The 144,179-nt window shown below is 35.6% G+C and overlaps 2 protein-coding genes across 2 annotated transcripts; one reads left to right on the top strand and one right to left on the bottom strand.

The window, feature by feature from the left end:
• The first annotated feature begins 41,951 nt into the window (after window positions 1-41,951).
• On the top strand, window positions 41,952-82,394 carry TfIIS (RNA polymerase II elongation factor). Its single transcript, XM_081757342.1, has 6 exons — window positions 41,952-42,110; window positions 49,466-49,643; window positions 52,293-52,499; window positions 54,400-54,608; window positions 59,057-59,203; window positions 81,415-82,394. Exons 1-6 carry the CDS (start codon window positions 42,042-42,044, stop codon window positions 81,493-81,495), a joined length of 891 nt encoding a protein of 296 aa, XP_081613468.1. The 5' UTR covers window positions 41,952-42,041; the 3' UTR covers window positions 81,496-82,394.
• A 12,704-nt stretch (window positions 82,395-95,098) lies between these two features.
• On the bottom strand, window positions 95,099-127,271 carry LOC145684993 (putative defense protein Hdd11-like). The gene is made up of 6 exons (XM_081757338.1): window positions 127,251-127,271; window positions 112,024-112,220; window positions 107,254-107,381; window positions 102,308-102,399; window positions 100,958-101,024; window positions 95,099-95,276 (listed from the first exon to the last, which is right to left on the bottom strand). Coding segments are annotated over exons 1-6 (492 nt in total). The 5' UTR covers window positions 127,253-127,271; the 3' UTR covers window positions 95,099-95,270.
• Between the last annotated feature and the right edge of the window lie 16,908 nt (window positions 127,272-144,179).

Here is a 144,179-nt window from a genome sequence, read left to right as displayed (position 1 = left end):
GGATAGCGATAGCGTACGGTCCTTTGGAAGTGGAAGGCCTGGGGTCTGTTCCCGGCGGGAGCTCATGTGGTTCGGATCCCACGTTAAGCAGTGGTCCCAAGTTTCATATAGCCTCGTTGCTGAATGGAACGCTAAACTTGAAATCATCATCATACTTTTACTCTTAAATTTTTGCTTGCTAGAAATTTTGTAAATTCAATTTGAACAAATTTATTTCTTCATGAGTCCTGGACGCTAAATTGTATGAAGCTAACCTATAACCTAACCGAACAATGGCTAATAAATAGTCTTCCTCAAATATATTTGCAGCGCTTTTGTTTTGTTCGAATTTGAATCTCGAATATGCAGTCGATAGTAGTTCCACGTTTCAATCCTTTTTCGAGATCAAATTATCAATTTGTGACACTAGTTGGCTAGCATGAGCACCTTTGGTTCTGGATTCGTTTCCTAGTGGGAGAGCATTATAATTTGAACGTATTATGGTGGTTCGAGTTCTACTTTAACTTGTAGATCCACGCCTCATGCAGCCTTTGTGCTGAAAATAGATGCTAAACTTTAACAATTTACCAGAAACCATTTTACTGTCTGCAGAACTAGAGCGAAACATGGAGAGATGTACACTGTGAACGAACCACTCACAAATATAGCAAAATAATCACATCAATCACAAAGATGACGAAAGTAGCAGATATTATCGTGAAAATAGAAAGACATACAATGACAGTGGGTCTATCATATTGCAAGGCAGGGCCGGACTGACCAGGCTGTCTACCTGGCAATCACCAGGGCCCCCCGAGGCCGGGGGGGGGCAGTGCTAAAAAGGGGGAAAACGAATAATGCCGAATGCTCAACATTAAAATATATAATGACTCTGCCCAGTACGCGAGTAACTTGCGAGAGGGTTTTTTCCAAACTAAAAATTGTAAAGAATCGCTTATGGTCCTCTATGACCGACGAGATGCTCTCTCCTCTAATGCTTATTGAGGAGAGAAAGAGACTTATTTTCAAATATTGACAAAGATCTGGTGATTGATGAAATAGCCAAATCAAGCGACGAACTGAAATTGAAGTTATTAAAATAAGTACTGTTAACGTGAAAACTATTAATGTTCTAATATTGTATTGATTCTTGATCAGTTTTGTGTTTCTAGGAAATGTGTGTTTTACCTTTTTGAAACTTGCACTTACGGAAATATATCCTGTGCTGTTTAACTATAATCCATTAATAGGCTGAATAGAATATCACATTTATATTTTACGTATGTATGATTTCTTTGGTGTGTAAAAAAACTCTTTTAAATATAACATTTTAAACTTGGGCTGTGAGTCTGGCTTTAGTGGTAATATGGAAACGGATCATTACAGAAAGTTACTACCTGATTTACATTTTCCTAAGAAAATTTATGATTTAAATGAAAAATGACGTTACAGTTTCTTTTGAGGGGAGGGGCTAAGCAGCTATCAGCGCCAAGGGCCCTCGACGTAGCCAGTCCGGTCCTGTTGTAAGGGTGTAAACGGGGTATTTTTTTTTTTTTTACTCGTGGGTGGAAGGAGGAGTCGCCCGAAGTAAGGAAGAAATACAATACTCTCATATCTGATAATTGAAATCATGAATAAATTTTGTTATTATTATTATTCTTTCTGTATATGTTCATTTTCGAGTTAATCATTCCATATCGGACTTCCGAAGAAAAAAAAAACTATCGAAACAACTTATTGACCGTGCTGATAGCGACTACTCCCCGTCACGACCCCGTTTTCAGTTTTGTTAGTGATAGGAAAAAGAAGAGTGAGAAAGAAGAGTAGCAGAGGGAGGCAGGGAAAAAGAGAAAAAGAGAAAGAATGAAGAAAGATAAAGGATTGGAGGAGAAAGGATTACTGGATAATTCAGGAAATATAGTAATGAACTTGAATGGTTATTAACGAAGGATCAATTCTGAAGTGATCCGGAAATAGACACATGTCCATACATGGATACATATGAGCCTGACCTGGGTCCAGGCGACTGTACAAGAGGGAGTTGCCCAAACCCAGCCCAAGCTAGGTGAAAATGGAATTTAATTGGTTGTAAGGTAATCCTGAATGGTAAATATTAATTATCCAGTCTCTGAAGTCCATAATCTGAGATCGACCACACATATGAATTAGCCGAAGAAAGGGGGGGAAAATCAAAGTTATCAACTTACTGTAATATATTTATGTATTGCATCAATAGGAATTTCAACTTCTCTGACAGAAGACGTCGTGTTCAGGCTCATTCTGCTATTTTGGCTTCTTGGTGTAGTATATGGATGGTCGCGCGTTGATATGTCGCGTCGGTAACTGCACCATTCAAAACAAAGCTTTTTTTGGCGGTGTAGCATTTGAAACGAATAAAAAATGGTAAAATCTGGATTAAACTAGATTTTAGACAGACATAGATATCTAAAAGAGGGGTGAAGACAGGCACAGACAATTCTGCCAAAATTTTAGATTGGTTAATTATTCCAAAATTTCCGTCCAATGGTGGGCCTATATTTCCGAATAGCACTGACACCGTGAGATTTGTAATTATCCATTTAAAATATCCATATACGAGATTTATAATTAATTAATATATGAATAAAGATATTAATCCCCAAAAATATGATTCTTAATGAATTTTTACCATCTTCCATGTTGATTTGGAATAAGGTAACGAACAAAGACACAAATTATATAAACCCCTTATTGAAGACTATATTACACAAAAATAAATTCTGGTAGAGACAGAAGAGAGGATAATGTGAAATATTTGTTTGGTATTGGATAGCCACCGTTACCCGTTAGTGTTACTGGATTGACTCCACTAAAACTCGGACGAAATAATCGCTCTGTCTATTGGATAAAACCATTTTTAAAAAATCGCTTACCTGTATGTAATATGGGTATAGATAGCCACCGTTAAAGTCGCCGGTGTCCGTTAATGTTGACGATTGACCCCACTAACAATTTGTCTGAGATAATCGCTGTAGATTACTATTGAAAGAACAGAATTCAAAACTTTGCTTACATATATAGGTTATCGCCTATAAATAACCATCGTTAAAAAGTCTCCTTTATCCGTTAGTATGTTAACGAATCGACCCTATTAGCGAACTTGGTCGAGGTAACTACATGAAGAAATCAAGGTCGAAAAGTGGGAGGGCCACAGCCGACGGTGGCGGGCCACCGGTAAGGATCATACACGACTATATATACAAAAACCATCTTTTTGCCGGATAGGATTGGAGGCAGTAGGTAGCCGTCGACCTTGTTCCGACCGTTTGCCGACTATATGTTGGCAGAGACGCGACGTTGCGGCAGGGCTGCTCATAGATCCGACTCTCTGCCGAAGAAACAGACAGCCTCTGTGCCAACATCATTATCGAGACGACTTAGCCGCTAGGCTGCCTAATTCTCGACCCTAAACCACTGCCTACCGTTTCGTCGTAGTTTTCTCGACCGTAAATCAATCGTCGGAATGTTGTCTTTCCGACGTCTTTTTATATCCAATGACGTAGATTTGCCGCGCCTTTGCCGACCCAAAATCGATATGTAGGAAGTTGTTGTGCCGGAACAGCTACTTTCGTGGCAATATAACATTTTCCGTGAGTCGGACAGTCGCGAGTGGCCCTTTTGCTGCAGAGGCGGACATCGCCGGCAATTCCCCATGGGGGTAATTGCACTAACTGGCTGTTGGAAGAAACAAAATAGTTTGAAAAAAATGCTTACATGTACTGTACAGGATAAATAGCCACTGTTTAATTATCCATTAATACGTTAACGGATTGATTCCATCGCTTACATGTATAAAATATACCTAGATAACCATCGTTAAAATCTATATAGACTGATGATTCTGGAGAATTCGAGGGACATCTATCCAGCAGTGGATTGACAATGACTCATTATGTTAAATATACAGTAATTTGTTTTCAGAATGTAATGAAATCCTTTGAGTCGCACTACTTTTCAGTTCATCTGCGACAAAACCAGTCTATTCGAAATTATTATCATTTGGATTTAACTCTTCATTATATTTAACATCTCGTGTTTATAGGGTAAATAGGTTGGTTATTTGGTTGAAGTTTGACGTTACTTTCAATATCCAGCTTTTATGAAACGTAAACCCACAGATTTATCTGGGATTCGAACCACATGTGGTGCCAGTGGGAATCGTGTCAGGTTTCCTGCGCTAACCATGTAGCCGCGGGGGTTGGGGTGGAGTTCTGTAAGGTAAATGAGAAAATCAAAAATGGTTATGACAATTGTAGTCAAATAACATCATGTTATAGAAATGCCTCTTCCCTAACAGGCAGAATTTGCACTCCTGATTTGTCTTTCTTTCGCTAGCCAGCGTTTGAGATACTCAACTAACGAATAACTTAAGTAGGCTGCAGGTTATGAAAACAAAGTAATATACCGAAGTTTTGCCAATGATATTACTCAAGAAAGATGCACACTATACAGTCTTTGCTTAGTACATAAGGTTACTATTATTTTTACACAATTCTCCACTTCAGTTGGTAACACACACACACACACACACACAAATCTTCCGGCAGCTGAATTCTCCGGCTTTACTTTGAAGCTTTCTTGGAGTTAAAAAGTGTGTATTGATGTAGTCCCATAGCACTTCCCTAATGGGTACTGATCTACAGAAACACTACAGGATGAGTTAAAGGGAAACAGGACTCACTAAACACTGAGCATTAATGGAAGAAATAATAAGAATATTTTTATTACGGTCAGTGGCGGCGTAAGGCAAACTGGGGCTTGGAGCCAGTGAAGTAGGTTGCGGCCCCTTTTCAAACAATCGTGATTTATATACTTCTATTTTTGACACTCATTTACATAATCATTCTTTCTGTTTGCTCCTCCCTTTCCCGTTGGTGTGTGTGTTTAGATCATTATAATCTGGGATATATATTAAACAAATAGGGCTGACATTCAGCACCACTGTCTATTTTTTAAATGCTTAGAACCGCCTTCAGGCTGGTATCTACAAATAAAACGACCACGATTATCATTGCATATTTTTTTCTTTTTTATTCGTTTTTAAACAAAGGACACAATAGAAAAACGATTAGGGAAACAAGTATAACAGAAAATACAACCCACAAAAGAAATAATCTTAAGAACAAACAAAACGTAACAAACAAGAATCCAGAATTTATCCTACACCTGACACACAATCATAGTCATACGTCTTACAAATAAAATCAGAAAAATAAACACACTGCTGAACAAGACTGCACTTATTTAATATAAAAACACATTTACACGTGACGTTTCGATCTTCTAGCCAAGATTCTCATCAGACGTATACTCTGATGAGGATGAGTGTACGTCTCAGGGGCGTCATTTAGGGAGGGCAGGAGGGGGCAATTTCCCCCCCAAGAGTTTGAGGAATGTATATACTTTAATGGATTGCTCTTGCCCCCCCAAGCAAAATCTGAATGACGCCCCTGCCTATAATCTTAGTAGTATCATGCTTCAACACAAGTTTATGTGAAGACGTTGCTTACGCCTCATTCAAAACTTTCAGCCACTACTTGCAGTAGCTATTACGGTATAGATTTCCTAAACATACGAAGAATATTTTGCACATCTTTGCCCAAAATGAAACAATACATTTATTTTTCTTAGTAACGAAAAGTGTTACGTCCAAACTTATGTACGTAAATTTTAATAGGGAAAGGCGTTGTACCTGTGAACACTTTTAGAGTCTTCGAAATTTTGGTGCTAATATTCAGCACTTTTTCCCCAATTTTTGTCGTACATTTGAAGTGTCATCTCTTTGCTATCAGATACGATGATTTTTAAACGTGTTACATAATTACAATAGCTTTATAAGATAAAATAAGAACAAATCCGTTTTGTTTACAGGTACATTATGGTCGTGTACCTTTGAACAGACCCTCTTGTACCTTTGAACAGTGATAATTACAATGTTTCTGCGGCAATAATATAGAAAGAAACCACAAATATTAACATTATAAATTGCAATAAAAGGTTTAGCTATAAAAAGCTCCCCAGAATAAAAATTTTATCAATTAAATTAAAAATTGAAGAGAAGTTCTAACAAAAACTTGTGAACAATAAAGTTGAGCATATACAACTCTTTAACATTATGTTATATAATAAGCGAATATATAGAAACTACTTAAAATTATAATTAATAACTTTATATCCTAACCTAATCTATATAAAATATATCAATTGTTTTAACTACTTACATTGTGTAACTTTAAACAGTAGCTATTATTTATCGTTCAAAGGTACACGATGCATTAATGTTCATAGGTACGTACAAGAGGGTCACCATTACGAAAAAAAAGTTCTCCACTAGCTTAAATATTGAACAGAAGTTAAAACTAACAATATTACTGTATTCACCAATGATACTACCCCAAGTTTGGACAAATAAATATCACAAGTTGCGAAAACCGAAGAGCACAAAACTCAAAAGTTAACTAGAAAAAATCTTCGTTTTGGGGGTGAAAATATTAAAAGGAACGTTACTTGACACAACCAGGGGCGTCATTTAGGGGGGCAGGAGGGGGCAATTGCCCCCCCCCCTCAAGAGTGTGAGGAACACATATACTTTAATCAATTGTATACTAATATACTAGTACAAAACATGAAAGTCTTATGTCGGTGGTGCTCTTGCCCCCCCCCCCCAAGCGAAGTCTGAAATGACGCCCCTGGATGAGGATCTTGGCTAGAAGATCGAAACGTCACGTGTAAATGTGTTTTTATATTAAATAAGTGCAGTTTTGTTGAGCAGTGTGTTTATTTATCCTACACCTATACTATCGTAGTATCAACGCATACTGTAATTAGATGGAATAGTGGAAGTAATGCTCCTAATAATACAATTAGAGACAAATTTACGTACAAAACGTAACAATGAGCTGATATTGTAAAAATTGCAAATAATAATATAACCGATGCGATTTTTAAATGTAAGCTCTATGTTTTCTATGGTATTTTTGTTCGGTTCTCGCCTTTGGTGTTTCTCCTGCGCAATTTCTCATATGGTTAAGTTTATTCATAGTTTCTCACCTGTCTGAATTTACGTTAGATAGGTTTTATTTGAATAGATTTTCCTTCCTACAATTAGCCCCATTCACTTTAACATTCGGTTTCTCTCCAGTGATAATGTACGATCTATTTAGTCCCGCTGCTTTCGTCGAAATATCAATGAATAGCTAAGCACTAGAATATTTCTCTCCTGCTTGTCTTTTTTACTATTGTTTTCAGATTTCGCACTTGATATATGATTATATTATTTTGTATTTAATAATTCAGTCATGTTTATATTCTGTCACTTATGACTATTTCCATTACCATTTACTAACGTACTTAGTATTAGAATATATTATAACAAAAAATCCTGAATATATTGAATAATTGGGGATATTATAGATTAAATATGTGAGCACAGAATTCTACTACGGGTTATACCATCCTACTTTTCATTACCACCTATCACCAGTCAATTGACAAATCTTGACAGTTTTTTATTACTCTTTTGGTACTTTTGGGAGCGCGGTGGCTCAGTGGTAGAGCGTTCACCTCCAGTGCTTGGGGTCCCTGGTTCGATCCCAGCTTGCGAAGCGTGAACTTTGTGGTGAACAAATACCGTGCTCGTGGGTTTTCTCGGGGTTCTCTCGTTTCCTCCCACTTTCTTCATTCCACCTTTTCATTCATTTCTCATCATCACCGTCCCCTTTAGCCTAACCGGCATAACCGTGGGACGTAAAACAAAGATTTCATTTTCTTTTGGTACTTTTGTATTTTTATTGCCTTTACTTAAAACATGACACTACTTTCGACAGTAGTTCCACTACCACATTAGCCTATGTTCCACCAACATTCAGAATGATACCTTCCTTGCTTTGGTAGCAGCGAAAGTCTCAACTGTATTATCAGAGTCCAGTGGATGCTATTTCATTTTCGATAGAAAGAATGGCCAGATTCGTGAATCTTTCCTGACTCATTGTAGAACGCAAGTAGGATTTTATCAATTTCATTTTGGTGAAAAACCTTTCACATGATGCGACAGATAGGGCAGTGTTATCAAAATCTGAAGAGCGGTTGCCAAACTTTAGTAAATTTCAAGCCCCATTGAAGATACATATTTCAGGATACCTTGTGGTGAAAAGTCAAGTTGTTCTTTAGCTTTCTGAGCACACCTTAGTGAACGGATTAAATCCTTACAATCCTGAAATAATAATAAGCCATCCAGGTCATTCGGGTAGAACAAAGCCAAATCAGAGCAACATGCTTTTAGCCTTTCCTCGCTTTCATCACCTAGCTGCTGCACAAAGTTGGCCATAGAACACAGGAATCGTTCAGATCATGCATCTGAGTAAAATGATCATACCTTTGTTGTCTCACCTAGAATTTCATTGATAGAGCGCTTCACTTCGGCCTGTACAGTCAGGTTTCATTCTTTGCTTCTCCAGGCATACATCTTCTACTATGTGTACCCACAGTTATGTTCCATGCCCTACAACTTCTTTCAGCTGTGGATATAATTTCTTTGCCCAGCTCAATGGTGTTAACCAGGCTCTGTAACTGAATAAGAGTTTGATTGAAACTCATATCCTGAGATTGAAAGCATTTTTGGATCCGATCAAAATATGAGAGATTTGCAGACCAGAAAGATAGTAAAGCGATGAAGTTAAATGACTGGATGCTTGCAAGAAGACCAACATCTCCTGTAGTATCAAGCGTTTCAATCGAAATGTCACGCAGATCTTCCAACGAATCAATTACTTCATCCAATTGACTAGAAAGTGCCAAAGCTTCTGCTTTTGAACTCCATCTAGTGTCATTTTCATGTTTCAGACCAATCTTTACGTGATTTTGCAGCACATTCCATCGGTGAGTAGATCTAGAGAAGAATACCAACAAAAGTTCCATTGCTCTCAACAAAGTCACCGCCAGAATGTTAACGTGCGCAGCATGTAAGCCACAAGGTTCAATGAATTATTGTTACAAGGAACGAAAATGGCTAAAGAAGTTATATTCCGTATCAAAGTTTGAACTCCAGAATATTGCCCGGCCATTGTAGCCTGATATCACAAGACTGGACTCTGGAATCTTAAAACCAAGCATATCACATTGAAGTTTCTTTCAGTATTTAAGCAGAAATACTCTCAACAGTCTTTCATTCGACAGAGATGAAATCAGTAAATGCTTCCCGAACTTGAACAGAATCACGTTGTACGTGAACAAATCGAATGATTTGTGACAAGTGTTCCATATGAGAACAATCAGGAGTTGAATTAAATATAATGCTGAAGTATTTTGATTATTTGAACATTTGTTTTCTTATTGAACATTTTCTTCACTCTAAATTTGTGAGTTGAAATGTAAATTCATACGCCAAAAAACAAGAGCAGAAATGGGGAAACCAGGTAAGCAAAAGGGTTTCGCTCACTGAAAATTCGACTTGTAAAGGACAAAAGAATAAAGACAGAAGGAAAACAAGTGAATCAGCGACTATAGCGTCTGCACCAAAGAGCTTTTAATTAGGAACAGAATGCTAGTACCCTAATAAAGCATTATATACGTTGACCCCTTTTTTCTACCCTTCTCTTGAACTGATATATGAACAGGGAGTAATCTACACCCCCCAACACCCCCCTAACACCCCTCCAAATTTCTTTACACACACCCCTGGATGGAAAAGGAATACTCCCCCCAAATCCAATTGTATCAATCAGTATCACATAGGTTATTTATTACATCAAGTTAAAAAAGGAAAGGAGGCAATATTCTTATTTATTTATTTCACTTCAAAATAGGAAGCGACCTCGTTCTCATGTACAGCTTCGAGAACCACATGACCTCATTTCGGGTGGTGTTTCGATCGAAACAATTGACAAAACAGGCTGCTGATACCTACCCTCCTGGGCTCCGCGGTCGTTTCTGAGAAAAGAGATTGATGGACAGATGCAGATGACTGAAATTGGCAATGTCTTGAGCAGTTATTCACCTACCTCTTCCTCAATTAGGAAAAGTGTGACAATATAGTAATAAGCCTATACCAGATTCAGTTGGTAAGTGCTACTCTGCAACGCTCACAACCAGAGGGGGGCAAGGGAGGGCCTGGCCCTCCCTAAATTTTTCATGTTCCCTCCAGACTTCAATACAAAATGCACAATTTAGATATTTGTAAGAGAATTTTTAATGACTTAGCCCCTCCTAACATATTCATGGATCCCCAAAGCTCTGTGGCTGGTTTCGAGCCTGCTCTGCAAGTAGTGTATCAACGGACGGACGTTAGAAGGGAGTAGTCAAAACGTTTTTAGAAATGAAGCGATTGATCGAAGTATTTAGACTGAGTCTAGTGTTATGCAGGAACGCATTTGGCGCTAGCTTAATTTTTTGAAAAGTATATTTTTATTCACGTAAATTCATTGAGCGGAACAGGGCTCATAGTGAGTCACTTTTTTAAAGTAAAATTGATTTTTTCAAGTTGGTCACTAAAAGTTACTTTTTTAAAAAAAATTGTCACTAAAAGTTACTTTTTTGAGAGGTAAACTGACTTTTTCGTGTGATTTATGTTTTGCATTGGCAGTTTTCGAAGAAAAATAAAAAAAAATGGAAAAAGGTAGAAACTTGTTACTCATTACTCTTCTGAAAGCTTCAGTACTTGCTGCCACATGTAAAACAGTCAGCTTTATTCTCACTTCAGCTTTTATTCTTTCTAAAGCACAGTGGATGCTTAAGCTCTCAAGGTGGGGTTGAGAACCCTTCTGTGTCTATTCTTTTTTCTATCATAATAATCTTTTAGTTTCCTTTCGTAATAGTTAACGCTCCGTTCAACGTTGTGTGTGTGTGTTTGTGTGGTTCATCATGTACGTCTTGTGTTACGCTTCTTGTATTTTCTTAAGACTAGGTGATGAATTTGAATATTTCACGTTTTTGAGAATTTTTAATGCAAAGTTAAATATAATGTCTGGGATGAAGAAATTCGGAAATAGACAAGAACTGGTTCCACTTACTCAGAAGCTTTTTACATCTGCTAAAGTCGGCCAAACATTGACGTATTTTTCAGTCGAACCATAAAATTTCATACTCTAGTCTTGTTAGCAGCTGTCAATACGTTAGTGTATGGGACCTGGCGTAAGTTTACGTACCGAGCTTACCATAACTATAACACAACCAGCGAACGAGTGCGGGCGGCCGGTTTTGGAACTAAAATGCAAGCAACAGTGTTTCTAACCGGACTACTTGTAATCAATCTATCACAGTTCTGTAATCAATCCATCACAGTTCTTTCTGTCTTGTTCGTAATAAACCACTTCACGCATATGCTCAAGTCAGGGGCGGAGCGATCGGGGTCTTGAGTAAGAAAATTCTTTTGCATTGACATCATATTCGGATGTACTTCAAAAGTTGGTGAGAGAGAGAACTGATAATCTTTCACCGCCACACTCCTAACCGTCTCCCCAGGGGTCCTGGGTTCACCCCCTGATTGAGATGGTACATAAAGATAATTTTGTCTAATCTCTGCCATTATTTAGCATGGTTTAGTAATTTTTAAAAAAAGATATTTCTGCCACATTTTGAAAACTTTCAAATAAAGTTTTCAAAATGTGGCAGAAATATCGTTTTTTTTTTTAAAAAAAAAATACTAAACCATGCTAAATAATGACAGAGATTAGACAAAGTTATTTTTATGTACCATCTCAATCAGGGGTGGACCCAGGACCCCTGGTGAGACGGTTAGAAGTGTTGCATTGACGGCGGAGGGGGAGCGATTAAAATTGGGTGCCTAATAATTGAAGGTTCCTTATAACTCCAGTAAAATTCAGACAAAATCTCTGAATTACGTAAAAAAGAAAACATACAAAATACATTTTCAGGGTAACTCTTACAGCCATTACGTTATTCTAAGATTAATGTTACTTCTGAAATTGATTAGAGCAAATATGTATTTGAATAACAAAACCACTTTCAAAGTATCAAGTTTGAAAAGAACGAAGTTTGTCTTCCATTGTTATCTCATTGCTCAAAGATACCGGTGATGAAGTAATTGGCTGGAAATCAATCGGCCGTATCTTACATCAATTTATAAAGAAGATGAGTGCCAATGTTAGATATGTCAGTTCAGTATTTAAAAAAAAAGCCACCCAATCTCTTGCATCCATGCGTAGCATTTTAATACTTACACTTGAAATAAAAATACAACTGAATAAAGACGATTGAATTTGCCTTTGAATTTCATATGTGAATAACAATATAGGACTTTTCAGATAGAGGACAGGAAAGAGCAGGTTTTATTAAACAAGACCGTACGTCTGATATGATTGAACTATAGGCAACTTGTGTTTACGGGCTAAACTCAGTCCTCTGAAGTCAATCGACAAATACCTTTAAGATGTTCAACAGGATAACGTATCAGCATTATTATATACTAGAGACACACATATAACACTAGGCTCCCAAGTTTCAAAATTATATTGTGTGTGAAAACAGTTAGTAGATTTAATTCTTTGTGACCTGATAGCTAAAACCTGAGAGAAATTCAGAGTTAGTCCAGATAAAATTTCTTTCCTCATAAATAAAATTTATTGTGTGCTGAAGCAATGATACTTACTCTTACACTACCCATACGCTGATGTTTTATCAATACTTTTATTCGAACTCTACCAAAGGGCTGGATTTCTATAATGATACTAAAAGACGGGTGCACTGAACCAAATTGTACAAATCAATCCCTAAAGGCAAGCTATCCAATCCCATAAATCTTTAAAAAATGAAGGAAAAATTTCTTCTCCTCCTTTTTCCCCAAAGGGTTCACATTTCTCGAACAAAAAAAAAAATGGAATTTCTTTATTTTAACGTCCCATGATTATGTTGTTTATGCTAGAGGAGACAGATGATTAATGAAAGTGAAGGATTGTAAAATTAAATTTTGTTTTCTCAATGGAAATCAAACCCAGAACCACATACAATAAAAGCACATGCGCTGCCCAATAGACCAGCGGAAAGGACTTTCACAGTTTTCGAGAGGAAACGTTTCGAGATTCCTCCCTGGCTAAAACTCGAAAAAATAATTTATTTGTCAATCGATAAACATACACTTAAACAGCAGCATCATGAGCCTTAACCTTAACTTGATTTAAACTTACAGTTACAAGATATTGCGCAAAACTCTAAGCTATCAGCCCAAAATTAATCTTTTAGTCACTGACATTGTCATTCCTGCGTTTTACAGGCTGCTACTGTTTTATAATGAAATCGAATAAAATCAATTAATCAGTATTAATAATCAGTATTAATCAATTTTTATTCAATCTGCTTAATACACGGTAGAAGCTCACTGAATTGTCAACTGTGCTATGTTGTTCTTAAATTGGTAATTTCCATTCATAAATCACTATTCACAATACATCTGCATTACTTCAGGAATGGTTCACTACAATACATACATAAGTTACGGCGTTTTTTATTAAGCGTAAAGAGATTAGACTATGCATAACATCTAAACTGCAACTTTAGAAAACCGTTGGATACACTGCAAAGTGAAACTCTCCGCTCCCCTGTCCCACCGCGTTTGCCAAGAAACTGATGTAAACACAACAGCAGCGCCATCCTCCCAAAACCGCACAGCTATCCTGGTCAGGTTATACCAATCATACTTTGAGAACCTAAGAAAGGAGGAAGCTCAAAAAGAAGAAGTAAAGAGAAAACAAAACAACAAACAAAGAGAGAGGTGATGGAGAAATTGACAAAGGAAAAAATGGGGATGATGAGATTTTGGTCACTTCTTCGTGTGCTTTTGGCCATTTTTTGGTTACTTTTCAACTATTTACAAGAGGTCAGACCACTATGAGCCCTGGGATTATTAAAATTAGGGTATATTATAGAAGACAAAACAGAAAGATACAAAATATTTGTAAATTGAAAAACTGGATTTCTGGAAAACAACTAAATCAATGAATATTTTACTTATGAAAGATATTCAGAGCCAATAACGTAGCCAGGAGGGGGCAGGAATGGAGATTAAGAGATCAAATAATATCGCAAGAATTAACGTTAACAAAAGGGTTAGAATATTAAAATAATGAAATTGGAACAATGTACAGTATTAATTGTGATTTCAGCATGGGACGAGGGATTTTTTCCCAATTAATATTTTGGAAAAAATCACCCACTAAAACTTGCTGGGGGTGAATAAATTGAAATAATAGCAGAATTTTGCCAAATAATTACAATAATTCGTATGTAATCAATTCACATGTAGTTACTGGGTAAAATAGTGGAGGTTAATTCCTAATGCAGTGAAATCTTTTTTAACGGGCATCTCTCAATAGTGGACGTCTTCGTAAGAGGACAATCTTAATTATTCTTCCATGCAATAAATATGTGTGGTGTGGTGTTATGAGAGAGAACCCTTTCTTTTAGGGACACCTCTCATTTACGGACAAATAATCGGTTCCACTGATGTCCGTTTTGAGAGGTTTCACTGTATTACTTAGTTTAATAATAGTAATAAATGCTCAAATGTGTGAACTTACTTTATTGAACCTACCACTGCGAAGAGCTGATAGTAATAATAATAATAATAATAATAATAATAATAATAATAATAATAATAATAATAATAATAATAATGATAATGATAATAATAATAATAATAATAATAATAATAGTAGTAGTAGTAGTAGTAGTAGTAGTAGTAGTAGTATTGCAATAGTTGTGTAACAAAATATACTGTTTTCTTGTTTGAGTTTGTTTAAAAATTATATCACTATTCTGAGAGCACCCCCCCCCCTTTTACTTTGAACACCCTCTCAAGTAAAACTTTCTGGCGTACTTACTGTATATGAATAAATAAATAAATAAATAAATAAATAAACAGTGATAGTTTAAGAAGTAGGCTAGCAGACGGGGCCCCATTACTTGCATCATGAGACCTTAGAATGGAAATAACACAATATACTTTGACTTTCATTATATTTTGATCTACACTCGACTTTTCCTTTAAATTTCTCTGAGGTTATTGAACAGAATGAAACTTTTATTTTATTCATATTTCAATCCACATACATTTTTTCCTTTAAATTTCTTTGGGGCCCCAAGAGAGTAAAACTTTTATTTTATTTATTTTTCACCTACATTCAACTTTTTAAAAATTTTCTTGGGGGGGGGGGGGGTCCAACAAAGTGAAACGTCTATTTTGTTTTTTCGCCTGTATTCAGCCTTTTCCTTTAAAATTCTTTGGGGGCCCCCCAAGAGTATGAAATATTTTCTTTATTTTTCACCTATATTCAGAGCTTTTTGCTTTAAATTTCTTTGGGAGCCTCCAAGATAATGAAACTTTTATTTTACTTATTTTTAATCTACATTCAGTTTTTATTTAAATTTCTTTCGGGTCCCCAAGAGAGAGAGGCCCGAAGCTTATAGTTCGTTTAGCTTATACAGAAATCCAACACTGATTAGCTTTACTAGACAGATATTTCTGTTGTTTCATCCGTTATTTAGTGTAATATTGAATGACAATTAATTGCGTTTACATTTAGGGAAGGTGTGGATTATAAACCTTGACGACCCTTGTACGGCTCATGCTAACAAGGTTCTTTAGTAATGATTTTTTTACCTACCGTTGGGGGCCCCACAAAGTGGGGCCCGGGGCGGGGGCACTGCTCGCCCCGCCCTTACGCCGCCACTGATTACGGTGCATGTGTTGGTGACTTGTAGATCGACTACTTAAAGACCTATAATCAGTTTGACGATTCCGTATTTTCTGTGCTTCAAAATTTTACTGAATGACACAATCTGCTGTCTGTACATGTTTAAAAAAAAAAAAAAGTATTATTTTGAAGCGCGGATCTCCGGGTGGTTGCTTGGTGTGCTCTATATAAAGGCCGCCACTGAATGGTGGTAGACTTTAACCGGCTATATAAGCGTATAACATGACATCTTTTGTAGGCTTTCCAGTCCCGAGTTGAGCATGCCCCATGCCGACAACACTGTTATTCATTTCTATGAGATTACTTAAATTAAAATGTATAAAAGAACCATGGGCATCTCTGGCGGGGGGACAAGGGGGACGCGTACCCCCAATATTTTGAAGTACAAAATATTCCATATTTTATTCTAATTTAATTTATTTACTAACTACCGTATTTGGAATATAATATTCGGGCTGTGAAACGATTATAACAGAGTTCAGAGTTCTCAGGGGGTCCGTGAAAGTAACAAATGGAATCGAAGATAATAAATAGCTTAGGTTAGGTAGTACCATTTAAATAGCTTTTTTATGTCTCCCCCCCAAAAAAAAAAATTTACATGCCAGAGACGCCAGTGAAAATAACAATTCTCCAACTACAAGATCTGGAAACGAACATTCGCAGTGCCATTGAGAACATTAAGGTAAAGTAAAGTTTCTGCCAACATGGTGAAACGTATAAACCAGTGTTTGAATCAAAACAGGGGGCACATCCAGCATCTGCTGTAGAGCTAATAACTCATTGTGTGGTAGTAGCAGCGTTGCCGACTGCATGCAACTAAAAGTTTTATCATGATAATTTCAAAGTTTCTTTTTCATTGATTTTAGGAATTCCATAATGTAGACAGATCCTTAACACACCTTTTGATGCACTGAAAGGTCAGCAATGTTGCCGATTCAGAGTGTTAATTTATGAAAACTACGATTTCCCTAGTTCCTCCTTAGAGAGGCCTCATCCGATTAGTTATCTTTGGAAATGAAAAATTCTTTTTTTCTTCTACTCCATAGTTACCATGCTACTCCAACTAAACAAACTGAAATTTAACGACAGAACATCCATACGTATGAATGAGTCATGAGTCAATTTACATGTTTTGCAAAAAAAAAAAAAAAAAAAAAAAAAAAAGAAAACTGGCTACATCTGGCAACACTGTGTGGTTCCTAGTACACTTCAATCGTTGCTTCCTAGTTTAAAAATATATGCATGAGCAAAGCTTTATTTTGGTATAACCATTATTTGTGTATCGCTTCAGGCACATAAGTTCTACTATCCCAAACTCCGCGTTCCATTGTATATTGGACGCTCTGTATTATGTTGTACAGCTTTTCGGTTCCCAAGTTATGGTGCAGACAAAAGAAAGAAAAAAAAAACACTTTACACAAAAAAATGCTACAAAATGCTTCTCTACGGCTTGTACTATCAAGTATGCTAAATAACAAGCTAAAAGTTTCCCAAATTTGACTACCGGAAAGGCCGTTGTCAAGATAGCGTCCAAAATGGTGGTTAACGCTTTTAAAATCTTACACTGAAGGATAGGGTTGGCAAAGTAATTTCCTCGTTATTTTTGTTTTACGTGAATTGTGTGTAATTTAATAGTAAGTTACGTCAAGTAGAAAACCAAGGTTTATTTTTACGCAGATACGTAAAAATTGTTTTTAAAGAAAAAAGCTAAAATTCAAAAACAAGTTATAGTCAAAAGTAGAGCCCAAAATATAATTTCCTCTAACTTGCAAGAATCAACTGAAACGAAGTCTAAACTTTCAGAGTAAAGCCTCCCTGGCCAAAATCTCGCCTGGTCAGATCCTCGCGGGATGACATCTATTTTACCTCTTCACGTTCTACCTAAATATTTTAACTCTTCACAACGATCAGAAACTGTTCTCAATCAGTATTTCTTTCAGAAAAAAATGTTCCGGACGGGCACACTTGGTATCGGAGGGGCACTGCTGGTATTATTCTATTTATTATTACATTAAAGGCATATTATTTTGATCTTCTCCGGGCGAACTCTCATAGCTCCGGGGGCAGTTCCCCCCCCCCAAAAAAAAACGTGTCTGGAATAAACAGTTCTTAATTCACACATATTTAGCACAGAAACCACTGCTTCCTGAATTTTATAAATACAAGCTAATCAAAAAGTTCTTGCCGTTCTAGAGCAGTGATAGACAAAGAACAACAGGTACAGTGGATAGTACGTATCTTTAGGCGTCGAAGTAATCTCCATCAGTATCCAATACCCAGTAGCGTAGCCAGGATGTGTGTTTGGGAGGGGGGGCCCAAGTGCTGTTATAGGTACACATAGAAAAATTACAAACAAAAAATATATAAACATAAAAATATATAAAAAATTACAAACATCAAAGTACCAAAGTACATTGTCGGACCTCTTTGGGGGGGGCCCGGCCCCTTTGGGCCCCCCTTCCCTACGCCACTGCCAATACCAATACCTTTTGCCAAAGTTCCTGCAGCACAAAATATCTTTGTGATAAAACTCGGTGGTCGTGGGTGCAAAGAAGACCATGAGAGCGTTCCGCAGGTCTCCCTAACTTGCGAATGATCTCCGGCGGAGGTGATTAGAGAGGAAATGAAACAGGTTGTAATCTTTTGGCGCAAGGTCCAGTGAATATGGTGTATGGTACAGTGTCTCCCACTCAAGTTGCTGAAGGCTCTCCCATGTCTTCTTTGCCATATGTGGCTTGGGATTGATATATACAGAACCAGAATACCCTTGCGATTCACCAATGCCTGCTCTTTCTGAAGCAATGCACGGTGCATCCTTCCCAACTGCTGGGAGTAGAGGTCAGCACTGATGGTCTGAGAAGGTAGAAAGAACTCGTATTGCACCATTTGCCGATAATTCCACCATACAGAGAGCATAATCTTCCGTGGACGCAGAGATGGTGTTGAGGTGTAAGGAATAGGTTCACGTGGCGACAACCTGCCTAATAGGCTTTGGAGTGTCATAGAGGACCCACTCTTCGTCACTAATGAGCAAGTGATCAAAGATGGGTGTGGTCAAGTGCTGAGTAACCAAGGACAAACAGGCTGTTAAACGTTGTTCTTTGTTGCTTGTCGACAACGCATGGGACACCCATTTGCTTAACTTGTATGACTTGACTGACCCTGTCCCTACAGGTGCAGTCTCACTGTTTCAGCGGAAACATGGAACCTTTCCGCAGACCACTGTCCTCCTCGATGGATGCTTTCAGGTCATCGTTTGCTTCAATATTTAATTATACTGCCTTCATTCTTTCTGGTAAATCTTCATTTTCTAATTTCAAAAGCTTCATATCTTCCTGCAGGATGTTTACAATTTGTAATATGGGTACAGTCAAAAGATGAATCTATGGTAACTTGATCGCCATGCTGTTTGCATGTTGGACAGAACCACTCTACATATTCATCAATTCTTTCTTCACTTCGGATTTTACCACATTTATAATGTAGCTATCTATCGCAAGAGTCGCTCAAAATTCCATTCTTTACAGTTGTTTTACACTTCACAGTGGAAGCCATTCCGAGATATGATACTATAAAAATGAGTTACAACAACATGAATTCTGTAATATTAACTCACGTTCTAGACAAGGCTTAATCCTTTTGTAGTTAATCTTTTGCTCGATAAAGTAATGTGTCATAACGTATGGTGAAAAAAAAAAATGCATAGAAACTACAATCCGTTTGCCACACAGAACATCCGCAATTTTATTGTGTTCTCTGATAGGTACGCAAGAACTTTAATGTATATACAAACACATTTAAGCCATGTGCTGGCCTTGCGACAATGCGGGGAGTTTTCTGCATAGATGACGCGAAACACGATGTATCAACTTCAATCAAGCATCTGAGGATCCATCGGATAAGACCTGCAACAGATGTTGGCTGATAATTATCTGCATACACTTGTCTCTAAATTTGAGCAAAAATCCTCAATAGGCCGAAGCTGAGTACCATTAGGAGGATTTTGATCTTTGGGTATGTAGCGTATACCGTAGTGTGCCATGACTGCAAGGCTTGCTGTAGCGAAGTGGTAGCTGGCTAAATCTGACCAAAACACCACATTGTCTCCACGATGATACGTGTTGATGAACTGTTTAACTTTCGGCAGACAGAACTTCACATATCGTTCGGTGTTTAGCGTAAGACCGGTGGTGAAAAACTAGTTTTAGAGAGTCCCTTTTCACTCATCGCAAGCCATAGTAATAACTTATGTGGATATTTTGATTTCACAGAAAAATGCACTGAATCAGGAACATCACCAATTCCTAGACCATAGTAGGCCGTATGCAGAGTCGTTCTGAAGCGTGATTAGTGCCATACTAAAGAGTTCGACTAACATATGTTTCCTGCTGTAGTCAGTCCTTTAGTATGACGCTAATCACACATCAAAACGACTCTGCATAATGCTCAGTATGTTTTAGGCTGCTAAACGTGATCTTTTAATGTAAAATAGGTCTCATCGTCCATGATGCACACATCATTTGTAGCAGTGGTAGCAGTGTAGTATTGGTGACCCGAATTCTTAAACGTAGTTAATGAACTACGACTTGTCGTTCTGTAACCTTCGTTATTTGTCTGGTAGTCTCATTTTCCGTAAAGCGTCCTTCACTGTATTTTCATCACAGCGAAATTTCCAACCAAGTTTCCGGTATGATTTTGCCACCTTACCTGAAGTAGCTCGTCGAAGTTGTTTCAACACATTGCGATCACTTAACATCGATTTCCGTCCACTGCCGACCTTGCTTTCCACGCCCTTCTCTATTTTCGACACAATATTATACACCGTTCGTCTTGAATATCACACAGCCTGAAAGTGTTTCACAACTTTTTAACATTCGGATTGTCTTTCCAATATTGCACGAATATTTTACGATACTGTTCGTCATTTAACGCCAGACTAATTTCGTTCTGCGTCATTCTTCTCCTGCATTTGCTAATGCACGTCAGATACACTACTCTTCCTGCATAGTTCATATAGTGTGCCACAGTCTGCAGTGTTGTGCATGCTTTGTGCATTTTTTGTTTTCACCATACGTTAATACCAGACAAATCACAAAAAACAAAACTGGTTTCATATTCCAGGTCCATATTCTGCAACGGTTTACATGAACAGAACGCAAAATTTAGATACTACTTTGCGATAGTCGGGATTATAGTTTTAATTACTTATTCAGTAACAAGGCTTATGGGAGACAACGTATTCCCTTTAGAATTTTATATGCATTAAATTTAGATCTTTTTCTAACTTAAAATTTCCTGTAATTTATTTTCCTTTTTATAGTTGAAACCAGGGGTGCCCACAAGGGGGGGGCTATGACGCAAACTGCGTCATTGAAATATTTGGGGGGGGTTAAAAATCTATATAAATATGCTTGAGAGGTTGTAAAAATTAATCGAAAAGATTTTTTTTTCGTGGAGGAACACCTACGGATAGGCAATTGAGGGGGGTGCGTCATGGACATGAGGGGGGTGGGCACCACTGTTGAAACCAACCCTTTTCTAAAATCTGCTTCCATGTAAGTAGACAGATCCCCCAGCGTCTAGTGAAACCTTAAATATTATCCCTGTGTTGGATCCATTCTTCATACTTAATCTATAGAAGAACATAAGTACCAGCCACTCGCAAAATGAAGGGCCAAACACACGCTGTCTGGAATTTCTCAAAAGACGTTCAGTAATCTTGCTAATACAGGGTTGCCAATGTAGTTAATGTTAGGATAGATTTGTGAGTGCCAATAACACCACTACTCTCTTATTGTTGATGTTTTATTTTAATTATCCCTCGAGCTCCCTCTATAAAATGTTAAATTGTTATAACGTGCATTTAAAGAGAGATTTTACACATATTTTGTCCCTTTTGTTTTTGGTCTAATATCGTACGAAGAGGAGAGCGGGAAGTTCAGATGCACTGACAACTCTACCGTTATTGTCTGTTTTGTGAGAGTGATAAGTATAAGTGAGGTGACTACTTCGAGTTTTTCTGTGTTTGTGCGCACGCGCTAACCACTATATCCGCTGGGATAACTATTTCGAAAATGTTGGTTAACAGCTCAATTAAAGAAACTATTGTTGCTAGTCACTGAATGGATGTTAATAGCTTATCATAAAATAATTTTCAGCAAATTTAGATGCGTGCGAACGAGATTCCTTTTCCATTAATTGTCTTAACACTAAAGCAATCTAGTGAAAATAAACTAATTGTTTTAGTTTTACCTCGCTATACTTTGCGGAAAAATGTCGCTTGCGCAAGACTGATCAGAAAATAAGATTTGAATTTTACAATCCATTCCATCTATTTACAAGAACACTACAGAATAAACTGAAGGACAACGAACTCACTAACACACTGAAAATATACCTATAAGGAGGACAGTGATTGATTTAGGCATTTTGCGGTCCTAGGCAATTTGTGGCCGAACAACATGATAATCTGTTCAATAATGAATTTGATCCAAATGTTTGTTTTTTGCTACCCCTTTGAGATCTGCGGTCCTAGGCAGTATAAATTGTTTGCCTAATCGGAAATTGAATGCTGATGGAGAAATAATTGAAATACTTTTATTCATGGTGCATGTTATGGTGTCCTCCAGATTTACTACTTATAGAGGTGTAATCGAGTTGATCAGGATTTTGTAAACTTCATAACCTTATTAGATAGCTCACTTGACCATAATGAATATATCTGGAACCAGAGATGTGCGTCTACGCGTAAAAAACGATAGTTTACGTTTACGTGTCAACTATGCGTAGACAATGTAAACAACGTAGACTATGTAGAATATGTCAACAACACGTAATTTAATATGGCGTCGTGGGCAATAAAGGAACTTTCTTTTGTCGTTACCTTGCGAAATTGCGTAAAAATAAAATGCCTAGACCAGCGAATAGTAACTTTGGAATACTTAGTTTCGTCTTGATGAAAGAAAATGAAAAATATTATGCATTTTGTAAAATATCCAAGAAAAAAATTGGCAAATACAGCAGCTTCAAGACTGAAAGCCCACAGGTGAGAATTAGTTTTGTAAGTTTCATTATAAAAGCAGTGCTCGAAGTGGAAAATCTAAGGAAGTGGTATGTGCAGAGCAGAGTAAACATACATATTAGATAATTCCCTCTACTTTTTATATGTTAGTCGTTTCCCTAATCTTTCGCTGCACCGAAGCAAAACAACTGAATGAGGAAATATGAACAAACGAGCAACGAAATTCTTCCTTACATTTGATAGTGGTTGTCTACATAGTCTACACGGGAAAAGGTGTAATGTAGATTACGTATATATTACAGTAGACAATCGCGTAGACGTAAAATTATAGTTTACGGCACATCACTGTCTGGAACTTAATCAAAAATAGAAAGGTTTTGAAATTCTGATAATCTGAATTATTTGCAAATATTCAAATAAACTAGAATGAAAAGTTTGAAAATAGAATTACTTTTTACTTTTCCACCAAGCAAAATGATCGAAGCAAATTGATGATGAACTCGTATTTCAACTGCTTATTACATCATTTGAATCGCGAGCGATCCTCAAATTTTGCGAAAATCATTACCGAATGGGACCCTATATAATTTTAGTAATTTATTTATTTGTTTATTTTTCATTTGACAGCGTCTAATACTTATGTTTATTTTTCATTCTGAACCGTTCTAACAATGGCGGATAACGACAAAGGACCATTTCTAGTGCCTCTTGAACAGTGCCGTAATAAAACTCTTCGGGGCCCCGTGCAAGAGGATATCCCCCCCCCACACACACACAAGCGAATGTATTTTTCAATATAATAGTAAAAGCAGCAAACACAATGTTACATACACACACACAAACACACACACACTATATATATATATATAAAGGGTAGAAAGGGTATATTTCCATACTACAGCATTTCACAATTTACGATAATTTTACGGAGCTTTTAACAAACACAGTACCATATTCATTGTGCAAAGTAAGTGAAATGTCTTTTTAATATCAGTCAAAATGAAAAAGATAATCACTTACATTTTTAAGAGGAAACGAAAAATACAAGAAATTCTGTTATTCACAATATACCATGGTTATATACATGTTATTTACAGAAAATAACATAATGATTAAGAAATAAAAAGGGAATATTAGGGATGTTGCACAATTGCTGAAAGAATTTCAAAATAAACTTATTTTAATGGATTCAAATATTCAAACATGGAAGTACCATACAATACAGCAAAAATTTTAAGTCGTTTCAAAAAGCTTTTCCTCCTAGCTTTAGCATCAGCCTAAATCTGAAACAATCATGTCTACGATTAGTTTTGAAGTTTGTTTTCGTTCTTCGTTTAATATAGCAACATTTGTTAACGTTTGTTGTAAGGTACTACTTCTCAAGTATTTCTTTATAAGCTTTAATTTCGAGAACGAGAGTTCAGTTGAAGCCACGCTTACTGGTGTTAGAAAAATTATACCTGCAATAAGCACATTAGGAAAAGACGTAGAATACCCATTTGCCACTAAGAACAAGCCTATTTCCCGAATTGTTCGAAGGTTACCTATTTCGGCCCTATTACAATATCTGAATACCAGTATTTGCCGTGGAAAATCTGAGCTTACATCACTACATAGACTACCAGAGTAGTATTGGCGATACTCTGCCGAACTCTCGATTATTCAATTTGGGTCCCCATGCACCATAATGAATGAATTAGGGATGCTTTGGCCCGGGATTACGTCACCTATTGAAATTTTGCTTATGCTTATTCAGGGGCCATGCACGCTGGTACGAATGAATCAGAGGTACCTTGGTCAGGCTATGACGTCATTGAATTGGGAGTATTGGATCAGAGGTCATGATGATTCTTTAAAATTACTAAAAATATGATCTTGATGATTCATTACGTTATGAAATAGTACAGGTTTACGAATGTTTTCGTTCCCTTTTATGGCATAAAATTTGGAGATTGTTATATTTTGATGAGATGGACTAACACGGGTGCAAATGAAATCTTTAGTTTTACGTCCCACGATTATGCCGGTTAGGCTAAAGGCCCATACAGCAGAAGTGAACGCTCTACCACTGAGCCACCGCACCTCTACTGGTATGAATGAATTAGAGGTAGGTGGTTCGAGCTAATATGTTCGTTTGACGTCACTGAACTGGGATTTTTTTTTTTTTAGCTTGGAGCTTATGATGGCTTGTTTCGTTCCCTTTTATGGGTATAAAATTACCAAAACAAGGTTTGATTTCTTTCTTGATGACCTATTACATTATGAATTAGTAGACCCCAGTAATAGTATAAATTAGTATTAATATTAATATGAAACTTGAAAACTTTGGAGTTCCTTTGTGGCTAACCAGTTAGCGTATGCGTCTTTAACGTGGGAGACCAGGGTTCGATTTCCGGAAGAAGCTCATGCGGTTCGGATTGTTATCCCTTTGATGAGATGGACTAACACTGGTGCAAATGAAATCTTTAGTTTTACGTTCCACGATTAGGCTAAAGGAGACGGTGACGATGAGAAAGGAATGAAAGTGTGGGAGAAAATTGGAGCATAATGTTATCCACCACAAAATTACTTTCGCGGTGTTTGAACCATGGACCCCATACAGCAGAGGTGAACGCTCTACCATTGAACCACCACCTCCCTTACTGGTGCGAATGAAGTAGAGGTATTTGGTTTGAGCTAATGTGTTTGTTTGACGTCGGGTGACCCTATTTCACTTTTGGGACCCCCCCCCCCCCACACACACACATGGACCATAACGAATGAGTTAGAGATGTTTTGGCCTGGGATTGCATTACCTATTGAAATTTTTGCTTATGTTTACTCAGGGGCAGGGATCACTTAGGACACATAAGATCACATTGATTTACATCAGGAGTTGGGGGAGGGAGGGGAGTATCGCACCTCGTACTCTTTGATGAGTATAAAAAATATTAAAATTTGGACGTTTTTAACTTATCCTATTATCTTTCACGAGACATTTTTGTTATATAATAGAGTACAATGGTTTACTTTTTGGGAGTTATCGTTTCCTTTGGAGCCTTATTACGTTATATGGAGGCATATTTAAAATTATTTCCTTAAATTTGATAAGTACTTTGTGATCCATTTGTTCCGCTTCAGGGGTGAACATGGATACCTTGCAATTGTCCCGAGTTCAATTCTTGGCGCTAGTTTAGGAAATGTTGAATTTAACGTCCCCCCGTGAAAACGATGGTGATGAGAAATGATAGGACGAAACAGGGGAAAACATGTTCCCTTTTAGGGGTACAAAATTGCCAAAATATAAACGTAAGCAATACGTTGTACCACGTGTTTGGTCTTTTGGCCCAATTTATCCTCTTGGATGAGGTCCTATTACCTTATATAGTTATATGGGCGTATACAGGGGTTCATTATCTTTCATAAGATATGGGTATATTTGTGCACCCCTTTAAATTTGGGTGGAGTACTTTGGCTCACACCCTTCAATTTTGGAAATTGCCCAATTTAAACATTTGGTATAATAGTATAGGGCTCTAATATATATTATTATAAATTTGGGTGGTCCACCTCGTTCCTTTTAGGGACACAAAATTACCAAATTTTACTGCAACCACGTATTTGGTATTTTGGCTCATTTTATCACCTTGGATGAGGTCCTATTACCTTATATAGTTATATGGACATATACAGATGTACATTTCCTATTATAAGACATAGGTACGTTTGTGCACCCCTTTAAAATTTGGGAGGAGTACCATAGCCCACCCCTTAAATTTTGGAAATTTTCCAGTTTAAGCATTCGGTATTATACTACTGGACTCTAATATGTATCATGATAAATTTGGGTGGTTCACTTCGTTCCGTTTTAGGGGTACAAAATTGCCAAAATATAAACATAAGCAATATGATGTACCACGTGTTTGGTTTTTTGATCCAATTTATCCTCTTGGATGATGACCTATTACCTTATATGGTTATATGGTCATGTATAGGGGTCTATTCTCTATCATAAGACATAGGTACATTTGTGCATCCTTTGAAATTTTTGGGAATGGTACCTTGCCCCACCCCTTAAATTTTATAAATTGCCCAACCACGTGTTTGGTCTTTTGGCCTAATTTATTCTCTTGGATGATGTCCTATTACATTATATGGTTATATGGTTATATATAGGGGTCTATGACCTATCACAAGACATAGGTACATTTGTGCACCCCTTTAAAAATTTGGGAGGGGTACCCTGGTCCATCCCTTAAATTTTGGAAATCGCCCAATTTAAACATTTGGTATAATAGTATAGAACCCTAATATAGATCACTATAATACCCCTATGCACTCCTCTTAAGCTTTTTGATAAGAGAGAACCACGATATTTTAAGGTTACCTTCTTGGTCTTGGTGTTAGTTCGTGTAATTTATATCTTAAATAACATTGACGGTTTAGTTAAAATCATCTCAAAATATTTTAGCCAAAATTTTTCAGTGAGTGCAAAGAGGGAATTGTTTCACGGTTAACCGCCAAACGTTATCCCGTTTTTAACTATTCGATTAAAATTTATCGGTTTTTAAATTTCGATTAACAAATAAACGGTTTTTAACTATTCGATTAAATTTTGAGTCCACTATTTTCCAGTTATTACAAAAGTTCAAGTGAAAATTTGAAACTAAAATTTTTCGAACTCAAATTTTTTCAAATCAAAAATATACAAACTGAAATTTTCGAATTAAAAACATCAAACTAAACTTTTCGAACAAAAAAGTTGAAATCAATATTTTCGAATTCAAATTTTCAAACAAAAGAAAAACTGAAATTTTCGAATTATAAACATCGAACTAAAATTTGAAATAAAACTTTTCGAATTCAACTTTTTAAACCAAACAATTTCACACTGAAATATTTAAACTAGAAATTTTAAACTAAAATTTTTCGAATCAAAACATTTCAAACCAATTTTAGAACTAGAAAGTTGAAACTAAAATTTTCGAACAAAAAAAATTGAAATAAAACTTTTCGAATTCAAATTTTTTCAAATCACACAATTTCACACTGAAATTTTTGAACTAGAAATTTTAAACTAAAAGTTTCGAAAAATGAAATCAAAATTTTCAAACTAAAACATTTCAGTCCAAATTTTTGAACTAGAAAGTTGAAACTAAAATTTTCGAATTCAAATTTTTGAAATCAATCAGTTTCACACTGAAATTTTTGAACTAGAAATTTTAAGCTAAAATTTTTCGAAAAAATGGAATCAAAATTTTCGAACCAAAACATTTCAATCCAAATGTTAGAACTAGAAAGTGGAAACTAAAATTTTTCGAATTAAAAGTTTCAACCTGTTTTCGAACTAAAAAAAATTTTATAACGAAATTTTCTAATCAAATTTTTGGACCTAAAATTTCAAACCAAAATTGTCGAACTGAAAGTTAAAGTTTGGAACAAAAGAAATAATTCGAAATTTTCAAACTTCTTGAAAATATTTAACCATAGCCGTTTACTGATTTTAAAATTTTAATTGTCTTGAAGAAATATTTGGGACTAAGTTTTGAGAGATGAACCGTTTGGTAAGCCATAGCCAGACCGAGACATTGATATTGCTTGAAATGAAGTTTAATCAAGCTTTATTTCATCAGACAGTACTAACTTACGATCCGTTTTAGTGCATTTTTTGTTTCAGATCAACGGCCAGCCATAATTGGACTTTTTTTTTCGTATCATCATGAAAGCACGCCAAGCTTGTTCTGGTCATAGCCGCTACGCTACGTAAAACTCTGAATCCTACCACAGAACAACCATAAACGCATATTTCAAGACCTTGAATCGAACCTGGGACCATTTTAAGAAAAGGTTACTTACCACAGCGATTCCCATCTGATGAGATCAATCGACCCAGCCAATCTCTTGAAACAATATTATACTGTAAACTAATCAACTTTCAATTTAAAGAAATGTTGATTTTGCATTTGAAATCATTCAGTTTTATCACCGGTAAAGAATGCAGCATTTGCAGATTTGTTTTGCGACATCATTCAAAGCTCAGTTTGCTTCGTGTTCTGCAATAGGATTTCTTGAAAACGTGTTTGTGATGTTAGTTTGATTTCTTCCCTGAGATACGATACCAGTGTTGGGCCGTTCTACTATTAAGGATCGTTGTTTCACAACAGTGCGTAAACTTCATTCGTCAGTCTTTCCATGATAAACAGTTTATTTGTGATCAAATGGACATTGAGTTTCCACCAATTGATATTGCATTAGACCTTAAAAGACTTCAACTGGAATTAAAATTATATGCTAAAGACAAACTAGTGCAAGAAGTTCAAAATACATTGTATCGACAATATCCAGAACCACTATCTGGTATGGATGTATGTGGAGTGTAATAAAATGATCCATTTCAATGAATTGTGTTTTTTCATTTCAAGTACAACCCCAGGTTCTGACGTGTACTATTGCACCACAATGTTGTCAAAGGTTTTTGTTCTAAACAGTTCCGGTTCTTTACTAATAGGTGCACAAACTTTTAAAAATGTCAACTCAAACTTTGAAACAAAAATTTCAAACAAAAATCTTTGAAACAAAATTTTCGAACAAAAATTTTCAAACAAAAAATTTCAAACGAAAAAATTTTCAAACAAAAAATTTCAAACGAAAAAATCAAACAAAATTTTGAAACAAAAAAATTTGGAAACGAAAAAATTTTCAAACAAAAAAAATTTCAAGCAAAAAAATTTCAAACTAAAAAATTTTACGTTTCACGGTTAACCGTCAAACTTTATCCGGTTTTTAACTATTCGATTAACAAATAAACGGTTTTGATCATATTTATCAGTGAGTGCAAAATGTTGAACGAAACCAAGATTTTAAATGTTAAACAAAACTTAAAACTGAATACAGCAAAGATTTGAAAATCATCAGCCAATCAGATTGTACGAAAGATAGTGATCAACCAATCAGATTGCAGGAAAGATAGTGATCAACCAATCAAATTGCATTAACAATAACTTTGCCAGTGTTGTAGCATGTATTGCCTTTCGTCTATGAGTCATAAGATTCAATAAGGATAGCTATCAGATTTCAAATCAATCACCACCAATGATCTTAGACTATGAGCTGTGACTAAAGTTCAATGTATTGTTTCTAATTTCGCGCCTTATGTTAAAATTCTGTTTATCACCATTCCCAAATTTAAAGAATACTTCTCTTGATATACCTAAGTCTTAGAGTTAATCATATTATTATATGTTCAATAAGATCAATAATGTCCGTCAATTGTTTACCTGAGTAGAACCAACTGTTTTCTAGAAGTGTGTGTACTCAAACTTAAGAAGTACCACAACAAAGGAAATGAATCCCTGTACACTACCTCATCAAGGACAATCACGTGGTACAACGTCTTGCTTACGTTTATATTTGGCGTGAATAATCAAAACCAATGACGTAATTTCATTTGACAATTCTTAAATTATACTACAAAGTTTTAATGTACCAATGTCCTGGACTCCTAATCCCATCATAGGTTAATAACTGATCACGTGATCATACTCATATTTGACAATGATTTACCCAATGAATGATATACTATCCAATTACCAATTATTGATACGACAATAAGAAATGTACCCCCTCCCAAAATTTAAGATTGGTACACAAATACACCTGTGTCTTATGAAAAAAAAGTAATAAATCCTGTACTTATTCAATAATAAAACCGGTCAATAACATTTAAATTTTGAATATTTGGCCATAAGAGGAACACCAATGGGTCCTAGAAAACGTTTACCGAATTTTGTTATTTGATAATTCCCAAATTTAAAAGGGAACATAAACATATAAAGGTAATAAACCATATAACGTGCTAAATAGGTGTCAATAACCTCCGAAATTCGATTTTTGGTAGTTCTTTACCCATGAAAGGGAACGATGTGGACCATCCAAATTTATAGTGGTACATATTGAAGTCCTGTACTATGATACCAAATGCTTATATTAAAACAATTTCTAAAACCGACTGGATGAGCCAAAATACCCCTCCCAAATTTTTCAAGGGGTGCGTCAATGTACCCATGTCTTATGATAGGAAATGAACCCATATACATGACCATATAACCATATAAGGTAATAGAACCCGATCAAAGGGAAGAAATTGGGCCAAAAACCAAACGCATGGTACAACATATTGCTTATGTTTATATTTTAGTAATTTTTACCCATGAAAGGGAACAAGATGGATCACCCAAATTTATCATGATACATGTTGAGGTCATGTACTATGATACCGAATGCTTAAATTGGAAAATTTCCAAAATTTAAGGGGATATGGAATGGACCCCTATACATGATCATATAACCATATAAGGTAATAGGACCTCATCCAAGGGGATAAATTGAGCCAAAACCAAACACGTGGTTGTACTAAAATTTGGCAATTTCGTACCCATCAAAGGAAACGTGGTGAACCACCCAAATTTATAGTAATATATATTAGGGTTCTATACTATAATACCAAACATGTAAAAGGGGCAATTTCCAAAATTAAAGGGGGTGGGCCAAAGTACCCCTCCCAAATTTTTAAAGGAGTGCACAAATATACCTATGTCTTATGATAGGGAATAGACCCCTATACATAACCATATAACCATATAAGGTAATAGAACCTCATCCAAGGGGATAACTTAGGTCAAACCAAACACGTGGCACAACGTATTGCTTACGTTTATATTTTGGCAATTTGTACCCCTAAAAGGGAACGAGGTGGACCACCCAAATTTATCATAATACATGTTAGGGTCCAGTACTATAATACCAAATATATAAAATGAGCAATTTCTAAAATTTAAGGGGTGGGCCAAAGTACCCCTCCCAAATTTTTAAAGGAGTGCACAAATGTACCTATGTCTTATGATAGGGAATAGACCCCTATACATAACCATATAACCATATAAGGTAATAGAACCTCATCCAAGAGGTTAAATTGGGCCAAAAGACCAAACACGTGGTACAACGTATTGCTTACGTTTATATTTTGACAATTTTGTACCCCTAGAAGGAAACGAGGTGGACCACCCAAATTTATCATAATACATATTAGGGTCCTGTACTATAATACCCAATGTTGAAATTGGGCAATTTCCAAAATTGAAGGGGTGGGCCAAGGTACCCCTCCCAAAAATTTCAAGGGGTGCATTAATATACCCATGTCTTATGATAGGTAATGAACCCCTGTATACGCCCATATAACCATATAGGGTAATAACACCTCATCCAAGGGGATAAATTAGGTCAAAAACCTCCGAAATGTGAATTTTAGGCAATTTTTTTACCCATGAAAGGGAACGACATTGACCCCCAATACTGATAGAGGTACATACTGTGGTCCTAGGCTACCATACCAAATTTTTAGATTTGGCAATTTTCCAAAATTTAAGGGGTGGGCCAAGGTACCCCTCCCAAATTTTTCAAGGGGTGCATTAATATACCCATGTCTTATGAAAGGGAATGGACCCCTGTATACGCCCATATAACTATATAGGGTAATAACACCTCATCCAAGGGGATAAATTAGGTCAAAAACCTCCAAAATTTGACTTTTTGGCAATTTTTTACTCATGAAAGGGAACGACATAGACACCCAATACTAATAGAGGTACATACTATGGTCCTAGGCTACCATACCAAATTTTTAGATTTGGCAATTTCCAAAATTTAAGGGGGGTGGTCCTATGTACCCCTGCCAAAATTTAGGGGGTGGGCCATGGAACCCCTGCCAAAATTTAGAGGGGGTGGTCCTATGTACCCCTAGGTCATTGACCCCGGCCAGGGACCATGGGTCCTGAGGCAGGGACCCAGGGGCCAAAAAGTTTGCTGAAGTCACGCCCATAACGAAAAAAAAATTCAAACAAAAAATTTCAAACGAAAAATTTTCAAACAAAATTTTGAAGCGAAAAAATTTTCAAACAAAATTTTGAAACAAAAAATTTCAAACAAAAAATTTGGAAACGAAAAATTTCAAACAAAAAATTTTAAACAAAATTTTCGAACAAAAATTTTCAAACAAAAAATTTCAAACGAAAAAAATTTTCAAACGAAAAAATCCCAAACAAAATTTTGAAAATTTTCAAACAAAAAATTTTTAAAACGAAAAATTTCAAACCAAAGTTTCAAACAAAAAAAAATCAAAAACTGAATGCAGAAAAAGATTTAAAACTCATCAACCTATCAGATTGCACGAAAGATAGTGATCAACCAATCAGATTGCAGGAAAGATACTGATCATCCAATCAAATTGCATTAACAATAACTTTGCTAGTGTCAGATTACATCACCTTATGATTAAATTTCAAACTGTTGTAGCATGTATTGCCTTTCGTCTATGAGTCATAAGATTCAATAAGGTTAGCTATCAGATTTCAAATCAATCACCACCAATGATCTTAGACTATGAGCTGTGACTAAAGTTCAATGTATTGTTTCAAATTTCGCACCTTATGTTAAAATTCTGTTTATCACCATTCCCAAATTTAAAGAATACTTCTCTTGATATACCTAAGTCTTAGAGTTAATCATATCATTATATGTTCAATAAGGTCAATAATGTCCGTCAATTGTTTACCTGAGTAGAACCAACTGTTTTCTAGAAGTGTGTGTGTACTCAAACTTAAAAAGTACCACAACAAAGGAAATGAATCCCTGTACACTACCTCATCAAGGACAATCACGTGGTACAACGTCTTGCTTACGTTTATATTTGGCGGGAATAATCAAAACCAATGACGCATTCTCAAATTATCCTACAAAGTTTCAATGTACCAATGTTCTGGACTCCTAATCCCATCATAGGTTAATAACTGATCACGTGATCATACTCATATTTGACAATGATTTACCCAATGAATGAGATACTATCCAATTACCAATTATTGATATGACAATAAGAAATGTACCTCCTCCCAAAATTTAAGATTGGTACACAAATACACCTGTGTCTTATGAAAAAGTAATAAATCCTGTACTTATTCAATAATAAAGCCGTTCAATAACCTTTAAATTTTGAATATTTGGTCATAAGAGGAACACCAATGGGTCCTAGAAAACGTTTACCGAATTTTGTTATTTAATAATTCCCAAATTTAAAAGGGAACATAAACATATAAAGGTAATAAACCTCTGTACATACCCATATAACGTGCTAAATAGGTGTCAATAACCTCCGAAATTTGATTTTTTGGTAGTTCTTTACCCATGAAAGGGAACGATGTGGACCATCCACATTTATAGTGGTACATATTGAAGTCCTGTACTATGATACCAAATGCTTATATTAAAAAATTTATAAAACCGAGTGGATGAGCCAAGATACCCCTCCCAAATTTTTAAAGGGTGCGTCAATGTACCCATGTCTTATGATAGGAAATGAACCCATATACATGACCATATAACCATATAAGGTAATAGAACCTCATCAAAGGGGAGAAATTGGGCCAAAAACCAAACACGTGGTACAACGTATTGCTTACGTTTATATTTTGGCAATTTTGTACCCCTAAAAGGGAACGAGGTGGACCACCCAAATTTATCATGATACATGTTGAGGCATGTACTATGATACCGAATGCTCAAATTGGAAAATTTCCAAAATTTAAGGGGTTGGCCATGGTACCCCTTCCAAAAATTTAAAGGGTGCATCAATGTACCCATGTCTTATAATAGGAAATGGACCAATATATACATGACCATATAACCATATAAGGTAATAGGACCTCATCCAAGGGGATAAATTGAGCCAAAGCCAAACACGTGGTTGTACTAAAATTTGGCAATTGTGTACCCATGAAAGGGAACGAGGTGGACCACCAAAATTTATAGTAATTTATATTAGGGTCCTATACTATAATACCAAACATATAAAATGGACAATTTCCAAAATTAAAGGGGTGGGTCAAAGTACCCCTCCCGGGTGCACAAATGTACCTATGTCTTATGATAGGAAATGAATCCCCATACGTGACCATATAACGTATAAGGTAATAGGACCTCGTCCAATGGAATAGATTAGGTAAAAAACGAAACACGTGGTACAACGTATTGCTTACATTTATATTTTGGCAATGTTGTACCCCTAAAAGGGAACGAAATTACATTAATATATATTAGGGTCCTATACTATTATACCGAATGTTTAAATTGGGCAATTTCCAAAATTAAAGGGTGGTCCAAGGTACCCCTCCTGGGGGTGCATTAATATACCCATATCTTATGAAAGGTAATGAACCCCTGTATACGCCCATATAACGATATAGGATAATAACACCTCATCAAAGGTGATAAATTAGGTCAAAAGACCAAACACGTGGTTGTACTAAAATTTGGCAATTGTGTACCCATGAAAGGGAACAAGGTGGACCACCCAAATTTATAGTGATACATACTAGGGCTCTATACTATTATACCAAATGTTTAAATTGGGCAATTTCTAAAATTGAAGGGGTGGGCCAAGGTACCCCTCCCGGGGGTGCACCAATATATCCATGTCTTATGAAAGGTAATAGACTCCTGTATACGCTCATATAAACATATAAGGTAATAGGACCTCATCCAAGGGGATAAAATCGACCAAAAACCAAACACGTGGTACTACGTATTACTTACGTTTACATTTTGGCAATTTTGTACCCCTAGAAGGGAACGAGGTGGACCATCCAAATTTATCATAATACATATTAGGGTCCTGTACTATAATACCAAATGTTTAAATTGGTCAATTTCCAAAATTTAAGGGGTGGGCCAAGGTACCCCTCCCAAATTTTTCAAGGGGTGCATTAATATACCCATGTCTTATGAAAGGGAATGGACCCCTGTATACGCCCATATAACCATATAGGGTAATAACACCTCATCAAAGGGGATAAATTAGGTCAAAATACCCCGAAATTTGACTTTTTGGCAATTTTTTACCCATGAAAGGGAACGACATTGACCCCCAATACTGATAGAGGTACATACTGTGGTCCTAGGCTACCATACCAAATTTTTAAATTTGGCAATTTCCAAAATTTAAGGGGTGGGCCAAGGTACCCCTCCCAAATTTTTCAAGGGGTGCATTAATATACCCATGTCCTATGAAAGGGAATGGACCTCTGTATACGCCCATATAACTATATAGGGTAATAACACCTCATCCAAGGGGATAAATTAGGTCAAAAAAAAACCGAAATTTGACTTTTTGGCAATTTTTTACCCATGAAAGGGAACGACATAGACCCCCAATACTGATAGAGGTACATACTATGGTCCTACCCTACCATACCAAATTTTTAGATTTGGCAATTTCCAAAATTTAAGGGGGGTGGTCCTATGTACCCCTGCCAAAATTTAGGGGGTGGGCCATGGTACCCCTGCCAAAATTTAGAGGGGGTGGTCCTATGTACCCCTAGGTCATTGACCCCTGGCCTTGGGGCCCCTCATTAAAAATAATCCAAAGTTAGGCAGAGTGTCGCCAATACTACTACCAGTACCATTGCACTCGTATTTCACTCACTGAATGTATTGATTTGGAGCTGTCAAAATCTAAGACAAAATCTTCCAGGTGCTTGCAATCAGTACACGTGATTTCCCTGAGGCTGTCCTCATCTTCCAAAAACAGCAAGTGGCACTATATTTTGTTACATAAATAAACAAATCAAACTGTATCTATGAATGTATTTGCAAGCCTACGAACATAAAGTTCGTAAGGCGAAACGGGAAAATGCACATCGAGATTTCCCGTTCCGCCTTACATTAAGATGAAAAGTGATAACAGGTTTTACATGCAAATTTCATTGCTAGAGGGAGCTCCTCTGTGGCTAAACGGTTAGCGTACGCGCTCTTGGCGCGGGAGACCCGGGTTCGATTCCCGGCGGGAGCTCATGTGGTTCGGATTCCACGTTAATCAGTAGGTCCACGTCTCACATAGCCTCGCTGCTGAAAGGGACGCTAAACTGAAATTCAACTCAACTCATTGCTAGAGGTCATAAGGCGAAACGGGAAAAGGCGAACAGTGCAAGAATCGTCGGTCACTGACATCGTTCATGCTTCATTGTTCCATTCTGAGAAATTCACTTACAGAAAAGAAACATTTGCTTCCGAAAAAAAATATACATATATTGTAGTTACTCATCCGAAATGTAACTCGAAAAAAGTAACGTAAACTAGGTACGTTACTTGAAAATTTGTAACGCGTTACCGTTACAGTTACTTTGGAAAAAATGTAACGCATTACTAGGGAACGTTACTTGAAAGTAACGCGTTACTTGTGTTACGTTACTTTCCAAAACTGACTCCAAGTACTATGACAGTTAGGCGTGAGGTAAGAAAATTTGGATTTCATGGTCGAGCGGCTACTCATAAACCACACATCACGCAGGTAAATGCCAAATGACGCCTCGCTTGGTGTAAGGAGCGTAAACATTGGACGATTGAACACTGGAAAAACGTATGGAGTGACGAATCACGGTACACAATATGGCGACCCGATGGTAGGGTGTGGGTATGGCGAATGCCCGGTGAACGTCATCTGTCAGCGTGTGTAGTGCTAACAGTAAAATTTGGAGGTGGTAGTGGTCGTGTTTTTCTTGGAGGGGGCTTGCACCCCTTGTTGTTTTGCGTGGCACTCTCACAGCGCAGACCTACATTGATGTTTTAAGCACTTTCTTGCTCCCCACTGTTGAAGAGCAATTCGCGGATAGTGATTGCATCTTTCAACACGATCGAGCACCTGTTCATACTGCACGGCCTGTAGCGGAGTGGTTACACTACCATAACATCTCTGTAATGGACTGGCCTGCATAGAGTCCTGACTTGAATCTTATAGAACACCTTTGGGATGTTTTGAGATGCCGACTTCGTGCCAGGCCTCACCGACCTTCATCGATACCTCTCCTCAGTTCAGCACTCCGTGAAGAATGGGCTACCATTCCCCAAGAAACCTTCCAGCACCTGATTGAAAGTATGCCTGCGAGAGTGCAAGCTGTCATCAGTCATTTTCAGTCAGGTGTCCGGATACTTTTGATCACATAGTATATATATATATATATATATATATATATATATATATATATATATATATATATATATATATATATATATATATATATATATATATATATCAGGGGCGTCATTTAGGGGGGCAATTGCCCCCCCTGAGTGTGAGATTTATATAAATTTTATCAATAGAATACTAGTGAGTTAGTGAAAAACGCGAAATTTTACTTATATCAAGGGGTCTTGCCCCCCAAGCAAAATCTGAAATGACGCTCCTTATATATATATATATATATATATATATATATATATAATGTAATTAGGAAGGGCTGCTGAAAAACTTGTAGCCCAACCCAGAAGTTTAGGTAAAATTATGAAATTGTACAGTTTTGAAAGACATAATTCTTTTCAGTATGTTTGACATTTTTATTGCATAGTATCTCTGAAGTTATTATGTGTGCCCAATCAGCGAATTTCACGAACATCAAGATAACAGCTGTCATAAAATTTTTGTTACAAGATGGAAAGTCACCAATGCAAATTCATGAGGAAATCAGTGAAACATTACGAGACTCTACTTCGTTATATACAGTGGTGAAGTGAGTGACACAGTTTAAACGTGGCGATTTCTCAACAGATGATGTTTTACATCCAGGATAACCACAAACAGAAACTTCCAGAAATCGTGGATGCAATTTGTGTCATTATTCTTGAAAGTTGCAGAATTTCATCAAAACATGTATCAGAGATTGTAGACATTTCTCTGGAACGGGTCGGTAGCATAATTCATAATGACTTGGTCATGTCAGGAGATCAAAAGAGTGAAAGAATAACGGCATCGAGGAAAATCTTCTCCCATTCTGACCGTAATGTCGATCAATTTCTTTCACGAATGGTCGTAACCATGGACGAAATACTGTTGTACCACTAAGATCCTAAAACGAAACAACAGTTAATGGAGTGGCAGCACTCATTTTCCCCTCACCCCAAGAAGTTCAAGAGACAGAACTAGGCTGAGAAAGTGTTTGCAACATTCTTCTGGGGTAAGGATGGAGCCACACTCGTAGACTACCTCTCCAATGGTCAGATATTTAATGCAGAATCTTTGCATTATTCACAAAACTAAAATGAAATTCAAAGTGCAATGCCGCGGAAAATGAAAATAAAGGAATTATGTTTCTTCAGGAGAATGCAACTGTATATCAAGCACTGCAAACACAACTGACATTTCAATGTCTAGACCATTCGCCTTATTCTCCAGATTTAACTCCCTCTAACTATTACTTATTTCAAAAACTCAAATAACACTTAAAAGGACGCCATTTTAGATCTGATAAGATTATTGCTGCGAACAGTGGAGCGAGGAAGTCTAGCTTTTTAACTGGTCTGCAAAAAACTGGAGCACTGTACAAAGAAGTGTGTTAAACCTCGGGGGAGTATGTAGAATAAATAAAATTTCATCTTTCCACGTGCACTACTCCTGGGTTGGCCTACAAATTTTTCAGTAAAACTTCGTACATTTCTACTCAATATGGTAGATATCACGTCAGTGCTATGAAGCAAAATAACTAAGAGAGCACTAGTACATAGGGCTACCAACTACTAACTCAAGATCAGCACTCTGACAAAATCTTTTATTGGGAGCTAATCAATTGAATACCATGCATTTATTACCATTTGCCATAAGGAAAAGTACAGTTCTTTTTATATATCTTCCAAAAACTAAGTTGATTGATTGGTTTTTGGTTTTACGTCCCGTTCAGCAGCGAGGCTATATAAGACATGGACCTACTGATTAACGTGAAATCTGAACAACATGAGCTCCCGACGGGAATCGAACCCGGGTCTCCCACGCCAAAGGCGCGCGTGCTAACCACTTATCCACGAATGAGCTCAAAAAAGTTGAGTTGAGTTTAACGTCCCTTTCAGCAGCTAGGCTATATGTGACGGGTCCTACTGATTAACATGGAATTTGGAACCACATGAGCTCCCGCTGGGAATCGAACCCTGGCCTCCCACGCCAAAAGCGCGTACGCTAACCGCTTAGCCACGAAAGGACCCTCCAAAAATTAAGCTCTGGTGCGAGTACCAGAGCTCAAAAAATTAAACTCTGTACTCGCAAATTAAGCTGTTACAAGCCCATCCTATGAATACTGAATGCCGAGAACAATGTTTCAGAAAAAAGTATAGAATATTTAAATAAAACAAGTGTGTAACACAAAACTTCAAACCTGGATAAATACATATGAGTCATTTAATGTATATATGTTAATGGCATTACCTTTCTTTTGTTTCTAATCGAGATTGATCCAATGCGAAGAAACAAGTCGACCTATTCTACTATTCTTATTGAATTGATTTGTAGTTTAGCGTCCCTTTCAGCAGCGAGGATATACGAGACGGGACCTACTGATTAACATGGAATCAGAACCACATGAGTTTCCTCCGGGAATCGAACCCGGGCCTCCCACGCCAAAGGTGCGTACGCTGACGCTTAGCCACGAAGGAGCTCTGTCTCTACTATTCTTGTTTGCAAGACAAATGAAAGTTCTGTTTTCATTTGAATGGGATCTATAATGTTTGCATATTCTCAGTTAGAAATTTAAAATCATAACAAAGAACTATAACTAAAATTTACCGGAAAAGCGCTAAATTAGAAAACGGAAATATACGTCACAACAGGCGCTCAAATAAGAAAGCTTGTACACTGATCTGCCACATAGTAAATGCATGGATAGTACAATCCGACAATGAGAGTGGTTATGATACTGACGTAAAAATACCGCATGTAGAATGTTTTAAGATTGTAGGAGTATGGGGGAGCAATCTGGGTGGCAGTCAAGGGGGTAGGAGTAGCCACCAGGGGGCGTTTGCCCTCTTGCCCCCCTCTGGCATCGTCACTGTCTCTATGCTTGGGGGCTCCCAAAACATAATAAATATTACTGGTAATATTGCTATAGTTAGTGGTAATTTTAAAATTGACAATGATTTTCTCTAGCACATAAGAGACGAATAATAAAATATAAGTACTCAGGTCCTACTGAATAATTAATGGGTTCGACGGGGCCCCCATGCTTCGGGGGCCCTGGTGTGTAGCACCGCTTGCACCATTCAGTGTTACGGCACTGCTCTTGAACATGATCGCATGCAGATTTTTCATGGGGGAGGGCAAAGTTTGTAATTTCATTATTATTATTATTATTATTATTATTATTATTATTATTATTATTATTATTATTATTATTATTATTATTATTATTATTATTATTATTATTATTATGGTATTTTGACATAACGCTTAGTTCCGATTAGAGGAAGAGAAAAGACATAAGAGGAGTAGGCCAAGGGCTGATTTGTACGATGAAATCCGGTGGAGTTTTACCAAATAAAACAAAATGCTTGTGTATGTTGCTGACCACCTAGGGTCGTAAAAGTGGTGTTTTAGCAACTGCAATTGGAGATGTAAAAGAAATAAATTAAAATAAATGACTTTGGACAATTAGATTTAGAAAATATTGCATGTGCCAGGAAACTTAATTGATGTTATTGACTCATTTCAATCTAACGAGAGGAACATAGGCTCTAGCTTGCGGATGTCCTTAATTTAGAAGGAAGCTGCTAAGGATAGGTTAACGATCCTTGTGGATAATGCTTTTCATATACGCATCACTGACGAGAGTGGACCGGTGAAATTAGTATTTTTAAAAAAATCAGTAATATGAAAAGACAAAAATAAACAAACTTTCCATTCACAGAGGTTTTTCAAGTCAATTGCATCCTTCAACTGCGTAGTAAACAGAAAATTCTTTATTACCGTCGCTTGGCTAAAAATATTCTCTCAATCCCTTTGCCATCAACATTCCTTTTACGTCGAGGGATTTATCCAAGGGTGATTTATCCCTCAACCTGGCAACACTACCAAAACTTAAATAGTATATTTTATGATTCAGATCATAGTATGAAGATATAAAGTGTCGCTACCGCGGAAAAATACTGTAATGTTCTCCCCTAATTAGACCGAATAGTTTCAAATGTGATTAGCGTATGAACCTAGAAGACGCATTAAATATATATTATAGTTTGTTGGCAGTTAATCCAATATATTATAACCTATATTTTATTTATGTACAATTTATTTTGCTGAACATTGAACATTCCCTGCGGAAGTGCTCAAACTGAATCTTCATGTACTATGGTACAAATGACTGCACATTCGATTTTGTTCGTTTACGGAGAGGATCGGAGGAGTTGGGGAGGTTGTTGCGTGGGTTCAAGCGTATCTACGGAAAAATATTACAATAATCATGAGTGTTGAAGAGGAAGTTATGAGAATTCAGAAGCAATTAACCAAAATCACATCTGGTGATGGAACTGTACGTGATTACAGTTTTATTTCACTTTATGAATTTTAAATATGTACGTTCGTTATGACATCCTCATTTGAGTGCTGTTCCTCCGTGTAAGCGTGATCGCGCTTATTTTTTGTTTAAGGGTATAGGATATGTTTATATTTAAAATATGCTGGATTATTCTTTACGTTATTTACTACACGATATCTCCATAGTGAAACAGTTAATAGGTTTGAAGAGTAAATCGGGTAATATTTAGCTCTTCCCATAATGGGTATGTTTGTAAACAATGAACAGGAAAAGCGTTTACTTTTTCTTTGTAGGTTCGAACAATCCAGAATCAGTTATGATTTTCTTAGCTTCGAGATGATGTAGTTTTAAAAATAGTAGATGTAGTAGAGCGGGTCCCCACGTTGGATAAGGATTTACACATTAAATTTTAACACGGCAAATACTAAATAAAACATTGCAAATTGTTGATTTAAATAATCAGCCTTGCACTTTGAACTATGAGTTTTTTTTAATGCTAAATGATGCATTCCTGAATCACTTTCAAAAGCAAAAGTGTTTTTCCTTTTAAAAAAAATTGTGAACGAGTTAGTAGGTATAGAGATAACTGCAAAGTGAACTTTTATTTTAATAAATGTCTTGTTCTAAATACACGTACATAACATGTTATACAAGTAATGGTTGTACTCACTAAAACTTACCGGGTTATAGTTAAGGAGCCGTACTTCCCATTTAGGGAAGGACGAGAAACGCCATACTTTCAGGAATTATTCATTGACTATCTAGGATGTTAAAAAGTAGGTAATAGACTGAGTTCTTGCCCTTGTACTTAGGGTGTTTAGGTAGTGCAACAGTAAGATGTATCCTCGTGCACGGGAGATGAGAAGTAGCTGTTCTTAACTATTACCACTTACCGTTACTTTTGGGTACATTCATTTCCATTTCTAATCAGTTTTTAGAAATACATGTACTGATTACTCAAGGTTCACATCAGTGAAAGTAAAGCTCCAAATAATAAAAATAAAGGGTTAACTTTACAACGCCCGCTCCAGCAGGTATACTCAATCAAAAACGAGAAATTACACACTAATAATTTTATGAAAATGCATCAAATCTTACTTAAACTTAAGCTAACCCGTTCCTAACCCCTACCCTACTTATTTATATCTTACTCTACCCTACTCTACTATACTTTTTAAAAGGCCCTACTTATCGATGTGCAGCTGGAGCGTGTCTTGTAAAGTTTACCCAAAATAAATATCGATGAATTCACTGAAAAGAAAACACCGGTAATTATTAATACATCTATGGGCTGCATTATCGAATCGACAAAAAAGCTGAAAATACGATTATATATAATAAGGTAAAAATAACAGGCTGTGAGATATTCGATAGTTTAGTTAATATTGTTAGTCAGGTCGCAGCATGACGATATTTTGATATACGAAAGTTGGAAATTTGTACATCATTGAATTCCTCACCTGTAGAGAAATTGTTGGATATAAAATCGGTTATTTCCTTTATTTATCGTGGTGATGTTTATTAATTTTATAGAGAATTGTGTCAAGGTCAGAAAAATGATACAGTATAAGAGAAATTAAGTTGCTTTTTGAAAATGTATTCATAAAGCTAATTGGAACTTGTTCACTAGTTTCAAAGTTGGGTCAAGTATATATTAGCATTGCTGGTTGGCAACCTTATGCAAAGAATAAAAATGACAATACCATTACATCAAACCTCCATATGTTGCTACCCTGGTGCATGCCCAAATCATTCGTAGAAATTCATAATATACATGCTAACTTCTGAATTTTTTAAATGACTACGTGTTATCCTAGTACCTAGTATCCTATTATATGTAATTGTTTCATCACTAAATTCACTCGCTGTGTCCTAGAAGATTTCTTAGGATAGGAGTGCATTCATGAGTGCAAATTAATTTTACGAGAACTTCCTCTTACAAGGTATAAATACGCGTTTGAACGTTTGCAAAAAACACGAACCAACTTATGCTAGGTGGCTACTAAAAGCGAGAATATCTTCTAACCGACTCAGGGCAGAAGGTCAACAGTGGAGCTCATACGGGGGTTTTGTCTGCAGAGAGCAGGCGCGTCAGCGATGGAAGGTGTGCGTGAAAATGAGGATATCGCATAAAATAATATTGATTATGTAAACATAAAATGTACTTTTCCTGCATAGTGCAGAAATATTCCGCTTGTGGGAATTAGTATTTTACACACTTGCCTTTGATATGTACTCATTTATTTATTTTAAGCCTAGTATAACTGTTCTAATAGTTTCAGACTGGTGACATTACACTTATAAACATGAAATGCTGGTTCCCTACATTGTGAAGAATTCCTCCGCCAGTGGAATTTAATATCCTATACAATCTTCTTTCATATACACTCACTCATTTTAACGGTGAAATTACGATTTTTAAGACGGACTGTTTTTAATCAGTACCAATTAAACAAACATATCTTCCTTTACGTACATACCCGCATTCCCTAACGCGTATATTCCCGACGGATACGTGGTGCTCCAGCTTCACCTTGTACTGACTCGGATTGGATAAAGTGTTAGTTTAAATAAACACCTAAGCGCGGGTTGGTGCGTGTTTTTCGCACTTGTAATAGCAATTACAGTCAGACAATCACAATACACAACCACTTCAGAAAAAACAAAATAATTTCGCTTACCATAATATTAAAAAGTCAGCAGCAGCGAATAACTTATCAAATAACCTACAGATTTTCCTTATTGTCCCTCAAAGAGAAGATATCAAATATGACATCAACGACTTACATTGTATCGTTGTATTTCAATCCTTTTGTACACACTAAATACATTCTTATCGTCCAAACAAATTTCATTTACGTAAACCTTTTACCACTAGCTGAAGTACACACAAACTTAATAGAATGATAAACACACACCATTCCGGGAACACCTTGTCCCATTAAATTACGGAAGATAAATAACGTACCTACTCCTCGGTATCATCACATCTACATTCAGTTTCTTAATGAACTAAGCCATGTCTTTCCAAAAATTTCAGCCGCCTATTATATCCTATCATATAATATAATTCAGATGAAAAATAATGTAACTTAATGTTACAACTTTCACATAACAATAACATACTAACACCACAAACCATGACATGATCACACAACGCTCTCACCACATAAACGTAAAACAAAACGAACAACAGCAGGTAAACTATAATAGTGCCAATGAATTTAATTTACTTTCTTCAACGGAGGAATTTAACAGCTGATGCTAATGTAAGCTTAAACCTAAATTTTATTATTTATTGAAAGCAAGAGAAGAAAAAGAATGTTGTAGACAGAAGCCAATGTATTATTTGACGTCCAATAATATTTCATCAAAGCCTGGAAGGTCGAATGAGCTTAGTACTAAAGCTCCCAAAATGGAGATAAAGCTATTAAGTAATCTTTGAACAGACATCATTGCACAATTCAACAGATGTCCCATTTCCGCTGTTATGTATAATCGCTGGAAGTTTGCAAAATGGACACACTTATACGCCTTGGATTTTTTTTTAATTACTATTTTTCCTTCTAAACGGCGTGACAAACATCTTGGCATTTGAAGGCGGCGCTCCAAGTTCTCTTTAAATGCTGCTAGCAAATGAGAGGCCAGCGGTATTGCCACGTTTATTTTGTACACATCCCACGTCTATCTCCTGTCACCTGATCGCGCTGTAGTTTGTCTGCTTAGTCATGGCTACACCCGTTTACCACTTGGTAACGTCGCGCCAGAGCTTGCGTTTTATTCGTTTAGCTGAAATGCCAATATGTTTGTCACAGGCTTTAATTCTTTATTTTTGGTACACAGCCTATTTCATCACTATTTGCTATCCAGTATCTTGCCAAAGCTGGGTATATGTGAATCCTCTTCAACGACTTCTTTCACTGCACCTTGTTTGTGGTGGACCTCATTCTATATATTATCTGTCAGCGATTTTTCAAACTTATTTTCCCTCTTCTTTCCGCGTCGTTTTTAAATTTTTTTCCTTAGATTGTTCCTCAGTCTCTCTCTCTCTCTCGGCTGTTTCCTATGAGTTTCGCGTAGATCAGGAAACACACCAGATCACGTAGTACGAGAAGTCAGAAAGCAAAGGGACTTGGGAAAAGGTACATTTATTCTAATGATAGAAAAACATATATTATTTTTCTACATAATCTCTGTACTTAACGCACTTCTCCCAACTTTTCACAAGTTTTTTTGATCTCGGAAAAAGAAAAAATTTCGGTTGCACCTATAACTAATTTTGCACCGCATCAATGACTAGCTGATGGTTGACGTTTAAATTTCTTAACTTTTGGTGATGATGGGTGTTTCGGGAACCATCCTCGTAGCCTTCATTACGGTTCGTGATGATGTACCCGAGTTCCATCTACAGTAACTATTTGCTGTAAAAATTCTTCTTCCTCGCGACGACAGCTGGCCACGAGATGTCCAACCTTTGTGCCCTACGCTTCGCGATAAACAGCTTTTACCATATTGTGCTTGCATTCGATGAATAATTTCCGTAGGTGTAACACCTTCCGCTAACAAAAAGCGAATCACTACCCTAATTTCTTCTTTCGTGCAGATCGACAATGGAGCTGCCATATTTAACGGTCTGTTACACTCCAACGACTAACGCGGGAATAAGAGTGACACGTTGCATAGGAGTTGCAGACGACACTAATTCAGCGCTGGATACTAGCAGTGTTACCAAACCCTAATGTGAGAAATTGTGAGTGTCCCTTTATTTTTTTACTTCCTCTCGTAATTCATGACACGGAAAGTCAAGAGACCTGGATTCGATTCCAGGTAGAAAGGATTTATTTCTCGTTCCAACGCGGCACGGGTTCCCTGGCCTAACTGTAAAGTGGGACATAAGAGGTAAAGGTGTAGCTCGGTGCAGATATACTACCTCCTGTACATGCTATATGCCAAGATAATGAAAATCTTTACGCCACATAAAATATGGTTCAGTCAGTCTGTTCTAAACGGGGAACATCTCTTTACCGTAAGTCCTCTCAAATGGCACCGTTCTCTCTCACCTTAATAGCCGACTGGACAAAGTTAAAAGATTTCAGTGAATTGAATGGGAACAACAGAAAAATAAAATAAAAAAAGAACTTAACTAATGTCCTATTCGTATTCCCCTTATGCTAAATGAGATGGACAAATAACGAAAATGAATCATTATGGAAGGGTTAGTGGAATGAAAGTCTGGCAGGGAACCGAAAAACCCTGAGAACCATAGTCAAAATGTCCATCACAAGCTCTCATAACCTGGGATCGCACTAGGGACCCCTCGTATCAAAGATAAGTGTTCTACCACTAAGCCTCTCTTCTTCTAGAGGAAAATAGTTTGATATGTAATCAGTGGTTTTAGGTTGAAAATTTTTCTTGTAAAGGAGAAAAATATAAGATCTTCAATCAATTCCACAATAATGTTCTTTCACGTTTAAAAAAATCGACCTTCTTAAAGGAAAGTGTGCAATAGAAAGAAGATCAACGTAAATCAAATATTCATCTTACCCTTAAAGTTTCCTTTCTTATCAAAATAAGTGAAACTAACATGACGTAAACCATTCCTAGCTATAGGCGTGGAAAAAGGTGCAAGGTGGCACCGAAAAATCGTTGAAAATTCAGCAAATTTGATTTACAGTAAGAGATAAGAAAACAAGATAAGCTTTACTGTTCTAATTAGCCTATGCCTTCCATATTATCCATCACTATAGGAAAATATAATCTGAAACAAGGTATAGGATAATATCACAATGCCGTGTTTCAGATTGCATTTTCCTTCAAACCATTATCTTTCCATTATTTTTACGCGCTTTGCACTAGCAGTCATCATAGAATTTTTTGATACACCATATTAACCCTTCATCGCCAATGCTCTTTCCATGTATGGTGCCGTAAATTTTTTTTAGATCTTTGGATGGAAACTAGCTGTTCATCCCCAGCTCTTGGACAGTTAATTATTTAAACAAAGTAATTGGCGCATTTTTAATACTATTTAAATGTGGTAATATGGATCTACTTTCTTTATTGCGTCTGTAAGAGTTTGTCTCAAAGGTTTTGAGACACGTACACTGTGACTTTTCTTGACAGGTAGAGTCCTTCAATTTATGACAGCATGTTTTCGTTAGGTTCTAGAAATCTTGCGCCTAAAGAGCAACCTGTTTTCATAAATTTATTCGATCTTAATGTGAGTGACGTCATTTCTTGGGAAAGGTCACAGCGTAAGTGCCTTAAACTGTTCAGGTAAACTTTAGAGACGCAAATCTTGTTCAGTTAGCTCTTATTGTTTATGTTATATCTAGTGTTCTTCCTTTTTTTTTAAAATCTTGTTGCTTTTCGCACATGTTCTGTTTGACTCTGGATTCACTATTGGATTATTATTTCAGTAAATTTTATACATTGGCTCATTAATTATTCTGCAGCACTTGCAATCTTGTTTTTCTTCCTCTTTCTTCTTGTTTCCTGTTTGAGATCGGCAGAATTTCTCTTCAATATTTTTCTAGGCTTTTCAAGTTTCAAAGGTAGACTTTTCTCATTCTAAAACCCTAGCAACGTTCTACAAGGCAACAATTTCTCTTAAAATCGAATATTGTTCACCTTTCTGAACAATGGCAGCTCCTGCAAAGCTATCTCGGCTAAACTCAGTTCTAAACTTCTTCCTTGCAATAGTACGTTTCTCGTGCGATGACAAAACACGAACTGTTACAAACACTAAATGTTCAACTACCTGACATTCGTCATAAAATCAGTGACCTCAAATATCTGTATAAACTCAACACACGGTCAGCTCACGTCCGAAACCTACTTTCAGAACTGTATTTCCGAATTCCATTCAGACAAACACACAAGACACATCTTTCTTCATATAGTACGGTCTATACTTTCAATAGTTGAGCGTTTTCTGTTCTGCAGGCTTCTTCCTAAATTAATAAAATCATAGAATATCCATGCACCTGTAGAGTTATTTAATTCTGAAGGTGCATATAACTGCACTGCGACCTCATTTTAGTGGCCTTTCTTGTTATTACGTAGATATTTTGTTATTATTATTGATTGTCATTATTATGTATTATGTTATCATCTCTTAAGATTTGTTAGATATTGTAGTGTAAACTGGCTATCAGCTATATCTGGAATTATGTTAGTAAATAAATAAAATAAAATAGATTTATTGAAGAGGAAGGCTTCATTTAAATCGGTCGTTTTTTAATTAAACAAAGAACCCTTATATATATATATATATATATATATATATATATATATATATATATATATATATATATATATATAGTCATTGAAGTTTGTATTAATTTCAGGGTCAAGAGCAGGCGTTAGATCTGCTGAAAGCTCTTCAGAAACTTCCGGTAAACCTAGATGTCCTCACGAGTACAAGAATCGGTATGACTGTGAATGCTCTTCGAAAGTCGAGCAACGATGAAGAAGTAATCAGCTTATCAAAGACCCTTATCAAGAATTGGAAGAAATTTTTGTCAGGTAAGCAATTGACAGTTCATTAAGTTTAACTTGGCATATAATATTATTATAACTAAATATACGTTTACGGTATATCTTAAAAATTAATAAGCACTCGGTTTTTTGAAAACTTACTAGTCTCAGCCAATATGTATTATGTTTGGAAACAGCTTAACAAAGATGTATTCAAAAAAGACAAAGAATAGACACAAGGAATACTTTTATGCTAAGTTATAGAAAGAATAGACACCTTCATTTGTTCCACTTTTGTCTATGCGTAAGCTTCTAGCCTAAAATACCATTTAGTACTAAAAGTTGCTTTTGATTTAATGTAGATCCGTAAAGTTGTTGACAAAAGATATATGGCCACTTCATTTTAAAAATCCGTTCATCAGAACCAGTTCTTCAAGGAAATCATTTTGAAGAAATAATATGTTTTAGTTATAATACAATTTCAAAAAATCTAAACTCTTCTTTATGAACGAAGAACTCTAAAGCAATTTTCCACTGGGAAACAACAATTAGACATCATGTAAAAAAAAATAAAGAAAAGATAAGAAAAGTAGGAAGGCGGCTAAGACCTACACATTAAAGATATCAGTCATATGAGTATTCGCCTGGTGAAAGTGAGGAAAAACCTGCAAGACTCTGATTTCGTACCTTTGAAATCCTGATAGTGAAACAAACATGCAAACTGTTCAGTTATGGTAAATCGAGTATAACAATGAGAAAGTTATAAATGGAGTGTTTTATTTCAAAATTCTACGGTCCTGTTCTGTAGACTAATAAAGATTGAGCCGCCACCGGGAATCGAATGTGAAACTACTCATTCCATAAGCATATAACCAAATAATTTCACTACTTAGAAATCCTATACACCAAGAAGAGAAAGTGCTAAAAATGCAAATGAGTGTGAAAAATAATTTAAGAAGTGGAAAGAAACAAAGTACTCGGAATATAAGGTTAGTTTCATTTGATATTTACTGGAATATTCGAAAGAGGATCTTCTATTATTTCGAAAATGTTGGTTTTCATCAAGGAGCCATGTAGAATATAAAACTTTACAAGTTAGTGTCTTTTATATTCTTAAAGAAAAGAATACGGTACTTTAAACCTTAATTAGATTATAAATACTGTAAGTTTTGTAGATTTGAATATATATTTAAATATATTGGTAAGTAACAAAACTGATTTATCGTCTAATAGTAGTTATGAACTATTTTCTTCAAGAATATAAAGAAAAAAACAGTTGTTCAAATATTGAGTTCTTAATAGCCGAGATGATACATAACCAACGACTTCGAAATAATAACGGTGAAGAATTAAAACTTTCTGCTTCTTTGAAACGTTTCAGTTATTACCAAACTAGTTCCCGTTATATATTCCGTGGGCGTCATTTGAAATTGAATGAATTTGTTGTATTCTCTTGCGGAATATTCGAGGTCTGTAATAAGACCTATGCTGGAACTCACGAATTGACAACACCATGCGTCTCCCTCCCCCAAACACATACATATAGCGCGCCTCGTCAACTTTTTATACAGCCTCAATGTAAGCGACGAGTTCGTCATGTGAACAGGTAAAGGAAGAGAGCTTGTATTGTGAGATGAATTATTATGCTGCGTCTTGAAAATGAGTGAACGAAATTACGAGCAATGGTGAGCCATCAGGTACTGTTTCCAACTTGGATACAACGCGAGTACAAAAACCAAGCTGGCGTGTGGCAGTGCTACTTTTTCGCGATCACGGTTATTTAAGTGGTTCAAGGCGACATTTTCCGAAGGCCGGAAATGGAACCGAGACATCTTGTGGACTAACCGTTGGTTAACTGTCAGGGCAATAGCAGGCAAACTGAATTTGAACCACACGACTGTCCATCAGATTTTGACTAACGAACTGGCGATGAGAAAACTGTATGCAAAACTAGTACCGAAAAATTTCAGTTCTGAACAAAAACAACAGCCAAGACGTGTGTCATACTCTTTTGAAGCAGATTGAATTTATTTATTATTATTATTTTTAAGAATCACGAGTTGACAAGACTTTGATCTTCGTGTAAGATCCAAACTACGCGTTAAAATGCAGAGTGATATTCTAAGCTTGTTTGCTTTATTGACAGTCATTGTCCAAAAAGAATTCATGCCGTGCAAACGGTTAACAAATATTTTTACTATGAATTCCTTAACATTGCGAAAATGAGTCGTTTCTTTGCGGCGAGACATCTCAAGCATCTGGATCCTGCTCACGACAGTGCTCCTTGTTACACAGCACATCCAATTGTGGAATTTTTGTCACCCGAAAAACATCCCTGTGATTCTTCAGCCTCCGTATTCGCCTGACTTTAGTCCTTGTGACTTCTTTCTTTTTCCAATTGTGAAAACATCTCAAAAACCATCACTACTGGACGACGGGAAACATCAAGGCGGCTGTAATTATTCAGCTAAAGGCCATCCCTCTTTCTCACTTCCAGCTTATTATAAAGACTGAAAACAGTCGCCGTCGCTGCATGGTTTCCCAAGGGAATTATTTTATTTTGAAGGCGTTTTTTTTTTTGTGTGTGTGGGGGGGTGGGGGACATTATAAATAAGGATGAGTTACAGACCTCATATTTATCTCTACAATTATAGTTGATTGGTAAATAAGCTCATGTAACGCATGTATTGTTTTAAGGTCCAAACGCAAATAATAAAGAGACCCCGAGCAGTTCGAAGAAGCCGAAAGAGAAGGAAGAGAAGCCTAAAGAGAGTGAAAATAAAGAGGAGAAGAAAGAAAAGGAGAAACAGAAAGTGTCATTTCCTCCAGCACCAAGTAATACAACAGACGCTGTGAGGCTCAAGTGCAGAGAAATGTTGGCAAACGCTATTCGGGGAGATGGAGGTAAGAATGATAGTCATCAAGATTTTCTTTATAGATATTAGTGTGATATTTATTACTTAAGTGCCAGACAGTGAATTTGTTGCTTGTAGAGAAAAATGATTAAGAGGTACACCGGTACTTAGTTGAATTGAGTTTTGGCGTTCTGTTTTCGCATGTAGCACACGAATTACGAAGGACTATACGTATTATTAACATGGGCTCCGATTCTCGGGGTTTGAATACCGTACAGTTGGCGGGTGCACATTGTTCAAGAATTCAAAGTACTTTATAAAAATAATACAATATAAGTAAAACAAATTTAAGTTTTCATATTTTGTGTAATATCAGTTATGTGTAATAAGAGTAAATAAATTTCACATACCTTTTCTTATTTTTATTTTTTAGAATTCTTATAATTTCAATACACTATGCAATACTGGTATCTTCATTAGAGTGGACTCCGCGTTTTGAATAGCAAATAGAGTGAATATTGCTTCCTTAATATCTTCATCACATGTATTTGACTTACTAACGTCGTAAAAATCACTGCAAAATTACCAAGAACTCAATCACTCAGTAGAAAATTAAACTAGCAGGAATGATAAAAGAATTTTCCCACAAACGTATATTCAAAATCAAGTCGCAGTTATAATTCAGAGTAGCCAATCTTTATTAGTACATTGCTTGCACTTGTAAAAAATTGCTGAAAAAGTTTTTTGGTACAGTAACAAAAATTAAATACTATACTCGAATTAACTGGAGATTTCATAAGTGTAGGAAACGTACTAATACAATGATTGGCTGCTCTGAATTACAGTGATGACCTGACTTTGTGTATATGTTTGTAGGAAGATTCTTTATTCCTGCCAGCGTAATTGTCTAGTGAGTGTTGGAGTTCTTGGTGATTTTAGAATGACTTTAAGAAGTTGTTAAGTTAAATATTCGTGATGAAAATATTAATGAAGTAATAATGTGAATATCCATTTTATTTACTAAAAAGATGTCGTCCACACTGGTGAAGATACCAGCATCGTATGAGGTGTTGAACTTGTAAGGATTCTAAAAATAAAAGCACGCAAAGATACGTGGAATTTATGTACTTACAATAATTTCGAGAAATTAGGGACGCCATTTCAAACGTGCACCGGAAAATATAGATTGATTTTCGTAGAATATAGTGAATATTACGAAAATGTTGGTGGTTTTCGTGCAGTACATTATGAACTATATCAGTTTAGTTTCGTTAATGTATATACAAAGAGTAAATCCACTGGTCACTCATCAACGGATCTGCGAAAATATTAAACGCAGCCTACAACCTTGAAATATTGTACAGATGTTCTTTTCGCATTTCCAGTTGTCAATAAGACGAGCTGTTTTGAAATGAGTTTCCTATGGATGGATAATGGGGCTTTTTTGTTTCTCGTTTACCAGATATCCGAAACTGTTAGGCATAGAACCTTGAAATTCTGTACAAAGATTCTCCTATTACTACAGTGTATTTTGGACACTTGTATACTTTATGATACCTTTAATTGTAATTTCAAGTTTCTAATTAATAGTTATAATAACACTACTCAGTGTACAGTAAGTTTCTAAATAAGTTATAAGCCAAAGTTTACAGTGAAAAGGAGCAGGTCAACAAACCAGAGAAAAGACGTAGAAATTGGCAATAGCTGACGAAACTTTCATATGAGCTGATCGAAAATTGAACGTATTAGGTAAGAGTCTTCGTTGTAGTTTAATAATTTATGGCTGTCCCTGGAAAAGAGTCGTACTAATGTAAAATCTGTGTGATTGTATTGTATTTTGTGTATTCCTCTGTATAGGACTACTTATTCTATCTTCTCACATCATCATCACAATCCTCCTCCTCTTCTTGCTAAGGGAAGGTAACGTGTACATTTGTTTACATTTGCAGAAATTCCTGAAGGTTGTCCGGAACCAGAAGAGCTTGCGGAAGAGCTTGAAGAGGCCATATTTAATGAGTTCAGAAACACAGACATGAAGTACAAAAACAGAGTTCGCAGTCGAATGGCTAACCTGAAAGATGCAAAGAACCCCAGCCTGCGGTTGAACTTCTTAGCAGGTGCCATTACGGCAAATAGGTTGGCAATTATGACGGCAGAGGTGAGTAGTCCAATTGTTCTTAACCGAAATTATCATTAGGAACTTAATATTGCGTAAGAAAGTATACAGTAACAAGGAGTGATGAAATTTCTAATAGTAACACTGCATTCGTAAAATAGTAGAATAATGTAACATTCTAATGAACTTGACCTCATATTTGTCTAATATTGACATATTCTTTAAATTCTGTGATACACGAAATTTTTACGTTGCGGCCACTGTAGCAAAGAACCTTCCTTGTAGAGCCTTTATCAATTTTTGTGTTTGACATAAAGAGATAAGACTGGGAAGTGTTCGCAAACCCTTTACTTTTAATAGTGGTTCATTATGCAAAAGACTATCACAATAGTCTGACCTTGAAAATATTGACGAAATATATAATAAAGTTGCAGAGTAAGAAAAAGCATGACAATGAGAAAACATCACTACTTTTTCCTTGAAATATCGAACGACTACAGTTCAAAAATGTTTTGTATTTATAGTACTTAAGTACATAGTGTATGTTTCCTTGCAATTACAAACTTAATTTTATCAATAAAGCTTGTAAGGAAAGCTTTATACTTCGTGTATTTATTTACTGGGAATCAAAACAACTTTGTAACCAACACTCCAAGTTAATTTGTTCTCATAATTTGCCATTTGTCTTGCACGTGGTCCAGGACTCGGTTCCCAGTGGGGGAACACAAAATATTTAATTTCATAATCATCCACTTTCATTAATCATCCGTCTCCTCTGGCCTAAAGGACATAACCATGGGACGTTAAACTTCTAAAATTCATTCCACAATTCGCCATTGTTCTTATTCTTTCAGGGCAGCTTTCCTAACTAGTGTAAAAATAGTGAAACTATCACAAGTTGATGAGTGATACAGATGTTTCCACTACAGTGCCGAGAGATCCGAAGAACGGGTTAAAGAATAAAAATGAAATGAAATTTTTAGTTGTCCGTTTTACAGTTATGCTCTTTAGCAGAACTCAGAAAATCCTGGGCTCCAGGTCGCCATGGCGACTGGAAATACGAGTGTGGCTGGCGTCTAGCTTTTTTCAACATTAGTGTTCCCAGTTTTTTTTAATTTATATATTATTATTATTATTATTATTATTATTATTATTATTATTATTAGTAGTAGTAGTAGTAGTAGTAGTAGTAGTAGTAGTAGTAGTAGTAGTAGTAGTAGTAGTAGTAGTAGTAGTAGTAGTAGTAGTAGTAGTAGTAGTAGTAGTAGTAGTAGTAGTAGTAGTAGTAGTAGTAGTAGTAGTAGTAGTAGTAGTAGTAGTAGTAGTAGTAGTCGTCGTCGTCGTCGTCGTCGTCGTCGTCGTCGTCGTCGTCGTACTAGTAGTAGTAACAAATTCGATATGAAGTTGAAAGTGTCCTATTTACCTTGAACCTTAACATGAATGGACCATCATTAGAAAAGTTTGATCTACTCAGAAAAGTTAAAAATTGGCATTTCAATACTCAAACTACAAGACATGTACATGGACATAAAAATACACACTGCTGGTTTATAAAACTTGACTTATATACCGTTCAGGTTGCCGTATGTTTGAGAGATAGCCTGTAGACTGAGGTAAGCTGTGTTAGTTAAGAGGCCAAAACATGTAAACCTATGTATCAAATTGGATTGTAATATTATGGCGCCAGATTTTCAGAACTGGTTCCTAGATCAGAGGAGCCTTGATCCATACCCTTTAGGCTACAGGTGACGTCTGATCGATGAAAGTGAATAATTACAAATGTGTTAAACACAATCACAACACGTTAATTTGTTAGTTTTCCAAACTCATATTGTAGCCAAGTACTACACAGATGCAGTTCGTTTCTTCATGTTTTAAACGTTCCAAACCAAATGTTAGTTCTCTTTCACCACATCTTACAGAAACGAGGGTATATGTGGCAGGTAACGAGCATAGACTGGGCCCTTTAATGCAGAATTGCAAAGGAGTCACTGAAACGATGGCGAAGATCATCAGTATTAACGGTGGGCACAAAAACTGGTGTTTCGGCTTTTAGAAAAATCGAAAACGGGTTTTCAAAATTTTCAAAAAACCGCTTCAGTTTTCTCCAAAATTGGTTTCCGTTCTCTTCAAAAACGGTACGGTCTTTACTAAAATCGGTTTTCTCCAAAAACCGGTTCGGTTTTTCACCGGTTTCGTTTTTTCCAAAATTTGTTCTATTTCTAACCAGCATAGTGTTTCGTTGTTCTCCAGAAACCGAATCCGTTTCGATAGAAATAGTTTTATGTGTTTTCCATAAGTTTTCATCGAAATCAGTTTCGGAGAAGACCGAAATGCCGGTTTTTCGGGATTTCGGTTTTTCTAGAAACCGGTTTCCGGTATTATAAAAACGGTTTTGCCCATTCCTAATCAGTATATCATAATTATCAGTAGATATATTACATATTTATGTGTAATACGTTTTTGTTGAAATCGATAGATCTAGTAGGCTGAATTGTTTTGTTTTAATGGTGTTACCATTCATACCTCACAGAAGAGGCCCGTTGCTGTAGCAATAAGGTCGAAGGAAGGAATGCTCCGAAGAACCAATCGGAGAACCACATCCGTCATTATGGCTTCTGTCAAGCAGATCAAGATTCAACTGTTGTTGTTCAGAATAACACTCTGATGTGTGTGGGGGGAGGGGGGTTACATATACCTTCCTCCATTTTGGCTAACTCTCTGATTGGGGAACCCCAAAAATACTTCCTGCACCGGTGCCCGTAAGAGATTTATTATGGCCCTAAGTATGTTAGACGCAATGCTGGAAATGGGTTGTATACTCTACTATAATATATTCTGACAACTCTTCTTCCCATTAGTTTTCATACCAGCAGCTTTCATAGTGCGATTGTACATGTAAAGTTTTTAATTTTACGGTACACTTGGAAAATTTATATGCAAAATATGTAAGATGCCGGCTCTAGTGTTTTACATTTCTCATTTTGAGTACAGATTACATAGCGAATGTTTCGGAAACTGATGTAATGGTAGTCTTAAAGAAAGGGAGTATCGTTCCTTCTAATTCGAACACCTTTTATTTGGGTGAGAATATTTGTGTAATAGAGATACGACTAAAACTGCCAGTGGATGTTGATTTTTGAGACCATTATATTACTTCAAAACCAAAAATCAATGTCGGTTTCTATAACACATTGTTGATTTCAAAAACCAGCAACAAAAAATGTCATGAAATATGAACAGCACTAATATATATTCATATTCATGAAATAAGATGTATGTTTTTGTAGATGCTTAAGAATTTATCCTTTTGGTTGGGAATGAAATTGATGAATGAAAGGCATAAAAAATCTCCCTTAAAGAAAAGAAAGAAAGGAAAAGCTTTCACCCGCTTCGACAATGCATAACATCACTAGTTGTAATATATTTGGAGATTTCATATCTATGAAAGAAAGAAAATTTGTATGTAAAGTTACTTCAAATAACGACTTTTTAAAGCTGTTTTTGAAAAAGTTGTCATTTGTATTTTCCTTACTCAGTTTGGCGACTTTCAACAAACCTACAAAATTCGTTACTGAATTCTTTTCTCTCTCTTCTATATATATATATATATATATATATATATATATATATATATATATGTGTGTGTGTGTGTGTGTGTGTGTGTGTGTGTCTGTTATTTTCGAATTTTTCAATTTTGAGTCATCCATTCGATAAAGCATCAAAAACTACCTAAAGAAGTGATGGAATTTTTCGCGTCACTCTTACCGTTCCCGAGATATTGGACAAAAAAAAGTTCCAATTTCGGGAGATTTAAGGACCATATCTCGGGAACCGTAAGTCATAGAGACATCATATTGGTGTTGATCAATACCTAAGAGGATGGTGAACATTTTGCTACCAAATAGTAACCACTGGCCAACTGGTCACCGTTCCCCAGACTTAGGTCAAAAATTTCGGATTTCAGGAGATTTAGGGACCCATATCCCGGGAACCGTAAGTCATAGAGAGGTTACAAGAATTGTTTGAGTATAATAGTAAAGTACATAGAACAATTGGTATAAAGCCTGTAGAAGTTAGCAAGACAAATTAATTCTTTTTAAGTTCGTTCTGGCAATCTCTTGGAGCATTTTTTTTTTCTTTTTCAAAATATGTAATGTATAGCACCCTTGCGTGAGAGTGTGAGATCCTTAAAATTAACTTACGAAGGAGCTTAACAGGATTATTTGAAAAAATGACATTTTTAACTTGAAAGTGTAAAAGCGTAAAATGAATATATTTTAGAAAATGGAGAGGAATCAACCGAGTTTCCGTAACCATATCCTCCATAAGTTCAAATTCAATAAATAAATAAATAAATATATATATATAAAACGCAGTTTGATTCCCGCTTACTACAGCTCTTTTTCAGTCGGAATTTTCATTGAATACAATTTCATAAATTTTCTACAAATAAGTTCCTTAATTTCTTATTTTGTGTGTTATCACAGGAGATGGCAAGTGATGAAATGAAAGAATTGAGAAACAAGTTCACAAAAGAAGCTATCAATGATGCGCAGCTTGCACAGGTTCAGGGTACCAAGACAGATCTTTTGAAATGTGGCAAATGCAAAAAGAGGAATTGTACATATAATCAGGTAAGCACACAGAAATATTTCTGCTTATATTACGGAAATAATAAAGGTGCTGAAAGGAAAGGTTAATTCCGAAAACAGGTAAGTCATAGTAATAATTTCTTGTCTTATTTATAATATGAAGAATAGTTCAAGTTTTTTCAATTCTTATGGATCCACAGCATTTAAATCTTGTACTGAAGCCATATGAAAGTGTTTCGGAAGGATTTTGTGACTATTCCTTTTTTTGTGAAATAAACAGATAATTTAAATATGTTACGTATAATTTGTAACAAGTCTTGGGATCCTTTTTCCAACAAAAATCGGCTTTTGATATTATCAGTAAGTTAAATGTGGATACCTAATTGTATCGTGAGTTTAGGTACACAAAACTTGATACAATTATTTAAAAAAATAACAAGATATTAAATCAAAATGCTCGCCTTTGTCTTCATATAGGCTTTGCTGCGTGTGTAGCATGTATGACCATGTTTAAATTCTCCACTGTTCTTACCAAGGACTTTTTAACAACAAAATTCTTCAACTAAACTTTTCAAGTCTGCACTCCGATCTCTAACATGATCATAATAATTTAGTCATGTAACAAATCTGTTGTATAAATTTCATTCCACTCGTAGGTATCTTTCTTGGTATTGCATTTTTCACAAACAGCAGTACATACATAAAATTTCTTCCTTTTAGTATATTTCGCAATAAAGAACTGATAAATTAACCTGATTAGTTAAGTGTGTGTGAAATTTATCCTTATGGTAAAAGCGATTTCGAACAATTACATTGTAATAAATGTGTGAATAAATACAAGTCAATCTGATTCTTCGAAATGTGAATAATATGTTTCTTCCATTATTATAAACATTTACTATGCTTAAGTAAGCGAGAAATTTGATTATTTCTTCATTATGAAATTTTTTTTGCATTTGCCCAGAGGAAGAACTACCTTATAGTATTAAAAAGAATTAGTATTTATTAACTTCAAGATTTCTGGCAGATTTGAGAGGCAAAAAATTTAAATGTTAGATTAACATTTTAAATAAACTCTAAACCTTGCTTTTCTGTGGCCTGTTTTTGATTGTTCAAAAATATGTTAAACATCGAATTTTCCCTGCGGTTCACTCAAATAAAACAAAGGCTAACATCTGGAAGAAGTGTTTCCGCAGTGTGCTGCAGTTGTATGTTCCAATGATAACGACAAAGCAACTGAAATCATCATTGAAGAAAAATTATTACAGGATTGACAATATATATATATATATATATATATATATATATATATATATATATATATATATATATATATATATATATATATATATATATATATATATATTACATCAACTTGAAACATCGCTCAAGACGGACATTATTAAAACAAAACATGATTCCAAGAAATATGGCTTTATTCCATTCAGTTTGAAGGAAATTAGAAAAAAAAGTTTAGAAGGCATAATTTTAACAGAGCACAAATGCCTCCAAAACATAAAGAAGAACTTAACAGGTTACGAAAGTTTCTTCACTAATCCACTGGATTGCGCTTGTGTCTATGAAGACTTCCCGTATCTGCCAAGACACTTTAGGAGTGACAAAAAAGAACAAATACACCAGACTGAAAGAATATATTCATAATGCCAATCCCAGCGATGCCCCAATACCGGGTCATTCGAAATACCTGATGCAAAGCAGAACATCAATAAAGTGGAAGTGAACAAAGAAGAAAAACATAGAAACAAAGGGTTTTCATTCGAATAAAGAAATTAAGTTCCTGCATCTTCATTCTGGACAGAAGTTAGAATATCATTGATACTTTTGCCGTTACGGAAAAAGAAATACAAGAACTTAAGATTTGTGTATTGTGAAGCTCAAGCAATTAGTATTTACCAGTGTAAATATTGTCTTTTTTTTTTAATTCTATGTAATTAAGTGCCATACATCCCACTCCTAAAGCCTTTCTTCTTATCTTTCATGTCTTGACAATGCTGACAACTGTCAGCAAAAATTTGACGTTTAATATGATATTTTGAACAATCTATAACAGGATACAGAAGAGCAAGGTTAGTGGATAGTTTTCGAGTTTATTCATAAGATTGCTCTTCAAGTGGCTTACATTCTATTTGGTTGAAATTTCTTTAAGTAGACCTGATGACCAATCCTATTATTGTTTCAGCAACTGTCGCAAATAGAACTAAAATTTAATGTAAGTGAAATACACGTTGTCGTCAAAAATCGTCCTTCGAAAATCATCCTATTTTCTTCTGTCCAAGACTGATCTTTAGTTGCTACTTATACTTTGTTTTTGTTGTCCAATGATTCAGAAATTTGATTGTGCATTACTGTGGGAACCCGAAGTGTACATAACGTAATATTTCACACGCTGATAAACAGATCAAGATTTACCACCATGCCAAGTTTGATTTCGATCGTATGAGTTTCGTGTATCTGTTTTGTTTTGGAATACATGATACAAAGTTTTATCCCGATCGGGTGAGTTTGGTGTATGGGTTTTTGCGTTTGAAAGTATGATGCAAAATTCGACCACCTATAACTAGGGAACGGTAAGCCTTGTAACGTTGTATGCTCACACATACAACTGTGGTCCCGCGTTCAATTTGTCCACAGGTAAAAGTCAAACCTTGCCCAATTAACAGACACAATTCCTTCCTTTACCTGCACACAAATCAAACACAAGCACACTAGTCGAGTTAGATTCCCCGATTCTTGTTTTGGCAATAGCAGAGTAAAAGCACTGAAAAATAATATAATTTTTTTTTCCTGGAAGCAATCAAGCCTGTTTTGACTAGGAGATATATGTAAACTCTCAAAATTCAACTTGAACAATTTATTATAAACAGAATATAGGTATAACAACAACAAGAAATTTTTAAACCCCGTAGCAAAACGATTAAATATTGAAATAACTCCAAAACTTCCCAACAAATGACAATTTCAACAATTAACATTTAATTTATCCAAAGTTACGAAAATATCAAATTCTTTGAACATTAATTAGTCAAAAGCAACGTGAAAAGTTTCAAAAGATACAATTTTACCCGTATATACATTTACTCTTTCAATTCACTGAAGTTTACCACCCTTCCGGCACTCAGTGACAATCCGGATACACATGAATATTTAAATTTGCTTTTCTTTCCCCAAAACTCACAATATTTATTGGTTAGGTTAGGAATTAACAGTAATACGTCTACTCGGGTATTACGCGTTTGTTCCCACATGAAAATTCCTACTTAAATATTCTCCCAATAATATTTTAAAGTTGGCATAAATGTGCTTAATGGGATCCGAACCCCGCATGCGCGATCCGAACCAATATATTTTATAATGGGATCCAAACCCAAGGATTGGGAGTCCCATGCACTGCTCTGACAAATAACGCGAGGACGAATAAATTTCGAATCTCCTTCTACAGCCAAAAGAGGTTAAATAATTCGTCCTCACCTTATTCCCCAGGACAGTACTAAGAGCAAACCCAATACTCCACGTTAGTAGAAAAATAGCACTCTACTTACCAAAGAAAACACACACAAAATTCTTAAACATGCATTAATATTCATAATATTCTGTTCACACACTAATTGAAGCAATCTTTCATATAGTATCAAGCCAACTGTCACATAATTCCAAAACCATATGTTCGAAAAGGAATTTCAATGTTATATCATACCGAAAAATGAATTTAACTAATTCCAAGAGTTTTAATCTAACCCTTACCCTTTCCAATCTTCAAGTGACCGAATTGCTGGGCAAACCCACCCAGCTGCTACAGCCACAAGTGCTGCCATCTCTTGAGATTCGAGGGAACTCCTCGTGACAAGCACTCATAAGTGAAGTGGAAGGGCATCTATTGAGTAGAAGCCGTATTACCTAACTCCTACCTTTACATCCAAATATACAATTATAATTCCATCTGAAATCTTTTTTTTTTTTTTTCTTCGACGGAAACGCTATATACGTTACATATAGATCCGTCTGTCCAAAAATTTTTAATTACATCCATCAAAAGTATATGCGTTTAAGGAGAAGAATCTTGATCTTAGTTCTAATTACAAATTCCATGCATTGCATGCTTATAGACAAAAAATTTTACAACTTACAGTCTCCATCCAGCTATACTTTGAGGACGTGCTTTATTACAATGGTAAGATAGATCCGCGTACAAATGAGTATCCATTTCCGGGTATATACTGGAAGATCGTCTTCCCACATTCTTTCGGACATAACCACTAAAGACATTAGGACCAAAACCACGGACAGCTCCTGCAGGATACAAAAATTAAGCGACACAAACAATTCACACAAACATGTCACAAATATATATATATAAACATGATAAAATGATCTTCCTTACAAAAAAAATTTTTTTTTTTTTTTTTTTCTTACACCTAAACCTTTTAGTCTCCAACCTGGTTCACGGGTTGTGCATTCCTCGGCAGAATATACCGTTTACAATGCTGAACATGTCTTTTTATTTTGACCTGGGGGTTGTCCACCTTCTCCAACCATAAGGTATTCATAGTTGGTTGACCAACTACATAATAAGGACCCTCCCAAAGTTCAGCAAGTTTAGGGTTGAAATGCTTTTCTAATGATGCCTTCATAAATCTTTTGGTTAAGACTTGGTCACCAACTTTAAAGTTAACTGGCAAATGCCTCTTAGAGTAGGTCTTTTCACATCTTTTCCAGGCGTTCTCCAAATTTCTTTTTATGATTTCATATTTCGTATTTTTATCGACTTCTTCGTCTAATATTCCCAAATCTACTAGCCACTTGACATCAAGCGGGCTGTACATGGTTCTTCCATAGTAGATATCACATGGAGAGAGACCCGTAGTTTCATTAAGACTCACATTGATAGAAAAAGCAATTTTAGATAGTAATTGGGCCCAATTCCTTTGATTCTTATCAATGTACGCCTTCAGAATTCCCTTCAAACTACGTATCGTTCTCTCACAAATGTTCGGAGATGGATTATAAGGCGAAGTTTTTATGTCCTGTATCCCTAGGCTGTACAGGAAATGAGTAAAGTACTGTGATACGAAATATGTCGCGCAATCATGAACCACCTTAGAGACAAATCCAGTTCTTAAAAATATATCCATCAGTTTCTTACAAATAGCTTGACTTGAGAGTTTCCTCAAAGGTTCTAAGAATACAAACTTACTACAGGCGTCTACTACAACTAATACATATTCATACCCCTGACTACTAGGCCATTTCCCGGCAATATCAATAAAAAACGTGTTGTTTGGAGCTTTTACATGTCTCGTATAATAATTTCCCTGAGGCAAGGTGTTCCTATCACGAATCCTTTGACATTTAGAACAAGATCTCACAAACTCACTGATATCTTTAAACATATTCGGCCATGTCATACGTCTAGCAATGGCGGCAGTTGTCTTTCTTACCCCTCTATGAGCACCACTTATCAACTGAGAATGGAAATAGTCTAGTATAGTTGGTACTAAACTTTGTGGAACTACTACTCTATAACCATCCCCAATCTGGCTCTTCGTTTTCTTTAACAAGATACCATCTCTCAAAACATACGAGTCTACACTTTCTTTCTTTTTTAATTTACCTATAATTTCTTGAAGATCTTTATCTGACTGTTGATGTTCTTTCAAAGGTTCGTTTAACAACGGCAATTTCCAAAAATTTACAAAACTCAAGTTGACATTTTTACCATTATCTTTGATAACCTCAGCTGTATTAGGTTCATTAGTATAGAATTCTACATGATTTCCTATTCGCGAGAGGAAATCTGCAGCAATGTTAGAGCTCGTCCTGATATGGAGAATTTTAAACTTAAACTGAGAAATTTTCTCCATCAGAGTACCGTACTTCCTTTGCCGTTTATGATTATGTAACAACCAAGATAAAGCCTTCGAATCTGTGTAAACTACAAAGAAATTATGCAAATAATATTCGAAACGTTCTAACGCCAAAGATAACGCCTTCGCCTCCAACTCGTACACATTTTTGCTCCAATCTGATGGTGGTATGGCCTTTGAAAACATATGTACTGGCATTAATTCGCCATCTTTATTATATTGAGATAATATCGCACTGTAGTTTTTCAGAGAAGAATCACAATGAATAACAAAACTTGAATTCATATCCGGGACCTTAAGGATTACCTCGTCACAAAACGCATCTTTAAGTTTTTGAAAAGCATCATCGTGTTCTTTAGTCCATTTAAATGGAACTTTTGCGGAACGCATCTCCTGTAAAGGTGCAATGATTTCAGCAAAGTTATATACAAATTTTGAAAAGAATTGGAAAAATGCACACACCCTATTCAAGCCTTTCCTATTCTTGGGTTTCGGTAAATTTTTAATGGTTTCAAGTCGGTCCTCATCTATGGTCATCGTTCCACGTTCAAATTGAAACCCTAGATATTTTATTCGGGTTTGAAACAAAAGAGTTTTGGAAGGTGATACAGTTAACCCAGCTTCCCTGAACCTACCTAGAACTTCCTCAACCAGTTTTTTGTGTAACTCTAAATCAGGTGTAAATATTAACACATCGTCATAAAATATTTCTAAGTTATCCCCAATTAAGCCATCTAATATTTTAGACATCAAATAACTCAAAACATGAGGTGAAGTTGATAACCCCATTGGCAAACGCCGAAATTGATACATCTTATTTTTAGTTACAAAGGCAGTTACCTGTTTACTATCCTCAGTGAGCAAGCACTGGTAAAAACTTTTCTTGAGGTCAATCTTTGAAAATATATGGTTATTTGATATGCTAGAGATAACATTTTCAAGATTGGGTGACGGAAAGTTCCGTGTAATTATCTTTTTGTTCACAGAGCCGTAAGCCACGACTAGTCTCTTACTGTGGTCCCTATTCTGGACCAAAAAGCATGGACTGGAAAATGGAGAAGCATTAATCTCTTCTACCACCCCCTCTTTTACTAAATCTTGAATAAAATTATCTAATTCTTTTTGCTTATAGTTTGGTACACTATACGGTTGTAACTTAACTGGAGTTTTATCAATTAATTCAATTTGATAATAGAAATCCTTCACACATCCTAAACGATCCGAAATGACATCTGAAAAGGAAGTTACTAAATTATTTACATAATTTTGTAATTCAGGATCTTGAACTAAAAGTTCCGAAGAAACTTTATAATTACCTTCAGAAGGTGCTGCATTCTGCCCAGAATCAGTAACCTGAAGCACCTCATGATCCACATAGGTTTCCAATTCGGCAGCCAACTGTTGTTCTCCAAGCGCCTGCTATTCTGATCTGCAAGTCTGATTTTGTAAGGCTCTAGGGAATCGAGCAGCTTCCTCAGCCCCCTTCGAGCATGCGGGAGTGGGATGAACCACGCTATCCCTAGAAGATAAAAAGTTTGTCCGAGGAGTAGACTGTTGTAGGTTAGATGGGGGATTTATAGGAATTATTAACTTCCTAGCTTGGATTTTGTAAAGTCTGTTTGACACATCTATCACCGCTTGATATTTTCGATGGAAACTATTTCCCAATAAGAGATCAAACTCTGAAGATGGAACTATATAAAAGTTTTCTGTAAACTGTTGAAAACCCATCCGAAAATATAAGCGAACTCGTGATTTTACTGTCACTTGTTGATCACCAAGACCTACAACTTGCAAACTAACATCTACTTCTCTGATTTTACACTGTTTTTGCAGATTTCTAAAGAATACTTCACTCACAAAGCAGGACTCGCTCCCTGTATCGAGGATTGTGTTAACTAATTTCCCTTTTATATATGCAGGCACAACCAGAAGATCTCTATTATGTTTATTAGGTTGTGAAGAATTTATATTTTGGAAACCTGATTCATTCACCAATGACGTATGTTCAGAATTTCTACCCAAAGCACTGTTCCTTTTTCGAAAATGTTTGTTTGAACTCGAAGAACTAGTCACAATATTCTTCCTAATGGCACCTGTATTACCTTGATATTGTTCACTACCTGATGACGTATGAGTATTCCTACCAGAAACTATTACATTTTGATTTTGTTCAGGATTTCCGTCTAAACATCTACCTTCAACCCAATTTACCGGTTTATTATTTACACTAGGTTGACTAATTACATTACAAGTAGCCGTTTTATTTGTTATTCCCTGATGGGGATTTTTATTTATACTACCCATTACTGGTCCGACAGCATTTCTCAATTTGTAATAATCGCTACTATATCTATACATATTATCAAAATGTAAAGCTGCGTCCTCAAGCTGTTCAAAAGTCATCGGTACTCCCCTACAGTTGAAAAATTTATGAACCATTGGACTAACCATATTACAAATTAAGTTACAAATCACTGGTTCTTCGAAGTTCATATCCAAAACATGTATTAATGCTAATTTCTCCTCCACAAATTCATACAAGGTTTGATTTTCCCTCATAACACGGTAAAACTCTAAACGCATAAACTGTGTTCTAGCCAAAGGTGAGATGAATTTAATGACAAGTTGTCTACAAATGTCTCCCCAAACTGATCCTGTACCAATCATCGACTGCAAAAGATAATTAAATTCCCCTTTAGTCCGCGCTAAACTAGCTATTAAAATAACATCACACGGTAAATCTTTACTACGCACTAATTTGTCTAGTTTCAAAATGAATTGGAATGACAATTCTGTATTTGTACCGTCTACTAAAGGCAATTGATTAGTCTCGGCTAACAACAATTTATACACCCCTTCGGTTGCTAATTTATTAAAATCAAAATTCAAATGCTCAGAATGCATATTATGTCTGTGTACATTTCGTCTATCTAAGCCTGGAACAGAGGAAGAACGTATCCGTGACCTCCCACGATTTGGTTCAACAAAGTTACCATCAAAATTTGTCGCAGCATTATGAAAGCAAGGATTTTCAAAAGCTACATAACCTACAAATCCTTCTTCACTACTCGAACTACTACGATCAAAATTATCTATATTTTCATAATTCTGCCTATTATCCATCTTTCCTGTAGCCAGAATGCAAAATTATCCGTAAATTCTTCTCCTTTTACAAACAATAAGAAAATGCGCAACAACTCGTGCCAACTTGTGCTAGGTGCACCCTCAAAAATTTCTTCACACAAAGTTATTTTCTTATCATATATCTCCTGAATATTACTCTGCGCTTTATTTCCTAACATTAAATTCTAATCTAAGCAAGTATATAGCCAAAACAAGTACCACTTGAAGATTGGAAAGTTGTAACGTTGCACGCTCACACATACAACTGTGGTCCCGCGTTCAATTTGTCCACAGGTAAAAGTCAAACCTTGCCCAATTAACAGACACAATTCCTTCCTTTACCTGCACACAAATCAAACACAAGCACACTAGTCGAGTTAGATTCCCCGATTCTTGTTTTGGCAATAGCAGAGTAAAAGCACTGAAAAATAATATAATTTTTTTTTCCTGGAAGCAATCAAGCCTGTTTTGACTAGGAGATATATGTAAACTCTCAAAATTCAACTTGAACAATTTATTATAAACAGAATATAGGTATAACAACAACAAGAAATTTTTAAACCCCGTAGCAAAACGATTAAATATTGAAATAACTCCAAAACTTCCCAACAAATGACAATTTCAACAATTAACATTTAATTTATCCAAAGTTACGAAAATATCAAATTCTTTGAACATTAATTAGTCAAAAGCAACGTGAAAAGTTTCAAAAGATACAATTTTACCCGTATATACATTTACTCTTTCAATTCACTGAAGTTTACCACCCTTCCGGCACTCAGTGACAATCCGGATACACATGAATATTTAAATTTGCTTTTCTTTCCCCAAAACTCACAATATTTATTGGTTAGGTTAGGAATTAACAGTAATACGTCTACTCGGGTATTACGCGTTTGTTCCCACATGAAAATTCCTACTTAAATATTCTCCCAATAATATTTTAAAGTTGGCATAAATGTGCTTAATGGGATCCGAACCCCGCATGCGCGATCCGAACCAATATATTTTATAATGGGATCCAAACCCAAGGATTGGGAGTCCCATGCACTGCTCTGACAAATAACGCGAGGACGAATAAATTTCGAATCTCCTTCTACAGCCAAAAGAGGTTAAATAATTCGTCCTCACCTTATTCCCCAGGACAGTACTAAGAGCAAACCCAATACTCCACGTTAGTAGAAAAATAGCACTCTACTTACCAAAGAAAACACACACAAAATTCTTAAACATGCATTAATATTCATAATATTCTGTTCACACACTAATTGAAGCAATCTTTCATATAGTATCAAGCCAACTGTCACATAATTCCAAAACCATATGTTCGAAAAGGAATTTCAATGTTATATCATACCGAAAAATGAATTTAACTAATTCCAAGAGTTTTAATCTAACCCTTACCCTTTCCAATCTTCAAGTGACCGAATTGCTGGGCAAACCCACCCAGCTGCTACAGCCACAAGTGCTGCCATCTCTTGAGATTCGAGGGAACTCCTCGTGACAAGCACTCATAAGTGAAGTGGAAGGGCATCTATTGAGTAGAAGCCGTATTACCTAACTCCTACCTTTACATCCAAATATACAATTATAATTCCATCTGAAATCTTTTTTTTTTTTTTTCTTCGACGGAAACGCTATATACGTTACAGCCTGGAAACTAGACATTTCATACGTTTATATAACTGATCAAGATATATATGTTTTTGAAAATATGACGCAAAATTTAATCACCCCTAACTCGAGAACCATAAGGCTCCTGAACTTGTGCAGGTGTAGGTAGAGCAAATTACAGTCCGGAATCGTTTTTCCACTAACGGTTTTTATTACAAAAATATTACTATAATGTAATTTCTCTAGTATTGGGTAAAGAGAGGCGACCCAACGCGACAGCAGCCTAAGGCAGGATCTCCATAGAGCTCTGGAGCAAGCTAGGGGGAGTGAATTTTAGGATCCCCAATGCTCCGTGCACGCAGTGAGGGGGGAAGGGTTAGGGTCACAGAGCTCCGAGCTAGCTAAGAGAGCAGATTGGAAGCCTAAAGTTCCGAAGAAAACTAAAGGCTTTGGGATATGTCTCGTAAAGCTCCAGAGCAAGCTAGAGGAGTGATGATCAGTCGCATACTGTCTTTCCTTGGAATCCTCTCGATTATATAAGTGCTCCAGGTGAGGCGGTGGCGTTGCTGTTCGCTTGTCGTCGTGTGACCAGTGTATCGCTGTTGTCTCTGTCATCTGCAGCCATAGTAATCCATGGTAAGACTCATGTTGGGTGTTTGTAAACACAACCATGCAGGATATAACAATATAGTTGATGAAGATCTACCATAATGGCAAATTTGATCCCGGACGCAAAATTTGACTACCCATAACTCGGGAACTGTAAGGCTCCACAACATTAATATTTCATATGCTTACGTTTGGTAAATTTGATCCCGATCGGGTCATTTACGTATGTATCGGATTTTTTTTTTTTTTTTTTTTTTTAATATGATGGAAGATTTAACCGCCATAAATCAAATAATAGGTTTGCACACCATCATATTTCACATGCTTTTATAGTACGTGAAGTTTTACAACTGTACTAAGTTTAATCCTGATCGGATGAGTTCAAGGTGTAAGGTTTTGCTTTTGAAAATACGATGCAAAATTTAACTGACCATAACTCGAGAACTGTAAGCCTGCACATAGCATATTATTTCTTACTTTTATATAGCGGATCAAGGTTTATTATCATAGAAACTTTGCTCCCGATTGGATGAGTTCGTCACAATATATAGTGTCAAATGATGGTCAGAAAGAAAGAAAATCAAAAACTTCATCCATATTTATAATAATTATTAATTAGAGTCACTATTTTTTGGTGATACGCGCAAACGCGAAATGTATCAGTTTTGTGCGAAAACGTTGTGTACGTAAAATATATAATTTTTAACTATTTGTTAGGCCCTATAACACTTGCGATTAAACGCAAAATTCTGTCGAATTAGCGAAATTTGCAGCAAGTCCAGATATTCCACGAAATTTACACAAAAGTGACAGTTTTTCGACGCAATGTCATAAAAATTTCCATTTTTGAGGAAATAGACCACCATAAATTTCTGAAATTTTACATGCGAGCTCCAAATGGTATCTACTGGTGAAGTGGATAGTGTGGAAGGAGTGTTGCGGGGTATGTTAGATGAACATTAAGAAATCACTGGAAAGTGTGTCTAATTAATGTCATATCAGTTTCGAATGTTGATGGGGAGAAGGCTCTCTCTTCTTACGATGACATACTTACCGACAAAAGAACAAAACCAGAAAACATTGAAACAATTCTTACGTGTTATTTGCATAAGTAAACTGTGAACACTAAAGTTATTTTTTTTTATTAATATTCTCTGTGTGTGTGTTCTTTTTTCTTTAAATGATACTTTTATTCAGTGAGGCTGCTTATATTTTTTTTAAAAAAAACTCAAATATTGTTTAATGTAGTCATGCATGAGCTCATGTCATGGTGATTGATGAGTGAAAATTAAGGTGAAATAAAAGGTAACTAATTGTAACTGCCAAGGAAAATAGTGTTCTTACATTGAATTTTTATTCACCGATTTTATCCCGCATATTTTTATAACGAAATTGTAAATTCTTATTTACCACAAAATCGTATCTTTAGTTATTACTATTGTTAAATAATTAGACAAAAACTTAACCTGAATTTGTGTTGCTATAATTGTTCTAGACTGTTTCGACGGAGACACCCATCTTCCTCGGCAGATGGGAAACTTTTGCAGAATGAGATCAATAATCTTTACAAACGAGACTGTGTTTTGTTTTCCCTGACGTTTTATGGATATAAAAGGGTATTAAGAGAAGCAATAGAAATTAAATTAGCAGAAAGTTTTAAGTGTTTTGGTACTGTTTTTAAAGTTTTTAAGTTTTCAAATTTAATTAACAGTAAACTAAAAAGTTTTCTTTTAATACATTGTGTTATGTTCCAACATCTCAGAGTCAATAGATGCACCTGCTTCTTGAATACATGCTCGAAGTTCAAGTAAATTGTTAGGTAGGGTGTCTGATATACTTGGCCTTTAACGTAATCCCACAAAAAAGATGTATGGAGTGATATCTGGCAACCAGAGGGAGGGAGAACCTGATTGTCACGACTAGCTCCATTGATTTGGCAGCCTTCTGTTGAGTTCCCTTTCGACATTTCGGTGCCATGATAAGAATTCTCCGTCCTGCTGGAAAATAAACTTTTCCATGTCCTCTTCCAGCTGCGGGAAAAGCCATGTCTGCAGCATGTGAAGATAGAAAAGTCCGTTTACATTGTCATTCTCCAAAACATACGGCAATACATTTTGAACGGGTGACTACGAAAACGTTTACTTTGGTTGAATCACAGTTATGTTCTTCATAACCGTGGGGATTTTCCAAAACCGCAGACCCTCACATTTTGTTTGTTTACTTTCCCCGAAAGGTAGAAGGTAGGCTTATCGCTAAACACAACTGATTCAATGAAATCATCTCTTTACATAAGGTTTTGCATCGCAACGCAGGATTCAAATCTCGTATTTTTGTCAGTAGGTTTGAGCACCTGTAACAATTTCAATGAATCGGTATGGGTGTAATTTCAACGTTTTCGTAGAGTCTTTGTCACTGTTATCTGCTTCAAGGTCAATTCATTTCGTGCACGAACCATTGATTTTTTTGGTCTTCTGCCGAAAGTCGCACACTAACAACCAAATGTTTCCTTATTATTAGCTCCCAGCCAGCCTGTTGATTTTCTTTTGCAGATACATCCACTTTCTTTAACTTGTCTGTACCACTTCCGAATTGAGTACCCGCTTGATGGATCTAGCCCGAACATCGTCCTGAAACTTCATTGAATAGCAACAACAGACTGTTTTACATGAAATTCGAGAACACAAAATGATCTGCTTTCGTTTTCTGCTACTTTGATTTACTGTCGCTCCAGCAGCGAAATGCATACTAAATGTCATCTTTGCCAGCCACTAAAAGTTTTTATTTTATTTAACAGAAGTTGCATGCATTGCATAGTTCTGACTATGCAATGAAATATATGAAACAGGAGAGTGGCCAAAAGACTTCCTGAAAACGATCATGATAACAATGGCTAAGAAATCGAACCCAAAGAGATGTGAGGATTATGGAATTATTAGTCTCGTATCTCATGCAGCTAAAATTCTGCTCCGAATACTGAACAGAAGGTTATATGGAAGAACAGATGAAAAAGTTGAGGAGGAGCAGTTCGGGTTCAGGAGAGGTAAGGGTACAAGAGATGCTATTGAATTATTAAAGGCGATCGGTGAAAGATTTATAGAAAAATGTGTATGTTGTATTTATTGATCTAGAAAAAACTTTTGACCACGTGAATTGGGAATTGTTGTTGGGAGTTCTAACAAAGATATGGTTGGAATGGAAAGATCAAAGACTCATAAGAAACTTATACATGAACCAACAAGTAAGTATTAGGATAGGGGAAGAACCGATGGAGGAGAGTGCAATTGGAAGGGGAGTTCGACAAGGATGCTGTCTCGCCAATACTATTTAATATCTATCTAGAAGAGATAATGAAAAAGAACCTACATGACGAAGACGGCATTTCAGTAGGAAGTAGAATGATTAGATTCATAAGATTTGCAGACGACATGGCTCTTGTTGCAGAATCTGAAAAGAAAATCAATAAGATATTAAAAAACCTGAGGAAGGGCTTTGAAGAATATGAGATAAACATAAATGTTAGAAAGATAAATGCCATGGTGATTGGAACAAAGCGATCTGTCTCAAATATAAAAGTGGGAGGGTAGCAAATAGAACAAGTGAATAGTTTTCGATATCTGGGTAGTAGTATTGGTAATGACATGAAGTGCGAACGCTAAATAAAAGCAAGGATAGCAATGGCGGAAGAATCCTTTAGGAATAAGAAAAGTCTGTTTTGTGGGACCTTGAATAAAGAGTTGAGAAAAAGACTCACAAAGTGCTTCGTGTGAAGTGTTGTACTGTATGGGGCGGAAACATGGACATTACGTAAAGTGATGAAAAATGACTGGAAGCCTTCGAAATGTGGGTGTGGAGAAGAATGGAAATAATTAGTTGGGTCGAGCGAAAAACTAATGAGAGGGTGTTAGAAATGGTGAGGGAGAAAAGAACACTTGTAGATATTATTAAAAAGAGGAAGAGAAACTGGTTGGGACATTGCCTAAGAAGAAATTGTATCATGAAGGACGTCCCAGAGGAGCATTGCCATTTACCTGGACTCACAAGATGAGTGAATGAAATTACTGTCTTTTACGGTAACGTGTCGATGCCCAACCCCCATTCCAAACCTTCCCCCCTTTCAGTTTGTTGTGGTCCGATAAATAACAACATTGCGTTTTCATTTAACATTGGGCGCATAAAGAGTGTACAGCCCTAATGGCTCGTCCGATTTTTTTAAAAAAAAAATCCTTCACTTTAGATTGAAAACATCATATTTGGAGATGGTTTTTCCTCTTACATTTTGTTGTAACTCTGATAAGAACAGAGTTACCCTATGTCAGGGGACTTTTGAGACACCTTGTATATAAAGTAAAAGTTACTTATACAATATAAAAACACAGTATGTAATAAATATAAATATAGGTTTGTCATTCGCACACAATGTTTTAAATTTTGTTACTTCGGCGTGGTAATTAGCTAGAAAACGATACGGCACATCGTTCTTTTCTCCCCTCCGCCGCTGATGAAAGATCTAGAAATAAGGTCGTCATTTCAACGAAATACTTGAAATATCCATACTGTGTTACTCCCCTTACTAGCAAAACATCATAAGTGACTGTTATGCATTTGTAAACAGCTGCTAAAGTGTGTTGACCAGCAAGCGGCGAAACGAAAAAATAAATAGCCTGTTATTTTTCTTTTCTTTTTTTTAAACACTGTAGCAACGTGAATTCGATCGTTATTTGATGTCAATTTCTTGCTAGCCCCCAGAACGATATTTGTTTGAAGTATCTTTTTATTTCAGTTATATAATTTCTAGAAAATCAATGTACAGATTGTTGTTTTGTGTTTTCATTTTTCACTTGAAACTTCAAAATGTACCCTGATATTAAAATTAATTTTTGTTCTCTTCAGTCAAAACATGTAAGTATATAGAAATAATGTGTTTATGTTTTACAATATTCTTTTACTTAGATCGTTCAAAAATGATTGGCACTATAATTTTTATGTGTTCACAGGAACCATTTACTGAGCAAACGAATACAGATTATATTACATATTCCCTGCCAATATCAATACACTTTTGCTATCGTTCTGGCAGCTTCCACATTTGCATAGCAAACCATTCTTTGGGGCTGTCTCGGCGCCACTGATGGACAACTACGTGAAGTTCTCCATTTGTAGTAAACTTCTTACCCGGATGACCTTTCATTGGGTCGAATAGGGCATAGTCGCTCGGAAACAGATCAGCGAATGTGGAGGATATGGCAGCACAGTGAACTCTAGTTTACGCACGGCGACAGTGGTCTGGTGACTGGCATGTGGCCGTGCATTGTCGTGTTGGAGCAGAGCACCACGGTCCCATTTTCCGTGGCGGCGTTATTGAATGCGTCGGTGGAGTTGGTGCAGTGAACTGCAGTACCGGTCACTGCTGAGGGTCGTATTGGAACGGAGCCAGTCCACCAGTAGTATCCCTTCCTGATCTCAGAACACAGTCGCCATTTGTTTCTGCACGAATTGTCCCGGCCGTGACTTCCTGGGACGAGGGCTCCCAGTATGCTTCCACTCCATAGACAGGCGTTTCTTTTCTGGAGTGTCGTGGAAGAGTCATGATTCGTCGACGGTGACCAGACGCTCAAAGAACTCTGCTTGATCTGCACTGTACTGTTGAATAAAGTGTTGGGTATCTCCACACGCTTCTGTTTCTGCGCAGTGGCAAAGAAATGGTACACCCATTGTGCACAGACCTTCTTCATTTTTAAATCCTCATGGATGATGGTGTGGAGCGTTCCCCGTGATGGACCTGGTGCTGTCTCTAGTTCATCAAACGTGCCCGATTATCAAGTCATTAACACGCTGGGCATTTTTTTTTTTTTTCGAGCAGTTGCTGGACGCCCAGTGCTTTTGCGTTTTTCAGCACAATCCTTGCCGCCTTTGAACTCTGATTCCCAACGAAATATCGGATCTGTGACTTGGTGCTGTTTCTCCACATATGGCTATTAACCTCGTGTGGATGTCTGAAGCAGTCTCTCTTTCCAGAGAAACCATATAGTCCACCATTGCCCATGATTTTCTGCTTCCACATTGTCTTCTTGCCATACACTAGCGTACTCGAAAGCCGGAACAAGTGCTGCTGCAATGCGCCACTGTGGGAAGCAGCAACACCACCTGGTAGCCGTAGAGAATACTATAGTCTATCTTCCGGCATATATCGACTAGGGATGGGCAAAACCGTTTTTTTTAATAAAACCGGAAACCCGATAAACTGACATTTCGGTTTTCTCCAAAGCCTGTTCGGTTTCTCACCGAAACCGATTTCGGCTTTCTCCAAAAACTTGCACGGTATTTCACCGAAACCGGTTTCGGTTTTTCACCGAAACTGATTTTGGTGAAAACTTTTGGAAAACACACAAAACTATTTCTGTGGAAACGGAATCGGTTTCTGGAGAACAATGAAACTATTCTGGTCAGAAATAGAACAAATTAAAAAAAAAAGAACCTGTTTTGAAGAAAACTGAAACCGAATCCGGTGAAAAACCGAACCGGATTTTTAAAAATGTTCGAAAACCGGCTTCGGGTTTTGTAAAAATCGAAAAACTGTTTTTTGTGCCCACAACTAATATCGACACACATTTCAAACTGCTGCTTTGAAGGAGTTATAGGGAAAATGCCAATCAATATTGAACGAACTAAATATTATAATTTTAGGACTGCAAATAGTTAATATAACTGAAATGAAAATATACTTTAAACAGTTAGTTTTGCATTAATTTGGTTGCACTAAATATGGGAGCATAAATTCAAATTTTATTAAACTGTGTTTTGTAAATCTACATTAGAAGCTAATGTCAATACATTCCAAGCACTATTTTTGTTTTTACGATGTATTTTTTCACCTTTGTCTGAAAAAAAAACTTGTTTTAAAAATAAAGCGACAGCCCGCGAAATTTTTCTTTTTTTTTTTTAACTATTATTATTTACAACTCTAGAACCAACGAAACGGAAAACGTCTCAGTGCGCGACGCTCATTTCTAATAATAGTCATGCTACACTTTTTTTCAAACAAACAACACGACACTAAATGATACGCGCGCAGCGATGCCGGATTGCGGATTTTCCTTTCTCTTTCCGGTCTTTCTCAGTCTAGGAATACAACAAATTAATTGCCAGGATTATTCACAACGTAAAACGTGTTATTCCAATAAAATTTTGAATATTCACTGTTCGTGCCGGAAATGTAATATAAATTTAATTAATTGTCTTTTAATTTATACCATTAGAACTGTTAAAATTTGTCGTCCACTTTATCCTGCTGTAACCATCATCTATGATAGTTCGTATTTTGTCTCTGTGTTAACCTGAGTCTGAAATTTATTATAACAGGTTACAAATTTTGTTATTGACTATTTCATAAAATTTCCTCTTGTAATTTTTCTGTATGTTGAGCAAAGGATCATCCTTAGTCTTACGTGATAGTTTCTCGTTGGTTTATAGAGGCCTTCCTCCCTGATAATTTCCTTGCTTCAGCACAGATGAATCAAACAAATGAAATTATTTCTAAAGCATCTGATTTTAACTTTTAATTTTCGGTTTTCTTCCTCTGATGTGAATTTCTTTCGAACCTTTTCTTTAATTTGGAAAAACTGGCAGTCATTTTTTTTAAAATGCGTTTTCTATAGCTCACGAAAACACAATGCGAATGTTATTTACTAAGAAAGAAATCGAGGTACAGTTATACGAGTAAAAGTAAGAAGCCTTGTTCCCACCTAATTATATCAGTTCTCCGCGTCTCGAAGCAGTCAAGTTTGTTTTGAGTGCTATAATTTATGGTACCATTTAGATGCATGCACGTTTGTTCAACAACCATGAGGTCATATGTTGAGTAGAAGGATATGGATGAAGAAATAATAAACGTGGAACGCGAAGAAAAAAAATATATTTTCTATACTGAATAAAGAAATGTTTGTATTAAAATTGTTTTTCTAAAGAATTGAGAGCTACTTTCTTTATTTACACTTCTTTTGTTATATTATACGTACGAAAATGTTTGTTTAAAAATATACTGTTACATATCTCCAAGCAAAGAAAGCCCAAGTAGTGTTAATAAGTTATTTTGTTTATTATCCTGTGATAGATTACTTATTCGACTTCATGTAGAAGGGAAATGAACAAAAGCTTGAATGAAAATCTACTAGCATTTGTGCGAGACAACGCATTCTAAAGATTTTCACAGTTGTGTTATATGGAAACATTTAAAGGTCTGTACGGTTTGCACGTGTGTTCATAATTCATTTTGCTGTTTGTTAAAAACAGCAATTAATATAGTAATAGAGCGGTCCCGGGTTCGATTCCCAGTGGAGACACTCGGTCGAAAAAGTGTAAAAAGCTTTTCCAGGCCAGCCATCCTGAATGAGGTTTTCCTGAGTTTTCCTCATTCACACCAGGCAAGTGGCGGGGTGGTACCTAACTTATACGTCCCCCCCCTTTCCTCGTCTTTCTTCCCTTTCCCCAGATAGTTCGCCGAGGGACGTCATCCCTCATACGTGATCGGCTAAATGGCCATAGATGACGGAAGTCCAGAAATCTAAATCCTAGTGTAGTAATAGAATACTTCTAGGTAGCGCGTCTAATATTGACAACTTTTGCAGTGGTGCGAGGAGTCAGTATATACTATCGCCTGCCACAAATGGACAAACAGCGTAACTATGTTTGGACAGAGAGCAGACCACCTCTCTCAAGGCCAAGTAACTTATCATTTGAAAAGCGCTATAATACATATCGGTACCTGCGCTATCGTTTGCCTGCCTGATGCCAATAGATATTGTTACTTCCGCTATCACTTGTCGGCGTGATGCTAATAGATATCGCTAGCTTGGTGGTAATTTGAAAAATTAAAACTATTGTGACGGTTAAATTCAACTTCAGTTTAATTATTTGAAAATAGGACAAGGAATGTAACCATGTTTAGCTTTGAGCATTAATATTGTGCATTTCAATAGTAATACATTATGACGAGTTAATTGCAACTTATACTGTAAGTTTTCAATGTAATTATTTGAAAATGGATAATAATTATACTGAATATACCTATAAAGTACTTCGCTATTTATTATTAGGACAAGGGCTGTAACCATATTTGTGTAACCGCCCGTTGGCTGGTGGGTAAACTCAAATAAATAAATAAACTTGTTATATGTAAACAATTACATCTTTTAATTAAGCACAATTTTAACCTACAGCGGGCCGCAGGCTTGGGCGGAACAACTAGTAATAGTAATTAAGAGGCAGGTAATATTACAAATTTGAATTAACCTTTACATTATAGTAATATTTGGTTGTTACATATTGAAATATAAAATTATATAATGTAACAAAAATTCAAATTCAACACAATAATTGCACAGTTTCCTAAGTTAGTGTAACACGGATGGAACACCAAAAAGTTTATTTAATTGAAGAGTTGTTACTCTTTAAAATTCCTTATATGAAATAGGCTTTCTGCAGTAACCTTAAAAAAAAATAATAACTGCTCTTCTAAATTCACGTTATAGAATACGATTTCCTAATACACACGATCGACTGTAATTTTTGCATTAAAGAGTTGTTAGTTAATTTAGTGACTTTTCTTCGTTGTCTATTAATTATTGCTCGATGAATATTCATTTTATTATTCACTGTATACACCATGAACTTGTTTCGAAAACAAGTTAGAATACTGTTTTTAAGTCTTACTTATACTTGTGAATTGATGTAAAAATGCTCGTCATTTGTCATCGTTTCCAGATTCCACTGACAGGGACGCATATTTGCGGATCCCAAACGTTTCGGGTATTTTCTGATCTTATTGGCCGATACAGATAGCACATCAAATCATGACCTACATATAGCAGAAAGTAAACGCCAAATGCTGTCGGCCCTCGTAGCCGAGCGTGCTAGCGCAACATGCTAGTAATGAAAATCGTTTTTGGCGTGGGTTCAAACCCGGCCCAAGGAAAGTTTTTTTTATATATTTTTTTTTAAAAATTCATAACACATTTTTCATTAAAATAAGATTGAAAATAATACTCAAAGAGTGATTTACCAATCATTTTTTAAAAATTTTATTAACACTTTTTTTATTAAAATAAGATTGCAGTTTTACTATACGGATTCATATTAAAAGGAGTAGTAGTGTTAGTAAAAGTAGTAGTAATAGTAGTAGGAACGAGTTAAAAGCCCGGCGGGGGGTGGTTGGGTTCTGTTTTCTACATCAAATGGGCAAATTAAAGACTTGCCCAAATTTTTCTGTACACTTTACATGACCAACTTAAAACAGCTGGCTGGGGTAACGCGTGAATACTGAAATGTTTGGGATCGGCAAAAATGCAACAGGGACGTATCATGGATGGATTCCTCACCGGGGGGGAAGGTGAAAGATTCTGTTTTCTCTTTCATCGGGCCTTTGCAGCATTGGTCTCTGTCCCTTGGCATTGACATTAATGCAGATTTTTAGTGAATAAAGCTTAATTGAAAACATGAGAATTGTGGCTGTTAAATGAACAACGCTTTTTAAATCAACCTGTAACTACAAGTGCAGTTTAAAAAAAAATATATTCTAACACGTTGAAAGCAAAATTATGGTGAAGATAATCAACAATATACTAAATATTTATCGATATCAATAAACAAGAGAGCGAAGTAAACAGTCACTAAAATTATTTGATTAACAATTCTTTTAATATGAAAACTACAGCTGCTTGTGTGTATATATTAGAAAACCTTGTTCTACATCGAGAATTTTGAAAAAGAGCATTTAAAAGAAAAATTGTTGCAGTAAGCCCTATTCCCCACCATGAAATTTTAAGAATACTTTTATGATGTGAGAAGATAGTTCAGTAAGTAACTCTGACTTGCAAGGAAGCCATGAGTTTCTGTCGAAACAGTCTTGGACAATTATAGCAAGATACATTCAGTGGTAAGTTTTTGCCTAGTTATTTAATAACATGTCAATTTCTGTCGTTAAATAAATATTATCAATGTTCTAATGTTTAATTATTATTATTTTAGGTACAAACAAGAAGCGCTGATGAACCTATGACAACCTTCGTACTGTGTAATGAATGTGGACACAGGTGGAAATTTTGTTAAGTTGACTTGTTGTGAAATCTTACACGTTTTGTACTCCGTTACAGTGTTTTCAAAAACTTATCCTCTACTTACATATATTATACATATATATGTTTAGTAGCATCTGTGTACCAGTTGGATTGAAGTACTACATAGTTTTTCATTTTTTCTTAGAAGGGAAATATCCGCAGGAAGGAGATTAAAGAAAATAAACACATTCTTGTAAGATACGTCTTTAGTGTTTACATCGATTTTTTTCAGTCCCACCTAGCGTACTGTAAACTGTGAGTGAGTATTACCATGAGGAAATTGAAAAAGTTCATGATGATCTCGTGTGTCAATTGTAGGGCCGTCAAAGGGAATACAAACCGTAACAGAAATTGAATAATTGTTTTGGTATTAAATTATGTGACTAAAATTTAAGAGAATAAAAATAAAACTTTATATAATGATTTACAGCTTTCTTTTATGTATATTTATGTTTTAAACAAACAAACAAAACTAAAAGTTTGAGGGAAACTAAATACAATAAGGCATGTGCAGCGTAATTGTGGTATAGTTGGAAGATGCAGGTGTATATAAATATGAAAGTTGTATTCATGCAGATGTTTTGGTCTTTAAAAAACACACGTGAATCACACACGTGTTGAAAAAGTTTAAAGTTAAAATTTTTCTCAGTTTTTGTGTTCTTTAGTTTGTTAACGTCACAACTCATGTTAACAAAATTCACGCTTTTTATTGCATGAGAGGTGTGACACATCGTAATTTCGTAATAGTAGAAAATAAGATCGTTTTTGTATCCTTTCTTTTGAGCGAGATGTTGGTGACAGGCCTTTATTTCTGTTTTCCCTGACAAAAAATGTGCTTTGTAGTTTGTCCAGTTGTAAAATGTACAAAATAAACAAATTATAGAAAATGAATACGAAGAAATTTATTTTCAAGTGTTCCGGTAGACGAGGTGGATAAAAATATTCATCAGATGTGTATATAGTTGTAACAGAGAAATCCAAATTCAGCATATGAAAATGAAATTGAAAGATGTATGTACATGATAGTTACGAACACTTCAGGCACTAAACAGACACACCTAGTTTTCGACTGTTAAACGGTTCCGTAATGGAGTGTAGGGATTAATTAACCCTTTAATTGCCAAACATTAAGAAATTGCCGTACAGATGTTTTGATTTCTTTTTATGGTTGAAACGCGTATTCCTAACCATAATTTCGGTATACAAAATGTAGGATGTTTATTTGCAAGCAACATTGCCCGTAATTTTAGCAAGTCTTCTCGGGTTGTCAGTCAGGTAAATGTATTGACATCCGAATGCACATATTCATCTTCAGGGATTGTAATGAAGAGACTGAAGATATGGGCATGTATATATGGTGACTACTTAGGGGGAGGGCTATGTATGGGGCTTGTGATTGGCTTAGGGATGCTGGCTCATGATTGGCTGTTGTTGTGGCTCTGGGAAATGATTGGCTGTTGTGGCTCCGGGAAATGGCTTTATTAAATGTCTGTTTTTTGCTCGTGAAAAGGGCCGACCAGATAGGGTTGAGTCTATTGAGACTGTTCCTTCCCCGTGAGATAGCATCCCTCAGCCATTCAGAAGCCAGCATTCATAGCTCTGCCTCTAAATAGTCACCATGCCCCTGAAGAGAGAATGTAATGTCTGCATTCGAAACGTCAAATGTCAACACATTCACCTGGCTGATAGCCCGAGAAGACTTGCTAAAATCACGTTGCCAGGAAAAATTCAGTTCTTTCTTCGTTGCCCATAATATTGTCAATTATAGTTGGGAATATTTCTCAGAAGGAGTAATTCGCAGCAGTTTCGTTGAAATATTTTCCTGCACACCTTAAAAACCGCAAATAAAAGAAACTTTTTGCGGAACTCAGGAAATAAAGGTTCTTCAGTACTAAATTTCTATGTTCCCTATTGACGATTGCTACCATCTAATAAGTGATACGCAAATCACGTATATCAATCTTGTATAAGTAACTAACTAACTTAGTCTATGGAACCCGAAGGTTCAGTGCCGCTTTCACAAAAGCTCTCCATTGACTTCTATCCGTAGCGAACTGGATGAAGTTTCTACTTTGTATTTCTACTTCTGCAAGATCCATCTTAATATCGTCCTCCCATCTGCGTATACTTCTCCCTAATCGTCGTTTTTCGATTGGACTTCCAGTAAAAACTTTGAAAGCATTCCTACTTTTTTCACTATAGCTACATGACCTGCCCACCTGAGCCTCCTAGATTTAATGGACCGTAACAATGTTTGGTAAACGGTATAAACTTTGTAGTTCTTCGTTACAAAGTTTCCGCCATTTCCCATTCCCGTTCCTCTTGGGTTTGAATATTTGTTTGAGGACCTTGATCTAGAATACTTTCAATCTAGGTTCTTCTCTCAGAGGTAAGCGACCATGTTTCGCAACTACACAGAACAGGCATGATTATCGTTGTATATTGTAAGCTTCAAATTTCTCGACGGAATTCGCGACAACAAAATATTTTAAACTGAATAATAACACGAATTCTCTGTTTTTAGCCGACATTTAATTTCTTCGTGAATATGATTTTGTTGGTTAATATTTGCACTAGATAGATCAAAGTATCCATTTTATCTATGATATTTTGACGCATTTGCGGTATTACGATCCCGACGAACTTCCATATATTTAGTGTTCTCTGCGTTTACTTCTAAACCCTTGTCTCTGCAAGCCTAATAAGCCCACTGCATTTCTTTCTTTGTTCTCCTATCATCTATTAAATTTACATCATCAGCATACGCCATAACCTGGCTAATACTATTCAGCTCTAGGCCCTGGTGTTATTTATAGCGTACTCCAGGACAAAGTTGAATAATAATGGCGTTATTGTTCATAAATATGAATATTGCATGAAAACAATAATACTAATTCAATGATCACTGAAGTTATCGTTCGTGCGTATAACGCATTACAAAGCAATGTTGCTTATGAGAACCAAGGCCGAATAAAGGGTTATGACTCTTTACTCAGCTCACTTTTTATTATTATTATTATTATTATTATTATTATTATTATTATTATTATTATTATTATTATTATTATTATTATATTATTATTATTATTAAGTGAATCAGTTAGACAATGAAGAATATGAGAAGTACAAAATGATCCTGGTAGCACCTACAAAATGCTATTAAATAATAACCGTTTCCAATCCATTTCTTACAGATGAAAAAGTTGGCTGCTTTATGTCATAATTGTTTGGCATCTAAATTTATGACGTATACGGAAGGGGGCGGTGGCTCAGTGGTAGAGCGTTCACCTCCGGTGCTTGCGGTCACTGGTTTGATCCCAGCTCGCGCCGTGTGGATTTTGTGGTGGTCAAACAGTATGCTCGTGGGTTTTCTCGGAGTTCTCCCGTTTCTTCTCACTTTCTTCATTCCACCATTTCATTAATTTCTCATCATCACAGTCTCTAGCCTAACCGGCATAAACGTGGGACGTAAAACAAAGATTTCATTTCATATTCCGTATACGAAAGGTCCTGAAAACAATTGTTGATTTATGCAATAGCATTTTGTAAATACTATCTGGCTTATTTTCTTATATTTTTTATATTCCTCATTGTTCATTGAAAAAGTACTTTCGCCAAAACCATTTAAGATCAACAAATTGTAAACGTTTCGGCAAAAAGTTATAGCCTTCTTCCAGCATTTATAGGGATCTAATGTTATCCATGGAACTGCATCTCCTTGATTATGTTCTTCCGAATATCATTACTTTTCTTACTTCCAGTAATCCTCCATAAAACTTCCCTCGCATCTAAATAATATTTTCACGAGCATCAACCAGTATCTTATGTAGCTGATTAATAACAATTAAAGAATCTTTGCACCACAGTGTCATTTATTTCCCCCATTCTTTTCTTTCACTAACACTAACACAGTTGGTCCAAGACAAATGAACTTCGTTATTTCCTGATTTACATATTGGAAATCTGTACCCGTACTCCAACGGTAAGTACATTTTAATGATTATTGTATATGCATCCTATTAAATCAAGTAGATATTGTTCGTTGTCTCTCAGTTATTCACTAATTTTTTTTAAAAAAATAAAGTGTGATGATCTTAGCGAGAGAGCCTTAAGGAAGAAGAAGAAAAATGTTCTTTCCATTCTGCATTCCATTTCTCAGGCTCTGAAGTTTATAAGATCATATTCAAAAGCCTGACAGTGATACAATATTTAATTCGTGTGTGTAGTATTCTTCCCTACGTTCGAGATACCTTTAAGATTCGAAAGCTAAGTATCTATATCAGCGTTTCCCAACCTTTTTCAACTTGCGGCACACTACGGGTGTTACTTGGATTCTCGCGGCACACTTATATATATTATTATTTGTAAATATAAAACACAGTAGTATTTTTTCTGCGATTATTGATATCCTTTTCACAGAGAAGAAAGTTCAATCACTGGTTTTCTCCGTGGTAAATCATTATGCTTATTTTTCATTCTAATTTAAAAATAGAAAGCAATTGCAATGAAATATTGGACTCAGGTTTTTAAAATTACGCTTTCTTTTTAAAAACTGTATCCAACCCTTTACTAAGAAGGAAGATCACTAAATAACGAACGAACAAACAAATCTCTGTTACTTTTAAAACACAAGTGTACGTAATTTGTCCAAAGGATTGAATGATATTTTAAATTTTCAAGTTACAAAATAGTCTGCAACAATAAAGAAGCAATAATGGTCATAACAATGATAACCATTTTTTTTCAACATTAGAAATGTACAGAACAGTAACACGGTATGAAACTTAAAATTGTAGATTCATAGTAGAGGTTCATAGTAATGTGAAATACAAATATACATTTTTCCCTACGTTTTGCAATTTGATTGCTATAAAATTAATAATTTTGTTTCGATTCCTCGCGGCACACCAACGGCCCATTCACGGCACACCGGTTGGGAAACGCTGATCTATATGGTGTCTTCAGTGTTTTACAAGTAAAATGTACTTAACTGTTATGATTATCTGTGTATTTATTAGGAGCACATGTGTCACCGTTAAAAAATAACAATAGATACAGTTTGCTCCAGCAAAGTAAAAACTGATCATTATTATTAGCGACGAACGACATACGAAGGTGGATTGGAAAATCACACCTACAAACTTATGAAATATTTGGATATTTTTTTACGTAATCCTCCTGAACCGAGATACATGTATGCCCTCTCCGGTAACGCTTCTATACCACTATCAAAAAATGATTTCTCGAACCTTGCAAAATATCCCAGTATAGCGCCTCTGCATCCAAAAAAAATAAATAAATAAAAATAAATAAATAATAAATAAAAACGCTGACCTCCTCCACAAAAAACTAAGATTTCTAAACAAGTGAATGTCCGAGGGGGCAGATCAGGCGAATAGAGCGGCTGCAGCAATTGTTCGAACCTACAGGAATGAATTTCTACCATGAATGCAAGGGACGTGAGTTAATGACAGCACAATGCTCGATTTTCTCTGTCACAAATTTCCGTCACTTCCGCCGCCTTGGCGCCTTAAAAACTCCTCACCTGAAACAATAAAGAAATAAGATTTTACACAGTAACTATTACCTGACCAGGATAGCAGTGCGGTTTTGGGAGGATGGCGCTGCTGTTGTGTTTACATCAGTTTCTGGGCAAGCGCGGTGGGACAGGGGAGCGGAGAGTTTCACTCTGCAGTGTATCCAACGGTTTTTAAAAGTTGCAGTTTGGATGTTATGCATAGCCTAATCTCTTTCCGCTTAATAAAGAACACCGTAAGTTATATGGTTGTAGTGAATCATTCCTGCAGTAATGCAGATGTATTGTGAATAGTGATATATGAATGGAAATTACCAATTTAAGAACAACATAGCACAATTGACAATTCAGTGAGCTTCTACCGTGTATTAAGCAGATTGTATAAAAATTGATTACGTTTTTTGAAACTGTTTGTCTTAACTTGAGCCAGGAGCGGATCCAGGCTGAATGTTTGGGGGGTGGTCGTTCGAAGTCAAATCAAGGTAAGAGTGTATTGCAAAAAATATAATAATAATAATAATAATAATAATAATAAATAAATAAATAAAAATAAAACAACTTTAGAAAAGGAGAAGTAGCTATTGTCTGCAATTTCTATAACAGAAATGGCCACATACGATTTCGAAGGTGGACATTTTTTTTTTTTTTTTAGCAAGAACGCCAATGTAAGTAACTTCTTTGACTTCTGCAACGTAAAAAAAAATAAATAAATAAAAAATAAAAAAAATAGTAAGGCCTACCTATTTTAAGTTTTATTTTACATTTATAATACAAAGTTGAAAATTCTTAGGTTTCATTTTTAAAATATAAAAAAAAATCCTATTCTGGGGAGGCAATCGCCCCGATCGCCCCGCCCCCTGGATCTGCCCCTGACTTGAGCATATGCGTGAAGTGATTTATTACAAACAGGACAAAAAGAACTGTGATAGATTGATTATAAGTAATCCGGTTAGAAACACTGCTGCTTGCATTTTAGTTCCGAAACCGGCTGCCCGCACTCGTTCGCTGGTCAGGTAATACCAACGGATATAGCTACGCAACTAATGTTTACAGACAAAATAATAGCTTCCTTCCTAATCAATCCACGAACTTTCCAATCGTTCCTCGAGTTTTTTTAAGCCCCATAAAAATTCGTTTTGCTCGATTTTTCCGAAAGCTACGCATAAGAATGTATCCTAAAGCATGTTATTTTGTTCAGCTCCATATGATCTTTCGATTAGTACTCTTCACTATCAGTTTTATCTTAATATGTGATGTGGCTGTCGTATAGTATGTTTTTAGGATTACTTATCCATAACGTACTTATACACTCTGTAAAGAAAAAATAGCGACACCTCAATTTTCAAAGTAACTTACACAGAAAACCATAGTTGCAGCCCGTTAGAAGAGGAATAGAAGGAAATGAAGAGTGGGATAGTTCATTTGCGTTATCTGTGACACCTGTGGTGTACGACATCGCTTGCCAATTGTTTGTGTATCAGTAGTATTTTCGATACATGGCACTGAGTGCGTCTCGTAAATTATTGTAGTGAGAAATTCTGCATTGCATTTGTGATGTGTGGGCTGAGGTAAATAGCATTTTATGATTGTTCTTTGCTTTCTCATTGTTTGAACAGTGTCAAGTGGCAAAATTGTTGTTGTGCAGTGATGTTTGTGTGTGATATTGTTGCTACATGTGGACCGTAAACAAATAAGATGGGTAAGAAATGTGAGTTGTTGCCATGTGAACAAGACATAATTCTTGCTTTGCGCAGCTAAGGCAAATCTCTAAGGGAATAGATGGAATACTGAAAATCCATCATTCTACGGCAGGAAGAGTAATTTATAAGCGGAAACAGCATAACAAATCGTCCCTTCGTCAACAGTGTGAAAGAAAAAAGAAAGCATCACCCAGAGCAGATTGCTAAATGAAATCAATAGCACCGCAGATTTAAGGAGTGATTCCCCAAAAATCGCTTCTGTAGTTTGACATGATCTTGGAACTGCAGTTACTCGTACAACTGTATTGTCTTGACTGTATGAAGAGGATATTACAAAGAAGAAACCGTGTAGAAGGTCGAAACTGACAAAACACAGAGGACTTCAACATGTAGTTTTGTGAGTCGATATTCAACTTGGACTTTTGACAACTTAAAGCATGTCGTTTTCTTCGTTGAAAAGAAGTTTAGAATAGTGGGAAACGATGGTGGTGTGAAGTTGTGGATACGAACAAGCAAGGAACTTGACAAGGATTTAGTTTAAGAGATGCAAATATTCAGTTACTGAGTGATGGTATGGGCTTGGTTCACCGTTAAAGGCATCAGACCAACGGATATATGTGAACGATCGTTTGATGCACGAAAATATCTTCAAATTCTGGTAGTTAAAGTTCTTAAAATAGCTAAAGACGACTTTTCTGAAGAAAATTTGGACTACTTCCTTTTCCAGGACGATAATACTTCATGTTACCGAGCGAAAATCGTTAATACGTGGTTCAAGAATATGACTATTTAGAGACTCCTGTGGCCTACAAACTCACCTGACATGAATCCAGTTTACAATTTGTGGATCAATATGAGCAGAAGATTCAATAGACAACTATCTCAAACAGAATGGAATTCAAAGAACAGATAATCCGGGTGTTATTCCGAGAAATCGAGGTTGCATTTGCAATAGCCTTGTTACCAAAGGGCTCCGATGATTCGCTGCACTGCAGAAAGCCCATGGTGCACATACAAAATACTAGTTTGGTGTATCGTACTTCCCGATGTTTGCACACAATATGTCTTACCCTAAAGAAATTCCATTTCTTGTTTTCTGCTATTGTTGTTGATCTTTTTCAGTTTTATGTATTACTCTTCCTACAAACGATTTTGCTCAAAACACACATAGCTACTTATATATGCATATAAATTCACTAAATTCATGTCAAAAGCGTGAAACTCTGGCGCAAGTATTAAGAATGAACTGCTCATTAAGAATATGTATTGTAATACTATCAGGAATTCATGTAAAAAATCATATTGATTAGAGTATGTTGAGAAAACCATATCCGAGCAAGTGTCGCTATTTTTTCTTTACAGAGTGTATCTATCAACATAGCATCGATGAGTTTTGTTGATAGATATATGCCTCATCTTTGAACATTTTTATCTATCGTTAAACTCGAAACATTGTAGAAATTTGTTTAACTGTATATATATATATATATATATATATATATATATATATATATATATAGAGAGAGAGAGAGAGAGAGAGAGAGAGAGAGAGAGAAATACATATGCATTAAGAAAACTACAATATAAACTCTTTCGTTAATCGCTTCATTAGAAAGGAAACAAAAAGCAGGAAAAAAAGGTTTTGCCTTTGAACAACCCAAATCTCACAAAAGTATAATCATTCTCTCAGCTGCCATTCCTCCAATCTCATTTGGCTCCTAAAGTACAGATACTGCCCTTCGTATATCTATAATATATTAGAGAAACACCTCTACGCCTACGCATAAATAAATTAACGTTACTATAGAGATGTAGCACAACTCAACCTACGGCTAAAAATTTTCATACTTCTACCTAAAAAATCCTAATACCAAACTTACCATCGTACCACAGAAGGAAATGGAAATATACAGGCATTTCCATTCTACCTGCGAACCGTAACCATAAACCTGAATTAAAATAATAAGTAAGCTCGTAATAGTAGTAACCCTGTATTAATAGTAAGTAACTCGCACTCATCAATTCTGCACCTGCAAAATCTGTTGTCGAAATAGTTTGAGAAGTTTTCGGCTCCCTTCGTCAAAACAAGTTTCGAAAAGAGCTAGTTGGTACCCATGAATTTGTATCATACAAGACATCTTTCCTTTGTTCACGTTGGAGTTTGTTAGGCTAGGTGTAAATGCGATCTTCCGTTGATACCAGGGAGCGAACCTCCAAGTCATCGCCGTATTTGGTGATTCACATTAGAACTACTGATTCCCTAAAGAATCCAAAAACACAAACATAGTTACAAATAACGCAGTTCAGTTGAAAAGTTGAACCTGGAACAAGGTAACTAATAGAAGACCAAGATCATGATTGTATCATTAACTTTATTCAGAAATGTAAGGTTCACAAAAATGTGAGTTAATCCAGTTGGAGACAACAGTACAGTTTTTCGACATTTTATTTATAGAAGTCATGCAAGAGCAATAATTGCGTGTAGTTTGGATCTGGCAAGCACATTTGGTTTATATATGATAGGTTGAGTTCCTTATGATTTGAACATACTGTATATAAAGCTTTTTCAGTAATCCTTATCATAGTGAATAGAGACACCCAAAGAAGCGTATACTCATAACTCTCCTCCTTACCATGAAACATGGCAGCTTTGTGATGCTTTTGGCCGCAATTTCCTATCATTCCGTAGTCCTGTAATTGCGTTCACGTTATACGTTACTGACAATAATTATGTGAACTTGCGATTATTTAGGTGACCACTTGCATCCTATGGCCCAAATGTTATTTCTAGTCATTGACGCAACTTAAGATCCGAATGCACCAATTCACACTACTGAAGCTGTTGAGTTGTGGTTTCATGAACATCGGTGTGCACTACATAGAATACCTATGCTGGACCGCCCAGTCCCTAGAAATCAATATTATTGAATACGTGCGATCAGTTCTGGAGCTCAGCACGAATGGAGAATTTGCTACGGATTCTGACAGAATTGAGTGCTCTGCTGCATGAGGAATGACAATATTCTTTTGAAAACTATTCATGACTTACGTTCCTCCATACCACGACGAATCAGAGCTGTACTGCAATCTAATAGTGGTCCTACAATGAATTAATCAAGTAAGTTATATTTTCTTCAGTTTAAAGTATATAGATAGATAGATAGATAGATATTGGTAACCATTTACGTATACACGGTAATCGTAATGTACGTACTTGCAAATTGATAGACTGTTTGCTAGATGTATTTAAGAGAACTTTTTGAAATCTTTTTCACATATGGCAAGTTTTATGAAAATTATTCCGTATATTAATGATTGAATCAATGAGATCTTACTCAGTTTGCTTATCAGATAAACTTCTGTGCGTATTTTTTTCAATTTATCACCGACTTATTCATCCCAGTTGTACTTAGAATCATTCTCAATTCTAAAACTTTATAAGTATCAGATAGTTGTATTAGTTAGTCACCTAAATGCGTTTCGTGTATATTTTCAGAATTTTGTTTTCCTTCATTGAAGTTTATTTTATTGTCGTTTCTACGCTATTTGCATTTTGATCACTTTCACCCGTTTCGTAATTTTAATTGTTATGCTATCATATATATATATATTTTCTTCATATCAAGACTTGTTTGAGATTTCAATAAGAACGCTTGCCATCATCAACAAAAGAGGGCGGTTTTATTTGTAGCTATATCGGATGTATCAAAAGTTCGAGGCCAAAGGTTAATTTCAAGTAAAGATAAGAAAAATGAAAGTTGTTGGAAATAGGTAATTTTCCATCTAACATGGCGAAATTTTCCAATTATGTCCTGCTGAATTGGAAAAGTTACATTTTTGATTACCACATGGCTCCTTACCAACATGGAGTCCAAACAGCTATGCGATTCGAAAAGTTACACCATTTTATATTGAAAACTACCTATTTTCATGAACTTGGATTATTATTATTATTATAACCTTTACTTGTAACGGAATTCGTTTATATCCCAGAACTTTTGATTCATTCAGTATATAGGAAAATCGTAATACGTATCTTGGGAGCTTTTGTAAAGACTGTCAAAAAAGATACATTTTTCGCAAACTTGAGTATAATATATTAATTATTTCTTGAGGTAGCTCAGAATACACAAGTTCTAACTTCGGTACAAGTTTGAATTTGACTTAGCCCTGTATACCTACGTGTAGAGAGTTTTTCCTTCCTCTGTTTCTAGTGCTTTTCTGAAAGTGAGCAGAAAATTGAGTTTTGTGACTGAACTCCCTTTCACAAGCACCCGAGATATTAGAAACAGTGTAGAAAGCTAAAATTGATCCATATGGAACTCCGTGTTTAATGCGCCTTACCTGTAACTTTATTGTTGTTATTTCAATAAACTTCATGCGATTAATGATAGGATTGAAGTCATCAGTTAGAGTGAACGGTAATTTCGTAATTTTGTAATTTATTTAGCAAAATTTCGCGATGAACCCAGAAAAAAAAAATGTTCTATTATTCTTTCTTTATATACGTTACTTAGAAAAACAACAACTGCGTTATTGATTGCTTTTTCCTAAAACCAAATTATTATTATTATTATTATTATTATTATTATTATTATTATTATTTAATAAAGAAAGGATATTAATGTGTTATACGTAAATTCTAAAATTATGGAAAAGCTAAGTTAGAAACAGTAATTTCCTAGGCCAGTGGTTGATTCTTTTTTCTGTGTATGTCTGTTTTTGCAATTTAAGATCTTCCGGAAATGTGTGTGTTTCAAGAGATGAATTGTATATACTTAATAGTTACAGGAGTAAGGAAATGTTTAATGCACATTTTAAGCAGGTAGTGAGGAATATTGTGGAGTACTGATTTGTCTTCATTTGTTTAACAATTGACCTTATGACTATGTGGTAGGTGTTAAATGTAGCTCGTCTAGAATGGCTTGTTATCTGTAACACTGAAATAGTTCGAATTTATAAACTAACGAAATACTGCACATTACTATAAATTTACAGTAATTTACTTAGTGAATTATCTCGTAATATTTTCTGCATTTGGGTATGCCGTGTTCTAATATTTTAACTTTAGTTACAAATTCTGCAAGCGACTAAGTCATGGTGGTGAAACTATGCTGTTTTACGTTAATTTTTACACCATTTTCTGAATATGATCTAGCAATATTGACAAAATACTTTCTGTGTAGATTTGCAATATGATATTTATTTATTGTTTCTCCGACATTGCAAATTAATTTTTGTTGTCCTTTTTCTGATGGTTCATTTACTATTTGCCGCAGAGCTTTGTTTCTAATTCTAGATTATTCTGTTTGATGTACGGATTCTTTGCTGCTTCCTTTGAGAATACTTGTATGTTTTCTTAGAATGAACCAGAGATTAAGATATTTGATGCATCCAGTAAAAAAGTTATAATTTTACACAAAAGAGTAAAATGTGCCAAATTGAATTCGGTATATTTTCAATAATTTCATATCTAGTTTTATTGAATTTTAAGTTTTCTACAACATTCTGTTTTAGAGGTTGGAACAAGAAATTATGGCGGGCACTGCCCACTCTAGTCCCTCCATGACTACAGGCTTTTGAGTAATCTCTACAATTTTTTCTTACTGCTATACTCGGCATCACAATTCATCGGCTGTCACTGCTCGTATGTAAATTCTTAAGTTGTCAGTAGTACATTTTGCCAAATTCTTACACATACCTTTGTTCCTGCAATTAGCATGACTTTTTACGATTCTTGAAAACACATATCCAACTGTAATTTCACGAAGCTCACCGCTTTAACACGAACGAAATACTGAGTATCCGAAAATATCAGTATTTCGTGCTCATCTTTTTGTTTAATACTATACTGAAATCAGACACAAACTTTATTATTGTTATAAACAGTGCTCTGAAGTGACCACATCTACATTAGGGTACAACTAGTTCTTTACCTCCCTGTTAACCGGACTCAAAACCTCCGTTTTTAGTATAACTAAATGCTATAGATTCTAGTCTCTCAACTTTAGCTTTGTCCTAAAAATAGCTAAACCTGTTCGCTAAACGAAGCGGTAATGGTAGTGCGAGGAAAGAATATTTAAGAACAGGCCACTGGCAACTATAATAGGAATAAAAGTATATCCACCGGGATATATAATAAGAATAAATGTATCCAGTGTACACTTAAACATATATTTCCATTTGAAACTGGCTGCTGGCCAATATCTTTTCTGAGTATAGTTCGTAACTTCTTTGTTAAGCCTTGTCAAAAATCTTTAGTTTTAATATGATTTTTAAAATGTATGTGCGAATGTACTTATACATACATACATACACGAATATAAGTTAAACCAGCTAGGTGTTACAATAAACAAGAATTTCTATAAAAACAAAGTCTTTTATTACATATTTGAATACAGCAAATAAAAATAACACAGACAAACGACATGCAAGCTTAAACTATCTTACATTTAAAAAAAAAAAAAAGTGCAATTATAAAATGCAAGTGCGTACATATTCGCGATTAGCTTCGTTCTTCGAATTCTTCTTTCAATTCTGAAACAAAAAAAGATAATCAGTTAAAAAAAAAGAAATAGCGATACATTTACTCATACAGATGACAAATAGAAACCACTGGCCACAGGAAAATAAATTTTATAGTAAGTTTATACAAACTAAGTACATAAATAAGAAACGGAAAATCTACTTTAAGAAAATTTTATGCAAACAATTTTTGGATTTTTTTTTTATTATGAAGAGCAGTGGCGTATTTAAAGGAGGGGCTTCTGGGCTTAAGCCCCTTCCCCCGAATTTTTTTATTATTTCAAAGTAAATTAAATATCTTGCAGAATTTTTAGATTTCCAGGAATAAAGTTTGCAAAGCCCCTCCCGAGACAAAATCGTAAATACGCCACTGATGAGTCTGGAAAGATGATTTTAAAAAATCACAAATTATACTATTTTTTAGATGATTGTCATCTAATAATTTGTTTTTACGATGCTCTATTAATTTGGAATGGACACATGTCATACGAAATTAATGAAAATTCTTGAAAAAAATTGTTATATCGGCAGGAATCGGTGAATATGCTCATTAAATTTTATTTCTCTTCAAACTGACTTCGCATTGTGGTTTCCGCTTCTATATACTAGAGATGCAAAAAAGCCGGCTTTTTTGAATCGATGGTTTTTTTCACATAAAAAGCCGGCTTTTTTGGGAAAAAAAACGAGAATTTTGGAAATTTTGGCTTTTTTCAACTTCATGATTTTTCTATCTAAATAGCTTTCTTATAGTATATTTTATAGTTAGATAAGAATTCCATGACCTGAATGTGATATTTCGCTCTGAAATTCACCATCAAGATGGATGGAGCACGTGTTTTACGAATTAAAGCTAACATGAAGAATGTAGTATTTGAGGGTAATTTTAGAGGCTATTTAACTTTATTTTAACTTTTGAGTTATCGACATCTCTTTTCTTCTCTAGTTTGTCATCCGTGTTTCATTTCTAAGAGCTTTTAGTACTCTAGCTTCTAGCGCAAAAGTTAAACTTGCCCGTTTTTCTATTTATCCGTCAAAGCGTACGTTTTTCAATATATCCGTCAAGCCGTACTTCCATATTTCTGTTATACTGTAGCTGTGAAGTGATTTAGCAATAATTTTCCGGACACAACCTTGAATACCAATTTATACAAATAATCAGTAGCGGATTTAGAAAAGTACTTTAGGAGGGTTTATTCTGATTGTTTCGTTTCCTAAAAAGTCCTAATTTTATTTGGGAAGTGCTTGAAGTTTATGAGTACAGGCATAATATTTCGTTTCGTTTATATGTTTAGCAATAATCTTCCGGATACAACTTTAAAAATCATTTTATACTGAGAATCAGTGGCGGATTTAGAAAAGTATTTTGGGAAGGGTTTCTTACTAATGTTTAGTTTTTTTAAACATTCGTAATTTTTATTTGACGGGAGCTTAAAGTTTGAGTAAAGGCATAAATAATAGATATTTCGTTTGTTGCAGACATTCCGTAACTTTGGGGAACGGGCTTCAGTCCGAAAGACAGCCCCCCTAACCTTCGCAAAACCGTCACTGCTGGTAATTAGTAATAATAACGATTTAAAAACAATAAAAAAGGAAGTCGCCCAACTCACAGTACACACACTATTTCTACATTCACAGATGGAATGAAGAAAAGCTTTGTCAGAATGGTCGAATGCTGGTTGAATCCCGGACTTCCCGATAGAAGCGCAAAAGCTAATCACTCAGTCATGTTTGTTGTGGAGTTGTATTTAGCTTAACTTAAATATATTCCGTAGTTTTTTTTTTTTTGGGGGGGGGGAGGGGGAGTTCCGTAATGATATGTTGAATCCCTCTTGTTAAAAATTCTGAAAACTTGAGGATTGGGTAAACTGTGATGGTGGTTCTATAAAACTTAACTGTAGAATTTCAAGAATATACAGAACCAAAAGCTCTAGATGTGCAGCCTTTAAGTGTATCATATAAATCTAAGTATTTCTCTTATGTTTTATTTTAATTTTATTTTGTTTCAAAAAGAGGGTATGGAATATTTTGAACTAAAAATACTACATACTATTTTGCTAGTTATTTGTGTATTATTTTAAAAGAAGTGTTTACTTTTAGGGTTGGCTGGTTTACACCAACTTTTTTTTTTAATAACTGGTTTAAACCACAAAAATAAAAAGAATGAAAAATGCGAATCGTGTGAACTTCATGGTAACGTTTCCAGATATCAAACCACCTGCAATAGTTTTATTTCCCTCTCACTTTTTAATCAAGGTGTCCCATGTTCAATTCTCGGTCGAACCACAAACCTTCTTTCATGCGTAACCCAAGTAGCGGTTCGGATGTCAGTTTAAGTGAAAGTCTTCTCCTTGATAACCTCGGTATTTCGTAAGGATGTTAAGCCTAAATATACGAAACAGACCAAATTGTATATTTCTGCATGCCTAAATGCGTGTTGTTTTATAAAGAAGCCAATATTGCTTAAATATATTGATAGAAATTGGTAAAATTTATCGATTGCCTACGTAGCTTCCAACATTAGCTTGGATTGGACTTTCAATGATATCTACGTACCGGTACTAAATTTGTAATTTAATACCTCAGTTTTAGCGTACTGATTATGGTACGTTGACCTTTAAATTTTACATGCAAAGCAATAACAGGATTTTCCCGTTATTGTCTTACATTTCAAGTAATGACGGGATTTTCCCAATGGCTAGGGCGGGAGATTCTCAACTTAAGAAATTTACTGACCGCACTTCTTTAAGCTTATGGGAGTTCTTCCGGCATAACCCCGCTGTTGCATAATAACATCAAGGCGAAACAAACTTATTTCTGTGAATATGTAATATAAATACATAAAGCAAAAAATCTAAGTCAAAAAAGCCTGGTTTAAACCAAAAAAGCCTGGTTTAAACATCCCCCAAAAAACGGGTTTTTGGCATTTTCAAAAACAACCACGGTTCTTGCCAACTCTGCTTACTTTTGTATATAGGAGGTTAAAAAATTCTTATTATATACATTGGTTAATCCTGTGGAATTCATAATGTAAATATGTTGAAGAAAAATTGTTTGAAATATTTTTTCGAAATTCATAGTTTATTTTCGATGTTTTATATTATTATCAGCATCAACCACTAATTAAATGATTTTTTGTGTTATAGAGAAGCGATACAAAGTCTGTTTTATCAATTTAAAGCAGTATTTTGAAAAAAGCCCAAAATTTCCCAAGCAAAAAAGCAAAGCAGAAAAAACCGAGTTTTTTTTCCAAAAAACCCGGTTTTTTTCCGAGCCCTTGCATCTCTACTATATACAGTACCACCATGTATATAAATAATTTATTTGAATGGCTACTACATTGCTAGTATATTTTTACTGCGCATGAGCAGAAAGTATCTACTCTTATTCTAGATGAATATGTTTTTCTTTATTTTTTCCCAAAATTTTAATATTGCCTTTCGTTAGCCTAAGGACCACAGTGATTTCTCCACTGAGTCTCAAGGGCCGCCAAGACCTAGCTAGCTCGTAATACTAACACACTAGCGCCAACTTGTGGGAAGCGCAGAATTGCTCAAAACTTCAATTGTGCTTGGTTAGTCAAAGTGTACAGCGCCATCTTGTAACGAATAGTACAAAACCTGTTCTGTAAAATTTCTGCTGCGTGATCACTTGTTTGGATGATTCAAGTACTTTCGGGTGTTTTCGAATATGCTCTATGCACCAAAGACTCTTAGTTGTCTACTGTTTTTATACCACGAGTTAAACAGTTCCAAATTTTGAATTCGGAGAGGCAAGCGCGATCTGAAAAGCGAACTTCAGTGTGACTAGTGTGTTGAGTGTCTTAGTGAGAATATAGTGTGTTTAATTGTGAATAGATAAAACCAGTGTATTCTATTTATTCGGAACCCCTGCTTGTGATTGTATTAACTAGCATTATTTTGATTTGAAGTTACTTTGCTTTTGTGTGGATTTGTATAAATAAATCTGGAAAAGAAAGGGAAGATAGTGAGTGAGTGCAGAACGTTTAAAGAACAAGGGGAGGGGGCATCGATATTTCGTGATTGAGCCAAATAATAAGGCAATCGGTGTAATTTGCCAAGAAACTATCAGTCCTAAAAGAATACAATATAAAATGTCATTATGACACTAAAATTCTCAGAATTATACCAAATTTACAGGAATCCTACGGTTATAAAAGTATGAATCTTTGAAAAGTGGATTGAAATCTCAGCAATTTTTATTTAAGAAAGTAAATGCTGAACAAAAACAGCAATTTGTGCAAGTTTCCGTGTGACTCATTCAGTAGCGAAATATGGGAAACCATTTACTGACGGCGAATTAATCAAAGATTACATGATTGTAGCAGCAGAAGAAATAGATCAAGGAAAAGGTAATTTATTTTTAAAAAAATCAGTTTGTTAGCAAACACTGGCTCGAAGAGTAGATATTGCTGAAAATATATTAACTCAGTTGTATGAAGAAAACCACGTTTAGAGTGGTCCTCTTTTTTGAACTCCGAACATTAACCGAAATTTTCTTTAATGAAAAGAATCTTTCTCTTGCTGAGCTACATAACAATGACTGGTTATGGAAGTTTGTATCTTATACAGGTTTAACTAAACATATGAATTACCTTAATTTAAAGTTACAAGGAAAAAATACAATTTCTGCGTGATTTATGCACTCATATTTAGTTCTTTCCATAAACAAATGTTTTGTTTCAATCTCAATTGAATGATGATAATAATAATAATAATAATAATAATAATAATAATAATAATAATAATAATAATAATAATAATAATAATAATACATGTCAATATTCTGTCAGCAAACTGAGGCTCCTTTTCCGGTAAATTTTGAATTTAAGGTTTGGCTGCTTTAAAATTATTATTATTATTATTATTATTATTATTATTATTATTATTATTATTATTATTATTATTATTATTAAGATTTTAATGCAATTGCAAACGTCAAGAATTTTAAAAATCTTTGACGCCGACATAGAAGCCCTTGCCCCAGAACTTAAAATGGAAATGATTGATTTGCAGTGTAATGATAAAGAAAAATATTTCAACTAATTGTTGGAATTCACATAGTTTGATCAGTTGCATAAATTTACTCGTGGTATTCTTTGCGCTATCGGAACAACTTATCTGTGAGGGAAAAAAAAAATACGGATCCAATTTAACTGATTTGCATTTGAAGTCTGTTGATAATTTCCACTAGTAAACTTGATCCACAACTGCAAACAATTATCAGTGGGAAGTTACAGCTACATAAATTTCATTAATCATAATTAAAATATTTAATTTCATTATTGAATTACCTATGAATATCACTTATTGTGAGTTTCTACGATAAATAATATATCTTTAATTGAACATTTAATGTAATTTCATTATGTATGGCACTTATTGTATTTCTTAATTGGTCATATAAAACCATTGATTATTATTTTATATGATTTGCTTCGTAAATTTTACAATTGAATCAAAATAAACTGGCAGGCCGTAGTTTGGAGATTCCTGGTTTAACATATTGAAAAGTTATGAAGTTAGATGTGAAATGGCTTTTCGATATTTGCTATCCATTCAATCTTAATCACATTTTGCTAGTGAAGATTTTAATTCATTTTACATTTTGCTACGTAATGTTTGATATAACAAGATCTAGAACAAAGTGTTCATATGTAAGAAATCATAACTTACCGTCACATTGATCTCTTCAGTTGGAACTTTCACCCAATATTTTGTGGCAGTCTCGGCGATTGTCACACTAAAAATTGGAAATAAAACAATGAGTCTTAAACCCGTAACAAGAAATTAAATTCAGATGTTACTTTGTGAAAAACTTTTAAAAGATTAGTAGAATTGTGTTTTGCGTTAAATTTGTAACCTATTGCAACAACAAATACTAGACATCTTCCACATAATACAATTTAACAAAGTAATGTGTGTTAAGACATTTTAACGAAATTTTATCTTGGAACAGTGACAAGATTAGAAAGCAATTACAATAAAACTTCTCTCTGTTGTGTAAGAGAGGAATGCTTCAAATTCATATTCCTTCTGTTTTATAGTTCTTTATTTAAAAATAATAAAGACTTAAGGAGTCCTATGGTCCAGCTTCTGCATAGCATAAACTGCAATTCCCTGGTTCGATCTCAGCTCGCGCCAAGTGGACTTTGTGGTGGACAAACAGCATATGTGTAGTTTTTTTTATTCATTTCCACCATTTCATTCATTTCTCATCATCACTGTCTCCTTTAGCCTACACGGCATAAATATGGGACGTAAAACTTAAAAGATTTCATAAACTGCAATTCACGCTAGGATCCCTCTGTATTAATCCAATCTAAGGAGATTGTTTTTTTTCCCTAACTTCTAATAAATAAATAAATAAATAAATTTTATATTTATTTATTTATTTATTTATTCCATCCATCCTCTTCTTTGCCTTTTTCAATTGTGCATTTATAGGCTATTAGGTAAGAACTTCAATAACTAAAGTAAAGCAAATTAATAAATTTAATACTGGCCTACAAAACCAATTTTCGTTTTATTACAAAAATAAATAGGTTTTATGGCCGGACTAAATAAATTGTCGCCTGATATTACAATTATATCAAGGCTTGCAACTTGCATACAGTATCTAAAACAATTAAGATTGGAATATCTGAGTAAGCGTATATTTTTCACTCTGGCACGAAAAGAACGCAGCTTATCAGTTGCATATAAGATAATCTTTCATCATGGCGTTATATAAGTTTAAAATACACTTATTTCATTCGTGTATCAGCAATTTATTTGTACAAATACATGTTCTGACACTAACACTAGCTCGAGTATTTTTATAAATATTATATTACAAAATATTAACGAAAAAAGGTATCACCGCGAAGTTTGGTACAAAAACTAAAATGAATAATTTCAACTACACCAATTTCATACTACAGATTTTTTTTTTTTTTTTTACCTTAAAAATAAATTTTAGCAATACATTGCTTCAAAACAGTTCCAGATTTTGATTTACCTGATTTTTTTAAAAGTCATACTTACTATAAAATTGCCTTTTCGGAGAGTTTTGGAGGTGCAACCCATTCCACAGTTACTGAATTCTTTATGCTTGGATTATTATGAGTTACAGCATTCTGAAATATATAAAATATTTTCATGAAGATTAATGAACTTTTAATAATAATTTTGGTAACTAGTTGTATACACAGTAACTTTACAGTTATATAAAATATTTATTATTAGCTTAAAAATTTATTTGTTAAATATTTTGTAGGTTATGTTATTTTAAAACAATTCTACACCTACAACAATTCATTTGATCTAATGCTTAGCTTTATTTTTCTCTTAAAGGAAAATTTAAATCCATAGATGACTGCAAAAATATTTTACTTTGGTACTACATACAGATATTGAAATTACATTGTAAAAGTTTTCTAATATTACATTCAAGTTGATATTCACTATTTTTCGTATGATAGTGTGGTAGTCTTAATCTTCGATTTTCTTTCAAGTCAAATCTAATTTTCATTTTAGTAATTTAAGTTTACAAAACTTTATAAAAAAGACAAAACTAAATTTAGTTGTAAATAATTTTATTTAAAAAATTGAATCATAAGTAAACACACTGTTATAGAATCCTGTCTAAATTAGTATTATGCACTAATGACAACTTCATTTATATAATTAAAACTCTACAAAAAGCTGGCACAAAACCTAAACTCGAAAAAGTCCTTATTGCACGTGGCTGTACGTCACGTCTATGAGCTTTTAAATGATCAGCCTCAGCAAAAAATAATATAAAATCTCACGTAAAGTCCAGAGGTACTCAAAAACTAAATAACACAAGATTCATGTCCGTTGTCGTCATCAACATAGCTTAAGTTCTGATCTCTTCGTTTACCAAACTTCAATTTAAATTATAGCAATATTTATATATTTAAAACAATATTCATTTCTGATATACACATGATATCTGTGAAGAGTTTTTGGTTTTCAAACTATGCTATTAGTAAGTACGGAGTCTTATACAATGGCTTCGCCCGTCCATCCGATCGACAAGTAGCAGAGCATAAACTAAGAGATAAGAAATTTTATTTTGATATGGATTCAATGTTCCAAAAATAAGCCCATCTTCACTCCTTATCCTGCTATTGAAACTGAAAATGATAAAACATCCACTTTTCATATTTAAGAACATCTTTCAGTTTCAGTATTATATCCCATAGTTGGAAAAATTAGTCTACACGTAATTTTATCAAGAGAAGGGAGGTACAAGCTCCTAACTTGATATCGTTCCAAGATTTCCATAGATAGATCTTAATAAATACTTATTTTTCGTAATATATTGTTCAAGAGGTAGGGATTAAATCCTAGACCTCGCCTCTTGCGCACGCCACTGGTTGGAAATTAACATTTTGACATTGTAAAACGAAACTTTCCCCTTTTAAAATATCGATAGTATATTGATGAAGCTTCAAAATACATTTATAATTCCCATTTGGCTTTCCCAATCTGTTAATCTTATTATTTAGTGATTTGTTATTGTGTCCTATAGTGAAATTAAAGTAACTTATTTTCAAAATCTGAATTTTTCCCTAAGAAAGTTTTTATTCAATTTTGAAGAAAGTAAAGTAAATGGTGCTATTCAAAGTCTTAATGATGTAGCAATAATAAAAGATTGAAATCAAAATTAGTATTGTAATATATATATATATATATATATATATATATATATATATATATATATATATATATATATATATATATATATATATATATATATATAATCATTGCTTTAAAAAATAGCAAATGTAATGAGATTAATTCATACTTTAATTCATTTTAGTCCTTGTAACATTTACAAAATTTGCATGTAAGAACTACTGACACTAAAGAAACAAATCTTAAAAATAGGCCCAGAGTTGTACACAACAAATTTTGATAATTCGATTGTTTTGAAAATTCGTTCATGCACAAATATATTGCGTTAAAAGAAAAAAAAAAGAAAGAAAGAAAGAAATAGTTGCCTCAAACAGGGATATGTGAAAACTTATTCATAGTGTGCAATTGTGAGCTTTAAAATAATTTACCCATTCAATTTTGTAAGCATATAATGATTCTCAGGTACAGTAAGTATGATTAATAGAAGACTTTGGAACAGAATAATGTTAATCATATTTCGTTAATCATAAGCCAAGAATTTACAAGGTTAAAAAAAAAAAGAAGCATGAAGTTAGAAGTTCAAAATTAAAAAGAATCTCTAGTGATTGCCATTGTATACAATACTGCGGACCAGAAGAAAACTATACTTGAAAGCCACTCTCCATTAACGCCCCCTCCCTACGCTGAGTGTTTAATTTGCGTAAATCGTACATTTTCTAACTATTTAATCACTTCCAGTCTTGTTTTATGTGTCTATGCCAATCATGAGCTGAACAGTGAACCATTTGAAAGGAACTACATGAAATTTGTATTTTTCTAACAATCTGCCTAGTACATCTGCTTTGTTTTGCAGAATGGGCTGCTAATCAAAAGGTTAAAGAAAATATTTCTTTAGTTAAAAGTAAAGTCTCGATTTAGGTATATTGGAATGGCCATCTTCCTATTACGTATGGACTCAAAAGGAAACCCTTTCATTTTTATTTCTTGGCCAGATGTGGCCCGCCACTTGACCATCGCTCAAAACAAACCTGATCCTACTACATTTAAGTGAAGTGCTAACATTACTTTTTGGACTTTAGAATATAAAACTAACATTTAAAAATAAATTAATAATAATAATAATAATAATAATAATAATAATAATAATAATAATAATAATAATAATAATAATAATAATAAACAAAAGTGTGAGGTGAAGGCAGCAGCACCCTGTTTCCGCTTTTCATGTTCCAGGTTTTCCTTCTGCTTCTTTTGGTATTGTGATTCGCTTTATCAAATTCATTTCATCTTAACGTTTCGTAAGTTCGTAATTGTATTCAATTACCATAATAAATTACAATTTGCTGGTTATAGAGTGAAATTAAATTTAGAAATAATAAATAATATTAAATATATATTAATAATATTAACTAGCAAACCCGCACGTCCTGCGCAAGCGTACGACACTATTGTCTGAATGATTGAATATGATACAAAATTAAAAATATTTATGGCTAGCAAAGTAGTTTTAATAACACGTTAATATCTTTAAGAATTTCTCGATAATTACTCTAATTTAAGACGTCCTCGAATCTAAGACGCACCCCGATTTCGCTCGGTTAAATTAATTAAAAATAGTAATATGTTCCGTTTTACTACTACTAAAGCGATCTTTGAAATTGGTCATTTTCGGTGATTTTTATATATCCCTCTCCCCTCCCCATGTTGTGGGGCATGGCATGATAAAAATTATCCCAGGCCCGAATGTCATGTATGTTGAAAATTTGATCCAGATTGGTTGGGTGGTTCAAGAGAAGTTTTATTTGTTTTCATATATTTACCCTCCTCCCCTCAAAGTCTACCATCAAAGTGAAATAATAAATTTCTCAGGTACACTCATGTCCAGAATTATTGTCGCATTTCTAAATATGTTGTAGGAATATAATTTGATAACGAATTCGCCCGGTATTTCTTATGATGTTAGTATGTGTATAATCGGCAAAGACATTTATGGGGCAAATTTTATGTCAAAAGAACAGTAAATAAGAACAATGAAACTAAAATAAAAGCTTTCTTGTCCATTTAGCAACATTCTGTTTTACTCATTCTAATTTTCGTATTTATAATTCTTTTCCTATGAAATTTACCACAAATATAAATTTCCCGATTATACACATAGTATCAGTATTAGAAGTACCCTGCAAAATCACTATCAAATTATATTCATACAAGAAAATAGTTATAGATATGCGACAATCATTTTGGACATGAGTGTACGAACTTAATCTATGTTGAAAATTTGATTGAGATCGATAGGGTGGTTCAAGAGATTATAAGTCACGAACATAGTCACTTTCAATTTGGATCTAAAGTTTTTTGTTCACAGACACCGCTATTAATATATAGAACATAATATTAACGATAATATTAAACTACAATTGAATAACTTAAGTAAAAGAAGTTTTGCATTGGATGGAGCATAAAAGCGAGTGAAGGCTTTTAACCTCCATCCAATGCAGGCATGTACGCAGGAATTCATTTCGGGAGGGGGCAAAGGCATTTGGGAGGGCGTTCAAATTCAATTTGAGAAATTATATTAAAATATATAAACTTGCCCCTAAATTTAGACTAAATTTGCAGAAAAACTGGGATTTTTGGGGGGAAGGGTTCCGGATCCCCGAAACCCACCCCCTGCGTACGTCCCTGATCCAATGAAAAACTACCTTTACTTATGTTTCCAATTATCGTTTAACATTAATTAATACTAATAACTGCACATTTAATCACGTGTAATAGCAATTCATATTTAACACTCAATACTAAACATTCAACTACAATCACCAGCTGAAACTAGTTTCTGTGTTGGCTAGTGAGATACACGTGCAAGAAGTAACAAGAATATAACAGGAATTACTGACGAGCCTATCACCGTTAACTTTTGTTAAGCCATGGCATTTTGAACCATAGAAAAAAAGAATAGGCGTCAATTTTAAAATTTTTGCCAGTAGTCAAAAGTTTGACTCCCATTTTCGCCGCATCTTCCAGATTGCCGCCCGGGGTGGTCCACCTCTGCCGCTCCCTTCACTACGCCACTGGATGAAGGGTAAAACTAAGTTTATCTTTATCTAAAAAATAGTTTCTCACTTTTACTTGAAATTTGTCTTCATTTAAATGTTGGTTATGCTTATAACACATTTGTGAACTTTTAAAGCAACAAACTACCAAAGCGAACACAAGCAAGTGCGATCGACAGATTAGTGAGAGTTGCTGTTTTTAATTAAACTACGTTAGTTTAACTCTTCCAAATATTGTTCAAAGTGGATAAAATAATTAAAAAAAGAACTTACATTCTTTCCAGTTCCGCAGCTTAGTTGCTGAGCATTATTTGAAGAACTCATAAATCGTCCAATAGGCTTGTCGCCAACACGTACTTGGAACAGGAATCCCTTGAATCCATTAGTGCAACTGACGGTAACTTAAAAAAAAAAAAAAAAAAAAAAAAAAGTTAATGTATAATGTCAATGTCAGTAATATGTTCCAAATTTCTCAAATTATATTAGTTTTTGGAAAAGATCTCACCATTTGCATACATTTACTTTTCAATTTAATGGAAACATCTGGAGCTGGAAACATGTTGGATGTCTGGATTGGTACAGTTGGGTGGCTGCCGCAGTGTCAGGTTGTTAGTGGTGGTGTGTTCGGTCAAAATCCATACTACGTGAGAAGCAGTGGAATGGCAGTATGCAGTCAATTAAGTATACGGTGTTGTGTAAATGTGCGAATTCTGATTTCCAAACGGGGAAAATTATCGAGAAGGAAGATTACTTATCGAACCAGATTTCTCTCTTGTATTCATCCGCAGTCCTGTGTGTCTGTATATGTGTGTGTGTTTTCTCGGTACTAACGTTTTCGCGCTACCACGTTTTCGAAATCGCAACCTGATTGTGGCGTTAAAGTTATGTAGCTAATCGGACTGAATACTGAATATACTAGGCACGCTCAGAATGGATGTTTCCCTATACAGTAAACACTAAAGCACTGACTTTCAGGGCTGGGCTGTATTAACGCATGTGTTAGCATGGGCCGCCATGGTCCAGGGCGGTAAGTTTAGGAAGGCGGCAAATGTTCTCGAACCAGATATTGCCCAAGAAAATATTTTCGTCCATCACTATTTTTCTTTAGAAACCAATCACAAGGATATCATACGCGATCAAGGAATCTTGTTCGATCTTTATTAAAATTGGCATGGCGATCGACTGACTAGATTAGTGTACATGTGAAATATGTTACACAAACCTTGGTTCAAAAATTGACAATCAAATGTGTGTTTTAATTATGAAAGGATGTTGTACAATGCATACTATCGACAAAACTCGTCCAATCCTAAATTAAATTGGTATGGTTTTATAGTTTGCCCTATTTATTATAGTACACACATTAAATATTATAATGTGCGGGCTCTTGTTTTTAAGTATATTTATATCGTACATTACTAACTTTCGTCACTGAGTTAGAAAAAACAAAGTATCTATCGATTATCAATTTAAAAGATAAAAAAAAATATGCTAGTTACTGAATAGAGAGCTGTATATTAGCAGTATATGTAATATTATTAACATAAAAAAAATCCTTAGCGCAACGGTATCATTCTAAATTATCCAGAACATGCAGCAATGACATTTCCAATGGCGACTAAGATTATAGAGAATATGATATAAACAAATTTATTTTGGAAAATTAATTTTATTGATAACTGGATTACGGAAGTCACAATTGTTGAAACTTGGACAACATAACATGACGATTAAGATTCATTATGTATTTGATGTCCTGAGTCCTGTATATATATGCTAAATCATTGTAAATTAACTTGCAATCTTTTGTAACAAAGTAGTTCATGACATTTAAATTATATACAATAAAGCTAACAAAGATTATCCTTATTAATTTGTTGACAATTGATAGGAAATACGTAACTACACTACTTACCCTGGATGTTTTCTTTGAATTCCTAGCATTAATTCTACTGTATGCTTGGTCCCTTATGAATAGTTTTCGATACTACATATGTTCTTTGTGAGTAATGCCATCAGTAATATAGTTCATAGTGACAGGGTTGAGACGTAAATTCAACATTATTGTTATTCTTTTTATTGGATTATACAATGACCTAGTCATATTTCCATGTACACTCATATCCAAAATTATTGTCGCATGTCTATAAATATGTTTTCGTAGGAATATAACTTGATAACGAATTCGCCTGGTATTTCTTACAATGTTAGTGTTTATAATAGACAAAGACATGTTTGTGGCAAATTTCATGTCAAAAAAGCAGACATAAGAACAATAACACGAAAATAAAACTTTCTTGTCCATTTAGCAACATTGTTTTACTCATTCTGATTTTCGTATTTATAATTCTTTTCCTATGAAATTTAACACAAATATACATTTCCCGATTATACACTTAAAATCAGTATGAAAAGTACCCTGCAAAATCATTATCAAATTATATTCTTACAAGAAGACAATTATGAATATGCGACAATCATTTTGGACATGAGTGTACATTTATCTGAATAAGGTATATTATATCCGTTTTAAATTTATATTTATCTGGCAAAGGGGTTAATCATATTCCCTTATTAATGATGATTACATCTTGCTATTATCAATACTGCAAGGTTCATTTCATTATGCAAGTTTATTCAGTAATTATAGTATTGGACCAGCCACAAAATTCAGCATATTAGCACATAATATCAGAATAATAATACTTAACCTAATCTAACACTACATACTCTAACCTTTGTTAGCATTGATAATAGGGCAATTAAATATGCATATATTTAGGGACCAACGCATAGGCATCATCCGGATTGAGTACAGGGTAGCAAATGATATATTCTTATTTTTAATCCCGTATTTCATTTAACTGGTCGTATTATTATTAGCTTCCAGCTAATTACAACTGCCTAAGATTGTTTTTATTAATTGCTTAAACGCTATCAGTCTTCAGTAGCTAATGTAGATCAATTATATCTCATTAAATATTTTCAGACGTTATTATAGTAATTAGAATTTTCACCGTATATTCACATCATTATTTTGCAATAAATAATCAGTTGCAATAGCGTGAAAAAAGTTAATTCATTCTAACCCAACTATTCGAATAATCCAAAAGAAGTAATATTCCATGTCAGGTTAACAATAAATTTCAATAATAAAGATAGACCTAACATTTGAAGCAAAACAAGTTAGGGCATGCCCCCTCATAGCTTGTCTGTATTTGTGTGACAGGAAGATAAATTACTTATAATAATGCATTATAACCAATTTAATCAGAACGGATATACTGAAAGTCAATTATAAAATAATAATAATAATAATTCATTGTGGAATAATAATCGACCAGGTGAAGCAGGATTTACTATAATATGGCTCCTTTATTATGTTCGAATTTAGATGATAATTATTTGAAGTGTCAATCTTGTTACCTGTGTTCTTACTATGTACATTTAAGACGCAGTATATATTTTTTCTGCAACTACTTTTTACCACTTTACAGTTCTATTGTAGATTCTTCTGCTTCAATTGCAATTATTTTTGCTGACAATTGCAGGATACAAATTTCTTCGAATCTTCACATCGTACAACCCCGTAAAACATCGTGCTCTCGGGAACAGACTAATGTTTACATCTATAAACAAATTTTGGAGTACATTAATCCCATTAATTTTAATATTTAAATTGTTTTCTCATTAAAAGAAAACTATCTTCTATATATTAGTTTCTAATTACACTATTCTCATTTTGTAAAATTATTTATTCTTTCCACTCACCTAGTCCATCCTGTTATCTGATAACAAATATGAGATTTTTTATTGAAGTTATATACGTGATCACTCATATGCATACGCAATCCAAAAATGCATATTTTATTAATGTTCAATGGGTGTACAGAGTATTCCATGCAGGGTGAAATTCCCAGACATGCCATCAGCCAAATTTTGAGATGCTTTGACTTATTGATTGGTCCAAACTAGGCAAAAGATAAGCCTTGATAGCAATGAACACGGTATCCTTTGGTGCGATGTCGGAAGTGTTAAGGATCGACAGCATCATTGTCTCTCGTACTCGGGAAAACGCATGCTGCGATGTTTTCTTTCACGCTTATAACTGAAGAAAAAGTGAAATATACCGTGACAAAATACACGGTATTGTGAACACAAAAAACATGGAGTTACCGGTTACAAACACTTCCAATTTCCCTCCGAAACACTGGATGTCCATTGTTGCAGAGGCTTACCTACTGCCTACTTTGGACACTCCTTGAAATCAGGGTATATCTGAAAACTATTGAGAACATGTGGGAATTACACCCTGTAGGGAATACCCTGTACACCTGTTGAAAATTGATGAAATATGCACTTTGAATTGTGTATGCGTGGCTTCTTTTGCGCTGATAAGGACCACCATCCACAATTTCTGGAATTCGAAATAGGGCCTGCTGAAATTTTGCTATTTCCCGATTTTGGACAGCCCTAGCTCTGAAACTATGCACTTTTCGCCATAGGTCCATAAGAACTTTTTCTCTTATTTTGATGTGAGAAATCGCGTCTTACACTTTGTCGGTCTAGTTCATTAACACCCTGTATATAAAGCTTGATAATACGGATTCAAACTATTTTCCCCTCTCAATATTGAATACAGAAAATGAGGTGCACCTTATACTCCAGCAAATACGATATTTTCTTCAAAAAGTAATTTTAAAAATTACTGTCGCTGACCCATGTGAGTTAATGCTCAGTGATGTCTACTGAATGGTTCTGATCTCCAATACCAAATTTCCCCCTTCACGGCTTCGTTCTAGTTCATTAAAACAATGCTATTATAGCATTAAAATAATAATATTGTACAGAAGTTTTCAACTCCTTTACATTTGCAACTATCTTTTTCTGAAGCCCTTAAAATTTTAATAACGAATCTTGAGGCATCACAACATACTTACCCATTGAAGACATCTCTGATAACATAACTTGGAAAATTATTTTTATTAGTCGCAATACAAGAGGCTCTACAAGTATAGAGAACTATGTCTTAAGTATACTTACATGTTACTTTGGCTCCTCCTCGTATGCTAGTGGTTGAGGCTTTTGTAGTACAAGGGAAAGTATTGTGCGGCTGAGGTTTTTCACCATGCTGAGGTTCCATTGAGTCGCATACTCCTGCTGGCGCTCCACTTCCATAGCCACTGACGTAATGGACTGTGGCCAATAATAATCCAAGGGCAACAAATGTTGGCTTCATCCTGGAAAGATCAACACTTATTAGGAACATTTATTTTTGTAATTATATGAGGCTCATTCAGAACGTAAGATCCAAAAGTGCCCAAAGATTTCGAGTGGCCAGAGAGGGGCGCGTTTGTGTAGAAGCAATTGTGTTGCGTTAGCGATAACCTGACAAGAGCAAAATGGTGTGGAGTCAGTGGTGAGAGAACTAGTAGGGGAAGGCGTTGTACCTGCGAACACTTTTAGAGTTTTCGAAATTTTGGTTCTAATATTCAGTACTTTTCCTCCAATTTTTGTCATATATTTGAAGTGTCATCTCTTCACTATCAGATAGGATAATTTTTAAACGTGTTACATAATTACAATAATTTTTATAAGATAGAACATATCCGTTTTGTTCATAGGTACTGTACATTATGGTCATGTACCATTGAACAGACCCTCTTGTACCTTTGAACAAAATTATAATTACAACGTTTCTGTGGCAATAATATAAAAAGAAGCCTCAAATATTAACAGTTATAAATTGCAATAAAATATTTAGCTATAAAAAGTTCCCCAGAATTGAATTTCTTAAATTTTAATTTAAAATGGAAGATAAGTTCTAACAAAAACTTGTGAACGATAAACTTGAGCATATACGACTCTTAACTTTGCTTCTTTACACCCAATACTTGTAATGGGAAAATACCAACTAAAATAGGCTAAATCTACATTGTGAATATCAGCATTTTTTGCTACACTGTGAAATCCAATGTAAAATTAACTCAGCAGAACATTGAATGCAAACTCGTAAACCTAACGTTGTTTCTTTATTATAGATATTCTAAAAGTTCAGTTGGTTCATATTAGTCTCTAACTTAGATCTTAATATTTATTCAAAAGCCAATAGGCCTAAATAGCTATCTAGACCATGAAAAGAAAGCTTAAAAAAAAAATTCATTTACTTAACATTGTAGTTGCTACCACTGAAGTCAACCTCAAAAATCAGTTGTTTACTCTGCCTTGTAGTGGATCCAAATTTCGACGGTGGAAAAAACTTTAATGTCGGATTCCATAACATCAATTATTTCCTACTATGTACACAAACTATTTAGTATTTCCAACACGTTTCAGGAACCTAATTTGAAAATCTGTGACTTCAGCATCTACAATTTCACCAATAACACAACTGCTCGTTTGGAATTTCTCTATTTCTTATAAACATTATTCTTCTGAATTAAGGATAGGTCTAACTTTCCTCAAGGCTTCGGAGTCTTCATCACTAGTGGTGTAGTGCTACCATGCAAACTAATGTCCGGAATAAGATCATGTTCTGAACCACTTTGCAATAATTCTTTTAAAATTCGAGGTATGCACAACGGTCTCTGAGTCATACATTGCGATCTGTTTTCTTGTCTATTTCTGATTCTCTTTTTCCGAGCTTCCTTTTCGGGGATGCTTGTAATAATTCTTGTTCTTCCAGATTCCCCCCCCCCCCTCTTGTTCCTGTCTAGCGTGGTTCTGCTTTTGGGTAAGGTCATATTTGCACTTGTGAAATGCTGGCTGTGGCAGTTGCAATAGTGGTCGTAGAAAGCTTTGCTAAAGAGTTTAATTGACATATTATATTTGTATATCTCTCTGTAGCGGTTGAAGTATTACCTTCCATTGGTTGGGGCTCTTCGGATGGCTGTTGAGACAGAATTGATGTTGAATTAGGTCGAGTGCTTTTTCTATAGGTGACTCTTTTGGAGGAGTTCGATCAGTAACGAAAGAACACGGAAAATGATCATCGGTGAAAGTATTAGGGTAAAATGGGAAAATTCCAGTTGATTTAAATCTACTAGTTATATTACTAGTACTGAATGCTCTGCTATACACTTTCCCTGCAATCTCTGCAATTCCATAAATGTCAAATGCCAGGATTGTACCTTTGAACAGTATTATTTATCGTTCAAAGGTACACGATGCAATAATGTTCATAGGTACAAGAGGGTCACCGTTACGAAGAAAGTTCTCAACTAGTTTAAATATTACACAGAAGTTAAAACTAAAACTATTGCTGTACTCACCAATGATTCTATCCCAAGTTTGGAAAAATAAATATCAGAAGTTGTGAAAACCGAAGAGCACAAAATTCAAAAGGTAACTACAAAAAAATGTTAGTTTTGGGTTTGAAAAAATTAAAACTAACACTACTCGCCACAACAGTCAGTAAACAACTGTCAATCACGTTTGTAGTGCCCTTTCTCCCTTCCTCTTTCAAACAAATTTTAACGACTGCTCTGAATTCGAGAAAAGTACAGGTGTTAAAAGGTACACTCATTTCCAAAATTATTGTCGCATATCTATAAATACTGTATGTTGTTGGAATATAATTTGATAACGAATTCGCCCAGTATTTCTTATATGTTAGTATGTGTATAATCGGCAAAGACATTTATGTGAAAAATTTCATGTCAAAAGAGCAGTAAATAAGAATAAAATGAAAATAGAACTTTCTTGCCAATTTAGTAACATTGTTTTACTCATTCTACTTTTCGTATTTATAATTCTTTTCCCATGGAATTTACCACAAATACCGTATACATTTCCCGAGTATTAAAAGTACCCTGCAAAATCATTATCAAATTATAATCAGGTTTCTCGACGCTAAGAAACTGTTCAGATCGAAAGTGTGTTAGGTGTGTGAAGTGTAAGTACCAGATGTCATGCGTAAAGGATGGTCAAAAGATTGTGCAGATAATTCATAGCAGACCGCAATGTGCACAACGAACACTGTAGTGGCCGACTGTTCATGGTTACACTTTGATGGAAAGTATGCAGCAAGCAATTTCGCAAAAACCGGCTGCTCACAATGTTCGAACTTTTATAGTTATCCAGCAACTGCAGTTCTGCAAGGTGTTTGTACGACAATTCTAAATATCTGACAGCTTAACATAAGAAGCAGCGCCTAGCGTCCAATTTGACTATATATTAATTATTTCTGAATTTTAGTTGAGTTGATTTTAGTTTAGCGTCCCTTTCAGCAGCGAGGCTATATGAGACGTGGACCTACTGATTAACGTGGAATCCGAACCACATGAGCTCCCGCCTATTTCTGAATTTTATTCAGAACATACTTTGTGTATTTGTGAATAATAGTAATTTCAAATACCTTGGCAGGTACAGTTATTGGTACTTTAACTTTTTACATCGGTATTATTTCAGTTAGAATTAGTCAAATATCAGCAACTTTTCGTCTAGTTACAAAGCGAGAACAGGCTAATGGCATAAAAATATTATCTGTAGTGAATATTTTAGCGACTGGAAAAAATCTTGATATATGGTGAGATTTTGTCAGGTCCTAGAGAGGTTCGAGGTCAAACTTTTGATAGCATCTTTAACTTCCTTAATCTCAACATGAGTAAGTTTAAAGTGATTCAACAGATGATACTTATTCTTATGATAAACGCTGAAGACAAATTCAAGATTTGTTATAGAGGACTGAAAGTGTTGTATAAATACATTAGCAACATATATTTCGGTATTTAACGTTCTTCATATTTAGGGTATTGCTATCGGATTTTTTTTTTTCAACATAAGCCCAAAAGAATGTTTGGATTTACAAGAATATTGGATTCGTAATAATTTACATAACTATCATAGGCCTATGTGTTTGAAATTTTGAGTGGTTACAGACTTAATTTCTTGAAATGATCGGCAATGTCCCCAATCCGTTGTCTCCATGTTTTTCGATGATGCTCCTTATTAATTTGATTATTCTAGGAGTAAACCAAATAATAGGCTTATATATGTGATTATTTTTTTTTTTTCACGTGGTATACACATGTCAAAAATATTTTACAAGAAGTATCAACAGCTTCGTAAACCGTAGTCCTGCTAGCCACTGTTTCGCAAATAGCAGACGTCATTATCATTTTATAAACCTACATGAACAGACAAATTCACACGTACTTCCAGTTGACGTGGAAAGTTGAAATTTGGCATGTTTATAACCTTAGGAAAAAGAGCAACATTATTTTTAAAAACATTTTCAGGAGGTATTTACAAAAAAAAAAAAAAAAAGTTATAGAAAATTCTCCATGTTATTTAAATGTGTTTATATAAAATGTTTTAGGTAATTGGAATGGAGTAAAAACTTTAAGGTCAGTATCCTTTTAAATATTTGATATTACTATCCAAGTAAATTACTTTAAAAATTCCAACTTTAAAAATTCCAACCAACCTGAAAACTTTTTCCATGCTATTTAAATGTGACACTTTCTACACCCCATAATTATTATTCACTTCCAGAGGGACTAGAATGAAAAAAAATGGCGTGGTTGTAGCTTCCCGAAAATAATCTACAGCAGAATTGCCAGAAGTGAATATTTCTAGTTTCTAGGAACTTTAAGGGGGAGAAGAAATTTTTCCACGTATTTAAATTATTTTTCAATGAAGAATTTAAAAGTGTAGCTACTTCAAACTGGAATAGAAACTAAAAGCTTGGTATGCGTGTAGGGTTTTGGACGCAACAAGACAAGAAAATCAAAATTAAAAATATTATGTTTTTCAGGGAGTTCTATTTCTTAATTCGACATCATATATTTTAAATGAGACTACACACACAAACACACACACACACACACACACACACACACAAGTTTAGGTACTTATAGCAGCTGCAAAATCCTTTGGGGGGGGGGCTGTAACCAACAGGAAAAGTCCGAAATGTTAGGTTTTTGGTATATAGGGGGGTTACGGGGTATATTAGGAGATTTATATATAAAATCTTCTTGACATAACTGCGTTCACAATTTTGTTCATACAGAGATGATACGTGGCATTTGTACTTTCCTCTTAGAAACTTTGTCTCCTTTGTTTATCAAGCTGCATTTGCTATCTTGATTCACAATTACTACCGTTTGAAAATTTAAAAAGATCCGTAACTTCTTTAATATTGATACTGGAAGAAACCTGGAAAATCTTAATCTTTGTAAGGATCTCTAACTTTTGTTTCGATAATTTTTTCAATACACCGCTTTATTATAAAATGGAGCTAGTTTTAAAACTCAAAGCATGTTCAATTTCCTTGCTATTGATCGTAGAGAAAAAAAATGAAGAGCTTTAACAAGCAGAAAAAAACAGGCCGAGCGAGCTCGAGAATTTGGAGGTGAATACCCTTTTTAAAATTAAATAAAATCTGATTTTTACGTTCCACGATTATGTCGTGTAGGCTAAAGAAGACTGATGATGAAAATGAATTAAATGGTGGAATGAAGAAAGTGGGAGGAAACGGAAGAACCCCGAGAAAACCCACGCACGCGGCGTATGTCCCCACAAAGTCCACTTGGTGCGAGCTGAGATCGAACCAGGGACCCCATGCACCAGAGATGAACGCTCTACCCACTGAGCGTTCGCGGCTCCCAACCCCTATCTAGCCGAAGGCGTGTTTCTCTATATAACTGTTTAAATTAGCTTTATGGAAGTTCGTCTGATTTAACATGTGAACTTTTAGTACGGAATCTTTCTGTAGCGGGTTAATAAAACAGGGTGATAATCTTCAGACACTAATGATTGAGGTGAATGTCTCCCTTCAATATTGATATGTGTGAGAACTACATTTAACGTTCCACAAAGGTTATTTTTAACACTTTGCGTTTCTAAATTGTATAGATTCATAAAGAAATATAATTTCCGGCAAGTGTTGGTAGAAACAAGAAAATCAAAATCAACTCCGATTACGTGAAATCGGTTCCAATCTCCTATAAGGAGAACGTTACTTTGTGGTTGTAGAAAGCTACACAAACAGTCAATATAATTTTGATATACGGAGTAGTTAGGTTCAGGTGGAAAATACACGAGACCCACAAATAGCAAAGAAACATTTACACTAATTTTTATACATGTATAAACATATCAACAAAGAATTCAAAATTTTGGAGGTGCGGCTAAAGATAGTCACGGGGGACTCAACCTCTTCTGGTCACCCCCTAGCTACGGGCCTGCTTCCAAGGGGAAAGTGCATTTGATTACCATATAGCAACAAGGGAGCTCTCAAGATGTTTATTAGTTTAGGGAAACAAACAGCACGCAGTGGCATATTTAAGGGGGGTTCTGGGCTTAAGCCCCCTCCGAAATTTTATTTCCTTTTTTAAAATAATAAAATATCTTGCAGAATTTTCACATTTCCAAGAATAAAGTTAGCAAAGCACCCCCCCCCCCCGAAACAAAATCGTAAATACGCCACTGAGAACATGTAAAGGCATAAAGATCAAATTGTTACTGCTGTCAAATTATGTTTAGATTTAGCTGCTCATCACTGCCATCCCGAATTCTTTAAAATAGTGCAGGAATTAAAGAATATTTCTTTGTGTAATTTTCTAGACACTACAAAATATTACGTACTTAGCTTTTATTTATATATTTGAAGATGTCACATAGCCCTAATTACTGTAAAATTAGTGGTATATATACTATCATGGTTCGTTCTTAGTTCGTCACCCAAGCTAATGAGATCATAATCGAATTGAAGACTACTCTTTCAGAATGGGAAACTTTCGACAAAACCAATTATTCCATTAAGAGTCTTCATCCCGGCGAAATTAAAATACCACTAATTTTACAGTAATTATGTGATATCTTCAAATAGATAAAAGATAATCGAAATGGGGAACAAGAGCGCCCTAGACAATATTATTTTACATGAGAAACTGTTATCACGACTCACTTATCTGCTTTCCATTTCGAACCATTTTGAAAATCGGCATTTATTTTCGCGTTTCTAAACAGCTGAAAACGGGAAGCCGCTAGGTGACTTGTGATAACGATACCTCACGCAAAATAATATTGTCTAGGGCGCTCTTGTTCCACATTTCAGTTATCTTTTATCTATTTGAAGATATCACATAATTACTGTAAAATTAGCGGTATTTTAATTTCGCCGGGATGAAGACTCTTAACCCGTAACTTAGCAATGTGGGAAAGTAAATATTGACTGATGAGCACTTAAACATCAAAATTTGACAGACATAACATTATTGTTGGCTTCGAAGTTGAACAACCCAAAAAGACAAAAATACTGTTTTGTCAACTTTCCGTTCATTGTCCTTGTCAGATTGTCAGTTGCTTGCGCCCTAACTTATGAAATTTGACACGTGTTATCAGAAAATTGTACCCCTCCTTCCTTTCGCATTACTTTGTAAAGATGAGAAAGACATACTCGAGAAGAGGCAACTTTTTTTTTTTTTTTTTGAGACGAGACAGGCTTAATCCTTTGTTTCGCCTAATACACATCACTAATTAAATTCAGAAGTTATTTTATTTGATGCTTAGCTTGAATTTGATTTATATATTACACAACTTCAAAGGAGTTATTTACAATTACAGTATTAGAAAGTATTCTTGAAATAATCATTGTTACAGAACAAATAAGCAATATGCATGTATCAAAACTTATTTGCGGATGCGGACTGAAATGTTACGAGTGAGAATATTTAGTATCCGCGCATAACTCTAGGCAGATTATGCGTCCGTGGCATACGAAACGGGATTTCGAGCTTAAACCCTGTGCTTGACAGCAGCATCATTTCAAGTTTGGACAGCTCATATAGCCTCGCTGCTGAACGGGACGTTAAACTTAAAATCAACTCAAGTGAAATGAAATGAAATGAAATCTTTAGTTTTACGTCCCACGGTTATACCGGTTAGACTAAAGGAGACTGTGATGAGAGAAATGGTGGAATGAAGAAAGTGGGAGGAAACGGGAGAACCCCGGGAAAACCCATGAGCACGGTGTTTGTCCACCACAAAGTCCACACGGCGCGAGCTGGGATCGAACCAGGGACCCTAAGCACTGGAGGTGAACGCTCTACCACTGAGCCACCGCGTCCCCCAAATCAACTCAAGTTGGGAGCTGAACCTGCGCTCTCTACACAGCGCATCATCCACATATGAGCATGAATCTCCTTGTTATTCCTCACATCTGTACATGCCCCTTTACAAACAAAAGTGAAAGAAGTCTTGATAAAAATTGACAAGAGATGACATAAAGGGGAGATTTTTTTCGATTACTTTTTCAATATCTCGGAGCCTACTTCCGGTTGGAGTTTTTAATTCATATATGATCAGTGTTTTCTTCTTGTATTCAGTATGTAATAACTAGAGACCGGATGTTAGGCAAAATGCCTATTCCTTAATATTAAAGATATGATCAAAAATAACGTTTTAAAGTTTATATGGGTGGTTATAGTTTCAATTTAAGCCAATTTTATTTTGCCTATTTCGACCTTTACTGCCTAAATAATTGCTTTAGTGCCTAATGTTGCCTATTATATGCATTTTCTTCAAAATAAGCCTTCATTGGGAAAATATATAATTTATATAATATAAATAATACACACACACATATATATATATATATACGTATATTAGGTGTTTGTAATCACAAGCACATATACAACATATAAAAGAATCAACTTCAAAGGTGTGCACATACTTCGGTAGGTGATTAGTGATATCAAAAGAAGACAAAAAGTCCTTTTGTATTTTGTCGAATTCCATGTCGTGTACGAGTGAGGACAGTGGTGCCAACTGCGAATCGAAAATCGAATTTTGACAATTGGAAGGGAACAGAAAGATGTGCACATACTTCGAGAGGTGAAACGTGACATGAAAAGAAGACAAAAAGTTCTCTTGAATGTCACGAATCACCTCCCGAAGTATGCGCACAACTTTATGTCTCGTTCCGATTGTCAGGATTCGATTTTCAATTCCAAGTGCCCCCCCTGTCACTCGTACACAACGGGGAATTCAACAACATGCAAGGGGACCTTTTGTCTTTTGATGTCACGAATCACCCCCCGAAGTATGTGCACATCTTTCAGGTTCACTCAGTATATATGGAATGCATAACAAGCTTCGATTTTATATATACAATAAAAGATGATGTTAAACAAGTATGTTTCTATATTATTTGAACATTATCTATGACCTGAATCTATTTTTTAATTTTATTGAGTATTTATCTTCATTATTTTGAGTTACATTTTAGTGCCTATTTTGCTGCCTATTTTTTTTAAATTTTTAGTGCCTATTTGCCTGCCTATTTTTCAGGTTTTTAGCGCCTCAACATCCGGTCTCTAGTAATAACCAAATACATTACACACACAATTATGTCAGTGATATATGGTGTTCATTGGGCAAAATACTCCAAACAATACAAATTCAACTTAGAGTGGAGAAGTAGTTATCCTTCGTTTTTCATTATTTGGCCATGAAAAACGCCTGCGTGGGATGCAACCCCCTATGCAATTATGCTATGTTGGAATGTATAATGCGTAGGATATGACGCTTTAGTTTTTTCTAATTTCAACACTTCCAGTGTATCCGTAAAAATGTAATAAAGAAATAATGACCGTTTTTTTAAATACTCAATTAGAACTGGACAATCTACATAAAATTTGCAATCGATCAGTGAAAACGTAATCTTTCTCGAGCCTGTAGTTTCCGAGATTCATTGTCGAAATTATTGGCCACAAACATATAAACGTCCACAAACGTATAGTTTAAAAACAACTCCAAAGATGGCAGCACAATTCATTTTAATTGATTTTGGAAAAGGCTTAATAAAATACAAAGGCTTTGAACAATAATTTAAAAAGGATAAATTTTATGAAAAACTGTTCTATTTAAAAAATTTAAAGTACACATACTTTAAAATATATGTCATTATTAAAAGTGAAATTACAAATAACCGTAAATCAAAGGTTTGAAACTCAAAGTTATAGCCTAGGTTGGAGCTTAGGCGCCTCTGTTGCTATTGTAGCATTTTATAAATACAATACAATTTATTAAAAGGACGTGTTCCCCAAACTCAGGAAGGAGTAATTACCCCTTGCCCTCCGCAAATGACTCTTCTGCTTCCTAAGCAAGGTATTATGGAAAAAATAACATTTCCAATATTATTGTGCATGTAGAAAAAAAAACCACGCTTGTCCTAAAAGGAAATTAAATTTAGTATTCATCCCCTTCTCCCTTTAACGAAATTCTGCGTACGCTAATGCTTTGTAATGTTAATCATTCAATCCACACACCATTAATTTTACATTACTTCATGTACTCTTCAAAATATTCAAATTAATCAAGTGTAACCAATCATGTATTTTCTTTCAATTCTTCTCTTTGGCAAATCACTGTTTTCCCCGAGGGCTCATCTCCACTTTCTTTGACTGGCCTTGAACTTATTTTTGTTTATCAAACCAACCAATCAGTTCAAACATATACAAGGAAATCGTTTCGTTAGTTCCCATCCTCAGTGGGAAGCAGTTTTGAAATCAAGCTAGGATTTTTCCTTGGCCCAAGGCGAACCACAATTTGCGAAGACATCTTGACGAGTATACACTTAAGATTCTCATCTGTATAGGACATTCTCAATCATAATTACACTAACCTAACTTGTACTTCAAATGTCAGCAATTTTCTTTACTTCCTTGTTTAGTTTGTATGGATTTTATAGAAGCAATTATCCGCGATCTTAATCCCAAGCACTGGTAGGGCGGGGCAGTGGCGGCTTCTAAGGGAAGTCAGATCGTAAAAAAATAAAGTTTCATATCCACAAACCAAGGAAAGAAAACTTGCGTAATGTACTAATTCTTGTATAAACAATTAGTACAGTAGTCAAGTTTCCTTCCTTTAGTTGCGAACAATAAGTTTTTTTTCTATATGACTTTCCTTGCAAGCCGCCACTGATCGAGGCACTTTTCTAAGCTATTATTGAGAGGCTATTAGATTGTTACTTTAATTTTGGGAACCATCTGCTTGATATAAAAAACTGATTTAAGAAAGTCAAATTACGGCAATACAGCAGGTATGGTGATCATACATCTACCTGAAAGCAGTCTAGTGGTTATAACTAGGGGAGGGGGAGTTGATTAAATGTCATCTGTTTTCTGGTATAGCGGACACAATACCCGTCAAATACACATAACATTAAACTTCGTTCTGTGGCGTGGGAGACGAGGGTTCGATACCCGGCGGAGCTCATGTGGTTCGGATTCCATGTTAATCAGTAGGTTCACGTCTCATATAGCCTCGCTGTTGAACGGAACGTTAAACTCAATCAACTCAACGAAACAAAAAAAATGTATTTTTAAAATCGATTGTTGAGACAGTTTTCGACTTCTTGAAAAACAAGATTGAGAGTGAGAATTGACAGACATCTGCAAACTCATTCGCTCACCACTATCTTTAATACATTTTGCCAATTTTCTTTTTTCCAAGTCTAGTTTTTTTTTTTTTTTTTAATTTTTCCTAAGAATTTCCTTTTAACATGTTATACAATCGTGTATTTGTTTACATTTCCTAATACAGGAATCGACTGAGTTGAGATTGTGACCTTCAATTAATGAAGGCCAAGCGAAACCAGAGCAAGGAACCAGAAAGGAAGTAAAGTACAAAACTCATACTCTCAATGTCAGATATAATTATTCAACAAATATCTACCATGTAGTAACGCTGTAAGGAAGGGGAACAGGCTCCATAAAACTGGATAAATGAGTGGCGGCCCTTTAGGGAAGCCACATAGGCTAAAATTATAAACTTTTATCTCTACAAACTAAAGAAAGGAAATTTCTCTATAATTCGAATTCTTGAATACAATTGAATGATTAGCAAGTTTGCGAGATCCTCGATAGACGGAAAGGACGTGTAGAATGATCACACCAAACACGAACTCCACAGATATATCTTGCCATATAAGTCTTTTGAAAATCTTAAAAATCGGGTATCAGGATAATCTCCAGCAGAGAACAAACATGTTGAAGAAAATGTACAGAAATATAACAATGTTTGATGGAGTGTTTAGAATGGGTCACAGGCGTGCGTTCATTTCTGGTTGGTTTTACAATTTGTAAATCATACAAGCATATATTACACTAGCAAAGATTCCCTCGTGTTACTGCAGGCATTTTCTTTTCTTTCTTTTTTTTCTTTTTCTTTTTTTTTTTTTTTTTTGTTCCTTCCGTCTTCCGTTTAAATTCGCCTTAAGGAAGTCATGTAGGAAATCGTAGAAATTCGTACATCTCGTAGGGTACTTAATGAACCACCTTCCAATCCTTTTTGTCTCGTAGGTCTAAGGAAGAAGGGAAACAGCTAAAACACGCGTTTATTTTGAATGAAAAGTCCAAATACCAATTTTCATGTCTAACGTTAAGGGTTTTCGAGATGAAATAACTCGAATTTCATTCACGTTGAATTTCCAAAAGTCCTTTCTTACCAGCTTACGTCACAAATCCTATGTACTGTACAACTTCCAAGCTTAAGCAGTATGACCTAGGCATTGATCAGCCAGGACTTCTTATGGAGATTTATTAATCATACATGCCCATATTAAGAAGAATTGTCATTATCTAATACCGAAATCCCAATCACAGTTGTGACAAAATAAAGATGCCGTCACCCCCCCCCCCGAAAAGTAACAACACCTTTCTTTCCCTAGTCATGAAGGCAGGTAAAATTTATACACCAAACAGATTTAAAAAAAAAAAAAAAAAAAACTTTGGATGGTCCATCTAGTCTGTCACTACTTGCTCATATTATACTTATTATTATTATTATTATTATTATTAGCCTGATTTTGTTTTTCATTTGTTACCAAGGAAGTAAAATTAATCCACTCTCAGGTGAAAATTATAGAGTACGATCAAATCCTTTATTATTCTAGTCTATATACAGAGTATTCGCGATAAAATAGATGGCTTTTCCAAACACTAGCCTGAAGTATAAGACTACGAAACAGTATTGAAAAAGAAGTAGGAAATATGAAACGTGAAAAGCGGGTTCGACAACAAAGTTCATTTTTGCTGTGAGCCCGTTAATTATGCCATTGTACAGTACGTAAACAATTCAGGACCAGGAGAAAATACATTTATTATTATTATTATTATTATTATTATTATTATTATTATTATTATTATTATTATTATTATTATTAAGACACTAGCTTCTTTCCAATCCTATTTGCGCACCAAACCATGGTTGTACGAACATTACGTAATTAAGTACTATAGCTGGTCTTCCGGAGATCAAAATGAATCATTGGTCGTTCACGCGAAGTTGTAGCTTTCTTTATGTCTCGCTAATTCGACGTATACTTTTGTTTTCAAGGTCTAACGAAAATTCAAGGCCTGTAAACGTGTTAAGAAAAAAGTCTGGCATTGAAATTTTCATTACCGTTAAAAGTAGAACAACGCAGGAAATATTTTCAATAGATTGGGGAGTTTCAATTATGGGTTTTATCTGGAGCTGCAACCAGTGGCGTATTTAGGGGGGGGGAGGCTTCCGGGCTTAAGCCCCCCCCCGAAATCTTACTTACTATAGTAAACTATATGAAATATCTTGCAGAATTTTCATATTTTCAGGCAAAGCCCCCCCCGAAAGTTAGCAAAGCCCCTCCCGAAACAAAATCGTAAATACGCCACTGGCTGCAACAGACAATTGCCCGCTGAATCGATAGAATAATATACTAATGTACTTAAAACTACTTTCATCTGAAGGTTCTTCGTCCCCCACTACTGATTTCAATAAAATAAATTCTCATTGTTGAAATGTAAGTCCTTAACTTATTAGAAAATTAAATTTGTACTACGTAGAATTTTGTTCAATCCTTTCTCTTCGCTTAGTTTCAATGTGAACATGGGCGCCTGAAGAAAATTTTCTAGAGGGTTCATCTCCCTAGTTGCTATATTACGTTTGGTATTTTTTTTTAAGAAAATCTTAAGAAATTTAATACATTTCCTGAGCCAGGGGGACTCGGGCTTCCCCTTCGGGCGCCCATGAATATATATACCATAAACTAGCCTTCGGCTGAAACAAATTTAATTATTTAAATGGGAAGTCCATATAGTAAATTTCATGTCTCTAATCTTCAGAGTCCGAAATATGGACATTTTAAGATAACTGCCACACCCCTTACCCCCACCCACCTTTCCCGTCGAATTTCCAAAATGCTTCCTGAGTGGTACCTTACGTCACAAATCCTACACACTGACCATATTTCAATTTCCTAACCTGAGAGGTTTGATCTGAGCGTTGATTAGTCAATCAATCATCACTTCTTTCATTTGTAGAGTTTGAAACAAAGATTAAAGGAACTTTATAGGCTATAGTTTGAGTGAGCGTTGGTTTCCTTTTAGTTCTCCCGATTCCTCCCTCTTTTGACATTCTACTATATCACCCACTTCATCACAGTGTCCCTTAGACACTATGCAAACTCGTCGGATGTTTAAAAAAATATCACACATTTCAGTTTATCAATATACTTCATGATGCGTGCATAACAAATAAGCCCACTTATGTTTAATGTATGGGAGAAATATTGGAAGAATATCGAGCATTTTTTTGAAGGGGGGGGGAGGGATTCAGCTGCAGTCTTATTAAAATATACTAGATTGCGGTCGCAGTGTCAACATTTGGGGAGGACAGGAGGCAATTGCCCACCTAAGTTTGAGACATGCATTTCAAATGTGTACTAATATGATACTTAAAAAAACGAAATTATGTTAGTGGACAATTTTGGGTCCCTTCCCCTGGCGAAACCTAATATGACGCCACTGAGTCACAAAGGTTTAAAGTTTTTTGCAATTCCGATTTCAGCTCAGTGAATAGACTATAAATCGGATAAGAAGATCCGAAGATTTTGATCTGAATGTACTATCACCACAAATATGATTTACAATATTTGGATTTAAACAGTATCAGAAGTGCCACTGTTCGTCTCAGCAACCCCCAAAATTACGGATTTGACACTAATATCGGTCATTTTCGATCATTTTAAAATATTTTCCCCCTCCCCTAAGTTCACCGTCAAAGTGAAATAAAAAAAAAAACCCTAGGACCGAACCTCATCTAGGTTGAAAATTTAACAGAGATCTATCGGGTGGTTCAAGCGGTACAAAGTCACAAACAGAGACTTTCATTCATGTTTTATATATATATATATATATATATATATATATATATATATATATATATATATATATATATATATATATATATATATATATATATATATATATATAACATTAACGTACATCCTGAAAGGATATTCAAGATTGAAAGGTTTAAACAAATTCCGCGTACACCACTTGATAAATGTAACTAATTCAAGTGTTGGATAAATGAGGATAAAGTGGGGACTATGAAAGCCCCAAGAAATTTCACGTAGCCCACACGCTACTGTAAACACACGCACATACGGTCGATGTTCGAACCTAATCCTCCGCACTAGAGATGAGCACTTTCCCACTGAGCTACGGTATGAAATATTCGTTAACACTGCATTAATTATTTTGTCATATCTTATTCACAAACAGAAAATATTTGACAGCGACTTAAACCTATTCGTAATTAATTTTACATAAAGACATGAGAAGCATTAAGTACCCACTAATATACCTGCACCATTAAGTAAACAAAGAAGAAAGAAATAAAGAGTGAATGTCTTACCTGTCTGCTTTTGTGTGAGTGTCTGGTCTTCGCTGATAAGCCACCTATCTGCCTAAGTTCGTATGAACTTCTTCAGGCCACAGTGATTGTTGATTGGTGTTGAAGTGCAAAGTGAAAGCGGAATTTTATCCAATGACATTAAGCAAGCTCTTTTTCCCTATTCGCACACAAGGATGAGAACTTATTATGTGTTAGGAAATGGCATGTAAAGAAAGAGAGTGAATCATTATGCATTTTACAACCAAGCAAGTTTTGTTCCCAATGCGAGAACATTTAAGAACCAGTTAAAAAGAAAGAAAGAAAAAAAAAGAGATAAATGTTCTTTAATGTATGGCTGGATGTCTTGAGTACATTAGTATTGGTAGTAATTAGCTAATGCCTTAACACATCTGCAGTTGTTTTCTTATTAACGCATGGAGACAGGTTAATTGTCTTTGAAGAAAACTCTTATTTCATGGAAAGCATGAAAATGACAACTATATAATTTGCCAATTAGTAACTGTTACATCAGGTAAATTCGTTCTCGAAATCAGAATATTTTTCCAGGAAAACAGAATACCGTATATATATATATATATATATATATATATATATATATATATATATACTGCAATATCACCTTTTCTCTACACGTGCAAGAGAAATGAACATGCAAATTGAAAACATTATTTTTCTTGGAATTTTAGATTTAAAGAAAATTAGAAAGACTACATAGGCCTATAAATGATTTTCGTTTCTTTTTTTTTTTACAAAAAATATTCATAAACAGGCGCGGATCCAAGAAAAGAGCTATAGGAACTATAGCCTCCCCCCCCCCCCCTTGACGCTCAGGTATACCAGAATAAAATGGGCTTCAATCGTACTTTTTTTTTGTTTTTTACACTGGATAAAGCGGAAAACTATCGTTTAATCCCTCCTTTGATCGTATCCTGGATCCGCGGCTGTTCGTGAACATCAGTAGCGTACGCAAGATTTCACCAGGGGGGAAGGAAGCAGTCAATCTCCCAAGTCTATGTCATTTCAGATCTTTGTATACATATTTTAATATGGTGTATATGCTCAAGGAAGGGATTAAATCTGGAAACCCGTTTTGGATACGCTCCTGGTGAACATGAACAGGGAAAATATAAATAATATGGTCGAAAGTACAATCATCGAGAGGTGAAGGCGTGAAGCATATTGTTTGCATGCAAAATACGTACGCAATGCATAAATAGTGATACACACGAAATGAGACTTAAGGCTGTCTCGTCTTATCTGGAGAAAATGGTGTCTAGTATCGAAAATAGATACGTCTCCTATAGAGTTTCGACTAGTAAGTACGCCGGAAATTTTTACCTGGGGGGTGTTCAAAATAAAAGGGGATGCTCTCAGAATAGTGATATAATTTTTAAACAAACTCAAACAAGAAAACAGTATATTTTGTTATGCAACTATTGCACTACTACTACTACTACTACTACTACTACTATTAATATTAATAATAATAATAATAATAATAATAATAATAATAATAATAATAATAATAATAATAATAATAATAATAATAATAATAATAATAATAATAATAATAATAATAAAGGCTCTTCGCAGTGGTAGGTTCAATAAAGTAAGTTCAAACATTTGAGCATTTATTATTATTATTAAACTAAGTAATACAGTGAAACCTCTCAAAACGGACGTCGGTGGAACCGATTATTTGTCCATAAATGAGACGTGTCCCTAAAAGGAAGGGTTCTCTCTCATAACACCACACCACACATAGTTATGGCATGGAAGAATAAGAAAGTTTGTCCTCTTATGAAGATGTCCATTATTGAGAGATGCCCATGAAGAGAGGTTTCAGTGTATTAGGAATTAACCTCCACTATTTTACCCAATAATTATATGTGAATTGATTAAATACGAATTATTGTAATTATTTTGCAAAATTCTGCTGTTATTTCAATTTATTCATTCCCAGCAAGTTTTAGTGAGTGACTTTTTCCAAAATATTAATTGGGAAAAAATTCCCTCGTCTCTTGCTGAAATCACATTCGTTTAGTAATTAATACTGTATATAGTTCCAATTTCATTATTTTAATATTCTAACCCTGTTGTTAACGTTAATTGTTGTAATATTATTTGATCTTCTAATTTCCGTTCCTGTCCCTTCCTGGCTATGTTATTCGCTCTGAATATCTTTCATTAAAAAAATATTCATTGATTTAGTTGTTTTCCAGAAATCCAGTTTTTCAATTTATAAATGTTTTGTCTTCTTTAATATACCCTAATTTTAATAATCCCAGCGCTCATAGTGGTCTGGTCTCTTGTAAATAATTGAAAAGTGACCAAAAAATGGCCAAAAGCACACGAAAAAGTGAACAAAATCTCATCATGCCCCCTTTTTCTTTGTCAATTTCTCCATCACCTCTCTGTTTGTTGTTTTGTTCCTTCTTTATTTCTTCTTTTTGAGCTTCCTCCTTTCTTAGGTTTTCTAAATATGCTTTATAGTTACGGTAAACAGACTTAGCAGATGTAAGAAGCTTCTGAGTAAGTGGAACCAGTTCTGGTCTATTTCCGAATTTCTTCATCCCAGACATTATATTTAACTCAGTATTGAGAGTTCTCAAAGCTATGAAATATTCAAATTCATCACCTACTCTTAAGAAGAACATACAAGAAGCATAACACATGACGAACATGATGAACCACAGAAACACACACACATAACGTTGAGCGGAGCGTTAACTATTATGAGAGAAAACTAAAAGACTATTAGGATAGAAGAAAGAATAGACACAGAAGGTTCTCAACCCCACCTTGAGAGCTTAAGCATCCACCAACCATCCACTGTGCTTTAGAAAGAATAAAAGCTGAAGTAAGAATAAAGCTGACTGTTTCATATGTGGCAGCAAGTACTGAAGCTTTCAGAAGAGTAATGATTAATGAGTAACAAGTTTCTGTCCTTTTCCATTTGTTTTTATATTTTTCTTAGAAACCTGCCAATGCAAAACATAAATCACACGAAAAAGTCACTTTAACTCTCAAAAGAGTAACTTTTAGTGACAAATTTGAAAAAAAGTAACTTATAGTGACCAACTTGAAAAAAAGTAAATTTTAGTTAAAAAAAGTGACTCGCTATGAGCCCTGTTTCGCTCAATGAATTTAGGTGAATAAAAATATACTTTACAAAAAATTAAGCAAGCGCCAAATGCGTTCCTGCATAACACTAGACTCAGTCTAAAATATATATAATTCTTACTTCGATTGATCTCTTCATTTCTAAAAACGTTCTGACTACACCCGTCTAACGTCCGTCTGTTGATACACACTTGCAGAGCAGACTCGAAACCAGCCACAGAGCTTTGGAGAGCCATGGATATGTTAGGAGGGACCAAGGCATTAAAAATTTTCTTACAAATATCAAAATTGTGCATTTTGTATTGAGGTCTGGAGGAACATGAAAAATTTTGGGAGGGCCAAGCCCTCCCTAGCCCCCTCTGGTTGCGAGCCTGTTGCAGAGTAGCACTTACCAACTGAATCTGGTATAGGCTTATTACTATATTGTCACATTTTTTCTTATTGAGGAGGAGATAGGTAAATGACCGCTCAAGACGTTGCCAATTTGAGTCATTTGCATCTGTCCATCAATCTCTTTTCTCGGAAACGACCGTGGAGCCCAGGAGGGTAGGTATCAGCGGTCTGTTTCGGCAATTGTTTCGATCGAAACACCGCCCGAAACAATGAGGTCGTGTGGTTCTCGAAGCCGAACATGAGAACGAGGTCGCTTCGTATTTTGAAGTGAAATAAGTAACTAAGAATATTGCCTTCTTTCCTAAACGCTAAACCTTTTTTAACTTGATATAAATAACCTATATGATACTGATTAATACAATTGGATTTGGGGAGTATTCCTTTTTCATCCAGGGATGTGTGTAAAGAAATTTGGCGGGGTGTTAGGGGGGTTGGGGGTGTAGATTACTTCCTGGTTTCGACGTGAAGCATAATAATAATAATAATAATAATAATAATAATAATAATAATAATAATAATAATAATAATAATAATAATAATAATAATAATAATAATAATGCGAAGTAATGTACATAAGAACTTTTAAGTGTGCAAAATTTGCAACATTCTGATCAACACACTGCAAACCTCCCAGCTATAAGGAAGGTACTGACAATCGAACAAGACAAGGAAGAATACACCAAGGTCAAACCGTTATATAAGAAGGGGGCCAAAACAAACATCGAATATTATAGACCAATTTCCTTATTGTCTTCTTTTCAAAAGTCATAGAAAAAGTTACTATTGTGCTGCCAAAATGTCTTGAGCCGCGGCAAAAATGCGAACTAAAGCTCACACCCGACACACCCACGTGTTGAGCCAATAAGGGTTCATCAGTTGCTAAGCGAGAGAGCCTTAGCGAAAGAGAGTGGAATTCCTTCAGCCGATAGCAGCGCCCGAAACGGAAGACTAGGTGTCAAGTTAATGTGGTATATGTTTAGCGATCCTTAATTCCACGTTAAATTTACAAGTCCCCGCTTCATATAGCGTCGAACTGAGAGGAACATTACTCTCCAAACTAACCAACTAATTGATCACGATATTTGAATATCCCGTGTAAACGAATTTTCAAGCCTATATCGTACGTTACACCAGTAGATGCTAAACTTAAACAAACAATAACACTCAACGAATTCCTTACTAAGTCGCAACTACTTATTTTCTTAAAGATAATAGAAAAAAAAATGCATTTTTCCTTGCGAAAACCAGTAGATACTACATTGATGTTACCACCTTGACACACATGCTTTCTTCCCATTTCATGTTTTTTCTTTTTTCTTTTCTTGTAGTTGTGTTTTCTCTTCAAACAACAGTTTTCTAAACATTATTTAAAAGAACAACGTAATTAATATTTTAAAAACCTTGAACTTAACTCTTTTTAATTTCCTTTTTTCAGTAAAAAAAAGTTAAATTTTATTTAAGCAGCAGAAAGAGAGAGAGAGAAAAAACTCTGATTCTTGTAGAATTATTACATAAGAGAACAAGTTGTGAAGGAATTTTGGTTATATTTCAACAACTTTTTTTTTTTTTTTTTGCTACCAATCTCATTTGCGTTGAAATTATGCTTCAATCAAGTATGTTTTTAAAAATCCACACTGCGTGCACGAGAAGTCATATCTTTGGTTGCTTCAGCTCCACAGTTCCAATTATCATATTTATAAACTGCACGCTTCTTCCTTTTTCTCTTTCTTTTCCAGTACGGAATAGGCTTTCGAATGACACAACATGCATGCATGTGATTGTGAGAAATAGGACAATAATCGTTGGAGACATGTGTTGAAGTTTCTTTTTTATTGACGAATTTTCTGACGTTGCAGCACAAATTAAAAGAATCAGCGTATTATAAACTATGAAGCACTAAGCTAGAATTGTTTAACAATTTAAAAAATGAACTTGCCTTATAAAAAAAGAAGAAAAGCTCATCGCATGGAGCGCAGATAACACAGGTAGCGACATCTATTAGCTTGAGTATTTATTATTAGAATTAGTATGACACACAAACTGAGACATTGACCGTGAGTTTGTAAAGGGGAAGGCCCGTAGCGTGGAAAATAAATTAATTACTATGCAAATTAAATCAAAATTTAAATAAATTTGAATATACTAATCTTGAAATGCTAATGTTCTGAAAAATATGTAAATAACTAGCTAAGTCGGTAGAGCAAAATATGTAATATAAAAGATAAAGTTATTTAATGAACAAAATGAGAGTGATTTAAGATAGCATTTCAAATCAAAAGAGAGACTCTAAGTTCCAGGTCTACGTGTTTCTCCAGGTGGTTAGAGACAATACTAATTCTCACTCACACAACAACACTTGGTTGTTGGGAGACCGCATTTTACCGGACATTGACAACTCCAGGGCAGCTGAAAGGAAAGACACGATAATATCACACTGATCACATACCTTGTAAGACTTCCTGTGGAGAATGATGTGCACACGAAATTAATTGGATAAGCTTTTAATTAGGTGTAATAACACACGCAACAACACTATACACTGTGACTTACAATAATAATTAAAAAAAATAATTTTGAAATTTTCAGGATAGTTTCGCCGAAATGTTTATTTTCACTTTAAGGCCTGATTTATTTAGATTAAATGTTCGTGCACGTTTTATCGTATCTTCATTGGTTCTCCTCTTCTTCCGGAGGTCCTCCTGGTCATCTTCTTGCTGCTCCCGATGGCTCTGCTATCTTCCGCTTAGCAGAACGTAGGTCCCACGGAGGTCATGTTTCTCTTCCACATTAAACATGACGATACTCTGCTTCCCTCCTGGTTCGCCGTCGGTCGAACATTCAGAGAACAATTAGCAATTCTCTGGATCTTGTGTCTGCAGTGGATCTTGGCACAGGTTGTTTCGCCTAAGCTAACGCGATCCAGCCTGTTATGTGGCTCTTGCTCGACTATCTAACTTCATCACCCTTATAGAAAAAGGGAAGATGACACTATAAGGTTCGTTTAACAGATTATATTATATCCTGCTCATACGTTATTAAATGTTCGTACACCACTGTCCTGTACTTAACGCACACAGTTGCGAAGTTCGTCGCGCAGGATTAACAACGAGATATAATATATATATACATTTTACGAAGATCTGACGAGCTTAAATGTTTGTCGCTAACACTGTCTCTTAGTATAACAGAGACACCAATTTCTCTCTCCGTCAAAACCGAGTTTCTCTATGCGAGAGCGATACCTCTCTTCCGATCACCAGACACGAATTCCCTTTCTTCCCCCTGCCTCCTCGGTTTTGTCAAAACCACCTTCCACACAAAAGGCTGGGCTCGCCTCATAGCTTTTGCGAGTCTTATGACGGGGTGAAGTGGGGAAGAAAAGGGGTTGCCTACAGAGGTCATTGTCCCCTCTGACCTGAATTTACACTTTCACTGTTTCTAATGTACATCATTTAAAATTGTTAATAGATACAAGCAAACTGATGTATCCACAGTATAGCTGAAATGTCTAGCTTTAAAATGATGCATAGCACTTCACTAATCATGTTCTTATTAACCATGTATTTTATGTTTTTCTTACAAAATTTGCTTAATTTTCGGCTGAGAGGACACGCTGCTCTCCTCAGACCTGACGGTCCTGACACCTAGCGGGATTTCTCCGCGACCACTCACCTCTGTGAGGGGTTGCTATGTGAAGTTGTCATATTTTCATTGTTTTTGTTAAGTTAAAATGTTTGTCAACATACCACACACGAGAATTAATACCTATATACAATAAGACAGCTTATTTGTAAGTGTGACATGCTGTCATATCTTAAAACATAGAAATTTTACATTTTCTCCCTTGTTGGTGCAGTTTTTCCCCTCAGGACGTCGCCTGCCAAGATACCGGAAGTTTATGCTCTTACATCTATCATGCATTCCTTCCATGAAGTACTGCCGGACTTGCCGTCCTGTACTGAAATAAGCCTTTTTTGATACGACACAAAAATAATACAATACAGCGACTAACCTAAGCTATATTCTACACTAACGAAATATCAAGAAAATCTTTACAATATTAAAAGAATTACTTGTGGAAGTAAAATTATCTACAGGGGTGAAGGATTCTACATGGAATGCTCCGTTCCTCGGTTTTTCTCTGGTGAGGTGAGGGGAGCTGCGAAATTCTAGGTTTGGTTCTGGCTGGCGGAATTTCCGTTGGAAATGATGCTAGCTGCTTAAAAGGTGTTACTTCTGGCCAACTTCTAAAATTATCACACCTCTTTGTAGTCGAAGTTTCGCATGTACTTATGAACTCCAGCAAGCAAACTTAAACAATGGCTGCTTGCGACTTGGAGTCTACATGCGACATCGTCTCTGACCATAGTAATTTTCCCATATGTATCTATCGCAGGTTTATGCACACTGAAGATTCATCCATATTCTCTTCTTTCTGAAAATTTATAGGTAGCAACCCTGGACCAGCTGCACTTAAGTCTTGGGTGTTCTTTTCCTAGAGACAAAGAATCTCCCAACTTTGTTTTTTTTTTCTCTCTGTGTGCTGGGTTCATGCGATGTACTTCCTAAGATTTCCAAAGCATTGCTTTCTGCACATATTATTCTCCATTGAGGTGTTTAATTCAACTTCTATCTTGATTTAATCCTTACCCTTACATTTATATAATACATATAATAATAATAATAATAAACACAAAAATGAAATAAACTATACACAATTACTTTCACAACTAATCCTTTATTTATTCTATCTTAAATGCAAATTAATATACGGAAAGTATATGTGAATATGTAAATTTTAGGCAAAAATAATTATATGCATATCACGATTTTAATATATTTACATAAGCTAATGTATGTACGTTACATTTATCCCCCTCTGAAGTGATATACAAGGTTATTCCGATAATCCTTGTATATTCCTACATTTGTGTTGGAAATAGTTACATCATAATCAAAATATAATATCAAAACAAATAAACAAACACTAACATGATACGCAAAACTAATTGACAATAAGAATAAATATTCGAAGCTAATGAGGATCCAGAAATGAAAACATGTATGCATAAATGAAAACAAAAACATTACACTCCTAACCTAGAAACTAGCTATACTATTTAACTGTAAAAAGAAAAATTCAGGTATGTATTGTTACCTCCGCTGCTTGCAGTGAGGTACAGCGACGAAAACAGGTTTTTTACCTCAACACTGTTTTCTTCTTTTCCTCTTCTCTTCTTCAAGCAGGCAGGTTAGCACCCTGCTGAGGGTTGTTTTCGCGTTCAATGAACCGCTTGAGGTGAAAGCCGTTACGCTTCATTATGTGTTCCTTGGTGTCAGGGTCACCCAAGGTATACACATTTTTCTCTGTTTTAGACAGGATACGGTAGGGCCCAGAATATAACAGTAATATCTTCTTAGTAATTCCCTTAAATGCGTCAGATTTTGGAAAGTTTCTGACCAGTACTAATTCTCCAACTTCGAATTGCACAGTGTGGTGTCGTTTATCGAAGCTTTTCTTCCTCTCTTGTGCATTCTTGTTCAAGTTCTTGGCCGCTATCTCCGAGTAATATTGTATGCTCTTGTGCTTTTCCACTTCCGGGATTTCAAAGAGTCTAGCCACTTCTTTTGACATAGACTGTCCAAAGTGCACTTCATACGGGCTTATGTTTGTCGACAGATGTACCACCGAATTCAGACACTTTTCAATTTTTTCTATATGTTTTGGCCATTCTCTCTGCTTGTCATGGCAGAATTTTCTCAACATTCTCACTGTCGAACGTACCCCTACTTCCGCCATATTTCCTTGCGGATAATACGGTGTACTGTAGATGGGTTTTATTCCTAGCTCGTTTAGTTCTTTCCTCCATTTGGCACTGGAGAACTGTGACCCATTGTCTGTCAGAACAACCTCTACTGACGGGCACAGTTTGAGAAATTCCTTCAACTTTTTGAGAGCGGTACTCGTCGTCGCTCTTCTACATGGAAACAAACCTATCAATTTAGAGAATGCATCAACACACACCAAAATGTAGCTTACATTGCCTATCCCTACAGGCAATTGCCCTAGCCAATCGACACAAACCATGTAGCTATGTCTGTTTACTACCACGGGGTTCAGTGGTCCCGGTTGGTATGTGTGTGGGGGGTTTGCTTTCTGACACAGTCCACAAGACGCTGTGAATTTCCTGATGACATTTCTCATTCTAGGCCAAACGAAGTACTCGGATAGCATTGGCACTAATTTGCTAGCAGAGACGTGTCCACGCTCGTCATGATAATACTGGAGCAGTGGTTGCACAAGTACTTCCGGTATGCAAATGCGCAAACCATCACGGTCACGCTTGCATAACCGTCCATTTGAAAGAAGGTACTGGTGATTACTGCTTGCTACCTTTCCTGTATGGTCGTCATTCATAATTTTCTTCTTTATTTCCCCATACACTGGATCCGACGATTGCATCTCGGATAATATTGCTACCAGTTCCCTGAGTTTCCCTGGTAACGCAGTTAGTATGGTCATTAGGGACTCGTCTACTTCCTGTTCTCGTCGAATTTCTTTCCGGTGTTGGGCGGATATCTCGACATATAGTCACTTAAGTTTTCTTTCGACGGGACATACTCGAACTCGAAAGAAAGTACGCTGAGTGCGAGTACCCATCTCACTAGCCTCTGCGACGTCAGTCTACACAGTAACAAGAAGCGAAGTGATTGGTGATCTGAGCGAATTTTGAACCGGTTGCCTACCAAATAATGTTTGAATTTATTGACGCCATCTATCACCGCTGCGCATTCCTTCTCTGTGATCGAGTAATGACGTTCCGCAGAATTGAATATCCGTGACGTCATTCCAATGATACGGATGTTTCCATCATCGTCTACTTGATAGAGATGCGATGAACAACTAACATCGGATGCATCGCATTCCAAGATCAGTTGCTTGTCAGGGAGAGGCTTTTTCAGTACCACTTTCTCCTGAAATACTTCCCTGATCCGGTTGAAAGCATCTTCATGACAAGGAAGCCACTGAAACTTTGCTCCCTTTTTCAGTAGCTGGAATAACGGGAAAAGTATTTCTGAAAACTGCGTACTGAATATTCTGTAAAATTGACAGTACCCTATAAAGCTTCTCAACTCTCGCACATTTCTGGGTCTTCTGAAAGTCATCACTTTCTCTACTTTCTCTTGACACTTCCCTATGCCCTCAGGCGAAAGTTCATAGCCCAGAATGTTAATGCGCTGTCTCGCAAACTGACATTTCTTTAATCTAAGTGTCAGACCACCTGCGTGTAATTTCCCAAGTACTACATCAAGATGACGCATGTGCTCATCAAAAGAAAAACTGGCAATTGCGACGTCATCAACATAGTGGCCGCTAAAGCTCCTGCATTCATCTCCTAAAATTGAGTCAATTGCTCTTACACAAGACGCTAGACTTTGCTTTGTACCAAAAGGAAGTTTTACAAAAACATATGTTATGCCCTCATGTATGAAACCTAAATATTTTTGACTTTCTTTTTCCACTTGAATTTGGAGAAAACTTTCCACTGAATCTATTACTGAGAAGAAGCGTCTATCACACAGGTCCTGAAGTGTACTTAACGCTGGAATGGGCTGGTCGAATTCGCTTCTAGTGATCTCAGACAATTTACGTGCGTGCGCGTCCATCTTTCTTTGGAACAACCACTAGTGGGCTCGTGTACGATGTGGAAAACTTCTTTACAATTCCCCACGCTAACCATCGATTTATGGTGTTGGTTACCTGATTCTTAAATCTTAGCGCATAGGGATACATTCTTGCTTTTAGAGGTCGGTCGTCTGTGACCTCGATAATGTGTTGGTAATTCTTTATACACCCGGGCTTCTCGTCAAAAATCTCACGGTGTTTATAGAGAACGTTATACAATTGTTGTTTCTCATCCCTACTTAAATCGGTGTACTTTTCGACATGTTCCTTGATCTCTGCTGGTGTAGCCTGGGTTCGAACTTTAGTCCAATCATGTGGCGAGTACACGACATTCGCCAGTTCAGCGGTGGTTGGGAATTTACCATCATCCAACCGTGTACGCAGTGTTGCCAATTCCTTACCACGGCATCCTCCTGCATCTAACAACTGAGGCTGAACATTCGTATGGGGTCCTCTATTTGACACGCACATACTACTAACATTGGGACTGTCACCAATCAACTCTCTAACATCGTCGTCGAACTCCCAGGATAATTTTCTTATGATCAAATCGTCTTCCTCGATCTCTATGTTGCGAAAAGAAACCTTTATTGAATGGGGATGGTTAAGCTGCAACACGCCCTGATCATAATTCAGGACGGCTCTACTCTCTACGAAGAACTGAGATCCCAAAATCAGTTCTCTATTAAGCCCTTTAACAATGATTCCTACGGTGTAGTACATTTTCCCTTCTACTTCAATTTCCAACATGGCTTGTCCAATGAGTGACGCAATGGACCTACCAAAAGCAGACTTGACCCTAATGTTAGTGGATTTTATAAATGCTGGAGAAGGTTCTCGCTTACTAACGCGTTCCCACAGCTGTTCTGACAAAGCACTCACTGTAGCCCCGCTGTCCAGAAGTGCTAAAATTTTCTCTCCAAAAAGAACTACCTCCACTACCGGTAGTGTAATAACATTATTGGTTGGGAGTTTTCCTGCACTAGAATCTAATAAGTTACGAAAAATCGCATTCGTCTCATCGAAATTTTCCTTATCTAATTTAATTTCCTTCCCATTTCTCAAAATCAAACAGATTTCTTGACGAACACCTTTCGCAGCACTGGAAAAGTGTTGCTTCTCAATGATTTCCACACATTGACTACATTTACTTTCTATATTTTCAATTTCTTTAACTAGCGTCTCGCAGTCTACTTCATGAGATGAGCATTTCTCGTTTTCATTATTACGTACGTGTCCAGGTGTAATAATCGCAGGCGTTTCCAGAATATTCAGTATGCATCTTGCATCTCCGCCTCCCTGTTCACGCACGAGATGTCCTCAGTTTCGCACGCTGGTAGGGCTATTCGGACGTGAGCGATTTCGAGACTGAGGCTGTCTCGATGGTCCTGCCCTCTGCGCTTGCACACTGACTTCATTAATCTCCTGAGTGTACTCGTTTCCACTCTCGTGTCCAGAGTTCCTACCTCTGCCACGACCACGCCTATTTCTATTCATGCCTCGTGGTGCCGCGCTGTCTCTAACTCTCCAGCCACGATCGCCCTGTTGCCAATTTTCATCATTATTGTGGCTCCTATTCTGGTGGTTCTGATTGCCTCTCCTACCCCTCTGCTCATAAGGGCCCCTATTTTGGTTCGTCCTTCTGCGTATCCTGGAGGGGTTACTCGGCCTATTGTTCCTTTGTGAGGGGGGTGACTTTTCACTAGCTACTTCCTGAACTTCTAACATGTTTATTCCCCTCCTACCACCATTGTTGCTACTCTGGGGTTGGTACGTGCTTTGCAGCTCTCCAACAATTCCCAGTAGCTCTTCGATTGTGCGTGGCTTCGACGAGACGATACATCGATAAATCGAGAACGGTAGTTGTCTCGGAAGCACACGCAATAAGACTGATTGGGGCAGTGGCGGGTCGAGAATACTATTATTGTGTAACAGTTCTAATAAGTATTCCGTCGGTTTCTTGTTGCCTCTCGGCTCGAATCTCGACGTCAAAATCGATGCTCGTAGGTTCGCCAGTTTTTCTTCATTTAGATAAGTAGCCCGGAAGTGACTCAGTAATTCTGCATAACTCTGGCACTTAATTGAGGTTACTTGGAACCAACGCCTGGATATTCCCTTGAATGCTCGTCCACAGAAGGCCAACCTTCTGTCTTCAGGCACGCCAGTCAGTTCGAAGTAGCTCTCCAACTCCTGAAGGAAGTTGTGAGCCTGTATTTCACTTTCACCACCAGAAAAAATGGGCAGTGTAAGGTCGCGATGTAAGAAACCTAGTGCGGACGCTAATTGACACGTTTGAGGTCCATTTTGCAGTTGGAGAGACGACTGCTCTGCATTATTGTTTCGTCTTGAATGCTCAGGGGTCTGTCTCGACGGGCCTGGAACCGGAGATTCCGCTCTGTTATTCGAGACGGATGCAGACGTGTTCACATCGCTTGTCCGGTCTCGAACCGTTTCTCTCAGCGATTCGAGCTCTCGTTCCAGCTTGGAACATACGTGACTCACATTTTCTTGAATTTCCTGAATGCCATCCCGACATTCACTTCGAACTTCTTCGAGCTGCTGTTCTTGCCCGAATTCTCGTCGTGCTCGAATCAATTGCTCTCTCCAACTGATCTCGACTTGTCTCAGGTTGTTTTGTAGTTGTCCTACAGTTCCCTCAACATTGTCAATACGCCCAACTAAATCTCCTACATTCTCGCGGACACCTTCCACTTGAGTATTTATATCTGTTACGTGGTCCCCTACTCTTTCAATCTCACCACGCAGGTGACCCACTTCTCGGTCTACTTTGGCTAAATCTGCGCCTAGAGCCTCGGTGACCTCTTCAATCCTATTTCCTGAGCTAATCTCAAGTTGTCGAACTCGCTCATCTGTTTCCCGGATCGAATTCTTGAGCTCATCGCACGTCACCGCTAACCTCTCATTTAGAGACTCTGCAGTCGCGTCTAAACGAGCGTTTAACTCCTGAACACTGCTGTTAAGCTCATGTCGAACGCTGACAGTGATTTCGTGCCCTGCAGTCTCTAATCGCTCTAGTAATCTCTGGCTTGCTTCTTCCTGTTTTCGTGACATTTCCTGCATTGTTTTTTCTTGTTTACAGGAAATTTCCTGAAGGGATTTTTCCTGCTTCTTCTCCTGGCTTTCTAACCTACATGATATCTCCTGCAGCGATCGCGTCTGGTTCTCCGACATTTCCCTCAACATTGAAAACAACGAGGAGAGGGCGGGGTCTGTCATGTTGCTCACGAGCCGAGCCGAGGTTCCCGGAACTGGTTCTTCGTTGCGCTCCCTCTCGGCATCGCTAGCTGCAGCGTTGCCAGCGTTTACATCTGATACCTGCGCTTCCCCCACAGGTGTTTCCTGTCTAACTGTTTCTCTGTCGTCATTATCTCCTACCCCTTGTGTGTAGTTCTCTAGGTCTACACCAAACTCGCCTAGCTGATTGAAATTTTCTTCACAGTTATCCATCTTCCTCGTCTGGCTACGCGTTCTCACCATGAATACACGAAAATATATAGTAAACAAAGATTTCTAGCACACGAGTTTAAAAATTGATCCCCCTCCTAGTCTCTAAATATGGGGAAAATTCTCTAAATGTACATATCTATCTCTAAATATCACACAAGAAATAATCATAAATACACAAGCAAAAACACACACTGAAATTTTCTTGTTCTGCGCGAAAAACAAACAAACAAACAAACAAACAAATAATTAACCTGACACGCGTAAGGCTTATTTCAGTCAATACGGTTGTGTGAGAAATAGTATTGCTCAGCTGAGGTTTTCAATCGACACAAAATTATTACCATTGCAACAAGATTACAGTACTTAACTTTACTTTAACTTGCCTCAGCTTTTACTGTTCAGTTGTATTAAAACAACAAATTTTAAAAATTGCAAAAATTTTGAAAGGTTTACCAAATATAGTCTGAAAAGTTTTCTCGTATCCTTATGCAGTTACTGATTTTCTACCTGGAGAAATTCATGCCCCATGCTAGGTAAGCCAGATTTGTAAAGGGGAAGGCCCGTAGCGTGGAAAATAAATTAATTACTATGCAAATTAAATCAAAATTTAAATAAATTTGAATATACTAATCTTGAAATGCTAATGTTCTGAAAAATATGTAAATAACTAGCTAAGTCGGTAGAGCAAAATATGTAATATAAAAGATAAAGTTATTTAATGAACAAAATGAGAGTGATTTAAGATAGCATTTCAAATCAAAAGAGAGACTCTAAGTTCCAGGTCTACGTGTTTCTCCAGGTGGTTAGAGACAATACTAATTCTCACTCACACAACAACACTTGGTTGTTGGGAGACCGCATTTTACCGGACATTGACAACTCCAGGGCAGCTGAAAGGAAAGACACGATAATATCACACTGATCACATACCTTGTAAGACTTCCTGTGGAGAATGATGTGCACACGAAATTAATTGGATAAGCTTTTAATTAGGTGTAATAACACACGCAACAACACTATACACTGTGACTTACAATAATAATTAAAAAAAATAATTTTGAAATTTTCAGGATAGTTTCGCCGAAATGTTTATTTTCACTTTAAGGCCTGATTTATTTAGATTAAATGTTCGTGCACGTTTTATCGTATCTTCATTGGTTCTCCTCTTCTTCCGGAGGTCCTCCTGGTCATCTTCTTGCTGCTCCCGATGGCTCTGCTATCTTCCGCTTAGCAGAACGTAGGTCCCACGGAGGTCATGTTTCTCTTCCACATTAAACATGACGATACTCTGCTTCCCTCCTGGTTCGCCGTCGGTCGAATATTCAGAGAACAATTAGCAATTCTCTGGATCTTGTGTCTGCAGTGGATCTTGGCACAGGTTGTTTCGCCTAAGCTAACGCGATCCAGCCTGTTATGTGGCTCTTGCTCGACTATCTAACTTCATCACCCTTATAGAAAAAGGGAAGATGACACTATAAGGTTCGTTTAACAGATTATATTTTATCCTGCTCATACGTTATTAAATGTTCGTACACCACTGTCCTGTACTTAACGCACACAGTTGCGAAGTTCGTCGCGCAGGATTAACAACGAGATATAATATATATACACATTTTACGAAGATCTGACGAGCTTAAATGTTTGTCGCTAACACTGTCTCTTAGTATAACAGAGACACCAATTTCTCTCTCCGTCAAAACCGAGTTTCTCTATGCGAGAGCGATACCTCTCTTCCGATCACCAGACACGAATTCCCTTTCTTCCCCCTGCCTCCTCGGTTTTGTCAAAACCACCTTCCACACAAAAGGCTGGGCTCGCCTCATAGCTTTTGCGAGTCTTATGA

This window comes from Thermobia domestica, chromosome 1 (assembly GCF_964235325.1).
Source record: "Thermobia domestica chromosome 1, izTheDome1.hap1.1, whole genome shotgun sequence".
In the NCBI taxonomy this organism is placed as follows: domain Eukaryota; kingdom Metazoa; phylum Arthropoda; class Insecta; order Zygentoma; family Lepismatidae; genus Thermobia; species Thermobia domestica.
This window is presented reverse-complemented; position numbering and strand designations above follow the sequence as displayed.

Excerpts from the sequence above, each read along its gene's own strand:
- TfIIS (XM_081757342.1), top strand. The coding sequence starts at position 42,042 with ATGAGTGTTGAAGAGGAAGTTATGAGAATTCAGAAGCAATTAACCAAA. Across the intron at positions 42,111-49,465 it reads TCACATCTGGTGATGGAACT|GGTCAAGAGCAGGCGTTAGA; the intron begins GTACGTGATTAC and ends TATTAATTTCAG. Across the intron at positions 52,500-54,399 it reads CGCTATTCGGGGAGATGGAG|AAATTCCTGAAGGTTGTCCG; the intron begins GTAAGAATGATA and ends TTACATTTGCAG.
- LOC145684993 (XM_081757338.1), bottom strand. Across the intron at positions 102,400-107,253 it reads GCTGCGGAACTGGAAAGAAT|AATGCTGTAACTCATAATAA; the intron begins GTAAGTTCTTTT and ends TATATATTTCAG. Across the intron at positions 101,025-102,307 it reads TCCGAAAAGGCAATTTTATA|TGTGACAATCGCCGAGACTG; the intron begins GTAAGTATGACT and ends TCCAATTTTTAG.